The 142,966-nt window shown below is 47.1% G+C and overlaps 6 protein-coding genes across 14 annotated transcripts; 3 read left to right on the top strand and 3 right to left on the bottom strand.

Moving 5' to 3' along the window:
• Positions 1-22,429: 22,429 nt before the first annotated feature.
• Positions 22,430-33,572, top strand: UBL4A (ubiquitin like 4A). The gene is made up of 4 exons (XM_044305670.1): positions 22,430-22,584; positions 26,226-26,331; positions 30,634-30,809; positions 33,362-33,572. The coding sequence occupies exons 1-4, from the start codon at positions 22,537-22,539 to the stop codon at positions 33,470-33,472; spliced, it is 441 nt and encodes a 146-aa protein (XP_044161605.1). The 5' UTR covers positions 22,430-22,536; the 3' UTR covers positions 33,473-33,572.
• Positions 33,573-37,596: 4,024 nt separating this feature from the next.
• Positions 37,597-41,493, bottom strand: INVS (inversin). Its single transcript, XM_044306000.1, has one exon. It carries the CDS (start codon positions 41,249-41,251, stop codon positions 38,237-38,239), a length of 3,015 nt encoding a protein of 1,004 aa, XP_044161935.1. The 5' UTR covers positions 41,252-41,493; the 3' UTR covers positions 37,597-38,236.
• Positions 41,494-41,495: 2 nt separating this feature from the next.
• Positions 41,496-57,303, top strand: LOC122946403 (selenide, water dikinase 2-like). 2 transcript variants are annotated; one of them, XM_044306012.1, is made up of 8 exons: positions 41,496-41,786; positions 43,367-43,470; positions 45,781-45,888; positions 52,980-53,134; positions 53,239-53,329; positions 53,409-53,508; positions 55,847-55,993; positions 56,625-57,303. In XM_044306012.1, the coding sequence occupies exons 1-8, from the start codon at positions 41,531-41,533 to the stop codon at positions 56,846-56,848; spliced, it is 1,185 nt and encodes a 394-aa protein (XP_044161947.1). In that variant the 5' UTR covers positions 41,496-41,530; the 3' UTR covers positions 56,849-57,303. The 2 variants fall into 2 exon arrangements, with proteins under 2 accessions (XP_044161947.1, XP_044161946.1); XM_044306011.1 differs by having other exon boundaries at positions 41,503-41,786; positions 55,781-55,993.
• Positions 57,304-57,690: 387 nt separating this feature from the next.
• Positions 57,691-100,355, bottom strand: IKBKG (inhibitor of nuclear factor kappa B kinase regulatory subunit gamma). 6 transcript variants are annotated; one of them, XM_044306004.1, is made up of 15 exons: positions 100,254-100,355; positions 88,591-88,805; positions 85,921-86,159; positions 83,629-83,742; positions 80,125-80,217; positions 79,977-80,038; positions 79,847-79,900; positions 78,946-79,048; positions 75,376-75,494; positions 75,105-75,245; positions 71,904-72,000; positions 71,662-71,811; positions 71,246-71,379; positions 71,114-71,172; positions 57,691-58,203 (listed from the first exon to the last, which is right to left on the bottom strand). In XM_044306004.1, exons 2-15 carry the CDS (start codon positions 88,772-88,774, stop codon positions 58,058-58,060), a joined length of 1,695 nt encoding a protein of 564 aa, XP_044161939.1. In that variant the 5' UTR covers positions 88,775-88,805; positions 100,254-100,355; the 3' UTR covers positions 57,691-58,057. The 6 variants fall into 6 exon arrangements, with proteins under 6 accessions (XP_044161939.1, XP_044161937.1, XP_044161938.1 ...); XM_044306002.1 differs by lacking the exon at positions 100,254-100,355 and adding an exon at positions 95,195-95,321; XM_044306003.1 differs by lacking the exon at positions 100,254-100,355 and adding an exon at positions 95,140-95,231.
• G6PD (glucose-6-phosphate dehydrogenase) lies at positions 95,526-125,168 on the top strand. 3 transcript variants are annotated; one of them, XM_044306007.1, is made up of 13 exons: positions 95,526-95,557; positions 100,931-101,067; positions 108,982-109,019; positions 109,575-109,683; positions 111,595-111,812; positions 119,225-119,383; positions 119,466-119,591; positions 119,672-119,765; positions 119,900-120,086; positions 120,774-121,009; positions 121,991-122,067; positions 122,148-122,240; positions 124,287-125,168. In XM_044306007.1, exons 1-13 carry the CDS (start codon positions 95,536-95,538, stop codon positions 124,375-124,377), a joined length of 1,587 nt encoding a protein of 528 aa, XP_044161942.1. In that variant the 5' UTR covers positions 95,526-95,535; the 3' UTR covers positions 124,378-125,168. The 3 variants fall into 3 exon arrangements, with proteins under 3 accessions (XP_044161942.1, XP_044161944.1, XP_044161943.1); XM_044306009.1 differs by lacking the exon at positions 95,526-95,557 and adding an exon at positions 96,166-96,319; XM_044306008.1 differs by lacking the exon at positions 95,526-95,557 and adding an exon at positions 96,183-96,335.
• An 11,660-nt stretch (positions 125,169-136,828) lies between these two features.
• Positions 136,829-137,881, bottom strand: LOC122919844 (cyclin-T2-like). The gene has a single exon (XM_044269033.1). It carries the CDS (start codon positions 137,879-137,881, stop codon positions 136,829-136,831), a length of 1,053 nt encoding a protein of 350 aa, XP_044124968.1.
• Between the last annotated feature and the right edge of the window lie 5,085 nt (positions 137,882-142,966).

The following is a 142,966-nucleotide window of genomic DNA, read 5'->3' as shown; positions in this document are numbered from 1 at the left end:
ATTTTATGAATCTTTATGCAACACGTGTTATGTACATGGAGTATCTGCTGTGGAGGCGGCAGTGTTATATGAAGAAAAGTTGAGGTTAATAAAGAAGTTATTTCAAGCATTTTCAAAATAAAATCATATATAATCACCATGTGGGAAACCATAAGCATGGGGAAATAAGAACATGGTAAGGTACGAAGTAAGGGCTCGCGCACACCGCCGCAATACACGGGCACCGGCCGTGTGTACCTCCCATTACGGATACGGACCCATTCACTTGAATGGGTCCGCAATCCGAAAGGTTGGTGTGGAACGGAGGCACGGAACCGCACGTAAGCACTACAGAGTGCCTCTGCATGCACTACTTTTTTTGGGGTGCGGACTGTTGGATGCGGATCGCGGACCCCATTCAAGTAAATGGGTCCGTGATCCACATGCGGCAACCCTACAGTCGGTGCCCGTGCATTGCGGACTGCAATTTGCGGTCTGCAGCACGGGTCTGGCCGGCACACGTTCGTGTGCATGAGCCCTAATACAGATGCAGCTAAATTCTTTTCTAGCTCTTGATGGTCTGGAAATTCATTTTTTGACAAAATAGGGCTCAGAACAAGAAGTAAAGTAGTCCCCCCCACTTGCCATTCTTTCAACCAACCAAGATAATACTACCATATACAGTCTTTATACACTGCCTGTCCCAAGAAAAAAGCCTTTACCTTTGATTACGGCAGGCATTCGCTGTGGCATTGTTTCGAGAAGCTTCTACAATGTCACAAGATTTATTTCCATCCAGTGGTGCATTCATTGTTCACCAAGATCTTGCATTGATGATGGTGGAGTCTGACTGCAAAGCCTTCTCCAGCACATCCCAAAGATTCTCAATGGGGTTAAGTTCTGGACTCTGTGGTGGCCAATCCATGTTTGAGCCCGATGAATCCTGGCATTGTCATCTTGGAATATGCCCGTGCCATCAAGAACCATTGATGGAATAACCTGGTCATTCAGTATGTTCAGGTGGTCGCTGACCTCATTCTTGGAGCACATACTGTCGCTGAACCTGGACCTGACCAACTGCAGCAACCCCAGATCATAGCACTGCCCCCACAGGCTGGTACAGTAGGCATTAGGCATGATGGGGGCATCACTTCATCTGCCTCTCTTCTTACCCTGATGCGCCCATCACTCTGGAACAGGGTAAATCTGGACTCATCAGACCACCTTACCTTCTTCCACTGCTCCAGAGTCCAATCTTTATGCTCCCTAGCAAATTGAAGCCTTTTTTACTGGTTTGCCTCACTGATTAGTGGTTTTCTTACGGCTACACAGCTGTTCAGTCCCAATCCCTTGAGTTCCCTTCTTATCGTGCGTGTGGAAATGCTCTTACTTTCACTATTAAACATAGCCCTGAGTTCTACTGTTGATTTTACCAAACATGTAAGTGATCGCCGATCACGATCATTCAGAATTTTTTTTCCGCCACATTTTTCCTCGAATACGATGGGTCCCCACTGTCCTTCCAGTTTTTAATAATGCGTTGGACAGTTCTTAACCCAATTTTAGTAGTTTCTGCAATCTCCTTAGATGTTTTCTCTGCTTGATGCATGCCAATGATTTGACCCTTCTCAGACAGACTAACATCTTTTCCACGACCACGAGATGTGTCTTTCGACATTGTTGTTTAAGAAATGAGAAGCAACTCATTGCACCAGTTGGGGTTAAATAACTTGTTGCCAGCTGAAAGATAATCGCCCATACAGTGCTTAGCTAAATCCAGGTGTTTTATTTTTTGGGGGACAGGCAGTGTATCACCAAACACTTCCTAAATAATAAGCAGCATCCAAACTCTTCTAAAGAGCCCACATAATGTCACCAGATAGTTCCCACATGATAGAATCCAGTTCTCAAATAATACTGCTATGCGATGCTACATAATATTGGGTGGTTTCAGTGTGTTCCTGAGGTTACTGTCCTCGGGAGCAATCTAGGAAACAGGGGCATTGTGCAATTGTCCAGTTTGCTACCCCTTAAAATCCTCACTATCCAGCACCCATAAAATTGACTTCCAGACTGATCTGTAATTTTCAGGATCAAAAAGCAGAGTTAAAAAGCGCCCGCAGGCACTGGGAAACCTGTGGTCAGAGCAAGGACAACAGAAGGGGCCATCGCGAAATACGGTAGAACTTCAAAGGACTTCTACAGGGGTTGTAAACCAAGGAGTATTTTTTTCCCTTTAACTTGATTGCTCTGCCAAAGGCTACAGCTGAGTTCACACACAGCATTTTTATAGCCAGATGCCCTACCAGATGCACAAATTAATTGAATGGAAATTTAAGAATGCTCTAGATGTGGCATTGACTGGGTATTGCCCCAGAGCATTGAGTTTTAAAGATTTTCTTTTAGGGTGATGGTGTAGATCACAACTGCACCACTACAGTCCATGTGTGAATGAGGCTGCAAGTTGTCTGAAGAAAAAGGAGCCAATATAATTTAAAAAACTGGGGCTGTCCAATGAAGTACACCCATTTTCGTATACGTCATTATGAAACTCTTAAGTTATTAGATGGGATCCTCATCTCTTGTTCAAGGTGGAGAACGGAGACCAAGAACATCTCTCACTCTGAAGGACCTGTCCTACACAACACCAGTTGTCTACCCCTAGGTTTTACAGTAGGGCCAAACTGTATGACAACCGGATGGTCACAAGAATAATATATGAAGCATGTATCATCACTGGCAGTTAACAAATATACAGAAGTAGAAACACATCGACAGATGACAGGATCCAAATCATGATGGTAAACGGATGATGAAACAAACGGATGAATATGTCAATCAGGTAATGATACAGATAGATTATGATAATGCCAGTCAGGTAGCGAAGCAGATGGATGACTATAACCAGGGGTGCACCTCCAATGAGGCCAGGTGAGGCGATTGCCTCCGGCAGCGAAACCCAGAGACAAATGGCGGCAGTGGCAGGGCCATGGGAAATGAGAGCTTCCGTTGTGGAAGTGCGCTTCTCTCTTTAGTCAACTGTATCCCAGTATGCCTTTAACAGTAGAGCTGGAGGGGGGCGCCGTTTCAATTTTCGCCTTAGGCAGCAGAAAGGCTAGGTGCACCCCTGACTATAACCAAGGATAAAAAGCAGACCCAGACTCTAGCTTACCCAGACCTATCCTGGGACACTGACCCTTAAACGGATCCTCACTGTTCCTGAAGATATCCCTAGGGAAAAGCTCTAATCTTATATACCAAAACCCTAACATGATCTGTACAAAGGCACAAGGAGTCTGTTCAGCTCCGTTCGAGTCATTTATGTGCCCAATCCAGAACTTATGTTATTTCTGTTGTTCTGCTCCTCTAATGTGATGGGAACCCAAACAAATGACAAGACTCCAGAAAATAAGATCTAGCGACTAGACAAGGAACTAGATACTACTTACAAGATACAAACATTTTCTACATACAAATGCACAGAGCTTACGCTATCACCAGCAAGATTCACAGCAGAGACAAAAACATTTAAAGAAAGGCTGTCCAATAGGGAACTTCTCCCAACAGGAGCTTGGCTTGCATCAGTGAACAGCTGGCCCACAGTAATAGATCAGCTGTGAGACAAAAGCAGAGCAATTTACCCCAAAAAACTAATAGACAGTAGGACATGACACAAAACAGGCGAAAATCTGCTGATCGTGGCACTGCGGGAAAAGTGAACACTTATTGCCAGGTCTCCTTAAAGGCTATTTACACCTTCTGAGGCCATTTTTGTTTATGATTGCATTTTACTAATTTACTCATTTTCAATTCGACTTTATTAAAAATATTGAGCTGTTCTGTCACAAAGGGTTAACTGTTTTTCTAGCTGTGTGAATCTACTTTTTACTTTCACTTTGTGCCAGTCATGTAATAAACTTTTTCTCTTAACTACTAAGAGGTCATAAACACTTATTTAATCCACATTCTTATCAGTAAGATAAGAACTGAGCTATATTGAGTGTTTATAAGGTCAGAGAGCAGAGATAAGGAGCCGTCAGCTCCCCAACTGATGGAAAAGAGGGAGGGGCTGCTTCTAGAGAATCTCAGCTATGTACAGAAAAAAGGGCTCCATATATAAAAAAAAGATTTTTAGCTCCAAATTAATACAATGCAATAATAAAAAAATTGCCCTCAAAGGTGTCCATAGCCTTTAAAGATTAATGATGACCACTGCGGGCCCCAGCATGAGGACACTTTGTGATCAGATTATTGTCAAGGGAGAACAGGTTGCTTATGATTAGAGTTTACTTGCAAAACTGTGAAGCCTACTTACCACTTTTTCTAGTGACCAGTGATCTGTTCAGCTCAAAGATGTATTGGCACTATCTCAGTTGCGCTACGTCATTTTCTATGTCAACCTGCTTTATTACTCAGATTTATCCAAAAATACAAGGGCGTATGGTTATCTTACACTTGCAATGGCTAGATGAAGAATTAGAGGATCTCCAAAACGATAGGTCTTGTGTTATGTTCCCAGTATGCAGTGGTTAAATGGGTTATGCAAGAGTATGCAACAGACCTCCCAGAAGGGCCGACCCACGGTGGAGATCATACTTGGTCCCCGCTGCTGGGTTTCGGTGGCTAACATTCCTGGGCCGCCTCTTCCTCTCTCTGCAGCACTGAGATCAACATCCGTACATGTGACCGCTGAAGCCAATCACAGGTGGCAGTGGTAACCTGCTCCCCTTGTGTCACATCATATGGTCATTTGACTCAAGGGGAGCAGGTCAGCGCTGCGGCGTTAACAGATGTTGACCTCAGCGGAGCAGGAAAAGCCAGCCCAGGAATGTCAGACACCGAACCCAGTCTGGGAGGTCTGTGTAACTCTTGGATAACCCCTTTAATGCCAACCAAAATTGGTCCAAGGAAGGACAACAATAAACTGGCAACAGAGTTATGAGAGTCAAGGATCATTGATGTAGGCGGGAAGCAAAGCCTACTGTAACACAAATTACTTAAAGGGGTTATCCCATGACTAATGTAAAAAATGAAAACCAGACATCATATAGGACATGACAGCCTATTTCTAATATAGATAGAACCAGCCCTGCACCTCACATGGATCCAGAGATCTCTCCATTCATTGCTCTGCTAGATTTATATCAAGCTGATAGCTCAGGGGGAGTGTCTCTTCTGCTTCAGCTAAAGGGGGTGTGTCCATGCTCTCCCTATCACAGCTCAGGGGGCGTGTCTCAGCTCCCCCTATCACAACTCAGGAGGCAGTTGAAGAATGAAACTGAGCATGTGCGGCCATCTCAGTGAGCGGGTCAAAGAAATAAGTAAAAAGCAAACAGCGGGTGGCGCTATACAGATACATTTTATTGAATAACTCAGTGGCTATGCTAGATTTTTAATTACATGTAATTACCAAAGTATTCAGATCCAGGTGCTGGCTTGAAAACTGTAGAATATTTTTCGTGAGACAACCCCTTTAAAAAGGTACTGCTGGCTAAGACAGAGAGGTGTCAGTACACACAGTGCTTTACAGTATGCTCCATATGGGGCTGCACAGCTCATAGCACACAATGTCAATGTGGTTGTGCTAGAGCCATGTGAAACCTACTTTAGCCGGCATACACACTGACAGATTATAGCCCCAGGGTGAAAAAATTACCAGGCAAATATAAGTGGCCAGGAGAATGGAGTGTGAATGCAGTGCCAATGGCAAAATATTGATATTGGCTGTGTGCATGCCGCATTTCTCGCGGGCCCAATAGCAAAAATGCCTATTCTTATCCACGAAATGGACAAGAGTAGGGCATGTTCTGGACTTTCTGGGACGGCCACACGGATGAGGACAGCGCAGGGATGTCAGCATTTTTTTGCAGTCACATAGAAATGAATGGATCCACGTGAAATCCACCAAAAAATACAGATTGGAAGTGCACCAAAAATACGAGGCCTAACACTATTGCGGTGATGAGAAATACTCTAGAGCATTTACATATTGAAGATACATTTCCAGCTCTCTGCAGAGATCACAGCCTTTCCTGTTTTATCTACAAAGGCAAACATAGAGAATTCTGCCACCTGGTGGCAGATGAGTGAAATTAAAGGGCATCTCCATATTCTATCAAATGTCCCTGAATTTAAAGAGCAGGTGTAATGCTCCGAGTTCCTAATATACCGTAGTCTCTGTAACAATTGGTTCCCTGGTGCAGATTTTAGGGTCTGCGTCTGCAGCTGGACCCTGCAATCAATCCCTATCCCTACTGTAGTGTATTACCTACCATTTTAGTTTCTTTAGTATATTAGACTGTCCGAATTTTTTTTTTTTCTTTGGAATTGTGATTAGTTCCCTCCAGTACAGTGTCTTCCAGTCACTGCTGTTGGAGCTTGCACGGGCAGGGTGGGGTTCTTGTTCCACAACTGAGCTTGTTCTTTGATTGGGGCTGAGCAGCAATAACAAGCATAGTAGCTGCCAAACCACAGCAGCGTCGTACCTACCATGGAGGCAGACCTGCTATAGGGCCTTGTGTGAGGGGGTGCCACTGCTGAATTACTTTTTTTTTCTGTTCCCAGCATAAATTCACAGTATTTTCCTGCAGCCGCCACCAGTAGAGATTTTACAGCTTCCATTGACTGCAATGTATGCATTCTATGCACTGTGCTGCCCCTAGTGGTGGCTGCAGATGGCCAAATATGTGAAAGGAAGCAGAGGCTTTTGAACAGTATGGAGATTTTGTTGTCTGGCGTGAACACATTAAGTAATATGGTGTTCAGAAGGAGCACCATATTTATGAAGCATCTGTTCCAATTTTTCCAACATATCAGTTGAGAAGGTAAGAAGGAGCATGATTTTTTTTCATAAAAATGTTCCTCCACTTTAGAAAAAAATCATAAATAAATCTTATGGGAAGGGGGCATACTAAGTTTTGCAATGGGGCCCTATGAGATCACTTTACGCCCCTGACCAAACATATGCCTGGTAACTGATGAAAGGGATGAGCACTGTGACACCCTCAATCAGCGAGGGTGCTGACCAATCTAATATTGGTGGTCACTGTGCTGGCATATAGTACTTCAGTGAAGACTGTGTTTTTGCATTACATCTGGGCTTCCCATGGGACTGCTATGTGTCCCCTAAAGGGGATGTCCCACGAAAAATACTCTACAGTTTTCAAACCAGCACCTGGATCTGAATACTTTTGCAATTGCATGTAATTAAAAATTTTCCATAGTCACTGAGTTATTCCATAAAATGTATCTGTATAGCGCCACCTGCTGTTTGTTTATTTTCTCTTATTTCTTTGTCCTGCTCACTGAGATGGCCGCACATGCTCAGTTCCATCCTTCAACTGCCTCCTGAGCTGTGATAGGGAGAGAGGGGACACACCCCCTGAGCTGTGATAGGCAGAGCTGAGACACGCCCCTTTATCTGCAGCAGAAAAGACACTCCCCTTGAGCTGTCGGCTTGATATAAATCTAGCAGAGCAATGAATGGGGAGATCTCTGGATCCATGTGAGGTACAGGTGCCTGGTTCTAGCTTTGTTAGAGGTTGCCATGTCCTATATTCATAGGATAACCCCTTTAAAGGGCATCCTTTTTCTTAGCAATGCGGGCACATATGAACATGGGACCAACACAGATGCCTTCAGCTGCCAAGCGCACATGTAACAGGTCAGCCAGTGTCATAGGTACAAAACTGCTGACAGATGCCCTTTAAAACAGACGGCCTAGCCTAGGTTCATTTTATCCATTTTCAAAAGGTGGTGAGAACTTACTCACGCATGGATCATGGTTTCCCAGGACACACAAGGTTAGCAATCAGCTTTTGGATCATAGAAAATAAAAGTGGGGGACAAACAAGCATGAAGTCCTCCTGTCCTGAGGTATGCCCTAGGAAAGTCCCTGTAAACAAGAGCCGTAGCCTGTCAACAGTCTCCAAAGCCTGCGTGTTAGGTTCTGTTCACACATTTGCAAAAATTTACAGTTTTTCTGCTCCATCACACTAGAAAACGGTATGATGGACACCAATGGTGCCTGGATTGACCCCAACGACTTCTAATGGATCCATCAAGTTTTCAGCACGTTGCCTTGGACCATCTTGCTCCTGTAGTGACCACCGTAGTCACCGACCATACCATATGTTTTGATGAAGGCCACCAGAATGATGGGCCCCTGGATTTCTCCTGAGAAGATATAGTCATATACGAGAAGTCAACCTGTAAAGTAATGTCCATAGCACCAGACTGACGCTGACACTCGGGCAGTATAAGATATGAAACAACAGGCGTTTGGCATTACTATGTCAAAGGAGTTTATAATGGCGGTTGAAAAAGAAGACAGTGTTGCCATGGTGATATCCTGGTAAACAACCACCGGGAAAGTATATGATTGCACATGTAGTGACAAACAAATCTAAATCAGCGTCGGCAAAATGCGTCAGCAAATGCAGACAATGGACCACATGGAAACTGGGACTTGTTTGTATCCATCATCTGCATAAATATTTCATGGGGCTCATGGTGCATTCTTTTTCATGTACATAAATACCCCAGACCGAGCGCAGTACGGAGAAAAATACTCAAATTCCTATCATTCTTGGCTTAAAGGGGTACTCACATCTCAGACGATGGGGACATATCAAAATCATATTAAAGGGGCATCTGTCAGCAGTTTTTCACCTATGACACTGGCTGACCTGTTACATGTGCAGTTGGCAGCTGAAGGCATCTGTGTTGGTCCCATGTTCATATGTGCCCGCATTGCTGAGAAAAATGATGTTTTAATATATGCAAATGAGCCTGTAGGAGCAACGGGGGCGTTGCCATTACTCCTAGAGGCTCCGCTCTCTCTGCAACTGCCACTCCCTCTGCACTTTGAATGACAGGACCAGGTAGTGAAGACATCCACACGCCTGGTCCTGTCAATCAAAGTGCAGAGGAGATGGCAGTTAGAGAGAGCAGAGCCTCTAGGTGTAATGGTAACGCCCCCGTTGCTCCTACAGGCTCATTTGCATATAGTAAAACATCATTTTTCTCAGCAATGTGAGCACATATGAACATGGGACCAACACAGATGCCTCCAGCTGCCTAAGCGCACATGTAACAGGTCAGCCAGTTTCATAGGTACAAAACTGCTGACAGATGCCCTTTAAATATTAGTAGCATCCATCCACCAGATATATGGCATATATCAGTTCATTGTGCATTTTTGTACACCAGAGGATGCGGTTGTACCAAAAACCCACACTGCCTTGGTCATGGTATTTATATACATGACTGAAGTTTTGCTCTGGGTGAAGAAAAGCCTGGCCACGTCCATACCCAATAATTCTCATGAAATCATACTTTTTTCCAGAATTCTAGTTACAATAAAATGTTAGTTAATGGCACCCCCTCATCTTAACCCAAATTAGATAATTCTGCCTTAACCCTTCTATTAATTTATTCTTTGTTAATTAAAGAAAAAAATCAAGTCTTCCATGCTGCGCGGGCAAAGCGCTACCACTCGGCCGCGGCCACCTATAGGCACATAGTGAACAATACTGTATAGAACTGTAGGTACATTGCTAATGCATCCACCCAGCACTGCAGTACCCTGCAGACATTCTGCTTCTCCCGGGAACCAGGCTGTATGCACTGAAGTTGTAATATACTCAATGTGTAAACAGAATTTTATATATTAAAAAAAAAAAAAAACATTTTTGGCATGGACATTAGTATTCAGACCCTTTGCTATAAACAGTTGCAATTTAGCTCTGGAGGACTCCAGGGGAATGGGAATAATTTTTCAGATGTTTCTGCACCTTGATTGGAGTCATCTTTGGTAAATTCAGTTGATTGAACATGATTTGGAAAGACACAGCCCTGTCTATATAAGGTCTCACAGCTGACAACGCATATCGGAGGAGCAAAAATCAAGCCTTGAGGAGGAAAGAACTGCCTGTAGATCTCAGAGACAGGATTGTGTGGAGGCACAGATCTGGGGGAGGGGGCGAAAATTATCTGCTGCACTGAAAGTTCCCAAGAGCACAGTAGCCTCCAGATTCTTAAATGGAAGATGTTTTGAACAACCTGGACCCTTTCTAAAGTTGGCTGCCCCACCTAATTAATCAGGGGAGAAGGGCCTCAGTAAAAGAGCTGACCAAGAACCCACTGGTCATTCTGCCTGAGCTTCAAAGATTCTTTGTGCAGATGGGAAAACTTCCAGAAGGTCAACCGTCACTGTAGTACTCCACCAATCTGGGCTTTATGGTAGAGTGAGCAGAAAGAAGAAGCCTCTGCTCAGTAGAAGACACATTCAAGTTTGCAAAAAGCACCTAAAGGACTCTCAGACTGTGAGAAACAAGATTTTCTGGTCTCATGAAACCATGATTGAACTTTTGGGCGTCAATTTGAAACGTCACGTCTGAAGAAACCAGGCACTGATCATCACCTGCCCAATATCATCCCTACAGTGAAGCATGGTGATGGCAGCATCATGCTGAGGGGGTGATTTTCAGAGGCTGGGACAGGGAGACTGGTCAGGGTGGAGGGAAAGCTGAATGGAGCAAAGTACAGAGATATTCTTAATGAAAACCTGACCCAGAGTGCTGTGGACCTCAGACTGGGCCCAAGGTTCACCTTCCAACAAGACAATGGCCCTAAGCACACAGCCAAGACACCACAGGAGAGGCTTAGGGACAACTCTGTGAATGTCCTAGAGTGGCCCAGGCAGAGCCCTGACTTAAACCCAATCCAGCATCTCTGGAGAGACCTGAAAATGGCTGTTCACTGATGGTCTCCATCCAACCAGACAGAACTTAAAAAGATCCACAGAAAAGAATGTCCCCAAATCCAGGTGTGCAAACCTTGTGGCCGCATACCAAAGAAGTCTGGAGGCTGGAATCACTGCCAAAGGGGCTTCAACTAAGTCCTGAGTAAAGGGTCTGAATACTTATGTCAATGCAAGAGTTTCGTTTTTTCCTTTTCAATAAATTAGCAAAGATTTTGAACATTCTGTTCTCACTTTCTCATTATGGGGGATTAAGAGCAGAATGAAGGGGGAAAAGTAAATTTTTTAAAAATTTTAACACAAGACGGCAACATAACAAAATGTGCAAAAATTTAAAGGGTCTGAAAACTTTCTAAATTCACTTTATAAATTATCATAATTCATATGTCAAGTGACTTGGCCAGGTTGGTCATGAAGCTTTTGGACAACAGTGCAAGGTCATAGCGTCAAAGTGATACTGCAGGTGCTAAGAAGCATACAACCATTGAATATCTAAATAAGGCTACAGTCACACGACCGTATGTGTTTTGGGGTCTGCAAATTGCGGATCCACAAAAAATACGGATGACGCCCGTGTTGCATTCGTTTTTTTGCGGATTCATCGTCACAATGCCTATCCTTGTCCCTATTTTTTGCGGACCCATTGAAATGAATGGCGCCGCATCCTATCCGCAAAAAGAAAAGAAAACGGAACGGACACGGAAACAATATATGTTTGTGTGCATGAGGCCTTATTTTGCATTGGATTATCACTAGATTTCCTATGCTTTGTATGCAAGCGAGGTCTTGCATTGTGAGAAAAGGAAGTTATATTGAATATGCAAATGAGGCCACACATGCCTAATGGGTAGTCTCTATTATGGCAAAAGCCCAGGTTCCCCTTCATCCTTGCCCTGTGCCCCCTTTTGTCTTGATTGACATCCCCATATGCTCTCTGACATCTTTCTTGTGCTGAAATCCTGCTGTCACGGATGTACCGAGACATACGGACGTCTCCGCGACAGTGAGTAGCAGGAGATCTGTGAGACTGGCAACAGTGGTTTGATCTGACAGGCTTTTCTTGTGGATCAATAGTTGTCTGTGTCCATTGGGAAGAGGGGGAGGGTGCCGCAAGTCGATGCCCCACCGACCTGATATTGATGACCTATCCTAAGGATAGACCATCAATATAAAAATCCTGTAGAACCCTTGAAAAGGGTTGGTCAAGATTAGAAAAACATGGTTGCTTACTTACAAAAAATATCACCACCCCTGCCCACATTCACTTCCGTTGACGCTGAGCTGGACAGATCTGGGGCCGGTCATGGAAGAAAGCAGCCATCTTGACCAACCCCCCTATGTTTGCAAATGTGTTTGATGCCCAGTGGTGTAATTAAAGGGGTTTTCCAAGCTCCTACTATTGATGACCCATTCTCAGGACCGATTATCAAGATCCATTCGGGAAGGGGTGGGGGTGGGGGATCTAGTCAGGACTAGTACTTTGCATGGAGAGGAAAGCACAGCTGCAGCTCTGGCGGGTTAGGCTGGGTTCACATCACGTTTTATGCCTCCGTTTAACGTATACGTTAAAAAAAAAAGTATACGGGCTGGAAGTCGAGGAGAGCAGCTGGTTTTCTACAGAGCTCCGACTGTGGACTTAAAATCCAACGTCATCCATCTAGAAGATACGCACTAGTGGCTTCTAAACACCTCAGAACCATCTACCTGTACCCTAAGCTACATTTTGAATCTGATCGGTCCATCTAGACCGGAGTTGTCGATTGGGCCTAGTGCTGATGGAAGACCGCGACCTATCGTACTATACAAGGTACGCTTGTATCACGGTCAGGTTAATTCCCAGTGCGTAGGAACCCAACTGATCCTGAAAACTCACCGGTGGAGCGTTCCGTGGACTTGGCTTGGCCCATCACTAGCCTTCCAAATAGCAGCGGACGCTCTGACGGCTCTGCCATCTTGATCAGACTGGGCTGCATGCAGATTGCCGGCCATACTCTACGCAGTGCCCACGCACATCCAAATCTTGCCTGAAGGAGCCTCTACAAGGACCTACATACTAGGCTGCTTACTATTATAGACCTACCAGATCCCGCTTGAGGGTGGACAAACACCCTTGCGAGGCACATCGTCACCCAGCTTCAACGACTATACTGCTGGTAACTGGACCGCATTGACAGGGGAACCATCACGTGGGCGCCTCATTGAGACCTTGCGGTAGTTGGAGCCAGCCTTGCTGCCCGTTCCTTCTCGTCAGCTCTGAGGTAGGCGATTATCGTGCTACAATCACGTCGCCTGTGTCAGATCACCCCGGGAATTTGGTCAGCTTTGGCCTAGGTGGGTCCTCTGTACATGAAGAGACGTTATCTGTTGCCTTCTCAACTATAAGGTGAAAGAAGAAATATTACGCCGCACTAGGTCCTCTACTCAAATCGAATATGAAGACGTCCAAATACATATCTATCAAGATCTAACCCCTCAATCACTACAAAAAAGAATAACCCTTAAACCATTAGCAGAGGCTCTTAATGCTAGAAACATCCAATACAGCTGGAAATTCCCTTTTGGTCTCATGTTCACGTTTGGAAATAAAGAGATTCTGATCTGATCAGTGGCAGAACTCTACAAAGCCTTTGAGTTACCAGATCTGCAAATCCCTGACTGGGCGGTGGTGAAAGAGCTAGACAATTTACCTCAAGTTCAATCACCCACCCCTTGGGAAGAAGTGATGCACAGGAGACCCGGGAAGTCCAAGAAGAAAGCCGGGAAACTGACGCCAGGCAGAACCATCTCGGATAACACCTGAAATGCAGCACTGATATAAAGGACACTTTTCTTCCCAATGGTACCCTGATACTACGGGGTTCTTCCATCACACAGTTGCATATTATAACTGTGTCACGACTATGTGTTTGGTCGCGACTCTTTGTGTCGCATAGAGTTGTCAGCGGTCTGCTTGTTGTCTACCACAGGTGAGGGCAGTTAGTATGTTGTCTCACGTGTGGTTGCCGCTGGCAACATGATGTTGTTGGCAGTGTAGCAGCCTGAGCTGGTTGCCAGGCGGCTCGCTGTCAAGGCATGCGGTTGCATCTGGCAACGTGTGTTTGTATGTGTTCACTTTCCATGTTTGGTTTGCACGGGATTTAGTTGTGTGTGCATTTCCCCTTTAAGTGACACTTACCTTGTCTGGTGTTGGAAGGGTTAACTCCTTTCCTAGTATGTGTGTGTGGGTGCGGCTGCTTGGGCTATTTAGCTCCTGCTGGATGCCTGTAGCTGAGGGGTACTCCAGCCATGCTTTATGCTGGAGTCATCCTCCTGGTCTGTATATGCCATCTATCCAGTGAGGGCCTCCCTTGTGGTCATAAAATATATGTTAAGATGTTAAGAAGATGTTTTTATGCTCTCTATGTTTTTTGCAGCTATGGGTGTCCTGGATACCTGTGTGATTTGTGTGTGTGCTGTTTCCTTTATGTTTGTGTGGACATCAGTACTTGTGCACGGGTTCCAGTCAGCGTGTCTGTGGCAGGTAGGTGTAGTACTGGTTTAACTCACCTGCCATATCCATATGCTGTATATGTTTCCCCTCTCCTTGCTCCTTGGCCAGTGAGACTCCTGTTCATCCGTGTCTAGGAGGAACAGGTCGTCTTACCCTGCTCCTAGTCCAGGGTTTTCCTGAGGGCTAGTAGGGACCCTAGGTTCCGGAGTATGAGCCCTCCTACCATCTGGGTTGGCTCATAAGGTTAGGAGTCAGGGTCAGAATTAGGGACGCGCTAGGAGGTGACCTGCTCCCTGATCCTGTCGTCCTGGCCTAGCAGCTACCTGTTATCCTATTGACATTCCACGGTTGAGGGTTTTCCCCACTCTCACCCGTGACAAACTGTCTCTGTATGACCCTTTCCTGTCTGTATTCCATTCTGTTCTCTTGCATACTGATCTTCTTATCTTTTCTGTCAGAGTGCCTGCCCACATTGGCACACGACTACGTCGCGGTCAAAGCTCTCTTCTCAGACTCCTTTCTTATTCCTACTTTTCTTAATACCTTTTGTCTAATGCATTACTTCTAGTAGGGCTCATGCCCCGCTAGAACATCCTCCACTCTAACATTGAACTATACCTCTATCCCTAAATTTTCACTACTATCTGTAGCACTTTTACACTTCTAGCTATCCTTTTTGCTATTTTTTTCCCCACCCTTTCTTTTCTTACTCTTGTTACACCATGTACACTAGAATAGTTGGGTCTCACTCGCCGGGGCATCTAAAGTTGAAATGGCTTCGGCTGTTTCTTCATGCTCTACACCCTTGAGGTGTCGTCCCCCCCCCCCCCACCTTATCTTAACATTGCACTAGTTTTGCATTTGCCACAATTTCAATTGAACTATGTTAACTTCAAGTTGATATATTGCACTTGTTTTGCATTTCTACTCCATGCGTTTCCACTCCACCCCCCCCCTTTCCTTGCCTTTTCTTCCCTCCCTCCATTTTTAGGGCTACTGGTACCAACTGGACACAGAGTTTAATGGCTTCTCCCTTTAACTCCGCCAATGACGCATTTTAAGATTATTTCCTACAATGTGTGAGGTTTGAACTCTCCATCTAAAAGAGGACAGGTGATGTACTTTCTAAAAAATAATAAATCTGATATTTGTTTACTGCAAGAAACTCACTTTAAGAATAGAAGTGTCCCGAACATGAATAGATTGCATTTCTCTACGTGGTTTCATGCTAGCTCAGACAGTGGCGCGTACAGAGGCATGAGTATAGGGCTACAGTATGTACATCAAAAATCCCCAAAAATTGCTGATTTACAACAGAGGATATCGAAGCTGGAATATTTGCACAAGTAATCCCTTTTAGCTTCTCATTAAAAAGAACTAACATCTTTGCGAGATGAGCTTAAAAATATCCTTAATCTTAGCTCAGCCAAAGCTTACCTTTACACAAAATACAAACATTATGCCCATGGTGACGAACCAACTAGATTTATGCTAGCTCAGATTAAGGCTAGGAAAACCAAATCATTCATCTCTAGCCTTAAAAGCCCTTCTGGTGTTCTAGTACATAAGATAGAAGACATTGCAAAGGAATTCAGCAATTTCTATACGAGTTTATATAATTTGCAAACATCCCAAGACGCAATTGATCCTCACCTTAAAAAGGATCTAATCACTAACTTCCTCTCCACACTGTCTCCTCCGCAAATCAGTCCTGAGCAATGTCGTAAATTGTGTTCCGATATCTCCAACCAAGAAATTAAGGATGCCATTGCTACTACACCCAAAAACAAATGCCCGGGCCCAGACGGCTTGTCCTCCTTCTACTACGCTACATAGTCTGATGTCTTGCTCAAACATCTCAGTAAGCTATACAATGCTGCACTAACTGGCACTCCCTTTCACAAACAAACATTGATGGCTCAGATCTCTATTATGCATAAGGAGTGGAAAGACCCAGCTTTGTGTAGCAGCTACCGGCTCATATCCTTGACATCAAATTATTTGCAAAAATGTTAGCCCAGAGACTACAAACGATCCTTCCTTCCCTTATTTCCCTGGATCAGGTGGGATTTGTGCCGGGTAGGGAGGGTAAGGACAATATTTATAGAGTGCTACAGCTTACCACCTATGCTCAGCAATCCAAGAAACCGCTAATTTTATTAAGTACAGATGCAGAAAAGGCATTCGACCGGGTGGACTGGGTGTATCTGAGGTCCTCTTTGGTGGCATTTGGTATCCCATCCATCTTTGTCAACGCCATCTTCACTATGTATCAAGTCCCTACTGGGGTGATGGTGAACGATATGCTTTTGCCTGTGTTCTCTATCTCTAATGGCACTAGGCAGGGATGCCCATTGTCCCCCTTGTTATTTGTACTGACGATGGAGACTTTATTACAGAAAGTAAGACAAGATTCTCGTACATGTGGTGGTAGAGAGCACAAAGCAGCTGCATAGGCGGATGATCTATTACTGATGTTAACTAATCCAGCTGTTTCACTCCAGATAAGTTGAGCTTTTATTTAACCCTTTGGCTACCAGCGCTGTACATGTATGGCGCTGGTAGCGCTGTGCAAGCATGACGCCCGCTCGCGCGTGCAGCGGGCGTCATGGCCTGCAAGTCTCTGCTGTTTCAAACAGCAGAGAACTGCAGCTAATTACCGCAACTGGCAATAATGCCGATCGCGGTAATTAAATGCTTTAGATGCCGTGATCAAGTGGGATCATGGCACCTGAATGCGCAAAAACCCGGAAGTTCATGCTTCCGGGTTTAGTACTGAAGACCCATGCGGCCAATTGGGACTTCAGTACATGCGCTGAATGCTCCAAATCTCTACGAAGAAATTTAGAGCATTAATGCTGCAATTCTTATTTTGGCCACCAGATGGCAGGCCAACATAAGAAATTAGCAAAATGCTAAGTAATTGTCATTTTTTTAAATCGCTTATAGATCAAAATGAAAAATTCTAAAACATAATTTATAAAATCATTTATAAGCCTTAAAATGATGATCGAAATTTTTTTTAAGTTAAAAAAAAATATATATAAAAGTTTAAATCACCCCCCTTTGCGTATAATAATAATAATAAAAAAATAACAATAAATATAAACATCATGGGTATCGCCGTGACCAAAAACGCCCATAATATAAAAAAAACTAAAAAACTCCAATACGGCAAATGGCGTAACGGAAAAAAGCGTCAAAATGGCCGATTTGCCATTTTTTCATTGCTTCTCTTACCCCAAAAAATGAAATAAATTGTGATCCAAAAGTCATGCACACTCCAAAATGGTATCAATAAAAACTATGAATTGTCCCGCAAAAAATTAGCCCCTAAACAGCTCAGTAGACATAAGTATAAAAGATATGGGGGTCAGAATATGGTGATGTAAAAAAAAAATATATTCTCAAAGTTTACATTTATTTTTACACTATTTACACATAAAAAACCTATACATATGGGGTATCGTTGTAGTTGTACTGACCCAGAGAATAAAGGACATGGGTCAGTTTTGCCGTAAACAAAACGCCGTGGGAACAAAACCCGTAAAACCGTGGTGGGATTGCGTTTTTTTTCCAATTCCACCCCATTTGGAATTTTTTAAACACTTCCCACTACATTTTATGCCATAATGAATGGTGGCATTAGAAAGTACAACTTGTCCCGCCCAAAAAAATAAGCCCTCATACAGCTATGTGACTGGAAATATAAAAGCGTTTAGAGGCAAAAAAATCTATGATTGCATTTTACTCATTTTGGGCTAAAAATCATTTTTGCTATTGGTCCCAAAGGGTTAACTGTTTGTCTAGCTGTGTGAATCTTTTACTTTCACTTTGTATCGTAAACCTTATCTCTAATTTACTGAGAGTTCATATACACTGATTTAGGCCTCTTTCACACTTGCGTTGTCCGGATCCGGCGTGTACTCCACTTGCCGGAATTACACGCCGGATCCAGAAAAACGCAAGTGAACTGAAAGCATTTGAAGACTGATCCGTCTTCAAAATGCGTTCAGTGTTACTATGGCAGCCAGGACGCTATTAAAGTCCTGGTTGCCATAGTAGGAGCAGGGGAGCGGTATACTTACAGTCCGTGCGGCTCCCGGGGCGCTCCAGAATGACGTCAGAGCGCCCCATGCGCATGGATGACGTGCCATGTGATCACGTCATCCATGCGCCTGGGGCGCCCTGACGTCACTCTGGAGCGCCCCGGGAGCTGCACGGATGGTAAGTATACCGCTCCCCCGCTCCCCACTACACTTTACCATGGCTGCCAGGACTTTAGCGTCCCGGCAGCCATGGTAACCATTCAGAAAAAGCTAAACGTCGGATCCGGCAATGCGCCGAAACGACGTTTAGCTTAAGGCCGGATCTGAATTAATGCCTTTCAATGGGCATTCATTCCGGATCCGGCCTTGCGGCAAGTCTTCAGGATTTTTGGCCGGAGCAAAAAGCGGAGCATGCTGCGGTATTTTCTCCGGCCAAAAAACGCTCCGGTCCGTAACTGAAGACATCCTGATGCATCCTGAGCGGATTTCTCTCCATCCAGAATGCATTAGGATAAAACTGATCAGGATTCTTCCGGCATAGAGCCCCGACGACGGAACTCTATGCCGGAAAAGAACAACGCAGGTGTGAAAGAGCCCTTAGGGCTCATGCACACGACAGTATTTTGCGTTCAGTATACTGGCCGTTTTTTGAGTTCAGTATGCGGTACATATACTGAACCATTCATTTCAATAATTCAGAAAAAAAAAACTGAAGTGTCTCCGTGTGCATTCCGTTTCAGTATTTCCGTACCATGAAAAGATAGAACATGTCCTATTCTTGTCCGCAAATCACGGTGCTTGGCTCCATTCAAGTCAATGGGTCCGCAAAAAAAAACGGAACACATACAGAAATGCATCCGTATGTCTTCCGTATCCGTTCCGTTTTTGCTGAACCATCTATTGAAAATGTTATGGCCAGCCCAATTTTTTCTATGTAATTACTGTATACTGTATATGGCATAAAGAAAAACGGAACGGAAAGGAAATGGAAACACAACGGAAACAAAAAAACGGAACAACGGATCCGTAAAAAACGGACCGCAAAACACTGAAAAAGCCATACTGTCTTGTGCATTAACCCTTAGGCCACATTCTTATCAGTAAGATAAGAAGTGAGCTTTAAGCCTCTTTCACACTACCGTTTTTTTTTTCCATTTGTAGGCCGTTTTTTTGCGTTCCGTATACGGTCCGTATACGGAACCATTCATTTCAATGATTCCGCAAAAAAGCTGAATGTACTCCGTATGCATTCCGTTTCCGTATTTCCGTTCAGTTGAAAGATAGAACATGTCCTATTATTGCCCGCAAATCACGTTCCGTGGCTCCATTCACGTCAATGGGTCTGTAAAAAAAATGGAACACATATGGAAATGCATCCGTATGTCTTCCGTATCCGTTCCGTTTTTGCGGAACCATCTATTAAAAATGTTATGCCCAGCCCAATTTTATCGGATGCAATACGGATGCCAAGTGCACGTCATCCAAATTTTTGGCGGATCAGTGTTTTGCGGACCGCAAAACACATACAGTCGTGTGAATGTAGACTGATTTTGGGGGCGTGGTTTAATTGGTGTGTATGTTTTAAGACTGATTTAGGTAAGTGCGCCTTTTTTTCTCCAGAATAAGCTGCAAATTTGGTCTAATTTCTACTCCTCTCCATGGGTGGCGTCGTTTGGTTCGTCAGCATTGTGTGGGGCCGTGCGACCATCGCATCATATCAGCGGGGAGACGTCCGCCTTGTCACAAACATAAGCATATTTATATGGCTGCGACTTTTTTTTATCTAATACGACTTTTTGCTGCCCTTTTGCACCTCATTCGTGAGGCGACCATTGAGCAGACTGCGTACGATCCACCTGCTCCCTGCCGAATACGTCTCGCCTAATTCATCCCCCGCTGTGCGACTCCTCATAAATACTATGCAAAATAGTGACTGGCTAATCCACCGCATCGGTCTAATCGCACTCTGAAAATCAGACGAGCATCACAAACCATCGCCCCAAATAGTGCAGTGTAGTGCCCAAATAATGGCGCCATACCACCCGGGGTGATTATAGGGGACACAGAGAGGCATGTGCCCAGGGTCTCCACCATCTTGGTACCAAAGATGTCACCGTCCCTTGGAGATGGACCTACAAGAAGGCAAAGCACCAAAATAGGGAAGGCAGAATTTTTGGGTGACGCCCTTAATGTTCCTATTTAAACAGGCATGGCATACTGTACCCTGCCAACGTCCACGATCGGCGGTACTGATGACCATGAACATTTAACCCCTCAGATGCCATGGTCAAATGTGACCACGGCATCTGAGAGGTCTAAAACCCGGAAGGGGGCGCTTCTAGGTATGGAACGCCTACCCCGGGCGGAGATCGGGGAAAGCATTCATTCATAGTAATGAGCCTGTACTAGGCTTCCAGGCTCATTACTTGTATATTACAGTTCAGCCCAGCAGGTGGCAGCACTGAACTGTGGTATAGTGATTTCTGTATTAGGCCTCATGCACACGACCGTTTTTTCATTCCGTGTCTGTTGTTCCGTTTTTCGTGATTTTCTGCGGACCCATTGACTTTCAATGGGTCAGTTGAAAACTCGGCTAATGCACCGTTTGTCATCCGCGTCCGTGATCCGTGGTTTCAGTCCGTCAAAAAAATATAACCTGTCCTATTTTTTTCACGGAAAACGGTTCGCAGACCCATTCAAGTCAATGGGTCCGTGAAAAAACTCGGAGGCACACAAGATTGTCATCCGCGTCCGCGTCTGTTTTTTTCCTATCATTTGCATGGCAAACTTGACTTAGATATTTTTTTTTCTTTCCTTCATGTCCGTGGATCCTCCAAAAATAAAGGAAGACACACGGAAACAAAAACGGACACGGATCACGGAACAACGGAACCCCATTTTGCGGACCGAGAAAAACAACTGTCGTGTGCATGAGGCTACATGCACACGACGGTATGTGTTTTGCGGTCCGCAAATTGCAGATCAGCAAAAAAAACTGGATGCCATCCTTTTTTTTTTTTTTTTTTGCGGATCCATTGTAACGATGCCTAAAACAGACAAGAATAGGACATGTTCTATTTTTTTTTTTCCGGGGCAACGGAACGGACATACTGATGCGAACAGCACACGGTGTGCTGTCCGCATTTTTTGCAGACCCATTGAAATGAATGGGTCCGCATCCTATCCGCAAAAAAAATCCGGAACGGACACGGAAACAAACATGTAGCCTAAAATAATGGAGTCAATTCCATTATTCTATACAAGTTGCAATCTGATGATTGCAAGTTGGGGTCCAATTGGGGACCTAACAAAAAGTAAAAAAGAAAAAAAAAAAAAAAGGTCAAAGAAATAAAAATAAAATTCAAATCACCCCCAAAATAAACAATAAAAAAAGGGATCATGGGCATCACCACGTGCGAAAACGCACATACTATCATAGTATTTTTTTTTAAAAACGGATCCCATACAGTGAAACTAGATGTAATGTAAAAAAATTTAAAATGGCCTATTCGCCATTCGTTTGATCACTTTACTTACCAATATTGCTTTAAAAAAGTGATTAAAAAAATCATATACACCCCAAAATGGTATAAGCAAAAACTACAAATTGTCCCAGAAAAATTAACCCTCACATATCCCTATAAAAAAGTTATGGGGGTCAGAATATGGCGATAACAAGAAAAAATAAATAAATATGTAAAACGTTTTTTTTTTTTTCAGTATTTAACGCAAGAAAAACTATACATATGTGGTATCGCCGTACTGAGCTGGAGAATGAAGAGCACAAGTCAGTTTTGCCACATAGCGAATGCCGTAAAAACAAAACCCGTAAAACTGTGGCAAAATTGCGTTTCCCCCCCCCCCCCAATAAATTGCATGCAATATTATATTGTGGCATTAGAAAGTACAACTTGTCCTGCAAAAAACAAGCCCTCATATGGCTATGAGAACGGAAAAAATTAAAAGGTATGGCTCCAGGCGAAAAAACGAAAACGCAAAAAATATAAAAAAATCCCCTCACAAACTGCACAATGCTAGATTCCTTCCCAGTTGAAGCACAGCGCCACCTGTTGGCCAGTAACGGTTCTGCAGCGGATGGAGTGACGTTGCGCAGAAGGAACCCGCCTACATACACTCTTCAGCGGGAGCGGTAGCTCCCCGTGACGTCACTCACTTCTTGGCGGACTTCACCCCTGAACTTCCAGACGCTCTAGCCGTTGCCAGAGACTCTATGGTGATCCCGGCTGGCCCCGGAGATGCAGCTTACGGTGAAAGCATTAAAAGGAAAGGAGACCAGCCTGCAGGTACTACCGGGGGTGCGAGGGAAGGCCCTTAGTAGTGATGTGTAAGATGGCATTGCGGGGGCATCCTCCTGTGGGCACACTGTTGTTTCTTGCAAGTGTCCGGTGTTACACCGCCTTGGTCTCTGTTACCGGGTAACGGGCACTCTGCTGCCCAGGACTGGATAGGGTTACATGGGTAATAGTGCCAGGGAGGGACCCCGGGGCCTAGGCTGGGGGGTAAACCATCTGCCTGGCACAGTCTGACATCTGCACTCCAGTACACTATTTTACCATTTACTTAAAGGGGTTGTCTACAAGCCCTGCAATAGCTTAAAGGGGATGTTCACCCCCGGGGACCTTTCAGACAGACCCCTCCCCCCCTGCATCATACTTAAACTATCAGATCTCCGCTTTCCCTGAGTCAACATCCGGTGATGTGACGCATGGGGGGGGGCGAGGCGACACCGCTGCTGCAGTTGTCACGTCACCCGCGTCCAACCGTATCCTGACGCAGGGAGACCTGAGACCAGCAGCAATGGCGGGGGAGCGAAGGAGCGGGAACACAGGGATCAGGTAAGTATGATTCCCTCCGCAGGTCCTTCCACGTTGAGGGGTCTACTCGAAACGCCCCCAAGGGGTGAACGACCCCTTTAAATTTTAAAAAGCATTCCGCAGTACTTCCTATTGCAGGGACATACCGGTCACAGTTAGGCTCCATTCACACGTCCGCAACGTGTTTTGTGGATACACGGAGCAGCGGATCCGCAAAACATAGAAAGTGGCAATGTGCGTTCCGCATTTTGCGGACCGCACATTGCCGGCACTAATAGAATATGCCTGTTGCGGACAAGAATAGGACATGTTCTATTTTTTTGCGGAACGGAATTGTGGACCCGGAAGTGCGGATCCGCAATTCCGTGTCCGGGCAGCACATAGTGCTGCCCCTTAGGAATGAATGGGTCCGCAATTCCGTTCCGCAAAATGCAGAACGAAATTGCAGACGTGTGAATGGAGCCTAAGTGATGTGCAGGTAGACGGAAAGTCACCGCTGCAGCCATTCGCTGCCCACAGTGATTGGGTCAGCAGTAAGGCGCTGTGTACCGGAACGCCCCCCCCCCCCCCCCCCCCCCCGCAGCTGTTTACAGGGGGTGAGCCCACACATTTTATACTCTCATTGGCGATAAAATTGTTTAGGTCTCGCATGTGCCGACAAACAGCTTCAACGGGGCCACAAAAATAAATAAATAAATAGAACATGTCCTATTCTTGTGCTTAATACGGACAAGGATAGGACAGTCCTATAAAGGGCAGGACGTTCTATTACGCAAAATGCAGGACGCACACGGGCAGTATACGTGTTTTTTAGATCCGCAAAACCGGCAACGGCCGTGTGCCTAAGGCCTTAGGCTTCTGTCACATGTCTGAGTTCACACCCATGACGGGATGGTCGGTGCTTCATCCGTTTTTTTGCCCTCCATGTGTGATCCGTATTCCACGGACACTGCTCGGCTGAAAACTTATTTCCAGAGCATCTCCTACCAGTGGTCCGTGTAAATCACAGACTAAATGGATGGCATGGGTCTATAGACCACAATGTGCGGAAAGGGTCTGCAATCTCAGACAAAAATAGCGTGTGCTTTTGTGGTGTCGCCAAGGAACGTGGAAAACCACTTTGTGTGAATAGACACATTAAAGGGCATCTGTCAGCAGTTTTGTGCCTATCACACTGGCTGACCTGTTACATGTGCACTTGGCAGCTGAAGGCATCTGTGTTGGCCCCATGTTCATATGGGAGAAAAATGATGTTTTACTATATATAAATGAGCCTCTAGGACAGGCATCCTCAAACTGCGGCCCTCCAGCTGTTGTAAAACTACAGCTCCCACCATGCCCTGCTGTAGACTGATACCTGTAGGCTGTTTGGGCATGCTGGGAGTTGTAGTTTTGCAACAGTTGGAGGGCCGCAGTTTGAGGATGCCTGCTCTAGGAGCACCGGTGGCGTTACTCCTAGAGGCTCTTCTCTCTCTGCAACTGCCGCGCCCTCTGAACTTGGATTGACAGGGCCAGTCATGAGGCTGTGATCACACCTGCCTGGCGCTGACTTCTTCTAATCAAAGTGCTGAAGGCACGGCAGCTCTGTCCATTTTGTAGGGAATGGGAGAAGCGCTGCAGTAACCATCTCTGACCACTAGACGATGGGCGGTGCTGTGTAGTTCCAGAGCTACTGTGTTAGACTCCCTCAATCCACATCTGGCAGGTCACCTGCAAATTTTGCACCAAGCGGATGCGGGTTTTGTTGCAGAAGTGCTGGGGGGTTTGCTGCAGCTTTCTCCTCGGCAGGGCAACGATTTCCTGCACGGCCTGCTGTGTTTTTCAGCTTTATTTTTCCAACCTGGAGTGACTGTATGTTATAGGGGCTTATCTGCCCCATTGTGTCACAGTTCTTAAAGGGGCTGTCTCACTTCAGCAAGTGGCATTTATCATGTAAAGAAAGTGAATACAAGAGACTTGCTAATGTATTGTGATTGTCCATATTGCTTCCTTTGCTGGCTGGATTCATTTTTCCATCACATTATACACTGCTTGTTTCCATGGTTACGACCATGACCCTGCAATCCATCAGTGGTGGTCGTGCTTGCACACGATAGGAATAAGTGCTGACCTCTGTGGTGGCCGCGACCGTCGGAGCGCACATAGGCTGGTGCTTTTCTTCTATAGTGGACAAGCACGACCACCACTGCTGGATTACAGGGTGGTCATAACCATGGAAACGAGCAGTGTATAATGTGATGGAAAATGAATCCAGCCAGCAAAGGAGGCAATATGGACAATCACAATACATTAGTAAGTGCCTTGTGTTAACGTTCTGTACAGGATAAATGCCATTTCCTGAAGTGAGACAGCCCCTATAAAGATGCCCATACATGTTAGGGCTCATTCAGACGGCCGTATGCTGTCCGCATTTTTGCGGACCCATAAACTTTAATGGGGCCACATCCTGATTTTCACTGACAAGTATAGGACAAGTTTTATTTGTTTTGCGGAGCCATAGAACAGAAGAAAAGGGCCTCAAAGAAGTATATAAGGATCCGCATTTTGCGGACAGCATACGGCCGTCTGAATGAGCCCTTAGAGAAGAGTCAGCGTCCACATTTGCGTTTGATAAATCAGGTAGTCTTTTTCTGGCAGAGACTACTAGAATTACCGTATCCCGCATAGCCGGACACTGCCATGGCCCTTCTGGCAAGAGGTGCTGCCAAATTCCCTCCCCCTCCCAAAAATCGAAAAGTTTTATTTTTCTGGCATATGGCTGGCACCCAACAGATCCCATTATAGTGAATGGGATGGTGTCTGGTCATGCCGGATACGGTAATTCCGATAGTCTGCTCCTCTGCCGTAAAAAACTACCAGATTTGCCGAACTACAGCATGTGATGTGGGTGAGGGCCTCCTGCCTCTCCCGGGATGTTGGAGGGGGAGCATGGATTGGGCAAAATCCTTCTTGGAAAACTAAAAAAGACTGTGTGTGCACCAGTCCTACAAATGGTCACCTAATTGCTGTTGTAGAATACCATGATATTGATAGGGAGGTGCCACGGTACTATAACTCCCAGCGTTGTCTCCTTGCAGGTGACGTCATTGTTCTTATTTGACTTCTTCCAGGTCTCTGAGAGTGACACGATTCTTGCAGTGAAAAGACAAGTGGAGGAAAAGTTACAGGTGCCGGTGTCGCAGCAGAGGTTGTTGTTCAGGGGTAAAGCGCTGTCAGGTACGGACCCCCCCCCCCCCCCCCCTCCCCGTGTATTTTTTAGGTATACGTACTGCTTTCCAGCATAATCCTGACACTATATTGGGTGTGCACAGTTATGTGCTATACCGTGTTATGTCTAATGAGGGGCCGGTGCCATGTTCACCATCCCAGACTGGGAATAGGGAATTTAGAAAAGGATTTTTCTAGGGGCCCATTCACATGACCAATTTTGCAGATCGAATGCAGACCCATTCATTTCAACGGGGGCCACAAAAGATGAGGACAGCATGCTGTCCGCACCCATGTCTTTTTCTTGTCCGTTTTTGCGTACAAGAATAGTAATTTCTATCATAGGGAAGGACATTCTGATCCGCAAAGTGCGGAACGCACACAGCCGGTACCCGCGTTTTGCGGATCTGCAAAAACGCATATGGTTGTGTGAATGGACCCTAAGGCGGCATTCCCATGACCGTAAGGCCTTATGCATACGAGTGTGGTTTTGGTCCGCATCCGATTTCGCATTTTTGGCTGATCGGATGCGGTCCCATTCACTTCAGTGGGGCCACAAAAGATTCGGACAGCACACCCGTGTGCAGTCCCCAGCCGTATGTCCGTTCCGTGCCCAATCAAAAAAGATAGAACGTGTCCTATTCTTGTCCGTGGGCAGAACGTTCTATTCCGCAGAATGCACACGGCCGTTTTCCGTGTATTGTGGATCCAGAATTTGCAGACTGCAAAAAACGGCAACGGCCATGTGCATGAACAGTTAGGGCTCGTTCACACGGCCGTTGGTGTCCCGTTACCGTATTGCGGACCGCATTTGTGGATCAGCAGTACACGGGCACCGGTCCGTTGCCATTCATTTCAATTGGTCCGCAAATCCGGAGATACAGAACACTACGGAAGCACTACGAAGTGCTTTCTGGGGTTCCGTTCCGTGCCTCCGCACCGCAAAAAGATAGAACATGCTCTATCTTTTTTGCGGAACAGAGAGATTGCAGACCCATTCAAGTGAATGGGTCTGCGATCCCCATGCGCCTGCCCCACGGAAGGTGCCCGTGCATTGCGGACCGCAATTTTCAGTTCACAGCACTAGACACCAACGGTCGTGTGACCGAGCCCTTAATGTTTTGCATTCTGCAAATCGCACATGCGCAAAACATGGATTCCAGTCGCGTGGAAGACGCATCCTGTTGCAGAGCCATTGACTTCCATGGGTCCTTGGCGCACTTGTTGGCTGGATGATGGCTCTGACTGGGCAGTTTGGAAAGGATCGCCAAAACCGGAGAGGGGGAGAGGTCTGCCTTTATGTAAAGTCCTGTCTAAAGCCCACACTCCGTGAAGATATAAGTGAGGGACATGAACATGTGGAGTCACTGTGGGTAGAGATACATGGAGGCAAAAACGATAATAAATTACTAATAGGAGTTTATTATAAACCACCTAATAAACCGAAGTCACAGAAAATCTACTACTAAACGAGATAGACGAGGCGGCAGATCATAATGAGGTGGTTATTATGGGGGACTTCAACTACCCAGATATAGACTGGGAAACGGAAACCTGTACATCTCATAAAGGACTATTACCTTTCCCAACTGGTTCAGGACCCGACTAGAGGGACGGCCATACTGGACTTAGTATTAACCAATAGACCGGACAGAACAACAGACGTGCAGGTCGGGGGACACCTGGGAAATAGTGACCATAAAGTAATAACCTTCCAATTATCATTCAAAAGAGCGTTTCTTCAGGGAGGAACAAAAATACCAAACTTCAAAAAGCTAAATTTTGCCAACTAAGAGAGGCCATAGGCCTAACTATCTGGGACAAAGTCCTCAAAAATAAAAATACATCCACAAAATGAGATATTTTTAAAAGCATCCTAAAATCTAATTGTGGCAGGTAGATACGTTATGGGAATAAAAGGTTAAGGAACCAGAAAAAAACAATGTGGATAAATAGAACTGTAAAGAAAGCAATAAATGACAGAAAGAAAGCATATAAATCACTAAAAATGGAGATTAGCGAGGAAGCACTGAAAAACGATTAGGAAAAAAATTGAATGTTTAAAAAGCAAATAAAAGCGGCCAAACTAGAGACCGAGAGATTGTTGCCAAAGTGAGTAAAACTAATCCTAAAATGTTCTTCAATTATATAAATGGTAAAAAGTATAAATCTGAAGGAGTCGGCCCTCTACAGAGTAATAAGGGGGGAGTTGCAGAGAGCGACGAGGAGAAAGCAAAGCTGTTAAATATTTTTTTTCTCCAATGTATTCACTGAGGAAAATAAACTGTCAGATGAAATGCAGAATGTAAAAATAAATTCCCCATTAACTGTGCCCTGTCTGACCCAGGAAGAAGTACAGCGGCCTCTTAAAAAGATTAAAATAGTCAAATCGCCAGGACCAGATGGCATACACCCCCGTATCCTAAGAGAATTAAGTAATGTCATAGCCAGACCCTTATTTCTGATATTTGCGGACTCTATACTGACAGGGAATGTCCCACAGGATTGGCGCATGGCAAATGTGGTGCCAATATTCAAAAAGGGTCTAAAATCGGAGCCCGGAAACTATAGGCCGGTAAGTTTAACATCTGTTGTGGGTAAACTGTTTGAAGGTTTTTTAAGAGATGCTATCTTGGAGGATCTCAACGGAAATAAGCAAATAACGCCATATCAGCATGGCTTCATGAGGGATCGGTCATGTCTAACTAATTTAATCAGTTTCTATGAGGAGGTAAGTTCTAGACTTGACAGCGGCGGACTGGGAGAAATTTTTTTTATTTTTCCTAAAGTGAGGATAATTGGCTTCTACCTCACAGTTTTGTATTTTTTTTTTTTTTTGCCTTCCTCTGGATCAACTTGCAGGATTACAGGCCGAACTGGATGGACAAATGTCTTTTTTTTCCGGCCTAATAAACTGTTAATATAAGGCATGTCCCATGTGGAGCACAAACTCATTGAAGTCAACGGGTCTGCACTGTGATGCGGTGCACACGGCCAGAATGCCACCTAGGTCAGACATCTGAAGCCCCTTCAGGATCATGTGATTTTCCATTATTTTTTGTATTTTCTTTTTATTTTACTTCCTGTCTCCCTGAAGACGTAACTTTTTTTTTTTTGTTCACATGACGGCACACAATATAGTGGGAAGCTGTAAGAAAAAATAAAAAAATTCCCAATGGGGTGGAATTGAAAAAAATAAATGCAATTCCACCACAGGTAGAAACGAAGAAGGTGGTGAATTGGCCTTTTTTTTTTTTTTTTTTTTTCATTATGGCATTCACTGTACCATATACATTTTTTTACACTTATTTTACGTCCCCCTAAGGGACTTGAAAATGCTATTGTCTGATTGCTTCTCCCATAGATTGCAATTTAACAGATTATGGGGGTCATTTATGATCTAAAGAACGCCGCTTTTGGCGTACTTTTGTTGCAGATTTGGTTGCAAAGGGGATTTGCGGCTGAATCTACGTCTTTTCCCTACTCGCGCAAGTTTTCCAAGGGGACCGGCCAACCGGCCTGTCTCATTTATAATTTTTTTTAATGCCTTTTTTTGGGGTAGAAAATGACTCAAATCTAAGCGTACATTTAAGCAAGTCACATGGCCCGCGCCTAAGTTATGTAGAGGCCGGCGGGGCTGACTGATTCACGCGCATAACAAAACACAAGGTGCATATTAAAATATATAACGACTATATAAACAGACTATGGTCTCTGCTGCACTGTACTGTATTTTTCGCCCTATAAGATGCACCTAGGTTTTAGAGGAGAACAACAAGAAGAAAAAAATATTTTTCATTACACCTCAGGTCAGACCTCAGATCAGCCCCCAGTGCAAATAAAAAAACAAAAACAAAAAAAAAAAAACACTTGCCTCTCCTGCTCCTGGTCACCATCGCGATCCTCTTCATTCTGCTGTCGGCTGTGTATAGCGGCGCACAGTGTGAGGTCACAGAGCGACCTCACGCTGTGCGCAGCCCTGCACAGCCGATAGCCGAGCCGTGGACCAGAGGAAGCGGTGAGTACAGATCCTTCACCGCTTCCTGGTCCTTCTGTACTAATGAAGCGCTTCCATGATGGAAGCGCTTCATTAGTACAGCGTTAAAGACTGCCCTGATCGCTAAGACCTGGCAAACCATCTTCCAGAGCCCGCTCCTGGGCCGCGGCCCGGCGGTTGGGGACCGCTGTTGTAAGAAATACATGAAAAATAAAGTACATTACAAAAATGTTAGGACATTTAGAATAGTTTTTACCTTTTTATTCAAAAGTTTACTTTTAGCCCCACTTTATCCTTGTCCTCCTGGTTTTCAGATGAACATAGTCTTTCCTTTTACTCCATTGGACCTGGCGCAAGACTGAACCTAATGGTGAAGGAGCGATCATCACCGGAGGTCGGAGGGAGCGCAGTTTGGAAGTCCCTGGCTGTCATCCTGGGGAAGCACTTCAGCCCCTCTGATGCAGAGAGAGTTTTGGAATATGTACAAAAGGTAACGTAAAGGAGCTGTCCATGATCCTGGCTTCTGCAGACTCAGGCCGGGTTCACATCACTGTTGAGTTTTCCGTTCTTCTGATCTGGTAGAAAAAAAACAAAACAGATCCATCATTTTGAGCATCCGTTTTTGTCAGGGCCATCTGAGATCCATTATGAGAGAAGGGAGAAAAATTCCTGCGTCTCCTGTCAAAAATAACGGATCTCAGACGGAACGGACGCTCAAAATAAAGGATCCAGATTTTTCTGTGCTTCTGACTGATCGGAGGAACGGAAAACGAAACGTGATTTGAATCCGGCCTTAGGGCTGTAGTACGCCGCCTAATGTTCGGGCGGTGCGAGTGCCTTTGGGCAATAGCACATCCATTGGCGTTTGTTTGTACACCGAATGTGGGAGGAAAGATGGCTACCGCAGTCATTCCTCCTTCGTTCAGTTCTGTTGATTATTGGCAGCACAGGGAGCGTTGCTGCCGATAGTCGGGCATGTTTTATCCTGATGAAAGATGGCCATCAGTCAGCACGTTAATACGGGTCAGTATAATGAACATTCGTTCCCAATGATTGGCCCGAACATCGTGCGGTCTAATAGCGGTTATCTAATTGGATGCTTTCAGCAATGACTCCATTCTTCTCTTGCACCAGTTTTGATAAATGTTCAAGGGTGAAGGCTTCATCAGGTTGGAGAGCACAGCAGACACGCCGTTATACAGAATATACAAAGTGTAAAAATGGTCTTAAACGTTAGATTGAAGCGGGTATCCAATCCTATAAAATTGTGCTATTGAGATCCATCATAGGATCTCGATAGCGGAAGAAAACGCTTCTGTTTTGTTCCCATTCATTGTCAATTGGGGGCAAAACTGAATTGGATGAAATTCTGTTCCGTTTGGTTGCGCCCCCATCGCGGACAGAAAAACGCTGGAGCAAGACGCATCCGTCCTGACACACAATGTAAATCAATGGGGACGGATCCGTCCCCCATTGACTTTCAGTGGTGTTTAAGACGGATGCATGCGGTTGTATTATGGTAACGGAGGCATATTTGCAGATCCATGATGGCTAGTGTGAAAGTAGCCTAACAGGTCAGCCAGTTTCATAGGTACAAAACTGCTGACAGATGCCCTTTAGGCTCCATTCACACGTCCGCAAATGGGTCCGCATCCATTCCGCAATTTAGAGAAACGGGTTCGGACCCATTAATTATTTATGGGGGCAGGAAAGATGCAGACAGCACACAGTGTGCTATCCGAATTTCCGTGCCGCGGCTCCGCAAAAAATAGAACATGTCCTATTCTCGTCCGCAATTGCGGACAATAGGCAGTTCTATGGGGGGGTGCCGTCCGGTTGTATTGCGGATCCGCAATACACTACGGACGTGTGAATGGACCCATAATATGTTAGTCACTGTTAGGGTGTATTCACACTTTGTGCTGAGGGTTTCCCTACTTGGCTTACAACCATACTGCAAATTTTACCTCAAATTACAGTTAGGCCTCTTTCACACTTGCGTCGTCCGGATCCGGCGTGTACTCCACTTGCCAGAGGTACACGCCGGATCCGGAAAAACACAAGTGTACTGAAAGCATTTGAAGACGGATCCGTCTTCAAAATGCTTTCAGTGTTACTATGGCAGCCAGGACGCTATTAAACTCCTGGTTGCCATAGTAGGAGCAGGGAGCGGGGGAGCAACATACTTACAGTCCGCGCGGCTCCCGGGGCGCTCCAGAATGACGTGCCATGCGATCACGTCATCCATGCGCCTGGGGCGCCCTGACGTCACTCTGGAGCGCCCCGGGAGCCGCACGGACGGTAAGTATGCTGCTCCCCCGCTCCCCACTACACTTTACCATGGCTGCCAGGACTTTAGCGTCCCGGCAGCCATGGTAACCATTCAGAAAAAGCTAAACGTCGTATCCGGCAATGCGCCGAAACGACGTTTAGCTTAAGGCCGGATCCGGATCAATGCCTTTCAATGGGCATTAATTCCGGATCCGGCCTTGCGGCAAGTCTTCAGGATTTTTGGCCGGAGCAAAAAGCGCAGCATGCTGCGGTATTTTCTCCGGCCAAAAAACGTTCCGTTCCGGAACTGAAGACATCCTGATGCATCCTGAACGGATTTCACCCCATTCAGAATGCATGGGGATAATCCTGATCAGGATTCTTCCGGCATAGAGCCCCGACGACGGAACTCTATGCCGGAAGACAAGAACGCAAGTGTGAAAGAGCCCTTACGCAGCTAGAAGAGGGGAAACTCCTTGAAACGGCAGCAATTTGCGGTAAAAACACAGGCTGTTAATGCGGTGTAGTACTCTGCACAACCGCACTGTGTGAATACAGCCTTAGCCAGGGTAGGAAACAACTGATCATACGACATAAGAGATTGGTGGAAACTGTATTTTGCCTCTTCCCCAGATCCAAAAGGCTAATAACTGGATGGGATTCAGTTCCATTGCATAGCAAATACAGATGAGCATTCAGCAACTGCACTGTGTGAACGAGGCCTTTTTGCTCCCTCTGGTTACCCGTACATTGTACTTTCTCTCTTTCCAGGACTACGAGCGCAGTCTGTGTCTTCTCAGCCTGGATGACATTGAACGACTGGCTACGCGAATAATTCACCCGCAGCTGCCAGAAGCCATAGATCTCGGATTCCTGGACTGAACTCCTAATAATACCGCCCCTCTTACACCCCTGTCGTCCTCGCCTGTACAGAGCTACTGATTGGGATCACAACTGTAATAAAGATACCAAATGACCAGGAGCAGAGTCCAGAAAAGTTTTTTATTTTGTTGCCTTAAGCTTAAAAGACAAGCAACACAAAAGGCCGATTTTCATTGTCTTTGGCAGAGCATCGTACATCAATGTATTATTTAAAGGCTATGTACATCTTTTGGGGGCATTTTTTTTATTTATTTTGCATTGTACTCATTTTGAACTAGAAATATTTTTTTCAGTTGGTCTTTATAAAAAATGTTGAGCCTCTTTCTCTGTACAGCCTTGAGATTCTCTAGTAGCAGGCTCTGTATTTTTACCGTTTGTCAGCCGATGGCTCCTCATCTCTTACGTTATAAACACTCGTTATACCCCAATTCTTATCTTACTGATGAGAATGTGGGTTAAATAAGTGCTTATGACCTTTTAGTAAATTAGAGATAAGGTTTATTAGACGACCGGGCACAAAGTGAAAGTAGGATTCACACAGCTAAAAAACCAGTTAACCCTTTGAGACAGAATGGCTCAATATTTTTTATAAAGGCCAATTGAAAAAATATTTACCCCCAAAATGAGTAAAATGCAATCAAAAAATAATAATATTCCCCCGAAGGTGTACATAGCCTTTAAGGCACTTGTCATTATATATCTTAGGTGCACAGCAAAAATTTCGATACAAAATATTTTATAAAAATAATATTTAATGTTTTCAAAAATGTGGCATCGGCGACTATATATAATTAAAATGTCTATTATATACATGTAAAACATCATGAGAACTCTGAGTACAGATAATGGAATAGGTGTTCTCTGTGGTCCTATGTAACACCATAGATCAGGCTCGTCAACTGTTGCAAAACTACAACTCCTAGCATGCTCCGATAGGCTGTCCGGGCATGATGGAAGCTGTGGTTTTGCAACACCTTAAGGGCCACGTGTTTGACATCTCTGCCATAGATAAAGCCTTGTAGGTGGGGATTCTCCTTAGGGCGAGTGCCAGAGCTGGCGTAGAGAGTCTCATAGACCAGGCAGTGCTCTCTGGGAAACAGGATATGCAGATTAGCTCTCTTCTAAGGCAGAGAAAGCGATCTCTGCAGTGCCACCTAGTGGAGGTAGCTACTTCTGCAACATAATTAAGGATATTAGCCAACCCGAGGCTTGTCCAAAAATAAAAAGGACTCCTTCTGACAGCTGTTTTTGCCCCTCACCAGTACGGAGCAGAGTATGGAGTAGCACTGCCCACTGGACTCCTAAGCACAGAATAAGCAGGGATTTAATTGAATAAAATACAAGTTACAGTGAATCTTTTCTTACAAAACTATATATCTGCTCTAGAACATGCTACCTGCAGCTAAGACACCTGGCTTAAAGGGGTTGTCCCACAAAAATGATTCTACATTTTTCAAAAACAGGATCTGAATACTTTTTTTTTTTAACTGCATATAATTATAAATATAGTTTAGGCACTGAGTTACTCAATAAAATGTATCTGTATAGCGCCACCTGCTGTTTGTGCTTTTCCTTAGTTCTCTGTCCACCTTGCTGAGGTGGCCGCACATGCTCAGTTCCATCCTTCAACAGTCACCATCTGTTAGAAGTTTTGGCGGTTACATGACAAGCCCCTGAGGAAAATCTAGAAGTGCAACTGGAGCAATAAATAGATCTGTGGACCCGTGTTAGAGATTGTCATGTACTATATCAGGCATGGCCATCCTGCGGCTCTCCACCATGCCCTGCTGTAGGCTGATAGCTGTCGGTAGTCTGGGCATGCTGGGAGTTGTAGTTTTGCAACAGCTGGAGAGCTTCAGGTTGGCCATCTCTGTACTATATTATGTCTGATTTTTATATTTTACATTATTCACAGGATAACCCCTTTATTGATAGGTTCCCTTTAAATGGGGGCAGTCATCCTTCTCATACAAAGTATATGGAGATGAGCCATTGTTTGTTCCCATTCAGTTTCCCTTTAGTTGCAGCATATCCCATTTCCAGGAGGGGATGTGACCCCTACAAATGATGACTTTTATGCCACATGATGAAAAACGAGCATGGCCAATCGTCAGCCTGTGTAAAGTGGCCTTAAAGGGTTTGTCCACTCTTTTTATAATAATAGGCTAGCCTTATGATAGGCCATCAACAGGTCCAGCACCCCCGCCGACCAGCTGTTAGGGAGCAGCTCTGCCAGTACACAGCGCTGTCCATCGTGTAGTGGCTGGAGCTGGTAACTGTAGTGCCGCTCCCACTCAAGTGAATGGTCGCAGTGCTGCAGTAACTAAGGATGGAGCTGTGTGGCGCCAGAGCTGATCCTGAACAGCAGGGGTGCGGGTTGTCAGACCTCCGCCGATCATATATTCATAGCCTATACTGAAAACAGGCCATCAATATAAAAGTAGGCAAACCCTTACATAAATCATATATGGTGTAACATTGCACAACAACACAGGTATATAATTCATAAAGCCTAGAATTGAAAAGCAGATATATGATGGCGAGAATAAATAAACTTAGGTCCCGGAAGTCAATGGAAAGCAGCTGTACATGCGCGGATACCGCTCCATTCACCTGCTGGAAATAGCCGAGCCAGCGCTTGCCTCTTTTTAGAACTCCCGTAGCGGTGAGGGGGGGGGGGGGGGAGGTAGGGGAAGTCACGACTGATTATGGCTACTGCAGATTCAAGTATCAACTGGATGTTAAAGCAGAATTTGTTTGGGAAAAGAGTTCTTTAACAAAAACTTATCCCCTATCATAAGGATAGGGTATAAGAGTCTGATCATCAGGGGTCCTTTCTCCAAATGATAGGTATAAGTGTCTGATTGTCAGGGGTCCTTTCTCCAAAGAATAGAGTCTAAGAGCCTGATTGTCGGGGGTCCCCTATCCAAAGATGGGGTATAAGACTCTGATTGTCACTGGTCCTTTCTCCAAAGGATAGGGTATAAGAGTCTCATTGTAGGGGGTCCTTTCTCCAAAGGATAGGGTATAAGAGTCTCATTGTAGGGGGTCCCCTATCCAAAGATGGGGTATAAGACTCTGATTGTCACTGGTCCTTTCTCCAAAGAATAGGGTATAAGAGTCTGATCGTCAGGGGTCCTTTCTCTGAAGGATTGGGTATAAGAGTCTGATCATCAGGGGTCCTTTCTCCAAAGGATAGAGTATAAGAGTCTGATTGTCGGGGGATCCTTTCTACAAAGGATAGGGTATAAGAGTCTGATTGTCGGGGGTCCCCTATCCAAAGATGGGGTATAAGACTCTGATTGTCACTGGTCCTTTCTCCAAAGGATAGGGTATAAGAGTCTGATCGTCAGGCGTCCTTTGTCTAAAGGATAGAGTATAAGAGTCTGATTGTCGGGGATCCTTTCTCCAAAGGATAGGGTATAAGAGTCTGATCGTCAATGGTCCTTTCTCCAACGGATAGGGTATAAGAGTCGAATTGTCGAGGGTCAGACTGCTAAGGCGCTCTCCGATCAGAAGAATGGGGGACCGTTCTTGGAGAGGCAGTCACACATCAGTGTCCACTTTTCTATTCACTTCTATGGGACTGCCAGAGATAGCAGAGCACATGTACAAGGCTATCTCTGGCAGTCCCATAGAGTTAAAAGGAGAGTTAACATGCCTGCATGTCTGCCACGCCATTCAAATTGAGGAAACCTGGGTTCTTGTGATCGGCGCGGGTCACAGTGGTCATAACCTCGCTGATCAGATGCTTGATCCCTATCCTGCAGGTATGGCATAAGTTGTAATGGGACATGCTTTCTTTGAATTGTAAAGCCTCATGCAGACGTCCGTGGAACACGGACCGTGAGATACCGGACTGGTATCCTCTCGAGTGCAGGAGCGCCCGGCGTCATTGGTTGCTATGACGCTGTGCGCTTCGTGCTGCGGCTGCTGTACAGCAATACACTCGTGTAGATTATACGAGTGTATTACTGTACAGCAGCGGCGGCACAAAGCGCTTGGTGTCATAGCAACCAATGACGCCGTGCGCTGTTACAGTCAGGCGGATGCCAGCCTGGTATCTCACGGACTGTGTTCCACGGACGTCTGCATGAGGCTTTAGGCTGATGGGCAAGGTTTATGTCCGAGTGCTGAGTTTAGAATGGACAGCATTTGGACTGAACACTGACCCATTCAACTGAATGGCACAGTCACATGGGACATCGGCAGAGAAAACCACAATATTTTCTATATTTGTCCATTTTCCCCTCAAGACTTTCAAATGAGTGGGTCCGTGGGAAAAACAGCACCCGGAATCTATCCATGTGCGGACAACTTTAAAACTTGTCTGTATTTCCAATTGTTCTTCTGCAAGGGGTCTAAGAGTGGTTGGCAAAACTCGCACTTCTAGAAAGAGTTGAACTGTCTGCTCATCACGCAGTGGACACCATTGTTCCTTAGTTTCCCATCGGGTTTGGAAGTGTGCCGGATTCTCAACAACTGAGTTGTATTTAGACAACACGGATGTCTTGCATGGTCATCCTCCTACTTCCATGTTTACCTGCACCAATAAAACTCTATAAAATCTTCTTGGTCAACGAGGATCTACCAGATGGCAAGCACTGGAGGCACCCCCTGCATGGCACTTTCAGATTGGGGATAAGAAGTTCATAAAAAACTCAATATTCATCCAGCCCTGACCTCCATAAAGAGGAGTAGCTCAGTGTTCAAGTACAAGGAACATCTACAGTCTTTGCCTTCTAGTTTTCTGAAGAACATGATTCATACTAGGTGGACATGGGAAGATTTTATAGTCTTGCTCTTTTTCTTGCTTCTGTGCTTTCGCCAGGCCCTCTGAATAACCATAGCAGCTTGTTTTTTGTGCTGGAAGAGCCGCTTCCTCGCCTTCTCCCTTTCCACCAGTTGCAGTCTTGCTTCTAATGGAATCAGCTCAATGTCTAGCTGCTGCCAGTCAGCAGTGCTTTGACCAAGCTTTGAACAGTCTCTAGTCAGTGACCTCTGACAGTCTCTAGTCAGTGACCTCATGAAGCTAATGTCACTTGATGGGGTGTGGGTTACTACTTTTCCTTCTAGTTCTCCATGTTTGATCCTCCTTGAGTGCGAACCAGAAGAACTACGATGTACTTTTCCTGAAGACTTTTTGTCCTCGCACCTGGACAGTTTTCCAGTGGCAGGTCTTTGTGTAGGTCTAGCAGAAAGACTTCTTTCTTTATATTTTTGCTTCTCTGACATTTCTCTACTTTGGACAGAAGGTTCTGTATTTTCCACCGGGACTATTCGGTTGGTAGATTCCCTTTTTCTTCTACTCGATCTTGATTCTGTGATGTTACAAGCTCCCAGCTTCTGGGTAACTATATCTAGGTCCTCTCTTTTACTTCTATGTGTTCTGGTGCTTTTTATTTGCTTTCTTACGGCCTCCTCTTTATAAATATCTTCAGGAGCTTCTTTTTCCTGCACAATAAGTCTGATTCCGCCACCTTTATTACTATGTTCTAACCTTAGAGAAGAACTAGAGCCTTCTCTGATCTCCTGGGTTGACTTCCTACAAACCTCTTTGTGGCCATGGCATACTTTTTCAGATGCAGTGACACTGCTGCCTTCTCGTTTAGCTCGGCTACATTTCCTACTGTCATCTTGTGCCCTAGTTGAGTCCTCGTCATGATACTGCTCCTCAGAACGTAGAGGTGGAGATGAAGGGCTTTGAGAATTACAAGCTCTTCTGGGACTAGTTCGGCTTAGTAGCACGCCAACCTCTCGAAGCCTTGGAGATGTGTTGCTATCTTGGGCAGCTTCGTAGACTTGATTATGGTGCTCGTTAACCTTTGTCTTACTGCTAATCTCTTTCAGTCTTGATTCTTTTGTTTCCTTATATTGATCCTCGTTACCGCTGTCTTCCTCCTGGTCCCTCAAGACCTCTGAGGGTTTAACTGGTTTCTCTTCTTTCTGACCTTCTTTAGCCTGTTGACCAGTTCTTCCTTTCCTTCTATTTTCGCCTTCTCTCTTTTTGGCAGCAGCATCTTTTCTCAGCTGTTCATGTTTCATTAAGAGGTTCTTTTTATGTCGAAAAGTCCTCCGCATTATGTGTCCTCTGTAGACTGCTTGAATTTTGGAGGCAGCGATATATTGTATTGCAGCAATGGACAGGGCGCCGTGCTCGAGCATGAACTGTATAACCTCCTGATGCCCACCAAGCAAAGCATAATCCAGAGGAGTGTACCTTTCTTCAGTGCTTTCCATCTGGTTAGGGAAGGCGTTATAGTGCAGGAGTAGCTTGATCGCATCTAAGTAGCCGTTATTGCAGGACCAGTGCAAAGCCGTGCGCCCGTTCTTATCCTGGATGTTGGGATCGGCCTTATTTTCCATTAACACCTCCATGCAGCCAATATAACCTCCGTAGGCTGCACAGTGCAATGGAGTCCTATCTTCGTAGTCCTGGGCATTGGGGTTAATATTATTTTCTATAAGTATCTGGCATATGTTGGCATTGCCTCCTAACGCTGCCCAGTGCAGTGGAGAACGTCCATCCTTGTCCACCAGGTGAACTTTGGCACCGCCTTTAATTAAAGTAGCGATGACCTCTCGGTGTCCCATCTCGCAAGCTCTGAAGAGCGGCGTGTGCTTCATGACATCTGCCGCATCGACTTGGGCACTGTGGTCTAAGAGAACGCGTACAGTACTTATCTGCCCGGACAAGGAGGCGGCGTGAAGGGCGGTTCCACCGTATTTATCTGTTCTGTTGATCTCAAGTTCTGGATCTAGCTCCAACATGACTTTTAGCGCCTCGTCACTTCCTTTCCCGGCAGCCCACATAAACGCGGTCCGGCCTTCTAAATCGGCTTCATCTCTTACGGACAGGTGAGTGAGCAACACCCGTACTGTATCAGGGCAATTTCCCTGGGCGGCGTAATGCAGGGGCGTTGCCCCTTGACTGTCGGAAGGGATGTTGGGAGACCGGTTTCTTTCCAGAAGGAGATTGGCAATAGGAGTGTGACCCAATAGCGCCGCCCAGTGGAGAGGAGTACGGAATAGATTGTCATAAGGTGCCACGTTACACCCCCGGTAGGATGTCAGAAGCCGAACTACCTCCTGATTACCATCGCCGACGGCAAGATGGAGAGGCGTGCGTCCTTCGTAGTCTTGCCAATTGAGTAAAGACTCCGTTGGGGCGGCCTCCAGCAAGCAACGCACTGTTAGGGCTGCTTCCGGGTCCTTATGTCCAGCTGCCCAGTGCAGTGGTATCTTCCCCTCTTGGTCGGGGATGCCGATATTCGATCCGTGCCTCACTAACAACCTGACGTGGCGCGGACGGTTGTAATAGGCGCTCCAGTGCAGTGCCGTTTGCTTCCTTTGATCCTGGGCATCGACCTGACCTGGCGGAGTGTGCTTCAGAAGAAGGGCCAGGCAGCGGGTGTCTTGGTGACGGGTGGAGAGGTGCAGCGCCGTGATGTCCCGTAAATCTCGGTGGGTGCAGTCAGCCCTACGAGACAGGAGAAGCTTCAGCAGGCGATGGTTGCCGGTCTGAGCCGCCAGGTGTACCGCAGTCCTCCCGCTCCTGTCGGAACGGTTCACCTGGGCCCCATAACGGATAAGAGCTTCAGCACAGGCCCGGCGGTCACCCAGTACGCTGTACATCAGAGGAGTCCTCCCAAGTTGGTCCTCCTGGTCAATAAGATCCAGGTTGGAGACTATGAGGCGCAGCAGAGAGGCCTTGTCCCCTGTCACAGCAGCTGCATGGACAGGGGAGGCCAGGGAAGAGCCCTGGGGCGGGCTACTCATCCTTGCCACAGCCGAATTCCCCAGCACAACGCCACAGGTAGCCAACGTCTACAACCTTACGGTCTCTATGGAAACAGCGACCGCTCTCTTCCCAGTGTCTACAGTGCGGCAAAGTTAGCCGGTATTCTCATCTCTATGGCAACGGCCGCTCTATCCAGAATGACTGCAGTCGATGGTGGAAGATCCGCGCATGCGCTCGGAGCACGTTCTGACGCAATTACGTCACGTTATATGTCTTGCGGACTCTGACCCCGGAAGTTTCATTTGCAGCCAGCTCTCATGGCGGCCGGGTCTCTGCCAGCGTCCATGGCGCCGTACTTCCCGGGGTACCGGCCGTTTGACCCGGAGTCTCTGGGGTTGGGGGCCGGATTCCGCCTCACTTCGTTCTCGGATCTGAAGGGATGAGGCTGTAAAGTCCCGCAGGAGACTCTGCTCAGACTCCTGACGGGACTGGAAAATGGGGAGCCCAGCGAAGGGGGTCCCGGGAACCCGGAAAGCTCCTTTGCGGTGCAGGAGGGAGGAAACCCGAGGCTGGGTGAGCATGCGGCGCTTTACGGCTACCCTGTGCGACATCTGCTTTACGACTCGGCGCATATGGCGCGACTGTGGGCAGATGCCGCATGTGTCGTCACTTAGTGCTAGCCCTGAACAAGCCTGTGTGCAAGACCTGGAGAAATAATGGAGGCGATCACATTGATCAGGCTGAAGGGCTCTCTAGGATGTGCTCACCCCTTTAACACTGCACAGAGATGGCTGCTCTAGGAAATCCGACACTGCCCTAAGCTGACCACCATGTTACCTGGCCATTGGTGATATATGTCGTCTTGGATCACGATGATCCGTTGTACGCGCCAGTTAGACTTGGGGTCGCGTATTGACCGTATGTGACACCGTGCGAGGTCTCCAAGTTGTAAAACCTGGTTAGACCGCTGCTGATCAGACATACTAGGAAGATGTCATCCTTGTCTGTTATCGGAGTACTCCTTTAATATTGTACATTGATGGCCTGTACTTGGGACCCCCGGCCCTCCCGCCGATCAGTTGTATGGAGGCGCTGCTGTGTGCTGGAGCAGCTCTGTGTAGCCCAGGGATCAGCAACCTCCGGCGCACCCCCTGGTCTGAAACTACAACTTCCAGAATCCTCCTTTCACTTCTTGGGGAGTTACAAGAATAGCTGTGCAAGTGTGCATGCTGGAGGTTGTAGTTTCACTGAAGGTTGCTGATCCCAGGTGTCGAAGCTGAGAAATGTACTGCAAACAGACGGCTGTTGAGCCCGACTCCCCCATACATGACCACGTTCAGTTCAGCCAAACGTGTGTGTCATGGGCAGAGGGTAGAAAACGGTCAGACGTTTCTGGTGGTAGTGGCTTATCTCCTGGGAGAAAGAAAGGATCAGGCGGAAATGCTTTCCTCCTCTGACAGATGATGTAGGGAAAGAGAAGGATTGGGCAGAGTCGGGCGCCATGTACATTAGACTATTGGCATGATTGAAATGCGTTGGTGTGAGCATCCTGGTATCTGGGAAGATGTAGTTTAGGCTACTTTCACACTCGCGTTTTGGCTTCTTGTTTGTGAGATCCGTTCAGGGCTCTCACACAGCGGTCCAAAACGGATCAGTTAGCATTCTGAATGGAAAAGGATCCGCTCAGTTTGCCTCCGTTCCGTCTCCATTCCGCTTTGGAGGTGGACACCAAAACGCTGCTTGCAGCGTTTTTCTGTCCGTCTGATGAAACTGAGCCAAACGGATCCGTCCTGACACACAATGTAAGTCAATGGGGACTGATCCGTTTTCTGATACAATATGGTACAATAGAAAACGGATCCGTCCTCCATTGACTTTCAATTGTGTTCAAGACGGATCCGTCTTGGCTATGTTACAGATAATACAAACGGATTCGTTCTGAACGGATGCATGCGGTTGTATTATCTGAACGGCTCCGTCTGTGCAGATCCATGACGGATCCGCACAAAATGCGAGTGTGAAAGTAGCCTTAATTGAATAAAGTCTGAAGATTTTACTCTAGTGCTCGACGCTTTTTCAATTGTCATGGGACCACCCCTTTAACAAGCAGATGTTCAGAGCTGTAATCCTTTTTATTTATGCTTTCCTTGTAGGAATTGGTATGGACTCGTGTGTAATCCCTCTAAGACACAGAGGACTGTCCCTTGTGCAGACCACCGACTTCTTCTATCCATCCGTGGAGGACCCCTACATGCAGGTGAGGAAGGAGTTAACAGGTAGATCTGCGTGTTCATCAGGTTCCTGTAGCCCCTTGAGCTCTGCTGAGTCACCATGACACAGTGGGTGGTAGCGAGCCGGGAAGGAATGTGCTTGGAATGCGTTTTACGCCACCCGGTCACGACACAAGTCTCGTGTTCCCCGCAGTGACATTTCTAAAGCTCACCTTTTTAAATAAATGCTAATTCTGGACAACCCCTTTAAAAAATGCACAGCTTACCGCAGCTTTCCCTAGCAGACTTAAGGACCAGGCCTGCTTTTTTTTTTTCCCCTTTCTCCTGCCCCATGCTTTCCAACCATTTTTTTGAATTTTCCGTTCACATAGACTTGAGGGCTTATTATTTTATTTTTATTTTTTTGCGGAATGATTATTATTATTTTTTTTATGGCACCATTCAATCTACCCATCTTATATTGGCAAATGGAACAAAAAATTATTTGTGGTGTGAAATTAAAAACAAAACAGAATTCCGCCAAGGTATGCAGGGTTTAAAACGCAGTGTAATACAGTGCCAGCCAAGTGTATGAGATTTACCCTAATCTCATGTACGTTTTGGAGATAGATATATATATTATATATATATATATATATATATATATATATATATATATATATATAATATATATATATATATATACACAATATTTTTTTTTTTTTTTTTTTTTTTTTTTTTGTGTGGAAATTGATCTGCTGTGCGGATTCCAAATGAAATGTCGTGTCAGTTATGTTTGAGACTTTAGCTGCAGATTTTGCCCCCTTCAATGGAAGGGTGAGATCTGCGGCAAAACCGCATCTGATCCGCACCAAAAAACGCTGTTAAACATTGTGGATATGTGAAGATATGCTGCAGAAACGCCCATAAATCCACGTGGAAACTCGTGTGGATCTTATGTGTATTCATCTGCACATGCAGGTGGCCTTAGGGGACTTGAACATGTGATCCTGCAATAATATAAATACATTTCTGAGCGGCTGTCCACACCAAAATTTCACGGTAAAACGTTGTGTGAAAAGCCCCTTCAAGTTCAGTAGATGCAGCATTTAAAGGGGGTTGTTTGGGTTCAGAGCTGAACCCAGACTTGCCTCCATTTTCACCCCGGCAGCCCACCTGACATGAGCATCGGAGCAGTTCCGATGCTCTCCTTTGCTCTGTGTTAAGTCGCGCAAGGAAAAGGCATTTTTTTGGAGATCCAGTGACGTACCGGCCTCTCCATGGGGCTGCGAGGAAGCCCGGTGATGTCACTGGCACTGATGGGCGGGATTTAGCGCTGCCCTAGCCAGTAAAGCGGCCCATCAGAGCCGGTGATGTCACCGAACACACTGCCGGGCGGAAGTTTCCGCCCGGTAGTGTTAGGATAAACAAGAGCCCGTGCCCTGCACGATTTAGCACAGCGCAAAGGAAAGCATGAGATGCTCCCCATTGCCCAACGAATTCACTTCAAAGTACTAACAAATACATACAAGGCCGTCCATAGCCTGTCCCCTCCCTACATCTCTGAGCTCATTTCCCGATACACCCCCACACGCACTCTCCGATCCTCACAGGACCTCCTCTCCTCTTATTACCTCTTCCCACAATAGACTCCAGGATTTCTCCTGTGCATCCCCCATACTCTGGAACTCGCTACCCCAGCATATCAGGCTCTCGCCTACAGTGGAATCTTTCAAAAGAAACCTGAAAACCCACCTCTTCAGACAAGCCTACAACCAGTGACCCTGCTGCCTCTATACCGCCATGACTAACTTCGCCCGCACCTACTGTGTCCTTCTCCGATACCATGTAGATTGTAAGCCCTCACGGGCAGGGCCCTCTCTCCTTCTGTACCAGTCTTTAACTCGTCTTGTTTATGATTAGCGCAATTGTCTGTATTATGTGCACCCCTTATCATATGTACAGCGCTATGGAATGAATGGCGCTTTAATAATAATAATGCTCTGATGCTGGCCTCAGGGGGGGCTGCCTGGGTGAAAATAAGGGTATGTCCGGGTTCAGCTCTGAACCCGGACAACCCCTTTAAATGGGACTGAGCTGCAATACCAGCGCAGCCAGCAGGGGAACGGAAATTTGCTGCCAGGTTCCTGCACACATTACAATACCCCATAATCCCCTGAGGGTTACTCCTTGCTAAAAAAACTCATCTGTAATGTCTGTTTTCCCCCAAATTTACTGTCTTCTGTGACACCTGTCATTGCAATGGGATGAGCTCGGAGGGGAGGCCCAGACGCCTCTCTTCTTGGGTTAGTATCTCGTATGTATTAAAGTTTTTTTTTTTTTTTTGTTTGTTTCAGGGTCGTATTGCCTGTGCGAACGTGCTGAGCGACCTCTACGCCATGGGTATCACTGAGTGTGACAACATGCTGATGTTACTCAGTGTCAGTCAGAAGATGACGGAGGAGGTGAGCCCCAGAAATAGGAAAATGTTGCCAAAGGTCAAGAAAACTCTTTTCCTTAAAGGGATTCTGTCACCAGGTTTCACGCCTGTCAGTTAAACATATGCTGATGTTCAGGGCCTCATCAGGATTCCTAATGTGGGCTTCTAAATGTGATCCGTAGCCTTATTTTGCTAAAAAAACTGGTTTTACTAACCTGTCACTCAAAGAAATAAGGTGCCCAAGGGGCACCTTATTGGGCACCTTATTTCTTGGGCACCTTTATTTCTTTGAGTGACAGGTTAGTAAAACCTGTTTTTTAGCAAAATACGGCTACGGATCACATTTAGAAGCCCACATTCCTTATCCAGAATCAACCTTGTTCTTGGGAATTCCCTTATGGGGCAATATGTGAGGAATATACAGTATCTTCCGCGCAGGATTTCTGATCATTCACCAGTGCTAGCAGTAATCGACCTCTGCCCCTCGCGTATACGCAAATGTGGGGGGTGGAAGTTCAATCCCTACTGGTTACCTCTCCTACCAGATGCTGGCGGAATTGGGGAAAAGCTTAAGGAATTCTTCCAGGTTAACTTGCCATCTGCAACAAAATCAGTAGTATGGGAGACTATGAAAGCGTTCCTGAGGGGATTGCTTATAGCAGAAGTTAATAAGAGAGTGAATCCAGAGCGCGCACTAGGAAGTTAATTCTGGAAGTTGAGACGGCAGAGGCAGATTATATTTCTCACCCCCAAGAGGTTAATAGAAACAAATGGAAGGAATCCCCCCAAAAATTGGATGAACGGTTATTGGAGCAGGCGAAGAACAAAAGTTTTTTTCAGAAACAGACCTTTTATGAGGAAGGTGAGAGCGGGTAAACTTTTGGCATTGATATCTAAGGCCCAATTACAACCTACGTATATTGCAGCCTTGAGGGATACATGTGGCAGTATTCAGACTGAACCGCCGCAGTTGCTTCGTGTCATGTATTCTTTTTATTCCACGCTATATAGGTCCAAATTGAGTTACAGATATGGAGATCGATCAATTTTTGTTACCTTTAGAATTACATACTCTGTCAGGTGAGCATAAGGCACTATTAGATGGTCCTATTACTGTTCAAGAACTAGAAGTAGCATTGGGCACTATGTCTAATGACAAAGCGCCGGGAAGGGATTGCCTCCCAGCTGAAGTATATAAGCGTTATTCCAGCGTTCTTCTTCCCCAATTACTGGAGGTCTGTGGTGAGGCCAAGCGACAGGGTCGGCTCCCTGATTCCATGAATGAGGCAGTCATTGTGTTACCTAAACCCGGAAAAGATGTCCTAGAGGCTGAATCTTATAGGCCCATTTCTCTACTCCCGGTCGATATTAAACTTCTGGCCAAAGTGTTGGCAAACCGTCTGAACTCAGTGATATCCACTTTAATATGTCAGGATCAAGCGGGCTTTATGCCTAATATGTCCACTGCGGTTAACATTAGACGTTTGTTTCTGAACATTCAGGCGACCCATGCCCACGCCTCGACCGCGGCAGTCGCATCTCTTGATGCGGCCAAAGCGTTTGACAGCGTGGAATGGCGTGGGGTATAGGAGTGATGATATGTGCCCACGTTGTAATCTCACGTGAGCAAACTTGATCCACCTTATGTGGAACTATCCGCGCTTGAGGAGGTATGGGGTGGGTGTAGTAGAGCTTATAAATCAGGTTTTTCAATCTAGCTTAGAGGTTACCCCACTGACTTGTCTGCCTGGACTCGTGAAGGTGCCAAGAGTCATGGTTAAAAAGAAGGTGGCTATTATGCGGATATTGTACCAGGCAAGGAAGTGTATCGCATTTCATTGGACTGATAGTTCAGTTCCTACGGTTCAGGAAGTAGTGAGTAGGGTACACGCACTGGTTAAATTGGAAGAGTAGGTCTAATTAAAAAAAGAAATTTGAAGTGCTGTGGTCTTCTTGGATTTCACACTATAATATGTCTTAGAGCAGGGGTGGCCAACCCGCGGCTCGCGAGCCGCATGCGGCTCCTCGGACCTTCACTTGCGGCTCTCAGAGGAGCGCGGTCTCCTCTACATATGCGGCTCGCAGGGGAGCGGGCCAGGGAATGGGATGTCGCAGGTTTTCAAAATATTAGCAGCACGGGAGAAGGAAGAAGAAAGCAGTCCCCTCCTCCCTGCGCTGCTGCCACCAATGAGAATGAAGAGGGGAAGAGGGGAGGGGCGGTTTCCACTGCCACCAATGAGAATGAAGAGGGGAAGAGGGGAGGGGCGGTTTCCACTGCCACCAATGATGTTAACTCACTCATTTATTCAAATACAGGAGGCCGGTTCTGGCTGCAAAATCATATAGCCCACACCTGAGAGGTTAAGTGCCGGGGAACGCAGCATAGAGGCCAGGTGTCGGCTATGAGATTCTGCCGTCACCCGCCCCCTGTATCTGTATTAAAGGTTGTCATTGGTGGCGCAGTGCACCCCCCCCCCCCCCTTAATATGAGCATGGGGCGGTCATCTGAGCATGGGGCGGTCATCTGAGCATGGGGCGGTCATCTGAGCATGGGGCGGTCATCTGAGCATAAGGCGGTCATCTGAGAAATCTTGAAACACATTGTGAAAAACAAAGATTGCCAGGAGTCTCATTAAAGCTGTCTACATTACAGGTAGGAGAGGTGGTTTAAATGCACTTTTAAATGTTTGATAACTCAATTGCAGTAATACTGTCGTGTGCACTCATGTTTGTGTAAACGGATAGCTTGTGGCTCTTGGCAGTCATAAGATTTTTTTTTTTTTGGGCTCTTTGTGTCTGTAAGGTTGGCCACCCCTGTCTTAGTGTATTTGCTTATTTTGAGTGTTGTGCCAGAGATGGGTTGTGATTGTCTGAGAGTATAATGGAATGTGGGACTGTAGTTAAAAGAACGGATGCATGTGTCCAGGTGATGTGAGTATATTTTGAATTATTGGAACTGCTCAGCGACTTATGTCATGTACCAGCAGGAGGACCGGGATGTCTTCTTGGACTTGCCAACAGCTAACATGGACTGTACCTTTTTTTTTTTTTTCTTTTTTTCCTAATGTGGTCGTGCATTGGGGAGGGGGGTGGGGGGATAAAGGGAGGGGTGGGTGGGAAGGGCGGTTGTTGATGTACTTGTATTTAAAACTTTTTGAAAATTTTAATTAAAAAAATTATCTGATTTCAAAAAACATTTAGAAGCCCACATTAGGAATCCTGATGAGGCCCTGAAAATCAGCATATGTTTAGCTGACAGGGGTGAAACCTGGTGACAGAATCCCTTTTAAGAATCGGTCCCTCAACATACAATATGAATTGGTTCCAGGGCGACCATAGCAGGTTGACCCCATAACTCTAGGGTTAACTGGTTCTAAAGCCTCAATGTCATCCCGATTATAAGAAGAAGAAAAAAGCAAGTTCTTCTAGCAGTCAGAAGAGCTGGTTAGGGTAGGTCCATATCTGGACTACAGGTAATCTGGGAGTCTGTTCCGGCAGTTAGAGGCTACCGTATTCGGCACTGCCAGATCCCTGTTAACTGTAATGGGATCCGGTGGCTTTCAGCCAGAAAAATACCACTGCTTACAGCGAGAGTTCTCTGGCTGAAGTCAGCATTAAAGGGGTATTCTGCTAGGTGTAAGTTATATAACTATCAGATTGGTGGGGTGATCCCATGGCGGTGCCTGGAGGAATCTGGCTATGCCAGATACGGTATGCCTGGTAGTCTGTAACGCTACCGGATTACCTTTAGCACAGATATGAATGTAGCATTAGTCTCATCCTTGTAGAAAGTAACGATCTTCAGAGTCTGTTCTTGGCACATGGTAATGTTAGGCAGGCATTATGGCCTACCCTGTAGTGGAGGGACTGGCTGGCACAGTTGGGGGGGGGCATTGGCCATAGACGGCTCTATCCCTCGCACTGAAATGTAGACAATCTGCATTCCCACATGATACAGGTGTTCTGACTGGGTGAAGAGGACCGCCTGGTGCCAGCGATGTTTTCTGTCAGCCACTTGCGCCCGTGCTGTCTGTAAGATGCTCGTCGATTAGCTGGATATTCCAGCCAGTCGGCATACACCATCGTAGCCAGGACAGTTGCATCTGGAGACTGCATTCAACTTGCGATGCCCTGTGAGAGACCATTGCAAGCGATCGCATCCTATGAACTCGCCCTAATGAAAACCATTATGAGATCCACCATCGTGGCATGTTAGACCATACTAGGGCTACTTTCACATCTGCGTTTTCCTTTCCGGTTTTGAGATCTGGCAGAGGGTCTCAATACCGGAGAAAAACGCTTCTGTTCATGGTGGAAAAACTGCAACAGAGTGCACCAGAATGCGTTCTGTTCTGGTTTGTTGCGTTCCCAAGCCGGAAACAAAACCGCCGCAAGCAGCATTTTTGTGTGCAGCATGGGAAACTAAAGAAGCTGGATTGGCATAAAAACCATGCAAGTCAACAGTGTCGGACACAAAAAAACAGGATCTGGCACCCATTGACTTACAATAGTACTTGATGCTGTATCCGGCATGTTAATTTTAAATATAATACAACACGGTCTGTTCTGAACGGATGCAGCCGGTTGTATTTAAACAGTTTTCCTGCGGTTTTGAGATCCTCTGCTGTAAAACGCAGATGTGAAAGCGGCCTAAGCTGATCCTACACAGCCAGATGTCTGCCTAGTCCCAGTGTGCACCAGAGATTGTCATTGCCTCCATCCCGGGCCTGCGCCAGGGCAGTGCATGACTCTCGCCTGACGTTATATGGCGGCACAACATCATGTGATACTGTCTGCCCAGGCTGACACGGGGATATGCTCTCGCTGTGGGACTATAGATGTAATGATTGGCCACTGCATATCTACTATAGGGCGGTATATAATCTATACCTCTGGTGGTCTATAGCGCACTATAAGGCTCTATATGTAGTAGGGATGTCCCGATACCAGTATCGGAATCGGGGCCGATACCGGACATTTGCACAAGTACTTGTACTCGTGCAAATGTCGCCGATACCTCATGGCCCAGATCAGCAGTGGTGGCGGCGTGTCCCATCTTCTCTTCCGGTCGGCGGTGGCGCTGCTCCCGGCTGATCAGCGTGGGGATGGCAGCGGATATTATACACCTGGGGACGTGCTGGCTCTGCAGCGGCAGGAGGAGGCCGCCTCTGGCTGGGGTTCTGGAAATTATCCTCAGGGGACTGCAAGAAGCTGGGCCGGAGGTGGAGAGATGGCCGGAGCTCAGGTACTGCAGTCCATTCTTATGTTTGCCAGCCACATCTGATTCTGAGAAAGCTGGGTGACAGCCAATATGGCCGCCTCTCATAAGCAGAGCCATCCAGAGCAAAAGTGGGAGGAGCTGGCATTGAGAACTTCAGGGAAAGTGGGTGACAACCCCTGTGACTGCTGTGATGCTGGCTGCTGTGGTTGTCACCAAGGATCTACCAGACTGGGAGCACTCGTACAGTCTGTGACTACTCAGTCGCCTTCATTATGTTGGCCATTAAAGGGGTTGTCGCAGATTTATGCCGGAAATATGTAATGAAGTAAATAATATCGGAGAGGTCACGTGGCTGTACTCTGGTGCATCTGCATGGGTAGGATTACAGCAGGCCAGGTGGGTATGATGCATGAAATGAAGGAGAAATTCAGTTAATTTCTCTCCATTTCATGTTAAAACCAACAAACAGTGAATAATAAAATAAGGTGGTGGTGGGGGGGGGGGGGCCTATAATAGTGTTTCCCAACCAGTGTGCCTCCAGCCAAAGGCTGTCCGGGCATGCTGGGAGGTGTAGTTTTGCAACAGCTGGAGGCACACTGGTTGGGAAACACTATTATATGCCCATTTATTAACCCTTGTACAAAGGAAAAGTAAAGCAGTTGTCCATAGCAACCAAATTCCAGCTTTAATTTTTTTCATTGCTATCGGCAACTGCGCCGCTATTTCTTTGTACAAAGTTTGATAAATCTCCCCTAAGACTAAATTTGAAGTAAAAACATTACCACACCATAATTGGTATCGGTACTCGGTCTTAACAAAAATGGTATCGGGACATCCCTAATATGTAGTCATTCCACTCTATGTAGATGTAATGATTGGGCACCACATATCTACTATAGGGATATATATAATATATTTATTCTCGTGGCTCACTATAGGGCTCTGTATATTCATATTCCGCTCTCTCACTATAGGACTATAGATGTAATTATTGGGCACCACATATCTACCATAGGGCTGTATATAAAATGATGAGCAGCGTGTAAGGGTTGGGGGCGCTCTGTCCTATTGTATATTTGCATTTGCCCCAAAAATTTGGTTATGGCGGTATTGCCAAATCCAGCTACTTGTTTAGGCCCTGTGTGCTGCCAGTTTAGACCCACCTACAATACGAGGCCGCTTTCAACCCCTCCCTCACTGCTGAGCTAATGAACCAGTCTACCCTTCTCTGGCACCCACTGCCTGCATTATACAGCAAGTTCTCACAAACCACTTTACAGTAGCAGGTAAGTGACAGGCCAATGAAATCAGCTTGTCTTTCACTACTTTGTCGCTGAGGGCAACATCAAGTCCCCTTTAGGGCTCGTTCACACGGCAGAGTTTTGGCTGCGTGGTGTCGGTCTCCCTTGGTTTTCAATGGGAGGCAGTGCTTTAAAGCCGAAGGCATAGTCCTTGGGACTAGTGTTGAGCGAACTTCTGTTTTAAGTTCGGCGTCTAAAGTTCGGCTTCCGGTTAGCGGAGAATCCCGATATGGATTCCGAATACCGTTGTGGTCCGTGGTAGCGGAATCAATAATGGCCGATTATTGATTCCGCTACCACGGACCACAACGGAATTCGGAATCCATATCGAGATTCTCCGCTAACCGGAAGCCGAACTTTAGACGCCGAACTTAAAACAGAAGTTCGCTCAACACTACTTGGGACGCTTGAAGTCGGGGTGCCTGTCCGCTCACGGCTCATTTTTATTTAATGGAGTTAAGCCACTAGTGCATCTGTGGCTTAAGTGAACAACCGTGGTAGAAACCACAGCAGATTTTGACAGCTTAAATGCACATGACAGATTTTTTTTTTTGTTTCTGTAATGTTTCTTGGTTACCTTGTCGTTTCTTCCAGGAACGGGAGAAGGTGACACCACTGATGATCAAAGGCTTTAAAGATGCAGCTGAGGAGGGAGGCACCTCTGTCACCGGCGGCCAGACCGTGGTCAATCCATGGATCATCATCGGAGGAGTAGCAACAGTCGTCTGTCAGTCAAACGAATTTATCATGTAGGTTACTTTCTGGGTCAGACCTGTTCTACTGAGATACCAGCAGCATCAACCAGTTTTTGGCTGAAAGCTTAGTAGATAAAGCCATGTTATTTCTCCACTAGGCCACAGAACGCCGTACCAGGTGATGTCCTCGTCCTGACTAAGCCTCTAGGGACCCAGGTGGCTGTGAACGCTCATCAGTGGTTGGACAATGTAAGTGATAGTCCTGATGAGAATATTCTAGAACATTCTCATGAATTTACACCAACAAACTCTAATAATCTCTCATCAGGCTGATCGCTGGAACAAGATCCGTCTGGTGGTGACCAGAGAAGAAGTCGAGCTGGCGTATCAGGAAGCCATGTTTAATATGGCTACTCTGAATCGCACAGGTAATCAAGGAACGATGCTGGGAGACACCTCTCATATTCCTTTTGTAACGCACTAAACAGATATTTTCCAGTTGCACATAAAGAAAATGTAAGGCTACTTTCACACTGGCGTTTCTGGGTCCGCCTGTGAGATCCGTTTCAAGGCTCTCACAAGCGGTCCAAAACGGATCAGTTCAGCCCCAATGCATTTTGAATGGATAAGGATCCGCTCAGAATGCATCAGTTTGCCTCCGTTCCGTCTCCTTTCCACTTTGGAGGCGGACACCAAAACACTGCTTGCCGCGTTTTGATGTCCGTCTGAGGAAACTGAATATAATTAGGACCTGACCTGGGTAAGGTAATTTTACTAGTTTATTTACAAAGGCCTATCCAGGCAATAGAACCTGTCTTGACCCAGGTATAAATTAATACTTCACTTTTCTTTGAATACAAGTAAAACCTAAACGCTAAGTGTGTGCGAGGTGCACTCTTTAATTGAACTCAAACAGAACCAAAAAATTAAGGGGTGTTTAAAACACAGTACACCACTTCACTGATAGGTATATTGCTTTGACAATTAGGCGGGGTGAAGAGATGTGCACTATTTCTCACCCTTACCACTGTAAGGGCAGAACACTACCGTCCGTGGCGACTCTGCCAGCTGAGAATGGTTGTGATAACAGCCATATAGAGTGGTGGGAGAAATGGAAATATCAACCCACTATGTGAATGGCGCATAAAGCATCTCAGTTGATCTCAGACTGGGATTAGTGGCAACTAACACCGCAACACGGACTCGGTGCACAGTAGCCAAAACCACAACTAACTTGATTGCTAAACCAAACCAAGCAACGTCGGCCAGCCTGACCACTAGTTGCTGGTTAGCAGTGGAGTGGTGCACAGCGATTAAAAACGAACACTGCCCCCCGACATGTTTCACCAGTATTCTGGCTTCAGGGGTTAATGGGCAGCCATGAGTGACCCCCGGCCACCTGGAGGTTTAAATAGTGTGTAAACTAATTGACAGGTTAGCCATCCTATCAGTTACAAAGGACAAAGCACTGCCAACCAATAGTGTCCTTAGACACACCCCTACAATCTGATTGGGGTGCCGGACACCGTCGCCCACTATACGCATCATCAGGAAAAAAAAAAAAACTATCAGTCTTCATCCTTAAACATTGGTGCACTCTCACTGCGCAGGGACTTAGACTGTGCCAAACACCTTCGCCCACTATACGCGTCATCAATGACGTGCTGCACCCGAAGTGCCTGCGCAAACACTTGGAATACATCCACTGGTACTGGTAAATAAACCCGTCTGAGGAAACCGAGTCAAACGGATCCGTCCTGACTTACAATGTAAGTCAATGGGGATGGATCAGTTTTTACTGACACAATATGGTGAAATTGAAAACTGATCCGCCTCCCGTTGACTTTCAATGCTTTTTTTTTATTTTTTTGTTCATAGAAATGCAAACGGATCCGTTCTGAACGGATACAAGCGTTTGCATTATAGGTGCAGATCCGTCTGTGCAGATACCAGACGGATCGGATCCGCACCTAGACGCAGGTGTGGAAGTAGCCCTATCAGTAGCTGATTGGGGGGGTTTAGACCCGCACCAATTGGATAATAATATCCTATCCTGAGGATAGATCATCAATATTTAACTCCTGGCAAATCCCTTTAAAGGGGTTATCCAACTCTTATAATGACCCCTGCCCAATGCCTGGCCCCTCAGAGGTTATACTTGCCCTGCTCACCTGCACCCACGTTGCTCCTGATCCCTGCACGGCCGCCACTGAATCTCCCCGTCGCACTAATCAAAACATCCGGATACAGGGGGAGCAACCAATAGCAGGCCATGACGGGGACGAGCTTTCCTAGTGTCACCCGCCATGGTAGGGCGTTTCGGCCCTGTCACTGCCTGCTATTGGCTGCTCTCTCGGTTGCCAGTTGCTGTGTGGGTGCCAGGGGAGCGGGGTAAATAAACTGAGGGGCCCAGGCATTTAGGGGGTCATCATAGGGGTTGGATAACCCCTTTAAGTTTCTTATACTGTTATAATTTTCAAGATCTCTGCTTTCTGTCAGTGAATGTGAACATAATTTGCAGAATGGCCACACGGATGCAGACAGCCCATGGATGGCATCATGTGCTGTCCGTGTTTTTTTTTTTTTTTGCGGAACAATAGAAATGAATGGATCTGCGTGCGAACTTCCAAAAATGCAAAAAGGACGCAGACCTAAAGCACGGTTGTGTGCATGAGGCCTTACCTTGTCACTTTCTTTCAGCTGCAGCGTTGATGCACACATTTAATGCTCACGCTGCTACCGATATAACCGGTTTTGGAATCTTAGGCCATGCCCAAAACCTGGCCCAGCAGCAGCACTGTGAAGTTACCTTTGTCATCCACAATTTGCCCATCATTGCCAAGATGGCAGCCATCACAAAAGCCTGCGGAAGCCGTTTCAGTTTACTTCAAGGAACATCTGCAGAGACTTCTGGTGAGTGTTTAAGTATTCACCCGACCAGCCAGTGTGTTGTGAGAGTACTTGACTCTTCCCCCTAACAGATGATGTGGACACAGAAGGCTCGGGCATGTTTAAAGGGGGTTTCTGGGAGAAAATATTGATGACCTACCTCAGAATAGGTCATCAATATCAGATTGTTGGCAGGAGGGGGGGGGGGGGGCGCGGTTTGACTCCTGACACCCTCGCCGATCAGCTGTTTGAAGTGCTGCACCTTCTTTCTAGGTCAGTGATGTTGCATGACCTAGGTGCAGCTCAGTCCCAATGTGACAATGGGCCTGGGCTTCAGTACAACGCTCAAACACTATACGGCAATGTGCTTGGTAATCGGTGAGGACGGACGAGCACTGCGACCCTTTCAGTCAGCCGATCGCCTGGGAGTCGGACCCTTGCCAATCTGATATTGATTAACTATCCTGAGGACTGGTCATCAATATTGTACTCTAGGAAAATCTCTTTAATTTCAATGATGGAAAAGGAGGCTTTCTCCTCTCTCCCCTCTCCGAGCATTCATGTAGAAGGGGTTTTGGAGTGTGAGCTGAAAACTAATGGGCCGGAGGAGGCTGGTTGTGCTGTAGTTTTCTAATCTAAATGTTTGCTTATAAAGGTGGGCTACTCATCTGCCTTCCGAGGGAGCAAGCTGCCCGCTTCTGTGCCGAGATAAAATCGCCAAAGTATGGAGAGGGACATCAAGCCTGGATCATTGGTATCGTAGAAAAAGGAAACCGGACAGCCCGCATTATCGAAAAGCCACGGATTATAGAAGTGACCCCGCGTGGCGCCGGGGCCAGCGACAGTAGCACTACATCAACTCTAGATGGACCTTGCTAATCTGGAAAGTCCAACGGTGCCTCAGGTTTCTTGCTTGAACAGATTTTTATTTTATTTTTTGACTTTACAAAAAGGGGTAATTGGGTAAAGCTACTTGAATGTATAATTATCTGCATCAGATGACGAAATACAAATGATGGAGTGATTTTTATTTTGCTGTCACTATGGACAATGAGAACTTTCGTAAGGCCCTTCCATAGTAAATCTCCTCCACTCTAAGGTCCAGGCCTGAGCAGCTGGGTCTTGGAGTTATGGAGGAGAAGGGGCTCTGGTTGCCGTCCTTACCCTCCCTCTGTTAATGACGTCTCTTCCTATAAAACCCAGTATGGGTCCGGAGGCGACTGAGAGGAGTTCAGACGAGGGTGGGGCAGTCGACGCATCCCCAGGATTGGGCCTTTTTAGATTTATAATTTTTTTTCAATTAAAATAAAAAAATTATCTTCATGAACCAATAATGAAGGCGTTTTGCTGTGTTAATGTGTTCAGTGCAGATTTTATTTACAGAGGCACAGAACAAATTCATGTTGTAAAATTTACAATAGATGGTTTTTCCTTCTGGGCCTATCTTAGGCCTCCTGCACACGACCATATGGCTTTTTCAGTATTGTGCGGTCCGTTTTTCATGGATCCGTTTTTTGTTTCAGTAGTGTTTCCGTTCCTTGCAGATCGGAAACGGAAGCATACAAAAATGTTTAAACAGTAAGTACGTAAAAAATTGGGCTGGGCATAACTTTCAATAAATGGTTCCGCAAAAACTGAACAGATACGGAAGATATACTGATGCATTGTTTTTATTTTTGCGGACCCATTGACTTGAATGGAGCCACGGATCATTATTTGTGGGCATGTTCTATGTTTGAACAGAAATGCAGAAACTGAAGGCATATGGAGTACCTTCTGTTTGCGGATCTATTAAAATGAATGGTTCCGTATAGGGAACGTAAATCGTGTGCAGGAGGCCTTATAAGCAGTGGAGACTTTCCCTTGAACATGAATCATAGATTGTTGTATTCATGATAAGCGAGCATGATTGAAAAAAAATTTTTTTTCTTCAATCAACTGCAGAGGTTTAACCCCTATCCCCAAAAAATTTTAATCATCCTTCAGCTTCAGAGTAAAATTTAATCCTTGTACAGTCAGGTAAGTGTGCATTCAGTCCATGTTCTCCATTCATGATCCTGAGGAGGAGCAGTCTGTGGTGTTGGAGAACTACTGTATGCAATCCATCACGTGTATCTGCAGAGTATCCATGTCCGGTGCTTTGTACTGACACTTGGGGCAACAGTATTCTTGCCGCTCTACCAGAGGGTGGATGGAAGGAGGCGGTGGAGTAGCGTAGGGCGGCTGGTACAGCCCTGTAAAGAAAGGAAAATGGAGATGTTAGTGTCGGGTATGTCTATTCCACTCGAAAGGGAGGAGTGTCTGACCACTTAATTGGTGCGGCGGTTAAGCATACGTGCTGCCAATGCCTTCAACCTCTAGGGGGTAGATTAAAGGGCATCTGTCAGCAGTTTTGTTCCTATTAAACTGGCTGACCTGTTACATGTGCGTTTGGCAGCTGAAGACATCTGTGTTGGTCCCATGTTCATATGTGCCCGCATTGCTGATAAAAAAATAATGTTTTAATATATGCAAATGAGTCTCTAGGAGCAACAGGGGCGTTACCGTTACACTTAGAGGCTCTGCTCTCTCTGCAACTGCAGCACCTTCTCTGATTTTGACAGGGCCAGGCAGTGTACACATCAAATTTGGCCCTGACTTCTCCTAAAGGGGTGGGCACAGCAGTTGTAGAGAGCCTCTAGGTGTAATGACAACGCCCCCATTGCTCCTAGAGGCTCATTTGCATATATTTATTCATTTTTCTCAGCAATGTGGACACATGAACATGGGACGAACACAGATGCCTTCAGCTGCCAAGTGCACATGTAACAGGTCAGCCAGTTTCATAGGTACAAAACTGCTGCCAGATGCCCTTTTTAAACGCTGTTTTTAATCTGTGTTTTTGCTATAGTCAGTCAGCTTGAAGTCAAGGGGGCAGCAGCCTCCTTGCTTCAAGTCAAGCTAAGCCCACTCCTTACCAGTCTTCCCTTTCGCTTTTCTCTGTGCATGCACGATGGCAAAGCCCGGCGCATGCGCTGAGTGCAGGAGCCGGGATTGTGCAGTGACCAGGAGCGCACTGCGCATGCTCGAGACTTGCACGATCCCAGCCTCACAGCAGGATGTCAGTCACAGTGAGGGAAGGACGGGTAAGGGACGGGCTTAGCTTGACTTAAAGCAAGGAGGCTGCTGCCCCCTTGACAGTCAGCTTAGACTGAGGATAGCGAAAACACAGATTAAAACAGCATTTTTATAAAGTATACAACAACCAGTGGAGGAATGAAAAACATGATTAGGAACACACTGGGGGCTCCTGTAAGGTAATGATGTCTGTTTAAAATGGTAACCAGTTCCCTTTAAGGAAAACTGGCTTAGCTGCCCATAGTAACTGGATTGCTTTGGAAAACAAAAGTATTAGATCGGTTGTTATGGGCACCTAAGCCAGTTTTCCTTTTCACCACTTTTGCGCACTTTACTCGTCTTCGGCGCTCCTATAGAGATAAATTGAGTGGTAACTGCAGCTCCCTTTAGCCCCTCATTGTTAAAGGCTATGGAAACCTTTTTGGTGGAAATTTTTTTATTGCGTTCTACTCATTTTGGGTGGAAAAATGTCTTCAAATGGTATTTAACCCCTTAAGGACACAGCCTTTTTACACCTTAAGGACCAGGCCATTTTTTGCAAATCTGACCAGAGTCACTTTAAGTGCTGATAACTTTAAAACGCTTTGACTTATCCAGGCCGTTCTGAGATAGTTTTTTCGTCACATATTGTACGTCATGACACTGGTAAAATGAAGTAAAAAAAAATATTTTTTTTGCACCAAAAAATACCTAATTTAACAAATTTGGAAAAATTTGCAAATTTCAAAGTTTCAGTTTCTCTACTTCTGTAATACATAGTAATACCCCTAAAAATTGTGATGCCTTTACATTCCCCATATGTCTACTTCATGTTTGAATTATTTTGGGAATGATATTTTATTTTTTGGGGATGTTACAAGGCTTAGAAGTTTAGAAGCAAATCTTGAAATTTTTCAGAAATTTACAAAAACCCAATTTTTAGGGACCACTACAGCTCTGAAGTCACTTTTCGAGGCTTACATAATAGAAACCACCCAAAAATGACCCCATTCTATAAACTACACCCCTCAAGGTATTCAAAACTGATTTTACAAACTTCGTTAACCCTTTAGGTGTTGCACAAGAGTTATTGGCAAATGGGGATGAAATTTGAGAATTTCATTTTTTTGCCTAATTTTCAATTTTAACCCATTTTTTCCACTAACAAAGCAAGGGTTAACAGCCAAACAAGACTGTATCTTTATTGCCCTGACTCTGCCGTTTATAGAAACACCCCATATGTGGCCGTAAACTACTGTACGGCCACACAGCGGGGCGTAGAGTGAAAGGTGCGCCGTATGGTTTTTGGAAGGCAGGTTTTGCTGGACAGTTTTTTTGACACCATGTCCCATTTGAAGCCCCCTGATGCACCCCTAGAGTAGAAACTCCATAAAAGTGACCATCTAAGAAACTACACCCCTCAAGGTATTCAAAACTGATTTTTACAAAGTTTGTTAACCCTTTAGGTGTTGCACAAGATTTAATGGAAAATAGAGATACAATTTCAAAATTTCACTTTTTTGGCAGATTTTCCATTTTAATTTTTTTCCAGTAACAAAGCAAGGGTTAACAGCCAAACAAAACTCATTATTTATGGCCCTGATTCTGTAGTTTACAGAAACACCCCATATGTGGTCATAAACCACTGTACGGGCACACGGCAGGGCGCAGAAGGAAAGGAATGCCATACGGTTTTTGGAAGGCAGATTTTGCTGGACTGGTTTTTTGACACCATGTCCCATTTGACGCCCCCCTGATGCACCCCTAGAGTAGAAACTCCAAAAAAGTGCCCCCTTTATAGAAACTACGGGATAAGGTGGCAGTTTTGTTGGTACTAGTTTAGGGTACATATGATTTTTGGTTGCTCTATATTACACTTTTTGTGCGGCAAGGTAACAAGAAATAGCTTTTTTGGCACCGTTTTTTTTGTTATTTACAACATTCATCTGACAGGTTAGATCACGTGGTAATTTTATAGAGCAGGTTGTCACGGACGCGGCGATACCTAATATGTATACATTTTTTTTTATTTATGTAAGTTTTACACAATGAATTAATTTTTAAAACAAAAAAAGTTTTCTCGCTGGTATCATTGGGGGACACAGGACCGTGGGTATAGCTTGCTGCTGCCACTAGGAGGCGACACTAGGCTGAAAAGTGATAACTCCTCCCCTGCAGGCTATACCCCCTCCAGCCTGGAGAGAGCATATCAGTTTTTAGCTTAGTGTCGTAGGAGGCAGACCTCCATGCTTAGCAGGGTGGCTCTTTTACGATTTTTGTTTTTATTTTATTTTATTTTATTTTTAGGTTAAGGGGCACAGATTCGCATGCGTCTCTGTCTCCCTGGGAGGCTGGCCGGTGTTGCCTTTCCACCGCCCTGCCTCCCCCAAGAAGACAAAGTGGACCAGGGCAGCCTAGCTCCCCTGCTTCCCGCCAGCAAGAGGGCCACCTCCTCCCCAGCCCTTCTCTACATGGACCCCTGATGCCTGGTGCCAGCGGTCGTGGGGTGGCCCTGCTGGTACAAGACTATGGGTGAAGAACACAGATGAAGTCTGGTGAGTTTTACTGTCCCTCCCTGTCCCCCTCACATGGCCCCTTCTTGAGGGGGTGAGGAATCCTCCACCCATCGCCCAGCTCACCTCAGTAGAAAGGGTTAATCCCTTTCCACGGCCGCGGCATGTTATTTTCACCTTCCCGACTACAAACAGGCGCCTTCTGCGCCCTATTCCGGTGACCCCGCTCTCCGACCGACCGGGTGGGCTTCCCGGTCGGCCAAGCGACGCACCTTCTCGGCGGCTCCCTTTTCAGGAGTCCACTAAGCCGTCCCGGGAGAGCAGGCAGAACGGATTCCCTACTCGGCCGGACGCCGCAAAATTTAGGCCCCGGCTTTATTTGGGCCTACCGTTTTATTTCTTTCTTTTTTCTTCGGCCACGCATATTTACTCCTCCGATGGGCTTACGTGGTCAGCGGACTCAGGTGACCGCATTCCGGACATCGATCCAGGTTCGCTATGTACTGACTAGCGGTGAGTCCCGGTCGGCCGGCGTGATAATTTAGTCCCCGGCTTTGCGGCCTTCTAGGCCGGAACTTCCTCCCTCATTTCAGGCCCCTGCTTTCTATAGATTCTGTCTGCAGGCACAATGTGCCTTTATATTGCAGTATACAGCCCTTCTCCATATCGGGCTAGGTCCTCATAAAAAAAAAAAAAAAAAAAAAAATTTAAAAATTGTGCGCATGCAGATCCTGCTCTCCTCAGCCCACAAGTTCCAATGGAGTGCGTATGAGGGATCCCAATCCGCCACCTGAGGCCGTTTGGTTGATTATGCTCCAACTGCGCATATCCAGTGGAGTACATCTGAGAGATTCCCATTCCGCCCTCCGGGCCGTTTGGTTGATAATACTCCAACTGCAAAAATCCAGTGGAGTACATCTGGAGGATCCCAATCCGCCCTCTGAGGCCGTTTGGTTGATTATGCTCCAACTGCGCATATCCAGTGGAGTACATCTGAGAGATTCCCATTCCGCCCTCCGGGCCGTTTGATAATGCTCCAACTGCATAGATCCAGTGGGGTACATCTGGAGGATCCCAATCCGCCCTCTGAGGCCGTTTGGTTGATTATGCTCCAACTGCATAGATCCAGTGGGGTACATCTGGAGGATCCCAATCCGCTCTCTGGGGCCGTTTGGTTGATAATGCTCCAACTTCGTAAATCCAGTGGGTACATCCGAAGGGTCCCCAATCCGCCCTCCGGGCCGTTTGGTTGATGATGCTCCAACTGCATAAATCCAGTGGGGTACATCTGGAGGATCCCGATCCGCCCTCTGAGACCGGTTGGTTAATGGTGCTACTACTGCGCAAATATCCGACTGCGCAAATCCAGTTGTGGACAACTGAAACTTCCCATCCACCCTCCGGGGGCGTCTGTTTGAGTTTCTACCCTGCGCAACTCAGCGGGGGACCTCTGGAAGTTCCCAATCCACCCTCCTGGGTCGTTTGGTTACTACAGCACCGTCTGTGCAATCGGTAAGCAGACCTTTAGTTCCATTCCACCTCCGGGTAGTTTGGTTCTTATTTCAACACCGCCGCAACCTGCAACAGCCATGGCTAGAGGCTGAGAGGTGGAACTGCGCACGAGCGGGCCGAGGCAGGACAGTTATTCGGTCCCTAGATTACGTCCGTGTTAACCGGTTCTGGTGTATGCATTAACCCCTTCCTTAGGCACTATTTACACTTCTACTAGATACAGTGCTTAATTTGGGTTTTACCTCCTTCCTGAGGTGGACTGACCTCACTAGCATTGGCCTCAATGCCGGCAAGGTGTCCCTCTTTCTGTGAGTGGCGGAATTGAAGTTCCACTGGGCTCAGTATTGTCAGCATACATTAACCGTCTGTTAGGTGGCATGATGGCATTCTCACTGCTGTCGCAGTGTTTACGTACGCATTACACCCTTCTGGGGGGGGGGAATGATGACACCTCCCACAGAGTACAGAACTCGTTAATATGCAAGTTCCTGCTAGGTGCGTTACCCCCTTCGATGGGTGATGTATTGCACGACCTCGGGGTACAGTACTTACTGGATATGTTACTCCCGATCGTAGGTAAAGCGTTTGCACTGCCACTGGGTGCAGTGTTTGCCGTCGGTTTTTCCCCCTCCATTGAGTGGGTACTTACACTTCCGTAGATTGCGGTTCTGACTATCGCTACCCCCTTCCCTACCGGGGGTTTGCGCTTCCGTTGGTTGCTATTCCACCTCCCATTTGCCATCACATACTTCCTATGGCAGTTCCCTCTACAAACGATCCAGTAACGGGGGAATCGCTATGCATCTTTGCATGCTGTATTTCAGCTACGCCACGACTCTAGATGCCTTGGTTCCCTTCACAGGTGGTCCGTGGCAACAGTCGGTACCGCTGGTGCCTGATATTCTCCATCTAGTGGCATATGGATACTGCCACTGGAGACTATGGATACCCCCATTTTGTATCCCTCTTTTCTTCATGCACCCTTTGGAGACACAAGAATGTGGCCTTTGTGCTCTCAGGGGAGTCACCCACCCTTATGTGTCCTAGAGACTCCCCATCCCGATGAGCCTCCACCGTTCAGGTCAGTCACACTGCACAGAGTACTGTGATCAAGATCCAGCAAGCAGAGTATTCCACCGACTCCGGATGCTGAGTCCACCACTCATCCTTATCTAGATGAGGGCATTATGCTGGCAATCTGCAGTGGCTACTACAACGGCTTCTCCTTCGCAGGGTAGTCTTCACGCTAGGGCCAGATGCTCCTAATCGCTGTAGCGAGACAGCCCCCCTCAGGTAGGGGTTCTACCCTGGTACTAATTCGGCAGCTGCTCCTGTTCAGCGCCCTTGTCAGGTGGAGGGGTTAGGGTTGGCTCTACTGACTGGGCCAGCTTGATACCAGAACTTCTCCTGGATGTTCTCAGGCCGTCCCCTCATGTCCACGCTGGCGGAGCATACGGTAGCCCCTACCGCACGAGGGGTGTTTGAGTCTCCGCTACATGCGAAGGCTCCTTCTGCACAGTTCTTTCGTCAGGCAGCGGATTCCTCTGCCATGAGAATCAGTGACCTCTACGGTGTGGTCTACTCCTCGGCTGGAGTATGGCGTGTGCATTACTCTTGGGGCTTCCCTGGTAGGGCCTCCCCTTCTGGCGGTGTGTCGCATCTCCACTAGACGCTGTGGAGCCCCCGTCTCACATGGGAATGGGCTTTAGTTCTGGCCTCTTTCTGGTTTTCTACCAATAAGGGTACGTGGCTCTGACAACTGTTGTCCTTCTGCCACATCCAATCCATATCCATATGTTTGAGAAAGGCTCTTGATGTGAGCCGTAACGCGTCAGAGTATTGTATGTGACCAAAAAAAAAGACATCATCTTTTGTTGAAGGCTATAGTGAGTGCCGGTCTTTCTTCATTATTGTTGGCTATTGTCCTTCTGTCGTAGGCTCGGGTGTGGCGATGGTGTAATTACAATGGCTGATCGGCACCTACCTTTTGAGTGCGTTCTACTGGGTAGATCAGTCCCTACGGCACTCGTCTGCTCTAGATTGCCGTTCTAAGCGGGACCTGGATCTAGTAGTCGCCAGTGGTGCTACCTCTCGTCAGATGTCAGTGATATCACCTCAAGTCAATGGTGGTTGTTCTTTCACTGCTCATTCCGGGGGTGGACTGAGAGTCTTCCCAAGACGGGTAGAGCGGGTGTATGTTACGACGTCCCCTGTTAGTAGGAGTTTCGTTCCTGGTACGGATCACACGTTTCCTTTCCGGTCTCCCCTCGTGGTGGATAACTGATCTCCTTATCCTCCTGTCTAGCTGACCAGTAGCCATGGGTTGTACGACTCTGGGAGCCCATCCCTATTTATTTATTTATTTTTTTCGGGCCCAGGGTTCCTCGGGTATGGTAAAGGCGTTGGACGTTGTGGTCGAACTTCACCCGGCAAGAGTATTTCTCTCATCTTTGTTCCACTCGTCTGCCCTTCCAGGCAGCGTTACTGTTTTGTTGAAATATGGTCAGTGACGGGGCTTCCCATCACTGGCGGTGCTCACATTGGCTTTTATTTTACTTACTTTTCCCATGTGGTATTGATACTTTGGCCGGCAGTGGGGCACGCCTGGCTCAGGCGTTTGTTTCCTAGTGATTCTCAGGCAGCTTCTCTTACTAGAGATCTCACCACCAGCCTCTCTGGCTATGAGGGCGTTGGTCTACCAATATTCCGCTCCCTAGGGGCTGTTCTCTGGACCAGTGGTGAATCCTAGGGACTTGGCTTTTTAGTTCTGCTTCCACAGCTGCGGCCAGGAGCCAGCTGTTGGTGGCATTGGTTTTTATTTTTTTCTCTGAATTGTTACGCCTTCTTGTACGTACTTTTTTTCTTTAAGTATGAACATAGGGCGGTGTTCCGTCCAAGGTCCTCTTTTTTCGCAGAAGGTGGTCGCCTTTCCACGCCTCACAGACATGGGTTTCTCTTCTTTCTCCCTCGTAGTACACGGACCGAGCTCTCAATCAGCCATGTGATTTGGCCTCTGGGTTTGCTTGTCCTTGTCTGGCGCCTACAGCCCTAAGGACTTCTCCAATTCTTATCCTGGGGTCCTTGTCAAGGCTGACGGCCTCCAAAGGATGTTTTCCGGATAGGTCCGTTCAACAGTTGCTCGGGCATTCCGCCCTCGGGTGGGCAATGCCCAGCTGAGTCTTGACCCACCCGACCAGCGGTCGGCGATTCTCGGGTCCATCTCCTCGTGCAGTAGCTTCCAGAGTGGAAGGCAGTGTCTTGGTCTTCCGGGCACACGTTCGTCAAGTCTTACCGGGTGCCTTCCTAGGCACCGGCGGATACTGTTCCAGGCAGCAAAATTCTTGCAGGCGACAGTGAGTTACGCATCCTCAAGGACGTTTTTTCTCCAGGGGCATGTGATTTTTTCCCTCCCCGTGGACTGCTTTAGGACGTCCCACGGTCCTGTGTCCCCCAATGATACCAGCGAGAAAACGAGATTTTTGTGAAACTCACCTGTAAAATCTCTTTCTCGCGTGGTTCATTGGGGGACACAGCTCCCACCCAGTGATTTCTGTTTGCCGTGATTGTTGGCGGTTGTGGAGCCACTATGGCCCCAGTTCTGGTTTGATCCGACTGGCATTGGTCAGTTGTTGGTTGTTTACCGTATGGTTATTTTCTCCTACTCCTATTGCTTGGGCACAAACTGATATGCTCTCTCCAGGCTGGAGGGGGTATAGCCTGCAGGGGAGGAGTTATCACTTTTCAGCCTAGTGTCGCCTCCTAGTGGCAGCAGCAAGCTATACCCACGGTCCTGTGTCCCCCAATGAACCACGCGAGAAAGAGATTTTACAGGTGAGTTTCACAAAAATCTCGTTTTAGTGTCTCCATAGTCTAAGAGCCATAGTTTTTTCAGTTTTTGGGCGATTATCTTAAGCAGGGTCTCATTTTTTGCGGGATGACATTACGGTTTTATTGGCACTATTTTGGGGTGCATATGACTTTTTGATCGCTTGCTGTTACACTTTTTGTGAAGTAAGATGACAAAAAATTGCTTTTTTTACACCGTTTTTTTTTGTTTGTTTTTTTACGGTGGTCACCTGAGGGGTTAGGTCATGTAATATTTTTATAGAGCCGGTCGATACGGACGCGGCGATACCTAATATGTATACTTTTTTTTTTATTTATGTAAGTTTTACACAATGATTTCATTTTTGAAACAAAAAAAATAATGTTTTAGTGTTTCCATAGTCTAAGAGCCATAGTTTTTCAGTTTTGGGGCGATTATCTTGGGTAGGGTATGATTTTTGCGGGATGAGATGACGGTTTTATTGTTACAATTTTGGCGTACATACAACTTTTTTGATCACTTTTATTACCTTTTTTGGGAAGTAAGGTGGGCAAAATTTCAATTTCATCATAGTTTTTCATTTTTTATTTTTATGGCGTTCACCGTTTGGGTAAAGTAACATGACCGTTTTATAGATCAGGTCGTTACGGACGCGGCGATACCAAACGTGTAGGGAATTTCATTTTTTTTTTTTTAATCAGTGATAAGTTTTTTTATTTTTACTTTATTTTCACTTTTTTTCACTTTCTTTTTGACCCAGACCCACTTGGTTCTTGAAGATCCAGTGGGTCTGATGTCTGTATAATACAGTACTGTACTCTATATAGGGTACTGCACTGTATTTTACTTACACTGAACAGATCTATGCTTTCAGCACAGATCTGTTCAGCACCATGGACAGCAGGACGCCTGAGAAGGCGTCCTGTTGCCATGAGAACCTTCCCCGTCTGCTCAGTTATGGTCAGAACTTCGCAGACGGGGAAGGGTAAGGATGGGGCTGCCTGGGAGCTCTCTCTCTCTCCCATCGGGGGGCTGCAAAGGCACAGCAGCCCCCCGATGGGAGAGGGAGGGAGCTCCCTGCGCTGTTAACCTTTTCCATACAGCGGTCCGTACGGACCGCGGTATGGAAAGGGTTAAACGGCTGACATCGCAGCACAGATGTCAGCCGTTTATACCAGGGTGCCAGCAATGTGCTGGCACCCTGGTATAACCCACTAGAAACCAACGATTACGCAATGAGAGGCGGGCAGGGGATCGCGATCCCGCCTCCTGCACCGCCCGCAACCCTCCCCCTGCACCTCCCACCGGGCAAAAATCACTCAGGGGTGCAGGGGGAGGGATACAGATGTATTTTAGGAATACTAAAGTTTCTGATCCCCCGCGGTGATTAGAAACTGCAGAAATCGCAGCAAACCGCAGGTCTGAATTGACCTGCGGTTTGCCGCGATTGCCGACATGGGGGGGGGTCACGGGACCCGCCCATTTAGCCTAGGTGCCTGCTCAATGATTTAAGCAGGCACCGGGTTACGATCACTGCCAGCCGCACGGCAGTGATCGGAAATACACAGGGCGTACATGTACGCCCTGTGTCCTTAAGTACCAGGGCACAAGGGCGTACCTGTACGCCCTATGTCCTTAAGAGGTTAAACAATTTTTTAAGCAGTTTATCAACTTTTGTACTGATGACCCATCATGAGTATCTGATTGGTGGGGGTCAGACGCCTGGGACCCCTGCCCATGAGCTGTATTGAGAAGGCAGGAGCAGCTTACCGAGCACAGTGCTGTATAGTGGCTATGCATCATGCTTGGCCCCATTCACATGGACTGAGCTGCTCCTGGGCCATGTGACCCATAAACGTGTCATCAATCTGCCTAGAAAAAACAGAAGGCCACGGCACTCAGGAGCGCTACTGCCTTCTCTAACAGCTGATGGGGGGGGGGAAAAACCTTTGTCTATCTTTCTTTCAGTTTGACACTGAGCCGTCAGGGTTGCTGCTCTGATGGATGGCCCTTTTCTCTGCACTCCTGACAGCTCCTAAACACTCATAGCTAAAACTTTAGGCCTTATTCACACAGTCAGTGATTGTGATCTTAGACCAGGAGTTGAGGCTTCACAGAGATAATATATAAGGAAAATATCTGCAACTGCTCTGTGTAGCCCTGTCCCTGGTTTTGGCTCTAAACCACTGCCGTGTGACTAAGGGCTTATCAGTGATTGACAGCTATCTCTGTAGACACAGTCAGAGGGAAGACTGGCGATCACTGATGGGACCTCCTCCTGGACTTCAATCAATGATAGGACGGCCTCCATGACATTAAAGCCCAGAATGAGCAGGGATTTAAATGCATAAATAAGTTATATAGTTCTGTATATCAAGCTGCCTGGTAATCTTCGGCTGAGACACCATATTCAGGGTGACAGATGCCCTCTAACCCTGTAGAGCAGGGTTCCTCAACTCCAGTCCTCGGGGGTCCACCTGCCGGTCATGTTTTCAGGATTTCCTTAGTATTGAGCAGGTGATATTGTGATTGTCAGTGCATCAGGATTTACCACAGGTGTATTCATTCTGTGGGATATTCTCAAACCATGACCGGTAGTTGGGCCCCGAGGACTGGACTTGAGGAACACCGCTGCAGAACGTAACAAATTGAAAAATAGTTTTAGCCAAAAATTTTGACAAATGCAATTGTAAAAAAAATAGCTTGCCTATGTACAAAATGCTTAAAGAGGGACTGATTACTATACAACAGGGGTAGCCAACCTCCGGCACGCCAGCTGTTGTGAAACTACAACTCTCCCTCGGAGGGGGAATACGTGATATCACATCTCCTCAATATGCCCTATACTGCCAGGTACTTGTATAGTAATGTCAGGACCGGTGAAAGGTCCTCTTTAAAGGCAATTTCTTTAAATTTATTTTTTAAATAAAGTGGGTGCCTTACATTATATACTGCAATACTTAAGTATATAATGCTTGTCATAGTATAATGCACACAAACGTGTTTTTCCATTTACGGGAAACCATTCATTTCAATGGGTCTGCAAAAAAGATGGAATGTACTCCGTATGCATTCAGTTTCTGTTCAAAGATAGAACATGTCCTATTATTGCCTGCAAATCACGTTCCGTGGCTGCAAAAAAAGAACTGAATGCATCCATATGTCTCCCGTATCCTTTTTTTGGGGAACCATCTATTGAAAATGTTATGCCCAGTCCAATTTTTCAATGTAATTACTGTTTAGGCCATGCTTCGTTTCCGTTCCGCAAAGAAGCAGAATGGAAACAAAAACGGATCCATTTAAAATTGACCGCAAAACACTGTAAGCCATACAGTTGTGTGCAAGAGGCCTAAAACTGAGAGGCATCCTCCTCTGGCAGGTCCTATCAGGGATTCATATGGCAAACCTGCCTTTGGTTGCTATTGCAACTCAACACCCAGCAATTACAAATGGGGTGATAGGAGACCTCCGTCTAGGCAATCGGTCTGCACCACCTGAGAGGTTAAACACTTGGGATCAGTCTCCTCTAATCCCAGCTGTTGTTGTAGTGCCAATCTGTGATCTGATGGTGTGGGCATAGTTCTTATGCTATACACTACTGGGTGCTACCTCCAGACTTCCTGTGCTGTACATGCAAGCAATTCTGCGCCAAATGTTTAAGTGACGACATATCGTTTTAGCTTGTAGAGCTGCGGACATTTCCGCCATATACCTGTCCTATAGGGCTGTGTGCTTTTATTGTGTTAAAAAAAATAATAATAATAATTTTTTATAGATATGTAAATGACCCTGGTAAGGTGCTCAAAGGGGCTGGATGAACCTTCTTGGAGCCCAGCACCGCCTGCGTCCTCCGAATCTCCTCCTTGCTCACAGTTAGATTGCCGTAATCTCGCGCATGGCAGTTCCTTCCCTGAGGCCAGCACAGGGAAGGAACACCATACCGGCACTGCGCATTGCGGCAATCTAACTGTGAGCAAGGAGTAGATTCGGAGGATGCAGGCGTGGCTGGGGTCCAAGAAGGTTCGTACAGCTCCTTACCAGGCTTATTTACATATCTATAAAATAATTTTTTAAACAATAAAAGGACACCGCTTTATGGGACAGGTATATTGCGGCAATCTAGCCGTGCATGGCCACAGCTCTCTAAGCTAAAACGAGGTGACAAAAATCCCTTTTAAGTACAGAATGACTACTCACCGGGCATGCTTTGCCGTAAAGTGTCAGAATGTCTGTTCCTCATCTCATCAATCCTCGCCCTATTAAAAAAAAAAGTGTTACCAGATGACTTCTTACACAGAACCCCAATCAATAACCAGGACTCTGACGGACCTGGCCCCCTCAGATTCATTCCTCAACCTTTCTCGCAGGACTTCTTCTAAATGTTCCTGTAGCTTCTGTTTCTCTGCATGAAGTCGCGCCCGCTCTTCGCGTTCTGTAAGAAAGTCCGTTCGAAATATGTCGGCCTGAGTAGAAAGAAAAAAAAAAAAAATCACCATCAGATGAGTGCCTGAGATTAAAGCTAACTCACATGACTGAGCTTGGTCCGGGGTTAACAAGGGCTGCGTGTCAGCTGGACCAACCCTATCTGATTGTGTCTCCATTGTACTGTGCTCACATGATGTCAGTACAACAGACCCGCTATCAGATAGGAACTGCCGGTCATAAATCACAGTTTCCTGGACCAAGTGTGGTCATGTGAGTAAGCTCTTGCCTTGTTAAAATGGCCCTAGTCAGCAATGACTTACCTGAGCCTTAAGTACACCGACTGTTTCCTTCAGGCCTTTCTGCTCATCTGTCTCAACCTTCAGCTTATCTATAAGATCTTGCTTGGCTACAAGAGCTTCTTCTGCTTCCTGCAGCTGTTGCTTCAAGTCCTGAATCTGAACTTCCAAGCTCTAAATGCGACATAAACCAGAAAGTCTGTAAAACCGAAGCCATGGCATCTAAAAACAAAACAAAAGACGGCGGCGCGTCTGCTTCTACTCACGGTAATCCGTTTCTCATGATGGAGGGTGCTCTTGATGTGGGAATCATATTCTTGAAATAACTTGTGATATGCAGACTGGAGCTGTGCCAGCTTCCTCCTAGAAAAAGAGTAGGTTTTGTGAGACATTTCTTGGCAAACATTGGGCTTGGCTATATTCAGAACTTCCATAAAAGTGAATGGATGTTTATTTCAGAAGTAGTGCCACTGCAGCCAACCTCTGGTATTACACCCCAAGTCAATGGACAACCGACCAACCCCCTTGCTTTGGGAACCTGCAGTGGTGGACAAGAGACAGGTCCTTGTGAGACTGTAGACCAGGGATGCCCAACCTACGGAACTCCAGCTGTTGCAAAACTACAACTCCCAACATGCCTGACCAGCCTACAGCAGGGCATGGTGGGAGCTGTAGTTTTACAACAGCTGGAGGGCTGCAGGTTGGGCATCAAATGTAGGTAACCGTACTGCTAGGGACTCTGTTGGTACACACGGATTCTGCTCAAGTAGCCATCTAGTCACATAGCAATGACGTATATTAGTGTCAAATCAGGTGTTCGTGAAAGGGTACCCTTCCCTCGTCCATGTCTGTGCAAATTAAAGCTCTTATCGGTAGACTTGTGCTGAAGAACCCATAAGGTCCCATCTGCAAAGCAGGATTTTAGGTCAGTGAAGAAGAAAACTCCATCGAAACAACCAGAATGTAGAATTAGGTGTATATATATATATATATATATATATTACACTGGAGCAAGAGATTTGAGGTACCTTCAATGTGTCTGACACCATTGTGAATGACTGTATCTGCAGGTGTGTATATAATGTACCAGTTGTGTAACTGCCTCATCGGTCACTGCTCTGGCTGCGGTAATGCCACAGCGACTGATGGGTAGGACGTTGCACCAGATCAAGTGTGATTTTGTGTTGTGTTTTTAAGCAGGGATGCCCAACCTGCGGCCCTCCAGCTGTTGCAGAACTACAACTCCCAGCATGCCTGGCCAGCCTACAGTTATTAGGGCATGATGGGAGTTGTCGTTTTGCAACAGCTGGAGGGCCGCAGGTTGAGCATCCCTGGTTTAAAGGAATAAACGAGGATGAGAATTCAGTAGCTGTAAAATGACCTGGGGAACGACTTAATTTTTTTCCCATCCCCTCAGTATCGGGTCAGAAAGGCAATGAATGTAGTCGCAGCCCAGTCCTCAACAGAAGAAAGTACTGCAGGTGGAGCAGCAGGAGATCCAGGAACCATCACACGCAGAAAAGGAGCAGAATCCCCTGGAAGAACAGGAGGGCTACATGTAGAGCAGGTCTCGCTCATTCCTGGATTTAGCAGAAAGGGGTTTTCTGGGAGTGCAACATTGAAGTCCTATCCTCAGGAGAGGTCATCAGTATGTGAGTGGTGGGGGTCCGACTCCTGCCACCCCTGACGATCAGCTGTTTAAAGAGGCTGGAGCACCACAGCGCAATACATTCTATAGTGGCTGTGCGTGCTATTGCAGCCCAGGACCCATCCATCTGAATGAGACTGAGCTGCACCTCGGCAAGGTGACCAATGAGCATGACGCCACTGGCCTAGGAAGAAGCCGGAGCAGTCGCTTCAAACAGCTGGTCGGCAGGAAGCGCAGAGAGTCGGACCCTCACGGTTTAGATCAGGGATGGCCAACCTGCGGCTCTCCAGCTGTTGTAAAACTACAACTCCTGCCATGCCCTGCTGTAGGTTGATAGCTTTAGGCAGCATGGGAATGCTGGGAGTTGTAGTTTTGCAACAGCTGGAGAGCCGCAGGTTGGCCATCCCTGGTTTAGATACTTAAGATGAAAGGTTTTACTACTGGAAAACGCCTTTAAACTACTGAACCATGTTGTATATGATGTTGATGCTCTGTAGTTGCATTGCAGGAGCTTGTTGAAAGGGAGTGCGTCAGTGGTTCTGTTAATAGTATTAAATAGGGGCCAGTGAGAGCAGGACAAACAGCTTTTATGATCAGGATTAGGGTCCATTCACACGACCGTATCCGTGTTTTGTGGACCGCAAAACGGATTCGGTAGTGTGAATATGAACATTTAACATTTGCTGTGAAGTGCTCTCTGCACAGAGCCCCTCTCTGCTGTAGCATCAAAACAGGAGACAACTACAAGCGGCCACTCGCAGCACAGGGGACGGGTAGACTAAAGTTGTACACCATTTTTTTTCTAGAATGTCAATGGTGAAATGTGACATGACAGTTGCAAAAAATCCAGGAAAATAAAAAGTTGTGATCTGGACCCCTTATATGCAGTACTGCTCATCTTTTACTGCAGATACATAGTCCAAGATCCCTTTAAGGCCCAAAACTATATGCCAAATTATATACCAAATATACGGCAAAAGTTTTACAATTTTACCAAACACCTAAAATCTAAGCTATGTGACATATGGCAAATTACCAAATTTGCGCTGCAGGTCAACTGTGTGCATATGATATTACCATATTTTTCAGATTATAAGACACAATCTCTCCCCTTCCCCCCACCTACCAAAACTGAGGGTGGAAAAAATGGCAGCCCTTCTTGTAGTCCAAATGCTAATGACCACTTCCAATATGGAAGCAGTCATTAGTAGTCAGGAGGCGTGGGGAGCGCCGGCAGTACTCGACGCTCCCTGTGGTCTTCTTCTGGGCCCTGACTGCCGTACATTGTGCGCACTATGACCTGATGCTGTGCGATGCCGGGCCGGAAGAAGACCAGGGAGTGGCGAGTCCTGGATCTGCAGAGTGCTAGCGACATCCGGAGCGAGTGAGGTTACATAGTTCTGCCTGTTATCCTGCAAGATTTTTTTGTTTTGTTTTTGTCTGATCTGAAGTCTAATGAAAAATATTTTTCTCCTCTAAATCCTAGGTCTGCCTTGTAGTACCAAAAATACAATATTTTATTTTTTCTTCCATTCTGGGTCAATTTCTTAATTAAAGGGGTTGCATAAAATCAGAAAAACATGGCCGTTTTCCCACCCCAAAAAATAGCCCCACTCCTAAAGCTCAGGCCCATTCGTTTGAACAGGGTTAGGCTGCAATATAACATTCAGGCTATGGACAGGAGTGTCACGAGAGCCATGTTTTTCTAATCACCTGCAGCCCCTTTAAATCACCCCTACAGTCTCATTCAGCATGCAGAGGAGTCTGCTCCTTGGCCTGGTGCCTCTGCCATGAAGAAGTAGAGCGCGCGCAGACTTACATCTCTTCTCTGCCGTTCTGTCTCTCCATTTTCAGTGCGGCTTCCAGGTTCTGCACCTGCAGTCTGTGCTGGTCCAGCTGTAGAACCTGCTGCTTCATCTGAGACTCCCATTCCCGCTGCTGCTCCTGCGCACTCCGCAAGCTGAAAAAACGAGAGGCAGAGGTTACAAGACGCCTTCCTACATAACGCTATGTCCCAAGACATTTGCAGGCTCTTTAACCAGGTGGTTTCAGTTTCTGACCCGAGTCCCACATCCTTGTAAGTTCCTTACCTTTCCTCAACCTTTCTTCTCTCCTGCGTAGAAATCTCCAGGCTCCTTTGGCTCTCGTGTAGCTCTCCCAGAAGGGACGTTACTTGAGCTTTTACGGACATCTTCTCCTCGGCCAGTAACTAAAAGGTATAGTGAATATGAGTAAGAACATATATCCAGCCCCTAAACTCCAACAAGCTGCATTTGCCTTGAAGGACCACACAAATACATATAACGCTCAGAAGGGGAGAACATTATAGAGTTCGGTTGTAAATGAATGATATGTATACAAACTATACTCCAAAGCCTCCATCTCTGCCTATGGGAAGATACCACACAGCTGCCTGCCGTCCATACAGTACTCCGCCATGCTGGATGTCGTCAGGTAGGAGTATTTTTAGGAAGTAGGTTGTCACAGGTATCCAGAGCTGCTGGAGGGGGCGATGGGGAGGGTCCATAGAGTGAACATGACCATTGAGGTGGTCCAACAGATCAGGTCTGGGTAATTAGGGGGCCAGGCTAGTACTTGGAAGTCTTGGACATGCTCTTCCAACCAATGTCAGACATTTCTAGCCGTGTGACATGTGGCATTGTCTTGCTGGAAAATCCCATCCACCCCAGGTAAGACAATCAGCATGTAGGGGTGTACGTGATCTGCAAGGATGGATTCATACCCAAATCGGTTGCGAGTGCCTTCCACAGAGATGAGTGGCCTGGAGAATGCCACGAAAACCTTCTGCAGACCATAACGCTGCCCCCACCAGCTTGTGTTCTTCCAGCAATGGCTGCAGGGGGTTTGTTCTCTAATGTTTCTCGCCTGACAGGCCAATCTCCATCCGTTCCATAAAGCAAAAAACGTGACTCATCAGAGAAGACAACCCTCTACCAATCAGTGGAGGTCCAATTCTGATACTGGCGTAAAAATTGTAGTGTCTTCTGCCAATGCAGCTTCCTTAGCAGATGTGCAGAGACCGTCTGTCTGCTCCGGAGCCCTATACGCAGTAGGGTTCACTGAACTGTTGTGTTAGACACACGTCTGGAGGCGCCATGTTGGCGGTGAGCTGCTGCTCCACTGTAGTGTGTCAGTTCACCCTCATGCACCTTCATAGCTGATGTTCACCCCACGTCTCTTATTCACAATGGTGCCATTTGTCCACTCACCGTACACTTTCACCACATCAGCGCATGAACAGTTCACAAACTGCTCACGCTCAGTCCGAAAGCCAACAATCATCCATTTTTAAAACTGATCGCCCCTTTTACCCATGACAGCACCAAGGGATGTGTGTGCAGACAGCCTATCACACACCCTATATACCCACCGAGCCAGCTCTGCACAAACTATATATCCACCAAGCCAGCTCTGCACACGATTTCCTTCATGAGCTACACACTGCTGAATTTTATATATATATATATATATATATATATATATATATATATATATATATATATATATATATATATATATATATATATACACACACACACACACATACTGCCTGTCCAAAAAAAAAGTCGCCACCTGGATTTGACTAAGCAGATAGTTCTGAGCCTCCTATTGGATAATTACTGCATGGGCGATTATCTTTCAGCAACAAGTTATCTAACCCCAACTGGTGCAATAAGTTGCTTCTCATTTCTTAACCAACCATGTCGAAAGACACATCTCGTGGTCGTGGAAAAGAGGTTAGTCTGTTTGAGAAGGGTCAAATCATTGGCATGCATCAAGCAGAGAAAACATCTAAGGAGATTGCAGAAACTACCAAAATTGGGTTAAGAACTGTCCAACGCGTTATTAATAACCGGAAGGATAGTGGAGACCCATCGTATTCGAGGAAGAAAATCCTGAATGATGGTGATCGGCGATCACTTACATGTTTGGTAAAAAACAACAGTAGAACTCAGGGCTATGTTTGAAGGGAGTCTGTGACCACATTTGAGCATATTAGACTGATCAAATACCGTTATATGTGCCACCCAGAACTTTTCTTTCAGCCAAAAATGAACTTTTAAGATTCTGTAAATGCGCCCTCTCAATCGTCCGAGCCCCAGGCAGCACCTCCTCAACGGCTCATAACCCCGCCCTCCGTGTGCCTCTGCCCGCCCGTTTACTCTCCTCCTCTCTCCTTTTCCCACTGCGGTTGCGCGGTCAAATTCGTAGCGGGCGCAGTGGAAAAGGAGAGAGGAGGAGAGTAAAGCACACGGAGGGTGGGGTTATGAGCCGTTGAGGAGGTGCTGCCTGGGGCTCGGACGATTGAGACGCCGCCCTGGGCACTTGAGAGGGCTCATTTACAGAATCTTAAAAGTTCATTTAGATACAACAAAGGTACCGTTTTTAAGTTCTCGGTGGCACATATAACGCTATTTGATCAGTCTAATATGCTCAAATGTGGTGACAGACTCCCTTTAATAGTGAAAGTAAGAGCATTTCCACACGCACAATGCGAAGGGAACTCAAGGGATTGGGACTGAACAGCTGTGTAGCCGTAAGAAAACCACTAATCAGTGAGGCAAACCAGAAAAAAGGCTTCAATTTGCTCGGGAGCATAAAGATTGGGCTCTGGAGCAACGGAAGAAGGTGATGTGGTCTGATGAGTCCAGATTTACCCTGTTCCAGAGTGATGGGCGCATCAGGGTAAGAAGAGAGGCAGATGAAGTGATGCCCCCATCATGCCTAGTGCCTACTGTACCAGCCTGTGGGGCAGTGCTATGATCTGGGGTTGCTGCAGTTGGTCAGGTCTAGGTTCAGCGACAGTATGTTCTCCAAGAATGAGGTCAGCGACCACCTGAACATACTGAGTGACCAGGTTATTCCATCAATGGATTTGTTCTTCCCTGATGGCACGGGCATATTCCAAGATGACAATACCAGGATTCATCGGGGTCAAATTGTAAAAGAGTGGTTCAGGGAGCAGGAGACATCATTGTCACACATGGATTGGCCACCACAGAGTCCAGACGTTAACCCCATTGAGGATCTTTGGGATGTGCTGGAGAAGGCTTTGTGCAGCGGTCAGACTCCACCATCATCAATGCAAGATCTTGGTGAACAATGAATGCAACACTGGATGGAAATAAATCTTGTGACATTGTAGAAGCTTCTCGAAACAATGCCACAGCGAATGCGTGCCGGAATCACAGCTAAAGGCAGTCCAACTAAATATTAGAGTGTGTGACCTTTTTTTTGGGGGGGGGGGGGGAGGGGGGGACAGGCAGTATATATATATTACATGGCCTTGGAGCAGACAACACCTAGAATCCTCTACGGTCTTCCCTCCCCCATAAAACATGTCACTTGACTGCAGTCCCGTTCCAGCCCACTTACGCTCCCTGCAGGACCCGGGGGCAGCTTGGTCCTGTGGCGGCTGCGGCCAATCACAAGCCTCAGTAGTCACAGGACCAATCCACTTCTTGGTCCTGCAGATGGACAAGGGAGGACCGCAGAGGTTGTCTGCTCCAAGGCCGTACAACCGATTTAACGTTCATGGGGTGCGGGAGATGGAGGACCGTGTCAGTCCTCAGGTTCATGGATTCACGGGATCGCACCCGCACACGGATTACTGCAAGTTGTAGGCTATTGATTTGCACCTGCAATTTCCGCTGCGCTTCCTCCGCCTGCTCCGTCAAGTGATGTGTCAGACGTGAAACCTCCTCTCTCAGCTCTTCCATCTGTTCTTGGAGATGAATATTCCTACAACAAAAGGAATTATGTTCAGCTTCTTGAGAAAAGTTGTAGTGAATTCTCTGCGTTTTGACAACTCCCACCATCCTCCAGCAGGCCTGTGCCAACCATGAACACCTTAGCGGTGGCTGTCTCCCTTCAGCAAGTTAATGCAAGGCACGTGCTAATGTATTGCGATTGTCCATATTGCTTCCTGGATTCATTTTTCTATCACATTTTACACTGCTCGCTCCCAAGGTTACGACCACCCTGCAATCCATTAGTGGTGGTCGTGCTTGCACACTACAGGGAAAAAACAATAGCCTATGTGCACTCCAACGGTCCCGGCCACGCTTTTTCCTATGTTGTGCAAGCACGACCACCACTGATGGATTGCAGGGTGGTCGTAACCATGGAAACGAGCAGTGTATAATGTGTATAAAATGAATCCAGACAGCAAAAGGAGGCAATATGGACAATCACAATACATTAGCAAGTGTCTTGTATTAACGTTCTCTACATGATAAATGCCACTTGCTGAAGCGACACAACCCCTTTAACTGGCGTCATCATAATGGAGTCTGCATAGGAACTGAACGCCCTCTGCTGGTCGGCATGCGTCACTATACTTCTGGCCAATGCTGACCAACTGATGGATTAAAGGGGTTGTTACGTGGCAGCTTTCTTCCACAAACAGTGCCACACTTGTCCATGGGTTGTGTCTGTTTTAGAAAGCAGCCATGTTTTTCTAATCCTGGACAACCCCTTTAATTTCCTATAAAGGCTCCCAGGTGGCTTGTTAAAGATGCTAAAGAAGGAGACACTCACCGTCTCTGGGCCTCCCGCAGCTTCTCCTGGAGATCTTGCTCAGCCCTTGAATGTCTGAAATAGACAGACTGTGAGTAAGGTGCAACGTGAGATGACCAAGGTATAAACCTACCCGCCAGTGGACACTTACCTGCCCCCTGCTCCCTGCAGGACGTCTACTTTTGCTGCGGGGTTCCTGACTTCAGGCTCCTCCTGGAAGAATAAGACACAAGTCATCAGACTGAGGGTGGAGGGGGGATTGAGATGGCGGCCAGCAAGTGCAATTACGAATCCCTCACCCGCATTCTGACCCCATTTGTAGCTGCAGAGTCCAAGATCCGATTTTGCTCGTTTTCCAGTTTCAAGTTCGCTTCCATCAACCTTTGCAAGTCCTTTGTGGTATCGTCCAGCAGACGGAAAACGCCGCCATAAATATCACGGAAAAGAGAAGAAAAGAGCAAACAAAGACGAGTTCAAAAACTAGAACGCATTCAGCAGGACTTCAGGCATCTAAGAGGATGCAGAAGGCAGAATCATGACTGAGGGGATTGTACAAGGCTAGGAAACAGCGCCACCCTTGTGCATAGGCTGTGTCGGGTATTGCATTCACTTTAAAGGAGCCGCGCTGGAATGCCAGACACAACCAGTGAGTGATGCCAAGCAGACCACTAGTCTAATTTCATACTGTCCCTTTAAGACACCTCACACAATGACTGGACACTTTGCATTTACTTCTTCTAATCGGTAAAAGATCTGTCCCCTCTCCTGAGGTCTGTTTTAGTTCACACATGCACTGGCCATGGAACAGAAATTCTGGAGCATCTTTATTTCAGAGAATTCTGTATAGTAATGTCCCTCAGTTATCCCCCCTGGAAGCGGATCATTTGACAACTGGGCATCGCCATTCTGCTAGTCAATACGGCATGTCTGACACCGATTGGACAGTGTCAAGTGTTTAAAGAAGCATTCCGGTTAGCTTAAGGGTCCAGTCACACGTCTGTAAGCGTTTTGCGAATCCGCAAATTGCAGATCCGCAAAACACGGACACCTGCAATGTGCGATCCACAATTTGCGGACCGCACATTACAGACTCTATAATAGAAAAAGCCTTTTATTTTTTTTCAGGAACGGAATTGTGGATCCCGAAAATGCGGATGCGCATCCGTTCCAGCCCCATTGAAAGTGAATGGGTCCGCAAATTGTGGAACGAATGCGGACCCAAATTACGGACGTGTGAATGGACCCGACGTTATCCCCTATCCTATCAAATCGGTGAGGGTCCTACTGGTCATGAGAACAGGGGTCCCGAACCCCCCTGAAATGAACGGAGTGGTCAGTTGGGCATGCGTGCGGCCGCTCCATTCATTTCTATGGGAGTTCTGGAAAAAGTCGAGCACAACGCTTGGCTATCCCCGGGATTCCGAGCGGCCGCACGCATGCCCCGTTTATTTCAGAGGGGGTATGGGGCTTTCCTCATTCTAGTGATCGCTGGGGGTCCCAGCAGTAAGACCCCCACCAATATAATCTCCACAGGATAAGGGGATAACTTACAACACTCGGAATACCCCTTTAACAGATTATACATTTACAAGAGGAGTAGCATGGGAACAGGACAATGCAGAATTCAATTAGAAGTATTTACTCAAAGGGAATCCGTCACCAGCGACCTCCCCATCTGTTTGCATAGACACGTAGCTGTGCTTCACCCGATTAAAACGCTGTTTGTCTTTTGTTGATCTGGGGCTCCGTTCTCGAGTTATGATGCTTTTTCTTAATATTCAAATTAGGCCTTTAGTGCAATGAGGGCGTCAACATTGCTCTTGTTGCACCCAAGCTCTGCTCCTTTCTGTGGCCAGACCATCCCTCGCTGCTCTGACAGTACCTGGGCCCTCTCAATCAAAGCAGCAAGGCATACATGGCGGGTGCCAGGCTGTATAATACAGATGACCAGGATCGGCGATAATGCCAATCATGGTCATTTATCCCCTCAGATGTCGCTGTCAATAGTTAACACGGCATCTGTGGGATTAGACCAAGGGAGGGGGCTCCCTCTGTCCTCCAAGAGAAGCCCTCCATGGTGAAATAGTGGGGCTCCGATTGGTTGCTATGACGGTCTGGAGCCTTAAGAAGCTTTCCAGCACTGTCAAAGCAGACTACCTGTGAAGCGGTGTTTGAGGCTTAGCTTAGCAGGCAGCCTGTCCGAATCCCATAGTCTGCAATAGTATTCTATCAGAGGATCGCATGTACGAGTCTGCTAAGGGGTCTAAAAATTACAGTAAAAAATAAAAATAAATATAAAAAATTAAAAATGTATCACCCCTTTTCCCAATTTTACATATAAAAAAAAAAAAAAAATAATAAACATAACAGGTATCACTGCATCCAAAAAAAAATGCTAAATTTGCTATTTTATTGCTCACCTCCCCCCCCCCCCCACCTCAAACAAAAAAAAAAAAAAAAAGAGATCAAAAAGTTGTATGTACCCCAAAATGGCAAAAAATAAGCCCTCATACAGCTCTTTAGAGGGAAAGTAAAAAAAAGTTATGGGTGTCAGAAAATGGCGATGCAAGGAACATTTTTATTTTTTCAAAGGTTTTTTTTTTTTTTTAAATAAGTAACACATAACAAAAACTATACAAATTTGGTCTCGCCATAATTGTAGTGACCCGCAGAATAAGGACGTCATGTCTTTATTGCACAGTGAACACCGTAATATCGAAACCCAAAAACCTTGGCGGAATTTTTATTTATTTTTTTTCCCGTTTTTAAATACAAGATAAATGGTGCAATTAACGAAAAATACTACTTGCCTCACAAAAAAAAAAAAAAGTTGCAGCTTTTGGAAGGTAGAAAGGAAAGAACAAAAACGCAAAAGCAAAATTTGGCCCTGCCCTTAAAGGGATTTCCCATGATTTTAATATTAATGAGCTATCCTCAGGATCGGCGGGGGCCCGACACCCAGGATCCCTGCTGATCAGCTGTTTGAAGAGAGGACGGCGGGCTGTGCCAGCGCTGCCTTCCCTTCATTGTTTACCTGCCCGCCGTCGACATCGCAGCGGTGAGCAGGCGAAATTACAAGAAGCCGACCCATAGAAGTGAATGGAACGGCCTGTAATTATACCTGCTCGATGCTGCGATGTCGACGGACGGCCAGGTAAACAATGACGGAAAGGCTGCGCTGGCACAGACCGCGGCCTTCTCTTTAACCAGCTGTTTGGCGAGGGGTGCCGGGTGTCGGACCGCCACTGATCTGATATTGATGACCTATCCTGAGGATAGCTCATCAATATTAAAATCCCAGGAAAATCCCTTTAAGGGGGTTATAAGCCGATCGTTCAAAAAGTCAGACCACCACCTATCGGATACCCCGAGGACAGGCCATCAGTATCCTCAACTTGGAAAACCCCTTTAAGGGTGCATTCGCATCACCGTTTTGTTTCCAGTTCTTCTGATCAGTCGGAAGAATAGAAAAATAAAAACAAAAAACGGATCCGTTTTTTTGGAAGCATTAGTTATGATCACGAACATCAGTTTGCATCGTTTTCGTCATTTCCGTTAGTCCTTGCAGGACTTTTTCTCCCGTCTAAAATAATGGATCTCTGACAGAACTGATGCTCCAAAAAAAGACGGATCGCTTCTTTTTAATGGTAACTGATGCTTAAAATAACTGATCCGTATTTATTAATTTTTTCTGTTCTTCTGATGCTTTAGAACAAAGCGGCGATGTGAACACGCCCTAAACAGACATGTCGGGACAGCTGTGTAAGGACAGATGTGTGACGGACACGAGGACTTGGTCTCACCTGCTCAGCTCGGGGTGGCCCCACGTGATTCCGTGCCGTCTCTCTCAGTGTTTCGCACATACTCTGGGTCAGAGTCTCACAGGAGGACATAGAGCTCCCGGGGCTGCTGTTAGCCTAATGACACACAGCAGAGCAGTCAGGCCGGGGGCCAAGCCGAGGAGCGAGGCAGAGCAGAGAGCGGAGCAGACAGAACCCAGGAAAGCGGCATCACCACCCAGAAGGAAACAATGGGGGCCACGCATCACTTATCCCAAGATTTGCTTTTACTGGAATATACTGCCCAAGAAACCTATAGGTAGCAGGAAGGAGAAGCGTAGGGTACACTGACCACCCAAACATCAAGGGAATTTGAGATAAGCTGGTATCTGTGTGCCAGGCCTTTAAAGGGGTCCTCTCACTTCAGCAAGTGGCATTTATCATGTAGAGAAAGTGAATACCAGGCACTTACTAATGTACTGTGATTCTCCATATTGCTTCCATTGCTGGCTTGATCCATTTTTCCATCACATTATACACGGCTCGTTTCCATGGTTACAGACCACCCTGCAATCCAGCAGCGGTGGTCGTGCTTGCACACTATAGGAAAAGACACCGGCCTCTCTGGTGGCCAGGACCACGGGAGTGCGCATGGGCCGAAGCTTTTTCCTATAGTGTGCAAGCGCGACCACCGCTGCTGGATTGCAGGGTGGTCGTAACCCCTGTATATGAGAAGCGTATAATGTGATGGAAAAATGAATCCAGCCAGCAAAGGAGGCAATATGGACAATCACAATACATTAGTAAGGGCCTTGTATTAATTTTCTCTACATGATAAATCCCATTTGCTGAAGTGACACAACCCCTTTAAAAAAGTCCCCCTTCCCCCGGGACTTGCTTGGTGACAACCGTTCTTCGTATTAGCTCTTTTTACTAGCTGTGCTGCTGCACCCATTCAACTGAATAGTATCAGCCGTGCAGTAACCAGGCCTGGCCACTGGATGGAGCTGTGTAGTTCCAGCCTTCAAAACAGCTGATTGGTGGGGCTGTCAGGAGTAAGAACCCTGCCTATCTGATACTAATGACCTATCCCAGGCATGCTCAACCTGCGGCCCTCCAGCTGCTGTAAAACTACAACTCCAACAATGCCCTGCTGTAGGCTGAGAGCTGTAAGCTTTTCGGGCATGCTGGGAGTTGTAGCTTTGCAACAGCTGGAGGGCCACAGGTTGAGCATGCCTGACCTATCCTAAGAAAAGGTCATCAATAAGTAGGTCCTTGAAAACCCCTTTAAAAGATATGGAATTAAAGGGGTTTTCATAGGATTCATATATTGATCACCATCATCAATATCTGATCAGTCGGGGGTTCGACTCCCAGCACTCCCACTGAACGGCGTTCCAGTCAGTGACGTTACGTTCATCGGTCACATGACCTAGGCGCAGCTCAGGTCCCATTCAAGTGAACGGGCCTGAGCTGTAATACCAAGCATGGCCACTATACAATGGACAGCGCTGTGCTTGGTTAGCGAAGAGGCCGCTTCAAATAGCTGATCGGCAGGGAGGGCCAGGTGTTGGACCCCCACTGATCACATACTGGTGACCTATCCCGAGTCTTGGAAGACCCCTTTAAGAGGTCCAAAGCTATAAAAAAAAATGACAGCAGAGCTGTGGCCTTTTTCTTGTTTTCGAGACCCAATGTTTTTTGAAGCCGAAACTGCACAATCCTAAATCCCTATTCACACCTGCCTCTAAGTCTGTCCATATCACGTAAGCTCCAGGATACAGAGTCAGGATTTTTTTGTGTGGACCTTTTCCCACATTTGAACTCTCCCCATAGAAGTCAATTGAGCCTAAAAGGACAGATGCAAAATACGGACCAGTACTATATTCATATTACAGGTCCATATTTGTGTCGGTGGGATGACCATATAGATGAAAAATATAGTCATCAAAGAGGTTTGGCGCCATTCACAAGGCCAGGAACCGCTCCTGGTGCAAACACCACACACGTCTGGAGACTCATGGTCCTGACAGATGCCAAGGTTGGTGTCCCAATGTGAACAGCACCTAAGACTCTGTTCACACTTGTGCTCCAAGCCTCTATGGTTGGTGGTTTCCATCAGCCAGTGCCGTTACAATGCCAGAAACCCAGACCATACTAGAGGTCAATGGAAGGGCGGTCACTGCATAGATTTGCCAGAGGACGGGGAAGATGCAGTGTGAGGGTCTTCAGGTCAGTGTGAACAGAGATTTAAAGAATAAGGTAGGTAGCAAGTGCAGGGTAAAAGCACAGAAAGAAATGTGTAAGGGGCAGTACCTCGTTCTGTCCTTCCCTCATGTCCTCCTGGTCTCTGGCCATCAACGCTGACAGATGTCTTTTCGTCTCTTCGAGGTGCCCTTGAAAGGAGTCCCGCTCCATTGTTAACCTCAGCACCAGGCTCTTGGCTTCATTGAACTTGATGGCGATGAACTCCCGCTCTTTCCTCTGCGCCTCCTGGAACTCCAGCATCTCGCCGTGTCTTGTCCTGAGCATGGTATTACTCTGCTCCAGAGCCACTAGGGGGCAGAAGAGCACATGGTCACCAGAGAAGAGAGGGGTCACAGAATACAGAGAGGGGTGTTCTTTACGCATGGAAACCACCCGATTCGCTTGCAGAGGGGTCCATATGGTTCCTTCATTTTGATGGTAAAAAATATGACAATCTGCGACAAGACTCTGAGGTACCTGCGAACAGAGCCTCGCAATGAGGACTCTGAGGTACCTGCGAACAGAGCCTCGCAATGAGGACTCTGAGGTACCTGCGAACAGAGCCTCGCAATGATGCAAAATACTTACGGGGGAGATTTATCAAGATGGGCGTCACCTGCGCCAGTCTTGATCTCCTGTGCGCCAGAGTGAGATGCACCTAATTTTATTAAGATGCCGATTCGGACTACAGAGGCCACGCCTCTATCTTATTAGCCTTGCCCCATTTCTCGCTACTTTAGAAAAGTGGCAAGAATCTCAAGGAATTGCAAATCATGGTGCAAATATGGCGTGCACCAGAATCGGTGACATTTGACGCCAGGAGGCTTATTAGGTCTCCCCCTTGGTGCGACTTCTAAAGGGGTTGGGGGTCTTTACCCAATTTTAGAATCAAGGAGGACAGTAGACATTCATCATTACACGTGGCTGCCTATAAGTTGAGGAGACGAGGAACCAGAACTTCCCCATTGAACTTAGGAAACTCCACAAGCCCTCCATCCGTCCATGAGGTCAGCGAAGAAACCTGCTCCTCGGTGAGAGGGTCCCCTAACCGGTCCTGATGTTCTTGGGGAAAGGATGGAAAGGGAAGAGAGTCCAGGTAATTTCAGGTGTTACTGGGACCAGCCTACTGATAATTACCTTTAACGACTCTTACCTGCATTCCTCCATCGTCCCAGATTACAAAACAAGGAAGTTCAATGGGGTTGTCCCAAGAGTAGGGGCTGAGTAAAAGGAAAAAAAACAAAAACAAAACACACTCACCTTTCAAAACGTTCCACAAATACCGTTCCGACCCCTGCAGCGTCCGCATGACCGTCCTTGTGCCGCATTATACTTACAGCTATTTCCTGGTGTGTTGAGAACAGAAGCAGGAAGTAAAGCGCAGCAGGGACCCCAGCACCAGTGAATTGGGGGGTGGGGGCAGTGAGGGGACTATAAAACTATAGTTAAGTGGAGTGCAACAAGGACCACAGCACCAGTGAGAGGAACAGTGAGGAGACTATAAGTGGAGTAAAGCAGGGACCCCGGCACCAGTGAGAGGAACAGTGAGGCGACTATAAGTAAGTGGAGTGCAGCAGGGAAACAATGAGGCGACTATAAGTAAGTGGAGTGCAGCAGGGAAACAATGAGGCGACTATAAGTAAGTGGAGTGCAGCAGGGAAACAATGAGGCGACTATAAGTAAGTGGAGTGCAGCAGGGAAACAATGAGGCGACTATAAGTAAGTGGAGTGCAGCAGGGAAACAATGAGGCGACTATAAGTAAGTGGAGTGCAGCAGGGAAACAATGAGGCGACTATAAGTAAGTGGAGTGCAGCAGGGAAACAATGAGGCGACTATAAGTAAGTGGAGTGCAGCAGGGGAACAATGAGGCGACTATAAGTAAGTGGAGTGCAGCAGGGGAACAATGAGGCGACTATAAGTAAGTGGAGTGCAGCAGGGGAAAAATGAGGTGACTATAAGTAAGTGGAGTGCAGCAGGGGAAAAATGAGGTGACTATAAGTAAGTGGAGTGCAGCAGGGGAACAATGAGGCGACTATAAGTAAGTGGAGTGCAGCAGGGGAACAATGAGGCGACTATAAGTAAGTGGAGCGCAGCAGGGGAACAATGAGGCGACTATAAGTGGAGCGCAGCAGGGACCCCAGCACCGGATCAGTGAGGTGACTATAAGTAAGTGGAGTGCAGCAGGGGAACAATGAGGTGACTATAAGTAAGTGGAGTGCAGCAGGGGAACAATGAGGTGACTATAAGTAAGTGGAGTGCAGCAGGGGAACAATGAGGTGACTATAAGTAAGTGGAGTGCAGCAGGGGAACAATGAGGCGACTATAAGTAAGTGGAGCGCAGCAGGGACCCCAGCACCGGATCAGTGAGGTGACTATAAGTAAGTGGAGCGCAGCAGTGACTCCAGCACCAGATCAGTGAGGCGACTATAAGTAAGTGGAGCGCAGCAGGGACCCCAGCACCGGATCAGTGAGGTGACTAAGTAAGTGGAGTGCTGCGGGACCCCAGCACCGGATCAGTGAGGTGACTATAAGTCAGTGGAGTGCTGCGGTGACCCTGGCAGTGAGGTCACCATACCAGTTCTGGTATTTTTTGCACGTGCAGCCACGGGGACAGCTTTACTTCTTGCGCTGGAATATTCCTATACGCTTACAGCAGGTAATATTACATCAAGTGATAACGAAGTGAAACACGAGGTGCCGTTTTTGCCTCGGGGCATGAAGATTTACATTGTTCTGACCTCGTAAGTCCTGGTTCTCAGCTCTCAGGCGTAGGAAGGCCTCGTGATTACATATTTCGGGTGGAATCGTTTCTGGCTTCCCCAAGGACATGTCTCCAGAGCCTCCAGCACACAAAGGACCATAGCTACCGGCAGAGCCTTCGTTGGGTTGCACCATCTTGGCGGTCTGCCCTAGGGCGCTCATTCACCGCACAGAATCTTGCCAGGTCCCCAGTCTGCATGAGAAGGAGAGAATAAAGTCAGCTCACAATCCCGCGCCATCTTATTTCCAAACAAAACATTTAAAGGGTTTATCCCATGATCGGTGTAAAAAAATGAAAATCAGACATCATATAGGACATGACAATATCTAACAAAGCTAGAACCGGCCCTGGACCTCACATGGATCCAGAGATCTCCCCATTCACTGCTCTGCTAGATTATCTTCAGCCTGCCAGTACAGGGGGCGTGTCCTTTCCGCTGCAGCTCTCTCCCTGTAACTGCTATAGTTTCTATGGCTGGTGGCAGTTGAATATTTAAAATGAGCGTGTTCACTTTTAGGAAAGATTGCATATAAAAAATAAAAAAAAGCTTCAGTTGTCGCCCAATGCACGCACTGACGGTTGCTATGCGACCATCCTGAAAAAATTTGCTAGTTTTTAACATGCAGAAAGCCAGCGGACGTCACCCTCGGAGTAAACACATACGTTACGATCCGTTTTCCTTCCTTCCCATAGGCTTACAACAGGTCTCATGTTTCCGTTTTTTTCCTGAATAACTCTTAGGCTAGTTTCACATTTGCAGCACAGCATTCCGGCACGGTTCTCCGGATCCGGTATTACTGGAATGCCCCGCCGGCCCCATAAACTAACATGGTTTCCGGAGGGGATCCGCCGCACCCAACGTTTTTTGTCCGGTCGACTCCTGGCATTCTATGCCGAAACAGCCTTCTAGAAAAGGCTGTACCGTAAATGCGAAAGAAGCCTTAGGCTACATTCACACGTCCGTATTTTCGGGTCCGCATCCGTTCCACAATTTTGCAGAACGGGTGCGGACCCATTCATTTCAATGGGGCTGCAAAAGGTGCGGACAGCACACTGTGTGCGGTGCGGTCAGCATCCGTACTTCTGATCCACCGCCCCCCAAAAAAAGACAGAGCATAGGACATTTCTGTCATAGGGCCGGCTACATTCACACGGCTGGTATCTGTGTTTTGCGAATCTGCAATTTGCGGAGACCGCAAAACATATACGGTCGTGTGAATGTAGCCTCAGACTACTTTCACACTTGCGTTGTGTTTTGTGATCTCAATACCGGGAAAAAAAAAAAACGTTTCCGTTTAGTCCCCATGCATTCTGAATGGAAAGAGATCTGTTCAGGATGCATCAGGACATTTTCCGTTCCGTGAGCATTCCGTTTTGTGAGCGGTCTGAAAAAAAACGGATCTGGGACTGAAAACAATGTAAGTCAATGGCGATTGATCTGTTTTTTTTTTTTTTTAGGAGCCTAAAAAATGTAATCCATCACACATTGACTTTCAATGTATTTAGTGACGGATCCTTTTTTTTTTTTCTCCCCGTTTTGATTTCACACAACGGCATCCTAACGGAACAGATGCGTCCCGATGTGCGAAATCAAAACATCTGGCGGATCTCAATACCGGAACTAACAACGCAAGTGTCAGGGTAGCCTTATTCTGTCAAAAAGAAACAGAAACCTGACAGACGAGTACTAATGCAAGTGTGAACCGAGCCTCCAAGTGCAAAACAAGAAGGGCTCCATTCACTGACAGCAAACAGAGCTCTTGGAAAAGGTTAGAAACTGAAACCCCAAAGTAAAAGAAAGACTCGGGTTGCGGAAAATGATACACGAATGCCACTGCCGCCGGTGCCCACACACTGGCCACTGCCGCCGGTGCCCACACACTGGCCACTGCCGCCGGTGCCCACACACTGGCCACTGCCGCCGGTGCCCACACACTGGCCACTGCCGCCGGTGCCCACACACTGGCCACTGCCGCCACCCTCATCACAGTCCTTGAAGAAGAAGATGGCTCATGACCTGAAGCGCTGGACCACGACGTACCTTTTCCGAACCATCGGGTGCCGGACTACAGGACGTTTATCAGATTTGCTCCGTCAGCCTAGTCCTAGCTAGAAATGTTGGCTCAGCATCAGCGAGCGCACGGCCTGCAGAGCAGCTTTTGGTTTTACATTCCTGCTCCTCCGTTCACTTCCTCATCCGTGGGCAGCAGACATGGCACACGTCCAGGGCTGGCAGTGAAGGCCACAGGTCACACACAATCAGCCACTTTAGCTAAATGAAGCGCAACAATCATGGGCGAGTATAGTATATAGGCCTCTACAGGAAACAGCAGACATGGCGGAGGGGGGCGTAATAACAGCGCAGATAACAGAGGCCGGGGAAAGCCTCTGCCGGACTGGACATCCCCTTTAAGTAAGCTACCATCCCTACAGCATTCACAAAATTCACGTAGGACAATAATATCCTTCTATTATCTGAAATCCGCCCCTTTAAGAGGCCCTGTCCCCTCTCCTGACATGCATTCCCGATCTATTCTTATGACTCTGTGTCCTGCTATTCCTCAATTATTCCTGCTAGAAGCTAGGAATGAATAGCCAGAAGTCTGCAGTGAGGGTATGCAGGGGGGTTAAAAAGTTGGGGGGGGAAGGGGGGTGTTCCCTGCACAGTCTTAGGCCTCGTGCACATGGCTGTTGTGGGTCCGTGGCCATATTCACTTGAATGGGTCCGCAATCACTGAGATGCGGAACGGAAGCACGGATCGGAACCCCACGGAAGCTCTACGGGGTGCTTCCGTGGTGTTTCTGTCTGTGCCTCTGCACCGCAAAAAAATAGAACTTGTTCTATTTTTTTTTTTGCGGTGTGGACGGATCACGGAGGTCTCGATCAGTCGCGGCCGCCGCACGGACATTGCCCGTGCATTGGGGACCGCAAAATGCGGTCCCCAATGCACGGAACGGACCGACAATGGGCGTGTGCAAGAGGCCTTACTCTATCCAGTCAGTGCTGCTATTGTCAGACTGTGCAGGGACCCCCCCCAACTGGTTAACCCCCCCCTTCCCCCCCCCCCCCCCATACCCTTACTGCAGACTTCTGGCTATTCATTCATAGCTTCTAGCAGGAATAATAGAGGAATAGCAGGACGCAGAGTCATAAGAATAGATATTATTACATGGGGAAAGCATGTAGCTATTAAAGCAGGCATGTCAGGAGAGGGGAGAGGTCCTCTTTAAGTTACAAAAAAAATTCCCATACACTTTTAATGGTTGTCGGACAACAGCCGACAGCTATTCCTGACTCCCCCATGAACATGCATCCTCGGTTCAACCGAGCATGCATGTGTTGCCAAAGAGAAGCGGGGTTTTAGCCACTGCTGGAGACCACTACTGAGGTGTTTCCTGAAAATAAGCCTCATCAAAGGCCCCCCCCCCCCCCTTACACGCCCCTACCCTATTGTGGCATATGGATATAACAGAGTCAGACCCCCTGACTCAGGACCCCCGCTATAGCAGGACTATCTCTCTGGAGGAAGAATCATGTCCATGTGTAATGTCCCCTTTCCCCTTATGCAGCAGGACCCCTGGACCTCAGGCGATCTCTCATGTGAGAAGGGGGGTCATCCAAAGTGGACAATCCGAAGATAAAAGGGGGTCTACATGACATCGCTTTGGCAGATCAGATCTTGTCATCAGCGGGGGTTTGACCCCATTGGAACTAATTAGACATGTGCCAGGGTCTATGGTGGGATCCCCCATACCAGTGGCGCCGCGGGGTCGGATCCCTCCCTTCACTATCAGGGTAAAGAAGGATCGGTCAGAGATTTATAACACGCAGTAAATCTGCTATGAGCACATCTGATCAGGACCTACCTGGACTTTGCCCCGGCCGCCAGCGCCGTCACCGAGCTGAATTTCCTTCTGTCAAGTAGTAAGAACTTTCTACCAGCCATTTCTTGGTTCTATCCGTTTCTGGGAAAGCTGGGTGACCACTTATAGGGCTGCGAATTCCAACAGGGACTGTCCTTAAAGGGGTTGTCCAGACTCCCTGGAGTCCACCTGAACATTAAAAATACTCACCTGTCCCTAGTCCCCCGTTCCTGCACCCTCCCCGCCCGCTGTGGCAAGTCACAGTCCTTAGCGGTCACAGCACTAAGGCCTGTGATTGGCCTCTAAGCCACTTCTTGGTCCTGTAGGGACTGGGAGCAGCGGCGGGATGCAGACAGGTCAGTGGGGGGGGGGGGGGGGTATATATCCAGAAGGACAGAGGAGGACCCCAGCGGTTGTCAGCTCCAAGGTGCGGCAACCACTTTAACCTCTTCTGGACTGCTAAATTTACCTACACACCTCACAGGATTGGGAAGAATCGCCATTCAGGAGACACTTACAGGCGGTCACCCAGCTTTCCAAGAAACCGATAGAAGAGGGCACCAGCTCAGGTGCTTTACCTATGTGTGTAGTCAGTGGCGGATGCAGAGAGCTGAGGGCCCCTGTAGCTTAGCATAGAACACGCCCCTTAAAGGGGTTGTCTCATGGAAGACGACCTCTGCCAATATGCCCCGGTAAGGCTTCGTTCACATCAGCGTTCAGCCTTTTCCGTTCTCCTACTCAGTTATAGGGGCAGGAAAAACGGAAAAGACAGATTCGGCACATAACTGAGCCGAACGGAGCCTACGGACCCCATAGACTATAATGGGGTCCGTTAGGTTTACGCTCAGAAGAAGATTTTTTAAGCGGAGATAAAAATCCTGCATGCACTACTTTTGTCTCCACTCTAAAATCATCTTCTGAGCGTAAACCTAACAGACCCCATTATATGCATGTTCATGGGGAGTCAGGAATAGCTGTCGGCCGTTGTCCGACAACCGGTAAAAGTGTATGGGAATTTTTTTTGTAACTTACAGAGGACCTCTCCCCTCTCCTGACATGCCTGCTTTAATAGCTACATGCTTTCCCCATGTAATAATATCTATTCTTATGACTCTGCGTCCTGCTATTCCTCTATTATTCCTGCTAGAAGCTATGAATGAATAGCCAGAAGTCTGCAGTAAGGGTATGGGGGGGGGGGGGGTTAACCAGTTGGGGGGGGTCCCTGCACAGTCTGACAATAGCAGCACTGACTGGATAGAGTAAGGCCTCTTGCACACGGCCATTGTGGGTCCGTTCCGTGCATTGGGGACAGCAATTTGCGGTCCCCAATGCACGGGCAATGTCCGTGCGGCGGCCGCGACGGATCGAGACCTCCGTGATCCGTCCACACCGCAAAAAAATAGAACAAGTTCTATTTTTTGGCGGTGCAGAGGCACGGACAGAAACACCACGGAAGCACTCAGTAGTGCTTCCATGGGGTTCCGATCAGTGCTTCCGTTCCGCATCTCAGTGATTGCGGACCCGCAATACGGCCACGGCTCCACAACGGCCATGTGCACGAGGCCTAAGACTGTGCAGGGAACACCCCCCCCCCCCCAACTTTTTAACCCCCCCTGCATACCCTCACTGCAGACTTCTGGCTATTTATTCATAGCTTCTAGCAGGAATAATAGAGGAATAGCAGGACACAGGGTCATAAGAATAGATCGGGAATGCATGTCAGGAGAGGGGACAGGGCCTCTTAAAGGGGCGGATTCAGATACTAGAAAGACATTAGGGTATTGTCTTATGTGAATTTTGGGAATGCTGTAGGGATGGTAGCTTACTTAAAGGGGATTTCCATTCCGGCAGAGGCTTTCCCCAATCTCCCTGGCCTCTGTTATCTGCGCTGTTATTACGCCCCCCTCCGCCATGTCTGCTCTGTATAGGATAAAAATCCTGCATGCACTACTTTTGTCTCCGCTCCAAAATCATCTTCTGAGCGTAAACCTAACGGACCCCATTATAGTCTATGGGGGTCTATGGGCTCCGTTTGGCTCAGTTATGTGCCCAATCCATCCTTTCCGTTTTTCCTGCCCCTATAACGGAGTAGGAGAACGGAAAAGGCTGAACGCTGATGTGAACGAAGCCTTAGCCATAGGGACATAAAGGTGGGGTCCGCCTCTACGAGCCTGGGTGAAGAGCAGCTCTAAAAGGGGTGATCCCTGATGGAACAACCCCTTTTACAAGCCACCATTCCTTTCTATGCAGAGCGTGACGGTGAGGCCCATTACCTACTGGGCCCTGGGTAGTGGGTACAGTCCCTTACCTGCTATTTAATTCGGCTCCACTCCATCAGACGGCAGCTACGGTCTCTCCACTGTCTAACTGGACAAAAATCCGCCTATTAGTCTATTTAGAGGCCCCTTGCCACCATACTTTACACTGCAGCGCAGTATATTCTGACATAGGTGTGGCGGTGACATATGACCAGTCATGAGCGTCAGCCAAGAAAGCAACTTACCAATATGACAGCACCTATGGCAATGCCCATCCCCCTACCCCATGCAATAGCCCTGGCAGTGCCAGACATAGCTGATTAGAGGGGAGACCCTCTCAGTATTACACCACATGCCTTCATACAGTAATATACAGTGGACAGAATTCCTAGCTCATTACTTACCTACCAGGGGAGAGGCACTGGAATAAACAGAAAGTGACACGGCCGGGCCACCTACCTGCAGATGTTTTATCACTTATTTCCGTGTTATTTCCCAGCTGCATGACGTCATTACGAAGGGACTTTTTTTTTTTGCAGCGGAAGTGGGGAAGATCCTTCGTCGACACGGACGGAAGTGGGGCAAGATTCCCTGCCTATCATACCACATACTCTCCTGATGCCCAGCATGCCCTCTCCTGATTGGTTAGCGGCCCCTTACGCGTGGTCTGATTGGTCCAGGCGGGGGCGCGGGCACGGTTCCACGCCTCGTCACGCCGCTAGACCCGCCCCTCTGGGAAGGTTCTGATCGCTGATTGGATAGGAAGTCGTAGGGGGGCGGAGCGTAGAAAGTGGGCAGAAATGGGGAGCAGACCCAGTGTGGGTGAGTGAGAGGAGGGGGGTGGATCCTCACGCTCCTCCTGCCTCGTTGTAGGTGTAGAACCCGTCCAATTGCTTTTTATGTGCATAGTGAGAGGTCAGGGCATGCTGGGACTTGTAGTTCTGCTGTAGTTGGCTAGTACTACAAGTCCAAGAATGCCTCCCTTTAAAAAAGAAAAAAGCTGCCTAGAGATGCTGCAGTGTAGCTTTACCTATCATATGTATGTGCTTCTCCTCCAGAACAGATACGGATGCTGAGACTTGTAGTGCACCCCAGAAAGTCCATTCAATCAGAAGCTGCTTGTCATGCTGAGACTTGTAGTTCATCATTTCTGCAACGTTGCAGGAATAAATGGTAAAATCTAATACCCCTCCCCCCCAGGAAGCTGGGATATGTGGTGCTGTTTGATGGGGTGGTGCATGCTGAGCAGTGGCCCACAGCAACCAATACACCTGCCATTGGAAAATGCGGGTTGTAGTCTGATTGGCTGCGGACACTACTCTATTTTTTGGGTGCCCTGGCTTCGCTCTGTGAGGATGCAAGACAGGAGCGATCAGGTGAGGGATGATGAGAGGAGGAGGAAGCTGTGGGATGGCTGCAGAGCGGGGGAATGGGGAAGTGGGTGTGGAAAAGACTCACAGATCGGGGAGGAATATGCAGTCCTTGCCTAGATCCACCCCTGTCACATATACCCAGAGCTCCCAGCATCCAGGGGCACACACCATCTGAGAACGCAGTCTGTACCCAGTGTGGACGCCGGCGCCAGTGAGTACCCACCCAGGTCTGTCATTGTCTTTAAACCTGAAGCCACCAGTGGTTATGCTGTACGTAGCTCCAGGTCTCTGCACTGACGAGGCAACAGTATGGATGTAGCAGAGCTGAGTTTGTGTAAACCCACAGACCTATTCAGCTCTGCTGCATCTACAGTGATTGTCTAACACAACCCAGTAATGTGTTTGTGGTACCGATGGTTAATCAGGGGGCACATCATTTCGTACAGTGACAGGCGGTACGCCATAAACCCCGGATCCGCCTGTGATGGGTCTCATCGGGTCCTACTTCTCTTACGGGGTTCCCAGTTTTATGCAGATAATGAAATGTTTTGCAACTTTCTAATAGACTTTGTGTCACTATTCTTGGCCGTTCTCAAGATCTCTGCTGGATGTCAGTGAATGGAAACATTCTGGTTGATATGCTGAGGCTGAAAATGCATACAAATGTAATACTGTTTCACAGCTGAAAGTTTGCTACATTTGTAGCCCCTTTTCTGGTAGTTTGCTACAATGTAGCAGTGCAGATGAGCCCAGACTGCATAAGCTTAAAGGGGTACTCTGGCTGTTAAAAGTTATCCCCTAGAATAGGGACACTGGGCACTGGGACCCTCAACAATCACGAGAACGGGGACCCCATACAACTCTGAGCACTGCTATTCTATTCATCTCTATGGGGGTCCCGGTAATAGCTATGCGCGGTCTCCGTAACTCCCATAGAGATGATTTGGAACGGTAGGACAAAAAGGTGAGTTTATAACAGCCGGAATACCCCTTTAATATAACCGCTGCAAAACGCTCAGCTTTGAATTAGGTTTTAGCCTCTGGATGTAAACAGCAATGTTCCATTCCCTGACGGCAAGCAGACATTTTGAAGCTGTGGGTAGGTTGAAAATAAAGTGCGTTAGAAAGTTGTATAAGTATTCGGCATGCAGCGATTAAAGGGGTTTTCCCATGGCAAGAAGTTATCCCTTGTCTATAGGATGGGAGTCTGACTGGTGGGAGTCTGGCCGCTGTGGCCCCCATCAATCGCAGGAACGGGGGCTTGTTTACCTCCATTTGAATGGATCGGTACATGTGTCCAACACTGCGCTCAGCTCTATGGCACTGTCCCATAGAAATGAATAGAGCAGGAGTGCGCGTGCGTGTCCTCTCTATTCAAATGGGTGAACATGGGCCCCTGTTCTCGTGATCGGTGGGGGCCCCTTAAGTGGATCGGGCTCCCACTGATCAGACACTTATACCCTAATCTGTGGAATAAGGGACGAGTTCTCATAATGGGAAACCCTCTAATGTTTTCTGCTGGTTAAGATGGAAAGCTCTTTTAGGCTAGGTCTACACGACGACATTTGTCGCATTAATGTTGCGTGACAATTCTTATAATGATAGTCTATGGTGTCGCACTGCGTCATGGTGCGACTGCGATGCGACAGTCGCAAAAAATCAATTTTAATGGATTTTTCTGTGACTGTTGCGTCGCAGTCGCACCATGACGCAGTGCGACACCATAGACCAGGGATGCTCAACTTGCGGCCCTCCAGCTGTTGCAAAACTACAATTCCCAGCATGCCTGCACAGCCTACAGCTATTAGAGCATGCTGGGAGTGGTCGTTTTGCAACAGCTGGAGGGCCGCAGGTTGAGCATCCCTGCCATAGACTATCATTATAAAAATTGTCGTGCGACAAATGTTGCAGTGTAGTTGTGCCCTATCTGTCGTGCGACACATGACGTCGTGTAGACCTAGTCCTCCCGGGGCCTCCTCGTAGGTGCTTGGTTTCTGATAGGTCCCCATAATTTAAAGGAACCTGTCATCAACTTTATGCGTACCTCACTGAGGGCAGCCTAAAGTAGTGACAGAAATGCTGATGTCAGCGGTGTGTCACTCATGAGCTAAAAGTAAGTGGTTGCTGAGAACCAGCATCATAATCATTGCAGCCCAGGCCTTGAAAAGAGTCACATCTACCTGAGAAGAGTCCTGGTTATAATAATCTCCTGCTCTCTCCGCCATCTGCTGATGATTGGCAGTTCTCTCCTAGAGAGAAAGAGAGAAAACTAGGTAGAAGACTGTCAGCCGTCAGCAGGAGAGCAGGAATTCATGAATAACCAGGACTCTTCTCAGGTGGCCGGGACTCTTTTCCAGGCCCAGTCTGCAATGGTTGTGATGTTGGTTCTCGGCAACCACTTACTTTTAACTTATAACTGACAGACCGCTGAAATCAACTCACCTGTCTCTACTTTATTCTGCCGCTAGTGTGGGTAGCATAAAGTTGACGACAGGTTCCCTTTAAGGAGTCCTGTAGTCCCTGACTGATTCTCTAAAGCAGGTATGGCCAACCTGCGGCTCTCCAGCTGTTGCAAAACTACAACTCCCAGCATGCCCAGTCTGCCTACAGCTATCAGCCTACAGCAGGGCGTGCTGGGAGTTGTAGTTTTGCAACAGCTAGAGAGCCTCAGGTTGGCCATCCCTGCTCTAAAGGGTTGTGCTCATTACCATTAATTGGATGAGACATAAGTTTCCTTGTCCTCCATTTCTGGCAAAGCTGACCTCTGTTCTCGGGCTCGGTAGGGTTCCGCTCTTCTCGGGCTCGGTAGGGTTCCGCTCTTCTCGGGCTCGCTAGGGTTCCGCTCTTCTCGGGCTCGCTAGGGTTCCGCTCTTCTCGGGCTCGCTAGGGTTCCGCTCTTCTCGGGCTCGCTAGGGTTCCGCTCTTCTCGGGCTCGCTAGGGTTCCGCTCTTCTCGGGCTCGGTAGGGTCCCGCTCTTCTCGGGCTCGCTAGGGTCCCGCTCTTCTCGGGCTCGCTAGGGTCCCGCTCTTCTCGGGCTCGCTAGGGTCCCGCTCTTCTCGGGCTCGCTAGGGTTCCGCTCTTCTCGGGCTCGCTAGGGTTCCGCTCTTCTCGGGCTCGCTAGGGTTCCGCTCTTCTCGGGCTCGCTAGGGTTCCGCTCTTCTCGGGCTCGCTAGGGTTCCGCTCTTCTCGGGCTCGCTAGGGTTCCGCTCTTCTCGGGCTCGCTAGGGTCCCGCTCTTCTCGGGCTCGCTAGGGTCCCGCTCTTCTCGGGCTCGCTAGGGTCCCGCTCTTCTCGGGCTCGCTAGGGTCCCGCTCTTCTCGGGCTCGCTAGGGTCCCGCTCTTCTCGGGCTCGCTAGGGTCCCGCTCTTCTCGGGCTCGCTAGGGTCCCGCTCTTTGGACACCTATTCTTACTGTATAAGCAACTAGGAATAAGCAACTGTAAGACCTGGGGCGCCGCTTATCTCTTGGGAAAAAAATTGTTTTGTCCAAGTAAACATTGCTTAGTCGCGTGACTACTTCATTCAGTGGGGGAGATCTATCAAAACTGGTGTAAAGTAAAACTGGTTTAGTTGGCCACAGCAACTAATCCTCAGTATCCCAAGTAATCATTAGTATCCGATCAGTGGGGGTCTGACTTGTGGCTTCCCACCGAGCCGCTGCTTGACAGGGTCCAAGCGCTGCAGCCTCCTCGCAAGCACAGCGCCATATGTTGTATAGTGGTTGTGCTTGGTATTGCAGTCCAGGTATATGCGACTATTGTACGTGACTATGAAGAGGCCTGAACGCTCAAAAGCTCACAGCAGCCTGTCAAATTGGTCAGGGTGCCAGGAGTTGGAAGTCCACCGGTCCGATATTTAATGTCGGAAAACCCCTTTAAAACAGATTTCTGCTATGTATTAGGTCTGAACTAATGAATTCCAAGACTGGTGGATGGTTAGACATAAGGGGGGGGCTCTAAGCCATGCTCATCGAGAGCTAGGGGCCCATATATTGTGCTTGCACAGGGGCTGTCCGTCACCCTGCTTTACTGTATGAACTTGGTCTTAACCTGCACAGCAGGAATTCATGAGGACCATGATTATATAAAGACGTGGACAGGTGACACAACTCTGCTGCAGCTCTGAAGGGGTTAACCCCAGTATGTACCTGGTTGCGGTAGATAGAAGGTGCGCGGTGTGGGAGCGGTTGCGTCCATTTGCTGTATCATGCTGACACCGGGCTGCTGCCTTTTGTTGCTCTGTCATTGCCCCATTGTCAGGCTGCCTTGCATTGTGTGTAGTGTGCAAAGCTTGGCAGCGCTCACCCTGCGTAAAACACACCCATAGGACCTGCTAGGGCACGTCGGATCTGCCAGCTGCAGGCTGCTAGTCTCGTGATGGCCCCTGGCAAATATATATATAATTTGCATTCATGATTAGACACACACTGGATTATCGGGACCCAGTGAGAACCCTGCCTCCCACCTTCTCCCCTGTAGAAGAAAGTTTGTAATATACTTAATGTTCTGAAGTTGCACGAATCAGGAACCCGATCAAGTAATGCTCCTTTTCTAAAAATGCTACATGTTCCTTACCAGGTTTCTGGTCTGGTCTATGGACGGGGGCCGGAATTCGACCTTTTCCTGGCGCATGTGCACATGAGGTGAACACAGGAGTTTGCGCATGCGCTATCCGTCCTGGGCTACGGAAGTGACGCCCTATTTGTAGACCGGACCGGAAACCTGGTAAAGGATGTGAAGCGCAGTTTTAAGAAGGGGAGCGTCAGGTGACCAAGTTTCTAATCCAGTCTTGTGGGTAAAAGTAACCCTTTGTTTCCCTCTACAGAGAACAAGATGAGTGCAGTCCCGGAACAGGTGCACCTGAGCAGGTCGGAGATATGTGGTATAATGCGGGAGGAACTCTACAGCGAGGAGGACTTCCAGCAGAGCCAGACGCACATATTCATCGTAGTTGGCGCTTCGGTGAGTCCTATATGTATCTTGGTGCAAATATGTTTTCTATATTGTGTCTAAAGGGGTCCTCCGAGATTTGGCAGAGGTCGCTGTGCAATGGCTGGGCCTGTTCTGATGATTGGTTGCACGACCTCGTCCCCACTAGGCCATGCAGTGGTCATGGGAATGGTGCTGCAGGCCCAATGGGGTTCGGAGTGACGGTGCTGGGATGAATTACATTTTAATGCTGAGTAAGGTGTTTATTTATTTTTTATACTGCCCCTTGCCAAATTTTGGAGAACCCCTTGAAGACTATACCCATTTTTTTTCAACTGTTTTTATCTGTCCAAAGCATCTAAAAAATAAAGTATCAACTTTGCAAACAGTCTTAATTAAAAATACTTTACCTTTTGTGTCTACATCTCCATGGTTACAGACTACAAACAGTCCCTCTGTAGTCTGATCTTGCATCGTTTCTTACGTCCATTCATCTGATCCCTCCTTCTAGTTAACCAGCCGAATGTATGTAACCTTAGATGCGCTGGAGCAATAAAATGTAATTCTTTCAGTAATTCTTAATTTTTTTTAGCCTCACTTTTTGTAAAAATTTAAAGAGTTTGGGGCAATTATGATTCTGGTCATTTATAATTTAGTAATTTAAAGGGTATGTCCACTGTCATCATTACAGTTTACAATTAAAAAGTGTTTTTTTTTTTTTTTTTTTTTTAAATACACTGACTGTACGGAGTCTGCATTGTTGTCCAAAGCTGCATTAACAATTCTGCAAGCTTCAGAGCTGAGATCTCACATTTTGCTTTGTTGTCAGTACAGGTCTGCTTCTTATAATTTGCATTCTGGGAGCCGTCCTTTTTATACTCGGCAATTCCAATACATTATAAGTTGTTAGGGGGGTGTCTGAGAAGCTTGTTGACTGTTTCCAATAGCAGAATTGTGAATGCAGCTCTGGAGTGTAACACATACTGTAACTCAGGACATGATGTTCTAATGAATTGATGGCGTGTCCCTCCAGTTTCTTTCTTCCACCTGTTTTTAATCTGACCCAATGCAAAGCAGTTAGGACAGAATAATAAGAGACTGTATACTCATCTGGCGCACGCGTATGTACAGGCAGCAAGACCTCCCGTATCTGCGCCAGAGATTGGCCAACCCCTTTAATGACTCAGACAATCCCTTTAAAAGGGTTCTCTGGGACTTTGATGTTTATGGCCATATCAGATTAACAGGGGTCAGACTCGCCAATCGGCTGCATGAAGAGGCCACGGTGGCCTCTTCCTAGACCATGTGACACCATGTTTATGGGTCACGTGGCCCAGGCGTGGCTCAATCCCATTCCAGTGAATGGGGCTAAGCTGCAATACCAAGCACAGCCTCTATCTAATGGATGGAGCTGTACTTGGTGAGCTGCGAGGAGGTGGTGGGCGCCGCGGCTGCCTCAAACAGCAGATCGGCGGGGACGTCGGGAGTCAGACCCCACTGATCAGATATTCATGACCCATGTTCCCCTTCACGCTGCCGTCCCATTTAACTCTATGGAACAGTTGGAAATAGCCCCGCCATAGAGTTGAATGGAGCTGCATGCATGAACCCCAGTCCAGTCAAACGGGGGAAGCACAGGGCCCCCATTCTCATGATCTGACAGCTGGGGCCCCCGTCGATCAGACACTTAACCCCTCTCCTGTGGATAGGGGATAAATCTTTGTACGGGACAACCCCTTTAAATACAAACAATCCTACTGTAACACCCGAAACCCCTTTAAACCCTGATTAGGCCACATGGACCTTTTATAGAGGTTAAATACCCCCCTAATATGTAATGTGGGTGTCTAACTGCCGAGGTGTGTGCAGGCCTCCAGTCATGGTGTATGACGCCATCGTCCTGGTTCAGATCATGCAGTATTTATTGTGCTACGGGGTGGTGAGTTCCTTAAGGTGTTGTGTCACTTGTGTTCAAATTGTGTAAGACGACAGAGGAAGAAAATTCTTTACTTAATTTCTGTGAAGCAACTTGGTGGGTAGCTGCGTAACGCTCATATGGAGGCACAATATCCTGACCGCTGATGCGGATGGCATTTCTCATTCATTTCCTTTAAAGGGATTGTGCAGTGCAAAGATATTGATGACCCCCCACCACCACCACCACGCGCGCTGGCATGGAGCGCTCCTTCTCTTCAACCAGCTGATCGCGGGGACGGCCCATCGCCGTCTGATATTGATCAATAAAAATAACTTGGACAACCCCTTTAAAGGGCATCTGTCAGCAGTTTTGTGCCTATGACACTGACTGACCTGTTACATGTGCGCTTGGCAGCTGAAGCCATCCGTGTTGGTCCCATGTTCATATGTGCCCGCATTGCTGAGAAAAAATATGTTTTGGTAAATGCAAATGAGCTTCAAGGAGCAACGGGGGCGTTGCCGTTACACCTAGAGGCTCATTTGCATATATTAAAACATAATTTTTCTCAGCAATGTGGGCACATATGAACATGGGACCAACACAGATGCCTTCAGCTGCCAAGCGCGCATGTAACAGGTCAGCCAGTGTCATAGGCACAAAACTGCTGACAGATGCCCTTTAACTTCCTAGAGTTTCCCTCGCCCGTGAACTGCCCCCTAAGACCAGTCTGTGATCCCTGAACATCTGCAGTTCATTAGCTCAGGGGGTGAAGGAAAGCCTACCTTTACCCCCCCCCCCCCAGTCATAATGGACCCCGATAGAGCTTTCCCCATTGTATCACAGCACAGGGCCATGTATGTGCGCCCCTCTTCCCCGGGCAGGATGACTGTTCGTAGTCTCTCGTACAGTCTTTGTCAGAGTTACTCAGCACTTTGTCCCGATGTAAACCCCGGCTGCTGAATGCCAAGCTCATGGTGACTGTGCCACTCCCTGCCTCCAGCATACACTGCCCCGGTGCTGGCCCTGACAACCTAAGTCCCCGTCCAAATCTAAACTCCACTCCTAATTGTCAAACACAAAGATTAGTTTGAATGACTCATTATGGAACTGGTGTCACAGAGGTTTTATATAGTCATCATTACCGAGGGTAGCTATATAATACAGTACGGCATATGGGTATACCAAAACTATAAACGCCTCTAAAAAGATCCAAAATCATAAAGTATAAATCTTTATTAATTCATTGATATAAACTATAATATAAATATAATATATAAATAATACATAGTAATATACATAACTATATATAGACCTGACATAAAATACAGGTATTTATACTATTTAGCTGCCCCCAGGTAAAACCCACATATCATAAACATGTAAACATATTACGGACCAGGGGGGGGGGGGAGGAAATTCCGACGTACGTTTTGCATCAACTTCTTCTGGGAGAATTTTTACCGTCTTTACCTGGGGCAACTAGGTAGTATGTGTGCCTGTATTTGAGGGATCAGCAACTTTCGGCACTGCAGCGGTTGTGAAACTATAACTCCCAGCATGCAAACTTACTCAGCTGTTCTTGTAACTCCAAAAGAAGTGAAAGGAGGATTATGGGAGTTGTAGTTTCAGAACAGCTGGACTGCCGGAGGTCGCTGATCCCTGCTGTATTTCATGTCTGGTCTATATATATATATATCTTATTTTCTAGCTGATCATCAAGATTTTTTTTGCTTTTTTTTGTTGTTATATCTATCCTTTTTGGCTTGTATACTGCTAGAATTACCACCAGGGAGGTGTATTTTTATGTTTTTACCATCTTCTGTATATTTATTTTGCCACTATTTTATTGTTATTATGATATCAATGAATTAAAGGGAACCTGTCAACAACTTTATGCTACCCACACTAACGGCAGTATAAAGTAGACACAGGTGAGTTGATTTCAGCGGTCTGTCATTTATAAGTTAAAAGTAAGTGGTTGCCGAGAACCAACATCACAATCATTGTAGACTGGGCCTGGAGAAGAGTCCCGGCCACCTGAGAAGAGTCCTGGTTATTCATACATTCCCGCTCTCCTGCTGATGACTGACAGTCTTCTACCGAGTTTTCTCCCTTTCTCTCTAGGAGAGAGCTGCCAATCATCAGCAGATGGCGGGAGAGCAGGAGATTATGTATAACCAGGACTCTTCTCAGGTAGATTTGACTCTTTTCGAGGCCTGGGCTGCAATGATTATGATGCTGGTTCTCGGCAACCACTTACCTTTAGCTGATGAGTGACACACCGCTGACATCAGCATTTCTGTCACTACTTTAGTGAGGTCAGCATAAAGTTGATGACGGGTTCCCTTTAATAAAGATTAGTATTTTATGAGGTTTTATATATTCTGCTAAGAGAGAATTCTGACAGTGGTGATCACTCAATGGGGGCTGTATCAAGCCCCCTGCGCCAGAAACGTGGCATCGATGAGCCCCTTTTTGTGCTAAAATGTGCAACTTTTTGCTGTTTGGCGCTGCACTCTCCACTCGGGAAGGGTCAGGGCAAACTTTCAGGGGTATTCCGGCAGTGGCAAGTTATCCCCCTCTCAGCAGGATAGGGGATAACTATTAGATTGGTGGGGGTCCTACCGCTGGGACCCCCACTGATCATGGAGCAGCAGGTTGGGTATGCTCCATTCACCTCTATGGGAGATTCAGAGTATTCATGGAGATAAATGGAATGGTAGTGTTCGCGCCCGACCTGCCGCTCCATTCAGGGGGAAGGGCCTGTTCTCGTGATCAGTGGGGGTCCCAGCCGTAGGACACCCACCGACCCAATAGGATAGGTGATAATTTGCCGCAACCAAACCATCCCTTTTAATATTACTTGTGCCAGTGTCAATTTTGCTAGAAACCCATTTTAGTTTTGGCGCACGGACCACCCGAGGTGCACAACATTATTAAGAGGAATGTGCTCCTTAATAAATTCGGCACATCTTATGCCAGCATATTTTTTATTTTTTTATATGAAAACTGGCTTTAAAAAAATGCCAGTCTATGGATGCCTTTGTTGAAAACAGCAGAGCGAGCGACCACCTCTCTATTGAATTTTATGGGTACTGCGGGGGTCTCTGTTCTCCCAGAGGGGAGACTTGTATCCATCTTGTGAATGGGTATGACTACCTGCATGGCACTTGGTATAGTGCCAAGGCCCTTTCGTTCTGGTGATTGGTACGTGGCCAAAATGAAAATGTATTATATTCCAGTCATTGGAATATAATAGTCAGGACGGGTTCACCTTGGACAGGACTGGAGTGGACAGACCCTCCAATATGACATATGAACGGTTGTTATCTTATTGGATGACCCCTTTAAGAATCAGTTTGACCTGAAACACAGAGGGGTAGATTGATAAAAACTGGTGTAAAGTAGAACTGGCTTAGTTGCCTATAGCAACCAATCAGATTCCACCTTTCATTTTTCACTGCTCCTTTGGAAAATGAAAGGTGGAATCTGATTGGTTGCTATGGGCAACCAAGCCAGTTCTCCTTTATACCAGTTTGATAAATCTTCCCCATAGATTATTGGGCCTATGAGTCACCTCTGACTTATCTTCCGAGGTACGTGACCATTTCTTCTCTGGTCAGGTCCAAAGCTAAATTTACAATGCCGCTGGTCGTCTGTTACCAGAGAGCGGTGCATTGTGGGAGCTCGCATGGTAGTCATGTCTGACGGAGTGGAGATAAGTCTGTCTGTTTCCAAGGGGTTAAATAAAAGGAATGGGCACGGTGTCAATTAACTAAATCCAGTCAATTAAGGTTCTTTTCTGCCTCCTTCCCTCAGGTGCTATACCTATTAAGAGCCATTTAGGTCTTTTCTAACTACGTGGAGAGGTCACCCATGCTGATGGTTTCCATAGACCGTTCCCTATGACACGTCTAACATAGCTTCTCATCACTGTGAACACAGTATGACTGGTAATAATAGTCGCATCCTACCTTTCGCTCCTTGACAAAAAAACAGTCGCCCTGCAGGTATTAAGATCCGACCAGGACGGATTCCCAGCAATGGTTCAGGAAAAAGCACCGGTCCAGGCTAAAAGCAGCAAAACCGGACGACGCTGCTTTTAACCAGTGTGTTCAGTTCAGGGCCGGACTGGGGAATAAAGATAGTAGGAGGAGTACAAATCAGCCCGAAAACAACAGGTGCAAAAAATCACACAAAGTCGAAAGCTTACAAAACAAAGACCGATGTGCCGCCGCGGCGAGCCCTGACTGTGGGCGCTGTGCCTTCACTTTCCCTGCAGAACGGTACATTTCTATTGTTCCCTGTTCCATTTCATGGCATTGGCGTAAGGGAGTCTGGTAAAATACTTGCCCCCATGATCACTTACGATTTTACATAATGTTATATACCACACGTATGTGTGAATGATAAAACTGGACTTTATACATGAGGTTTACTGGCCCTTTAAGAGTAAACGGCCGAACCAGGCTTAAAGACTAATGTAAAAACTGAAAATCGGACATCATATATAGTACATGACAATGTATTTCTAACAAGATCCAGAAATCTCCCCATTTATATCAATCTGGCAGCTCAAAGGGGGAATGTCCTTTCTGCTGCAGCTCAGGGGGGCGTGTCCATTCTGCTGCAGCTCTCTCCCTGTGACAGTTCAGGAGGCAGTTGAAGGATGAAACTGAGCACGTGCGGCCATCTCAGTGAGCAGGACAAAGAAATAAAAAACAAACAGCAGGTGGTGCCATACAGATAGATTTTATTGATGTAGCGATGATACATTTTAATTACATGCAATTACAAAACGTATTCAGATCCAGGTGCTGGTTTGAAAACTGCAGAATATTTTTTGTGGGACAATCCTTTTAAAGGAACGCTACAGGCAATACAATGGAAACTACAAGGACAAGCTGTCTTTGTTGTCCATAGTGACCAATCATTGTGCAACTTTCCTTTTATTCCAGAGCACTATGAGAAATGAAAGTTGGGCTGTGATTGGTTGCTGTGTTCTCATGGCACTTTTTCACGTTTAAATGTCCACAAGCCAGACAAGATTGATTTTAATGGGAAATATGCACCGTAGTCCTCTCCTCACCGATTGACATCCACCTTGTAGGGATTTCGGGTCCATAAGTGCTAACCTCAAAAGCAAGGGAGATATCACTGACTGGAAGAGGTGCCCCCATGACTCTGGGTGCTGCGCCACCCCCATGACTCTGGGTGCTGCGCCGCCCCCATGACTCTGGGTGCTGCGCCGCCCCCATGACTCTGGGTGCTGCACCGCCCCCATGACTCTGGGTGCTGCACCGCCCCCATGACTCTGGGTGCTGCACCGCCCACAACTTGGTAAGTTAGGGACAAATAAGACCCACCCCCAATCCATGCAGGACTGCCTGTTTATGGGCTGGGTTTGCTTAAGCCCCACACATTTTCAGCTCAGGACTATGTCAGAAAATTAGGGACAGTCCCTGCAAATTTGGCACTGTTGGAAATTATGCTCTGCAGTTAAGGCGTTGTCCAGCCTAGAAGGGGACAACCCAAATGGCTGAAAACTCTGTGCTCCACTGAAAAAAAAATTCACCTCTCCGTGGTCCCACGGTGCCACTGCTACTTTTAAGGTCCCATGCCAATCATAGGCCTCATTGGTCACATGTGCTAGTGACACACTAGAGAAGTGGCGTTCAAGCACATGTGATGGCAGCGTTCACAGTACCAGAATCAAATGGCACTAGATTTGGGGCAGGTAAGTGTTATTTTTTTTGTTTTGTTTTTTATGGAGCACAGTTTAGGAACATTGGGGTTGTCACTCTTAGGCTTGACAACCCTTTAAACTTAGTTATTCTGAAGTAACAGGGGCATGGTGCCAGTGCTGTTCAGCAGTCCTATGATCCCATCCGGTCTAACACCCAAAAACCTGAGGACCGGTTCCCTTAAATGTAATTTTGGAAGTGTGCCTGATTCATACCTGTGGGTCTAATGCTCAGAGTACTGTTAATACCACATAATGCTTTAATATTACCATTTCTATTTTATAGGGAGATTTGGCAAAGAAGAAGATCTATCCCACCTTATGGTGAGTCTATGGAGACACCCTTCAAAGCTCCCCGGTCCAGTACCAGATACCTGCACCTGGTTTACACAACAGCGTGCAGATCCAGGATGGTCACCTCGGCCATCCAAGTCCTTTTCAAACTCTATGTAATTTTCCTTTTGGTAGTTTAAGTGCACTGAGGGCGGGCCCAAGCCACTCTGTGCACCCTTGCTCCTCCTGCTTCCTCTGCCAGCCCCTCCCTCTCCTTGATTGACAGGGCCAGGTTCCTGAATAGTCATCTTACGCTGTCAATCAGGAAGAGGAGGAGCAAGGGTGCACCGACCGCTAGTCCTGTCTGCTACCAGATAGATTTCGTCTTTATGGTGCCCACCCTCATATATGGGAATCTTAAAGGGCTTGGGCAAAGGTAAGCATACTTACCTGCTCCCCGCCATAGGCTCTGCTATGGTTCCTCCACAGATAGTCAACATAGCTTGGGTTGGTGGCGGGCACACCAACAATATAGAAGGGGGAGTGTCCCTTTAATCCATAGGTATATGGTTTAACGCGCTTGTGTTCTGTATTGTTGTCCTACAGGTGGCTGTATAATGATGGTCTCCTCCCTGAAGACACCTACATAGTTGGTTTTGCGCGTTCAAAACTGAATGTACAGGACATCCGAAAACAGAGCGAACCTTACCTCAAGGTACGGGGATGTGTCCTGTAGCTTAGAAAACAATTACCCAGGGTTTATAACGGAGGTGGGTGCACTGACCTTTCAAGTGACCTTCTAAAGTGCACCCACCCACCGCTATGGTTTTCCTGGCAGGGAATTTTTTACCCAGCTGCACCTGTGATGTCACATCGACAGCATGTGACCGCTGCAGCCAATTGCTGGCCTCAGAGGTGCACTGAAGAGGTCAGTGATTGGCTGCAGCAGTCACATGCTGACATGAGATCACCGCTGCAGCTGGGAAAACAGAGGCGGAGCAAGATCTATTCTTTATTAAAGGTTGATTCCCCTCCCCCCGAGTTCAGCATCCCCTTTAGGCCACATACACACGACCGTCTGTATTTTGCAGTGTTGCATCTATTTATTTGCAGACCCACTGATTTCAATGGGTCCGTGGTTCGGATTTTGCGACCAAGTATAGGACATGTTTTCTCTTTTTGCGGAAAGCACACGGATCATCCAAAATATCAAAAGATAGAACATGTCCTATACCTGTTGAAGTTACAAAAAAAAAAAAAAGTGCAACACAAACGTCATCCATATTTTGCAGATTCGCGTTTTGTGGACCACAACATACATACAGTCGTGTGCATGACGTCTTAAGATGCAGATTGTTTTTTGCAGCGTGTAGATGAGACATCTTAAAATCTCCTTCGCTTTGCTACTACTGCAAAACTCTGCTTGAATCTGCAGGGTATACATCCTGTAGCGCCACCTTGTGGCACCATTAGTCCATTCAGTGCCTTTAAAGGGAACCTGTCACCGGGATTTTGTGTATAGAGCTGAGGCCATGGGTTGCTAGATGGCCGCTAGCACATCCGCAATACCCAGTCCCCATAGCTCTGTGTGCTTTTATTGTGGGGAAAAAAAACGATTTGATACATATGCAAATTAACATAAGAGTCATATCTTTACTTGTGTGACCAGAGAAGAGTCATATTTTCAAGCTCTGACTCATCTCAGGTTAATTTGCATATGTATCAAATCGGTTTTTATACACAATAAAAGCACACAGAGCTTTGGGGACTGGATGTTCCGGATCTGCCTGCGGCCATCTAGCAGCCCATGTCCTCAGCTCTATACCCAAAATCCCGGTGACAGGTTCCCTTTAAAGTGTAACTGTCATTCTTTTTTTTTTTTTTTTTTTTTTGTAATGTATCGGGGCAGTGATACTGACCATTTTTGTAATATACTTTAATTACTGAAATCGTACATTTCTATTAGAAAAATAGCTCTAAAGTGGGCCATTTTGAGCCTGAGCCTTACATAACGGTGGAGACCTGCTCTACACTGACTGTGTTATGTAAACAGAAGGCAGAGGAGCGCTGCTAAAGATCAAAATGGGCCACTTTACAGCTATTTTTCTAATAGAAATGTACGATTTCAGTAATGAAAGTATATTGCAAAAATGGTCAGTATCGCTGCCCTGATACATTACAAAAATAAAAAAAAGAATGACCGTTACACTTTAAAGGGAACCTGTCACCGGGATTTTGTGTATAGAGCTGAGGACATGGGTTGCTAGATGGCCGCTAGCACATCCGCAATACCCAGTCCCTATAGCTCTGTGTGCTTTTATTGTGTAAAAAAAACGATTTCATACATATGGAAATTACCCTGAGATGTGTCCTGTACCTGACTCATCTCACTTACAGGACTCCTCTCAGGTTAATTTGCATATGTATCAAATCGTTTTTTTTACACAATAAAAGCACACAGAGCTATGGGGACTGGGTATTGCGGATGTGCTAGCGGCCATCTAGCAACCCATGTCCTCAGCTCTATACACAAAATCCCGGGGACAGGTTCCCTTTAAAGGCACTGAATGAACTAATGGTGCCACAGGATGTTACACTTTAACTTATATTTACGTCCATTTCTCAGGTCTCTCCGAATGATGCTGAGAAGCTGAACGCCTTCTTTGCGAGGAACTCCTACGTGTCTGGACAGTACTCCGACGAGGCTTCTTTTAAAGCCCTGAATAAGCACTTACAGGCCTTACCAAATGGGTTAAAGGCCAACCGCCTCTTCTATTTGGCAGTCCCACCAAGCGTGTACCACGATGTGACCCGGAACATCAGAGTGACCTGCATGAGCGCAGTGTACGTATATCGTAATGTGCCAGTCATGATGAACGGCTGGGGTGTAACGATAGATCATAGCTCATGATGCTTGTGTAAATTCAAGGGGAACGCCCCCCCTTAAAGGGATTGTCTGAATTCAAGATCCTTAGGATAGGGACTCCATATCGGACACTGTGCACCCCAACACAGCGGAAGCAGAAGGCTCCATCCACTGTGTACTGGCCATGCCAGGTTACTCCAGCTAAGCTCCAGTTCACATGGATTTAGCGCCATCTTTATTTTCTGGATTGGGTGGATGTGCTGGTGCCATCACAGGAGACTGTGCTGCTGCTGCTCATGCCAGAAAGGGGCTGATACAGCGCACAGGATGTGCAAATGTAATAATGTCCTACTAGCTCCGAGGGAACCGTTGCGTCACCCATGACTGTGCCAGGTTGTTGCTATAAAGTTCACTGAGCACAAAGGAAATGCAATGTTAAGGAGGTCACCCCACGGAAAACACATGCATGGGTAGGTGGTAAATGTCTGATCCACTGATCAGTAGAACAGAGGTCCTGAGACCCCTATTCCTCCCCTGTGCACCCCCACAATTAGGAGAAGTTTGAATGGACAGGTTTTTATGGCTGTGTGCTGCTGCTCCATTCAGTGTCTGTGGGCCTGATGAAGACAGCCAAGCACACCTGGAGTTTCCCTTTAACCCTTTATTAAGATATTGGAGATTTCTTTTGTCTTTGCATTTTTATTGTTCTTCCCTATCTTCCTTGAGCCATAACTTTTTCTCGCCCAGTTTCCTTGGGGGACACAGAAGACCTTGGGTATAGCTCATCTCCCTAGGAGGCGTGACACTAAGAAAAAACTGTTAAGCCCCTCCTCCACAGCTATACCCTCAGCCTGGAGAGAGAGGCTGCCAGTTTTAGCTTAGTGTCCAAGGAGGCAAGACACTCCCTGCTCTGCAGGGCTGTTTTCTCCTTGTTTAAATTTTGATTTTTACTTTTTTCTTTTCTTTTTGTTCCAGATCATCAGGGACAACAGAGACGCACTAGACCTCTCTGTTTCTCCCGGGGTTGAGCTGCGCCAGTGCCGGTCACCCGCACTGCTGCCTCCCCCACAGAAGACAAGGTGGATCAGGGCAGCCCAGCTCCCCTACATCCCGCCAGCGCAAGGGTCGCCCGCACGCCAAGTCCCTCTTCCAGCGTCCTGCCACTACGGTGCCAGTAGCTGAAGGGGCGACCCTGCTGGAATGGACCGAGGGTGAAGACGACTATGGTGAGAGAGTGGCTTCTCCAGCCCTACGTCCCCCACCCCCCACCCTGGTCTCCTGCGTGCCTGACCCCCCATACTGGGCCTCTGGACCCTTCGGTCACTGCTGGACCTAGGCTGGCCCCTGGGGTGCTGCGGGGCGACATTCTACTCCTGCTCCCTCTCCTCCCTTCTGGCCCTCATGGGACGTTTTAGCAGCAGAATGCTGAGAATAGGCATTCACTTATCAGCGTCCCTCCTGGGAACGCTGTGCTCGCATCCTCACGGGCACCCAGTCTCAGGGTCCCCCCATCCCCTCACCGATGCGCTGCTCTGGACCGGGGGCTTTTTCCTGCCGCAAATTTTGGCCCAGGCTTCGGGCCTACTGGGCCGCATTCCGGCGCTCCACCCGGGCCCCTGACTTCCGGTCCGCGGGGCGGGCTTCCGCGGCCGGTTTGTCCGGGCAGTCCGCTCCGGTTTCCTGTGCGGCCCCGGTCAGCCGGGTGCCGCAGAAAATTTAGGCCCCGGCTTCACGGCCTGCTAGGCCGCAATCTTCCGGCCTCTGTTGAGGGGGCGGGAACTTCTCCGGGCGCGAATCCTTCCCGCCTGGAGGTTCCCCGCCCCCAGGGGATCACGGCGCCGCCTCCTCCTCCCTTCCAGGTTGGTTGGCTGTTAACCCTTCGGGTACCGGCGGCTCCCGATGGGCCTATATGGCTGGCGCCCCTCCCCCCTCTACTTCTATGCTGGGCACCTGTATGGTGGCACTTCTTTCTGCCTCAGTGAGGCTATTTTTTATTTAGAAATGCATAAAATGGTTAACTAATGGATATCTTGTGCGCTGCGCAGGACGCTGCAGCCTTATCTCGGTAGCGCCGCCTGTATGCGTGCTCCTTCCATGAGCGGCATTGTGTCGCACTCCCCGGCTGGTGCATGTTTCCCTTCTAAGTGGTTCTTGCCCTCTCCGGGATACAGCGCTGGCCAAGTGCATGCGCTCTCTTTTTTTCTGTAGGCAGAGTTCGTCACCCTCCAGCTATGGTGCCTGCCATGTGCAGACAACCCCTTCCTAGGCGGGATACTGCACTCTCTCGGGTTGCAGGCTTGCCTGGTGCATGACCCCCCGCTTAGGTGGAATACTGCACTCTCACCGAATACGGTGTTGGCCATGTGCACGAGAACTCTGCACTCATTGGATTCGCTGCAGGCCATGTGCACAACCCCCTTCCATAGGCGGAATGCTGCACTCATTGGATTCGTTGCCGGTCTTGTGCATGTCCTCCTTCCATAGGTGGAATCTGCACTCTCACCAGATACGGTGTTAGTCTGGTGCACGACCCCCTTCCATAGGGGAACGCTGCACTTTCACTGGATTCACCGCCGGCCATGTGCGTGATTCCTTTCCATAGGCGAAACGCTGCACTCACTGGATTTGATACCGGCCATGTGCATGACCCCCTTCCGTAGGCGGAATGCTGCACTCACTGGATTCGCTGACGGTCTTGTGCATGACCCCTTCCATAGGCGGAATGCTGCACTCACTGGATTCGCTGCCGGTCTTGTGCATGACCCCCTTCCATAGGCGGAATGCTGCACTCACTGGATTGCTGCCGGTCTTGTGCATGACCCCCTTCCAGGGGGGGAATGCTGCACTCACTGGATTCGCTGCCGGTCTTGTGCATGACCCCCTTCCTTAGGCGGAATACTGCACTTCATTGGTTATGGTGCTGGGCAGCCGGCCATGTGCATAACCCCCTTCCATAGGCGGTATGCTGCATTCTCATTGGATTCGCTGCCGGCCTTGGGCATGCCTTCGTCCCTCAAGCGCCATGCATACGCCCTCACTGACTGGGGTCGTTCTCTCGCTGGTAAGTTGCTGGCCGCGTGCATGACCCCCTTCCATGGTGGGATGCTTGCAACTCACTAAATCCACTGCCGGCCATATACATGTTCCCCCTTCCGTGGGCGGTGTACGGCACTCTTTCTGGATTCGCTGCCGGCCATGGGCATGTCTCCTTTCCTCAGGCAACATACACACACTCTCACTGACTGTATTTGTTCTCTCGCCAGTGTGCTGCTGGCCAGGTGCCTGACCCCCATCCATGGCGGGGTGCTCGCATTCTCCCTGGTTGCAATACTGGCCATGGGCATGGCTCCCCCTTCTGGGCAGCATACTGCACTCTCACCAGATACGTTGCTGGCCTCTAAGATGGGTGGAATGCTTGCACTCCCATTGGATACGGTGCTGGCCTTGTGCGTGACCACCCCTCATTCCATGGGTGGACTTTTTGTGCGCTCACAGGACTCACAACTGTCCTTGTATATGCTGTGCTGGACTTGTACTTGTCCCCATTCATTGGCGGAGTAGTTGTACTCTCACAAAATTCGGTGTTTGGTGGATTATTGCACACTCACTTAATGCTAGGATTACCCTGTGCATGTCCACTTTTCACTAGGTGGACGTCCTGCTGGATGCGGTGTGGCCATGTGCATGGCCCTCTTCTGGGCGGAATATGGTATGTCTTACTTCTCTGAAGTAGGTGCTGGTCTTGGGCATCACCCCCTTGTGGGGTGGGCTTTGCATGCTTGCTGCCCGCAATGTTTGCCAAGTACATTGCCCTCTCTTCTGGGCGGACTGCTTGCGTTCCGTCGCATGCCATACTAGTCCTTTGTGTATGTCCCCCCTTCCGGTTGCACTTTGCACTTCCGTGGATTCTGTGGGACTCTGTGGCTGGCCCTCCTTGCTGTTTGACTATTTCGCAGTGGGCGGACGCTCTTGGGCACTCTGTGCGTTGTTGGGCCGTGTATGCCTTCTCCTTCCGTAGGTGGGTTGGCTTTCTCACTGCTTATGGGGCTGCTTGTACGTATGCCTCCATTCTTCCTGCGACTTGACGTTTTTCTCTTGGGATACGGTGATTGCCGCCGGCCTGGCATTCTTCTCTGAAGAGATCTTTCTGTTCACCTGGCCTGGACGGGCTCTATTGCTCTCTACTGCAGCGAGCTGGGTGGTATCCATTCTCTGTTCAGAGGGTATATTTGGTGTTTCCGTTGTGACGGTATCCACCATATTCGTTGGCCCTTCCGCCTGGGGAGTGTTTGTGGTTCCTAGATGTGTACCCATTAGTTAACCTGTGGCATTGCTTCCCAGCGCAAGCGGTCACATGGTCGAGAGTGCTGTCTCCAGCGTTCCTCGCAGTCTACGTTGGCTCTGGCGGGATTACGGTTCCCTCGCCTGTTGCCTTTCCTCCTCTTGGATGCGTTTTGGTTTGAGTCCTTCCTGTTGGCACCCTCCGTGCTTCAGTTTGTTTTGCTACCAGGTTCTAGCCGCTCTTTTCGAGCAGGTCGCCCAACTTCTCTTGGTTGCTCGATTACCCAGGTCTCAGGGACCTCCACTTTCGATTCGTTAGGGTATTCGCCTTCTGCGAATTGGTGAGCCGGACATCTCGGAGTAGCGGAGTTCTGCTTTTGAGCGGTCCTGTGGCTTCCCTGTTGCCCGCTCCTCCTTGCGGTTGGAGGCTGTCATCCGTCTTCTCGGCTATTTTTCTCTCGACGGCTCTGTTTTGGCTTCTCCGGGGTCAGTTTTACTCCGATGTGGCTTCTGCCCCGGCCAGGCTTCAGGGGCTGTTCCTTCACTGCCCTCCCCCCTGGGGAGACCATGGTTGTTCATATGGATGGTCCCGGTGTTCCTTATGACCTCGTACTGTCTCCATGGTTCACACTGGCTGTACTAGCTGTGTGCCTATTACCGGGTTTGCCGCATTCTGTCCTCCCGCTGGGTGCAGATTACTTTTACCTTTCTGGGCGATGGTCCTACTTGGACTTTACCTTCTCGGTAACCTGGCGGGCCTACTTTCTTCTGTCAAGATTACCCTTCAGGCCCCCACACCGGGACTGTAGAACACCACCTTCTTGTGGTGGCTACAACGACAAGGACTTTAGCCTGACTTGTCCTGGAGTCTGTTGGATACTGGCCGGGTCCCTTTCGGTTCCTTCCGTTTGTCCATCTGCTCCCCCACTCCGCGTGGATTCGGGACGGCGTTGCTCGGGGGCCGACGGGACCAGTTTTCCCGACCTTTTTGCCCGTGTCACTGATTTGCGCTTACTCGCATTGGGTTTCCTCCCGTCTGCCCAGACGAGTCCAGCGAGCACACTAGTGTTAGCTCCCGGCCGTGCTTCGTCCAGGTTCTGTTGTCTGACTTAGGGTCTTCCCTGGGGTTCTTTAGGAAGCTGGTCATTCACCCAATTCTGCCTTTCTCTTCCCATGATTCGGTCTTCTCCAGTCTGGCCTGGACCTGCGACTGGGACTCTGTTACTTGAAGTGTCTGCGGTTTTTTGTTTGGACGTCTCCGACTCTTGTCGACGCTCGTCTCTTGTTTCCAGGAGGTCCGCGCCAAGGTTAACGGCTCCTGGGTGCTTTCCTCCGCTTTAACCAAATGGCTATTGCTGTGGTTACTGCTCAAGGGCAGGGTTCTGTTTTTTTGGTGTCACCGTTCATTTCACCAGAGCGGTTGGTGCCTCCGGGGCCGGAGGCCTTGGGCTTCAGCCATGTCATTGTGCAGGGTGGCCACGGTCTTCCTTGCACTCTTTACCAGGTTCTCCTGAGTGCGTACTCTGGCTTCGGCGGCGGCTGCTGCCTTGGGCCGCCTGGTTTTTGCAGGCGGCATTTCCTTGCTGCCTTCGGGTGCTTCGCCTTGGTGCTGTGGTCCCTCCCCTCTTGGACTGCTTTTGAACGTCCCAAGGTCTTCTGTGTCCCCCAAGGAAACTGGGCGAGAAAACGAGATTTTTGTATTACTTACCAGTAAAATCTCTTTCTCGCTCTTTCCTTGGGGGACACAGCACCCACCCATTCTTTGGTTTTCTCTGCACGGTTTCCGAGTTGTTTTACCCGTTGGGTAGTTGGCTTGTTGGTTCCACTTTTGGACTTTGCCTTTTTTCACTACTTGGACACGCAACTGGCAGCCTCTCTCTCCAGGCTGAGGGTATAGCTGATGGAGGAGGGGCTTAACAGTTTTCACTTAGTGTCACGCCTCCTAGGGAGATGAGCTATACCCAAGGTCTTCTGTGTCCCCCAAGGAAAGAGCGAGAAAGAGATTTTACTGGTAAGTAATACAAAAATCTCGTTTTTAAATTTTTCTGTTCACATAGCTGTATGAGGGATTAGGGACAAGTTGTACTTTCTAATGCCACCATTTATTATGGTATACAATGTCGTGAGAAGCGATTAAAAAAAAAGAATTCCAAATGGGGTGGAATTGGGGGAAAAAAAATAAAAAAATTCCTGGACTGTTTAATGGATTTTGTTCCCGCGGCGTCCTGTTTGTGGCAAAACTGATCCATGCCCTTCATTCTCTGGGTCAGTACGATTACAACGATGCCACATATGTATAGGTTTTTTATGTCTATATAGTGTAAAATTGACATTTTATTAAGTTTTTTTTGGGTAAGAGAAGCAATGAGAAAATGGCAAATTGGCCATTTTGACCCTTTTTCCGTTACGCTATTCGCTGTATTGATGTTTATATTTTTTGTTATGTATTAATTTTTTTATTATACGGAAAGGGGGATGATTTAAATATATATATATATATATATATATATATATATATATATATATATATTATTTTTTTTTTTTATTATTATATTTAATTTATTTTTTTTTTTTACTTATTTGTTATGATTTTGAAGCTCTTATTTGAAAGTACAAAATCCAATTTTGTTTTTATTCTAAACAAACATTGATTTTTAAAATCCAGTTATGGCTCAGAATTGCTCATGGCTTATGATGGCCTGCCACCTGGTGGCCAAAATAAGAATTACAGCTTTCATACCCTGAGCCTCTTCAGCGAAGCTCAGCGTATTAAAATCAATTACTGGCATCCTCACTGGCCGGAGAGGACGCTGGTAAGAAGGTTTTTTACCCTTTAGATGCTGTGATCTCACTTGATCAAGGCATCTAAATTAGTCCCGGATCTCTGCTATTTCAAACAGCAGAGACCCGCCAGCCATGACGCCTGCTGCACGTGCGAGCGGGGGCCAGGTTTGCCCATTGCTTCAGCTCCGTACATGTACGGCGCTGGTAGCGAAAGAACGAAAATGGACTATGGTCCCTTTAACAAAAACTGGCAGGTGTAGCCACTTTCCCTGGTAGACACCTGGCTTGCATTGAACTTTATTTCACTTTGTTGTTCCCCTCGCAGTGGTTGGAATCGAGTGATTGTAGAAAAGCCATTCGGGAAGGATCTGGAAAGTTCAAACAAGCTCTCTGAACACATCTCCTCACTCTACCAAGAGAATCAGATTTACCGTATTGACCACTATTTGGGCAAAGAGATGGTCCAGAACTTCATGGTGCTCAGGTTAGACGCGAGAACGTTCCTTCGCGATGTTGTAATTCACCACCTGCCTCCATACGCCAACCTTTTCTTGCGTCCCCTTTAGATTTGGCAACCGGATATTTGGTCCTCTGTGGAACCGCGATCACATTGCTTCCGTGGTCCTCACATTTAAAGAACCCTTCGGGACCCAGGGACGTGGAGGATACTTTGATGAGTTTGGGATAATCAGGTAAAGCTTTCATTAATGTATTTGATGTGTGAAACCGTTGTCCCATCTGGACACTGCCTAATGGTGGCGCTGTCTTCTAGAGATGTCATGCAGAACCACTTGCTGCAGATGCTGTGCTTGGTGGCCATGGAGAAACCAGTTTCTACTAATTCCGATGATGTGCGGGATGAGAAGGTAATAGGTTGTTATCTTTTTAGGTATGGTTTGGTAATCCTACACCCAGGAGTGTACATAGAGGTTAGGGGACCCCATAGGGCCCCTGGCTGAGATGGACTCTTTAAGTAACGGTTCCTCTGTTCTCTTCACAGGTGAAGGTGCTGAAGTGCGTGCCCGAGTTGACCCTTGACAATTTTGTGTTAGGACAGTATGTGGGTAATCCTGAGGGAAAAGGAGAGGAACAGAAGGGTTACTTGGATGACCCGACTGTACCTAAAGGTTCCAACACCCCAACATTTGCCACTGCTGTCCTTTATGTGCAGAACGAGAGATGGGACGGTAAGCGATTGCTCCATTTTTCATGTAATATGAACGGACTTGGTTGCATTATGGACCATACACGGTGGAGGAAGTACCGCCATAGCAGCCGTATTGTGCACACGCGCAATAATCATAATGACTGTGTGTGTGTACCGGCAGGTGAGAATGTATTGGATTACAGACCTTCATTACTGCCCGGGCCTCATTCCTTGGCGGTGCTCTCCTCAGCAAGCGCCTGTCTGTCCTCAGTCTGCGGCTTTCTAGTCTACTACTCCCAACAGACACGATGGCATCACCCAGATGCACCCACTGGGAGATCGGGATGAGCCTTGTTCATCGGGGCGACGGGGATAGGGGAATATTACTGTATTTTTTTTAAATTTACATCATAGGACTTCACTAATGTAAAGGGGGTACCAAGTGGGAAGTGAGGGCACTGAGAGTTTATCACTACTGTATTTGTGCACTAAGGGGGCATAATTACTGATTGGATTGGGGTTGTATGGTAAGCATTGGCAATCCTCGCTAGCAATGGGAGAGGTGGTTGCAAGAAGTTGATCAGAGTTGGCAAGCCGTTCAAGTATTTGCGCTGGTGGGTCCCAGCCTTTTCTAGTTACGCCCCTCTACAGAATCTTAATATATTATGTAAATCTCCTATATGGCCATAGTTCTGTATGTCAGACCCTCATAATTCTCACTCCCCAGGTGTTCCCTTCATCATGCGCTGTGGAAAGGCGCTGAACGAGAGGAAAGCGGAGGTCCGGCTGCAGTTCCGAGAAGTTCCAGGTGACATCTTCCAAGGACAGTGCAAGAGGAACGAGCTGGTGATAAGAGTACAACCAAATGAAGCCGTTTATACAAAGATGATGACCAAGAAACCGGGAATGTACTTCCACCCTGAGGAATCCGAGTTGGACTTGACATACGGTAACCGATACAAGGTATGGCCATCATCCATACATGGGACATACATATTAATCTATACACAGTCGCAGTAGAATTTTTTTCAAGTACAAACACCTTTTTAGAATAGAGTCCATAGTAAATGCTGCCACCTTTTTATAGTTTAGAGCAGTGTTTCTAATCCAAGTGCCCATTAAAGGGGTTGTCCAGGATTTTGATATTGATGGGTCCCGATCAGCGGTTCTGAAGTAGCTCCAGCGCTAGAACTTTACAGCACCGTCCACTGCACAGAGCCGTGTGGTTTCGGTGCCAACTTTCAGGGAGCATGGTAGAAGAGAGTTGTCAGACCCTGGCCAATCTGATACTGATGGCCTATCCCGAGGATAGGCCATCAATATCAAAATGCTGGAAAAACCTTTTTGGTCTCAACACATTAAACTGTTGATGGCCAAACCCACCATTTTTGTGGGGTCGACTGACAATCTAATGTGTATGGGGAGATCCCAACTCTCCCCGAACAGATCCTTTTGTTGTCCTGGTAGATAAGCCACCACCAAAGTTGTCTGGCAGCATCTTTCTGCTCTCTCCTCCTTCACAATATGTGTGTGGGGGGGTCAGCTGTTGACGGGACGAGAGTTCTTCGGTAGCCATTGAAGGTGTATATGGACTTTTACTCAAATACATTACATCACGTACCCCTATGACCTTGATTACACACTGCAGAGTAAAAGCACAGAAGGAGGACACTGCAGATGCCCCCAAGGTTCATGTTCCTCTGCTTGAGAATGAAAGATCTAGAGGACTTCCTGGCTGTCTCCTTGTGAGAGCTTGTGGTGGGCTTGTGCGCAAACACAGCAGCCAATCTGAACGTGCAGAGCTGCAGTATAGAACTATAGGAGGGGGTACAGCAGCACTCTGAGCCCCAACTAAAACAAGAGGTGAATGTCATGCTATCTCAGACTCCCATTAACCACCGAGAAATGTCCACCGTTGTAATAAATGGTGTCTGCCTTATCCAGGATGTGAAGTTGCCAGATGCCTATGAGCGGCTGATTCTAGATGTGTTCTGCGGGAGTCAGATGCACTTTGTGCGCAGGTAGGTCTTGCACTGGCTGCACTTCCTGAAACATGGTGTCTGTGGACTTGTCCGTGAACGTTCTCCTTTTCTTCTGCCAGCGATGAGTTGAGGGAAGCCTGGAGAATCTTCACTCCTATCCTGCATCAACTGGAGAGAGAGAAGATCAAACCTCTGCCCTACAAATATGGCAGGTGAGCAACCATGACAGAGGAATATTAAAGCCATATTCTTATCAGTTTGATTACAGTATAATGAGTGTTTATGGGGTCAGGAGGTAAGAGATAAGGTTTGGCACGAGCCATCAGCTGATGGCACTTAGAATAAATACTCTGCAAACAGGCTCATTTTATTTATTTTTTTAACCCTTGTATCTAAAAAAAAGACTGAACATTTTTAATAAATGTAAAAAAAATTAAAAAGGTATTTTTAGCCTGAAATGAGTAAAATGCAGTCATAAAAAAATGCCCTGAAGGTGTCCATGGCCTTTTAAGTTTCAGCCTGTCTGCAGAGTATCTAGCTTTCAGTTACACTGAACCATCAGGTTGCTGTTTTGGTGGTTTGATGTATAGTCCTTAAATCTGAAATCCTGACAGCTTATAAACACTCAGAAAATAGCTTAAATAAGTGTTTATGAGCTGCCAGCAGTTCAGAGATAAGGGCTATACATCCATACGGTTCAGTATGAAACTGAAAGCCAGATACTCTGCAGATAGGCTCCAACCTCACCCTGTAGGGCAAATACTGTTGAAAGTTTTTAATAAAAAACTATTTTTAGCCCCAGAAATGAGTGAAATGCAATCATACAAAATTGCCTCCAAAGGTGTATAGCCTTTAAATGATTTGGAGCCTGCAGGAGGTTCATCACTTACCGCTCATACACGTAGGACATAACCCATTAGTGCTCACAGCTCATCTCTTAGGAATCTTCTAGTAAATGATAAACGGACCTGCTTATCCCAATGGATCAGTCCTTGCACAGTCTTCAGGATATGGCGATATCTGCCTTGGGGCCACACTGGGAATCTGCTGATGTTCCCAAAGGTGGACGTGATTGCAGTCTTATAGCAGATTGTATATGAGGATAGATGGGGGGGGGGGGGGTCCCTTCCCAGGGCCCACCTCTGGGCCAGAGCAAAGGGTCACTGGCTAGCAGCATCTGTCACCTTCACATACTGAAACCAGCCATGTATGACCTAGAACACTGCTGCGGGGGTGATGCATAGTCAGCTAAATTTTAGGAGCCACGCTGATCAAAGACAACCCCTTTTAATAATACAGAAAATTGAGAGAGAAAAAAGATCCAAAGGTATAATAGCTTAAATATAGATTTTTCAGTTTCGAGAAAGCAATCACTTAAAGGGCATCTGTCAGCAGTTTTGTACCTATGACACTGGCTGACCTGTTACATGTGCACTCGGCAGCTGAAGACATCTGTGTTGGTCCCATGTTCATATGTGCCCGCATTGCTGAGAAATATGATGTTTTAATATATGCAAATGAGCCTCTAAGAGCAACGGGGGCGTTGCCATTACACCTAGAGGCTCTGCTCTCTCTGCAACTGCCGCACCCTCTGCTCTTTGACAGAATTAGGAGTGATCACATTGACACTGCCTGGCCCTGTTAATCAAAGTTGAGAGGGCGCTGCAGAGCCTCTAAGTGTAACGGCAACGCCCCCATTGCCCCTAGAGGCTCATTTGCATATATTAAAACAATTTTTCTCAGCAATGTGGGCACATATGAACATGGGACCAACACAAATGCCTTCATCTGCCAAGCGCACATGCAACAGGTCAGCCAGTGTCATAGGTGCAAAACTGCTGACAGATGCCCTTTAAAGGGATTGTCCACTCGACGATGATTTTTGCTTGACGATTACCATCTTGGCACGGCATCTTTCCCTGGGATCCCAGTGATCAGTTGTAATTTGTGGAAGAAGCTGCTAGAAAGTGCTCACTTCCCCTACAGCTCCTCCACAGGGGAAATGGGTGGACATTTGTCATCCGTGTGCTGTCCACATCTTCTGTGCAGCCATTCCGCACATTATAGAACATGTCCTATTATTGTCCGATTCTATATTGGGGTTCACGGAAATTGCGGAATGCACGCGGCCAGTTTCCCTCTTTTGCAGATCTGCAAAATGGACACGGTCATGTGAATGTAGCCTTACACTGCATGGCCTCGGTGCAGAAATATAATAGAAATGTAATTATTCTCAATGTCTTTCTACCATATTTCAGCCGGGGTCCTCCAGAAAGTGACGAGTTCACCCAGAAACTTGGTTTCCGATATGAAGGAACGTATAAATGGGTGAATCCTAACAAGCTGTGAAGACCTGGTAGAATGGCGTGCCAGCGGACTTCAAAGAACAACAGACGACGACCATGGAATTCTTGAGGACCAAAGCACAACTTCCTTCAGTGCTGACTTTCTGTACCATGTGACTGCATAGTCTTAACACATTTAAAGGGGGATTCCACTTTTGGCAGTCAAGGCTTATCAGCCCTGACCTGTAGGGATGCCAGGTGTCAGAATCTCACCGATCTGATATTGGTGACCTACAGTACTGTGCAAGCGATTTAGGCAGGAAAAATGCTGCAACCTACAGGTGCTTTCAAGAAAAAGAAGTGTTAATAGCGAATGAACAAAAGTGAAATCTAAATCCGATCACTATTAAGTTCTTCTAGGTACACCTGAACACCATTTTTGGAGATCTTCTGTGGATGTAGGCTTGCTCAAATCCTTCTGTCTCTTCATGTAATCCCAGAAAAGTAGTCCTGGAGGTGAAGATATGGCCCCCACACAGCCTGATCTCCATCATCATCATCATCATCATCATCATCATCATCATAATCATCAAGCCTGTCTGGGATTACATGAAGAGACAGAAGGATTTGAGCAAGCCTACATCCACAGAAGATCTGTGGTTACTTCTCCAAGATGTCTGGAACAACCCAAAGGCATTCAGGCAAGGATTTAGATGTCTCTTTTACTCATATAGGGCTCATGCACACTACCGTATGTATTTTGCGGTTCACAAAACACGGATTCTCCCAAAAAAAAAAAAAAAATGTGACGTCTGTTTTATTGCGGATCCATTGTAACCATGCCTGTCCGCAAAAACGGAAAAGAATAGGACATGTTCTATCTGTTTTCAGACTTGCGGACATACGGAAACGGAATGCGCACGGAGTCTTTTCCTTTTTTTTTTTTTTGCAGACCCATTGAAGTGAATGTTTCCGCATAAGGGCCGGAAAAAAAAAAAATGGAACGGACGCGGAAAGAAAATACGGTCATGTGCATGAGCCCTTACTTTGCATTTTCTTAATTGATAAATGTAAACCATTAACACTTCTTCTATTTTTGAAAGCATTCTTACTTTGACGCATTTTTTCCCGAACATGCCTACAACTTTTGCTCAGTACTGTATCCCGGAAACGCCCTTAATTAAAGGGGTTGTTCATCAGATACCAAATATCTTAGAAAAGAGGCAGAATGGGGTAAAAATATAAGACGAGTAGTAATCCCCTCACTGATCTCCTGCCGCTGCCATTCAGATGCCACCTGGGTCTTCCACTGGTCTCCGCTTTTTTGCGGATCCGCATGACGGAACGGATACGGACAGCACACTGAGTGCTGTCCGCATTTTTTGCAGGGCCATTGAAATGAATGGGTCCACATTACGGATTACAAAATCTTGACGTGTGAATGGACCCTAAAGGATAGGACAAATGTATCGAACAACGTGTACACCAACACAGGCCCTGATTTATCAACCCTTCACTCCAGAATTCTGGCGTCAAAAAGTTTCAAAATAGGGCTTTTGCAACTTTTTGTACTCTCTTGCGTAAAAATTCAGCAACTTTTTTGCACTCGCGCAAAATTTTTAAACTTTTTGCATTTTTACACTGCTCACTCCAGTTTTGTAATGAGGGCGGAGAAGTGGGTGTGGTCAGCTACGTTAATGAGTTTCACTCCAGGTTTATCATTGGGACAAACGATGGCGCCCAGGTAACATGTCACAATGGTGGCAGCGGGGATCAGCGAGAAGAGTATTGCTTGCTTTATCTTTTAATATAATTTTATTTCATTTTTTACATCCGACCCCCTTTAACCCCTTGCTCGTCCAAAGTGGAGCTCCCCTTTAAGAAACATTTCCTTTTGCGTTTACATTTCATAACACATTTCCTCTCGCTTCTTCTGAAAAACCCCAAGTAACTCCTGACGCTATTCTATATACTGTGGTATACAGACTAGTGTGTAGCGGTGGGGCCTGTATAGTCCTATGGCTATAGTGTTTTTTTTGAGTTTTCATTGCCTTTTATTTTTTGAGATAGTAAATTTGGTCATGCATAGAAGTAAAGGAGCTGCTTCTTTTTTTATTTATTTCTACCTTCCTAGTGCGAATACCTGTATACACGGGCAGGTTACTGTGTTATAATATGGGGCGTCTATTGCATGATCTAATTACCTGTTCTAACATCAGCGTTAGGCCTCTTGAACACGGCAGTTTCCCTCGCTGTGGACGTATTGTGGCCCGCATACGGCGGGTCCGCAATACACGGGGCACCGGCCGTGTGCAATTCCGCATCACGGATGCGGACCCGTTCACTTGAATGGGTCAGCAAGTCCGGAGATGCGGAACAGAAGCACGAAACGGAACCCCACAGAAGCACTACGGAGTGCTTCCGTTACGCAAAAAAAATAGAACTTGTTCTATCTTTTTGCGGAACTGACGGATCGCAGACCCCATTCAAGTGAATGGGTCCGTGATCTGCATGTGGCTACCCCATGGTCAGTGCCGGTGCATTGCGGACCGCAATTTGCGGTCCGCAGCACGGGCCCGGGGCCAGCAAAGAGGACCCATCGCCTCTCCTGACAGGTCTGTTTTAGGGTCCATTCACACATCCGCAAAATGGGTCCGCATCCGTGTCGCAATTTTGCGGAACGGGTGCAGACCCGTTCATTTTCAATGGGGCCGGAATGTGCTGTCCGCATCCGTGCTTCCGTTTGTGCAAAAAAAATAGAACATGGACTAGGCATTTTCTATTACAGTGCCAGCGATGTGCGGTCCGCAAATTGCGGAATGCATCAGCAAAACACTTGACGGCATCAGCAAAACACTTACAGACATGTGAATGGACCCTTAGGGTCCATTCACACGTCCGCAAAATGCAGAACGAAATTGCGGAACAGAATTGCGGACCCATTCATTTCTATGGGCCGCACTTCCGGGTCCGCAATTCCGATCCCAAAAAATATAGAACATGTCCTATTCTTGTCCGCATTTGCGGACAAGAATAGGCATTTTCTATTAAGTGCCGGCAATGTGCGGTACGCACATCGCCGTTGTCCGTGTTTTGTGGATCCGCAAAACGCACACGGACGTGTGAATGGACCCTTTCACTCTCCTTTATTATTCCTGCTAGAAGTTAGGAATGAGAAGCAGTTTGCAATGAAGGTCCAGATAGGTGTTACCAGTTGGGGGCGTGTCCCTTCACTGGCAGCACTGATTGGATAGTGTCAGACTGTGCAGGGACACGACCCCAAATGGTAAGGGCTCATGCACACGAACATATTATCTTTGTGTCCGTTCCGTTTTTCTTTTTTGCGGACTGTATCTGGAACCATTCATTTCAATGGGTCCGCAAAAAAAAACGGAAGTTCCTCCCTGTTTCCGTTCCGTAAAAAAATATAAACATGTCCTATTATGGTCCGCATTACTGACAAGGATAGGACTGTTCTATTAGATGCCAGCTGTTCCGTTCCGCAAAATACGGAATGCACACGGATGTCATCCATATTTTTTGCGGATCCGTGTTTTGCGGACTGCAAAATACATACGGTTGCGTGCATGAGGCCTAACAGACCTTCATTGCAAACTGCTAGAAATTAGCATCTAGTGCAGGGATGGCCAACCTGCGGCTCTCCAGCTGTTGCAAAACTACAATTCCCAGCATGCCAAGACTGCCTACAGCAGGACATGGTGGGAATCGTAATTTTACAACAGCTGGAGAGTCACTGGTTGGCCATTCCTGGTCTAGCGTCTAGCAGGAACAATAGAGGAACGGCACAGAGTCATAAGAATAGATGCTCCAGAATTGTTATAACAAGGGGGTGCCAGTAGTTACTAAAAAAAAGTCCTCTTTAAGGCTAGGTCTATACGACAACATATGTCGTGCGACAAGTTTTATAATGGTAGTCTTTGGTGTCGCACTGCAACATGTGACATGCTGCGACTGCGACGCGACAGTCTCAAAAAATCAATTCGAGATGGATTTTTCTGCGACTGTCGCGTTTCAGTCGCAGTGCGACACCATAGACTACCATTATGAAAATTGTCGCGTGACAAAATGTAGCACGATAAATGTTGCAGTGTAGTTGTGCCCTATCTGTCGCGCGACTTATTGTCGTCGTGTAGACCTAGCCTAACACTGGGTTCACACCTGAGCGTTCGGGATGGAGCGCTCTGTATGCGCGATTGTACGGGCGCTTGCAATCACGCATACAGAGACAAGCGAACTCCTATTGTCGCGCGTTCCCGCTGAAGTCTATGTACGGGAACGCGCAACAAGACGCCCCAAAGAAGCTCCTGTACTTCTTGGGGCGTCGGGCGTTTTACAGCGCGATCGTACGTGCTGTAAAACGCTCAGGTGTGAACCATTCCCATAGGAAATCATTGGTTCTTGCCTGTTGAGCGTTTTACAGCGCGTAGGAACGCGCTGTAAAACGCTCAGGTCTGAACCCAGCCTTAAAGGGAACCTGTCACTGGGATAAAGACACGTACGGTATTTCCCGCAATGGAGGACTGGAAAATATTTTGCCGCATAGGATCCACTTTTGCAGCAGAGCTGACTGCAGTCACGCCAAACTTCCTCATAAAGACTTTTAAAGCTGTCCACACACATTCTATTAATGCTGGTTAGGCCCGTCCGTTTCGCTGACAACCATGTAATGTATATGGAGAGGAGGAGGGGTGTCCTGACTATCCGGAGAATAAAAGGATCGCACATGTTTAAATCCATCTGCCCGATCATTTTGTTCTATGGAAGATAAGCCCATTCCGATCACATGCAGGCTGAGCATGCATGTGGATAAATGTGGAGTTGGGAGAAACATAGAAACATAGAATGTGTCGGCAGATAAGAACCATTTGGCCCATCTAGTCTGCCCAATATACTGAATACTATGGATAGCCCCTGGCCCTATCTTATATGAAGGATGGTCTTATGCCTATCCCATGCATGCTTAAACTCCTCCACTGTATTTGCAGCTACCACTTCTGCAGGAAGGCTATTAAGGGAGAGATAACTGTTGGCCGACCGCTTTCTGAAACGTATGGCCAGCTAGAAAAGTTCTGGTCCAGTCGGCACTTCAGGGAGGTTCGAAGCCATTAGCACATCCAGTCTGGGGCAGATTTCCCTTTAAATATGATTTCAATGACATGTGCCAGTGCGCCGTCCCTTTAATTGCTCCTGGTTGCCTGTATTTCCAGGCCATATGTCTTGTCTTGTTACATAAACCCGTAACCTCGATCCGCCCGAACAGAACATCATTTTTAATCAGTTTTACATGGCAGACATCTGCTCGGGGCTCGGACCGTAATCCCCCGATGGGCGCGCAGTCTGCTCCCAGTATCCTCCTTGAGGATGGAACGTTAGGTCTTACAAAGTGCCCGTTACTGCTGTGAAATGTCTCCGGCTTTACGGATTCCGCATCCTGGAAGTGATCCAGCAGAGCAGGAATTTTCTCCAGGACCCAGCGGTTCTGTGCCATATGGCGACGCCAGGTGTGAGGGGAACTTCTTCAAGGGATATTTTATTATTAATACGCCGAGGTCCGATTCCATCTGTCCTAGACACAAGTCCAATAAAATCACACTTAGGGCTCATGCGGATACAAACCCATTAACTTAAATGGATCCTTGAGCCGCACCTCAAAAAAATAAGACATGTTTTTTTTGGTGTGGAAGCCTATTTTAGCAATCGAGTTTTCTGCCGATTATTTTTATGATTAATCGCGTAATCTAATTAGAAAAAATTAATTAATAGCCTGTTTTACTTTATAAAAACTCATCAGACCCCAACACATTTGTTCCCCCCTGTGCATCAGTTCCCCGAGTACCATCCGCACCACTATCCACCAGTTCCATCAGCTCCACTATCCCCCATTGCCATCAGCTCAGTTCCCCCCACCCCAGTGCCTTCAGCTCCACTCCCCCAGTGCCATCAGCCCCTCCATGCCATCTTTTGCCATGTGATGTCCCCCAGTGCCATCAGATCATCCCCTCCATGCCATGTCCCCCACTCCCCCAGTGCCATCTGCCCCTACATGCCATCCATTTCCATGTCCCCCTCCCCCAGTGCCCCCATGCCATCCACCATGTCCCCCACTCCCCAATGCCATCAGATCAGCCCCTCCATGCCATGTCCCCCACTCCCCCAGTCCCATCTGCCCCTCCATGCCATCCATTGCCATGCCCTTCTCCCCCAGTGCTGCCATTGCCATCTGTCCCCCTCCCTCAGTGCCTCCATGCCATCCACCATGTCCCCCACTCCCCTAGTGCCATCAGATCAGCCCTTCCATGCCATGTCACCTGGCACCATCAGCCCTTCTATGCCATTTCCATCCATGTCCCCAGCGCCATCAGCCCCTTCAAATCACAGGTGCCCCCCAACCCCCTTTCCCCCTGCTAACTTAAGCCTCATGCTGACGTCCGTGGAACACAGTCCGTAAGATACCGGACTGGCATTGCAGGAGTGCATGGCGTCATTGGTTGCTATAATGCTGTGTGCTCCTGCAATGCCAGTCCGGTATCTTACGGACTGTGTTCCACGGACGTCTGCATGAGGCTTTATATATACCTTTCCTGGCAGTGAGCTGACAAGTATAAATCGCCCCCTTTCCCAATTTTACGTATAAAATATATAAACATTAAATAAACATATTACATATCGCCACGCCCAAAAAAGTGCAAACTATAAAAAATATCTCCTATGCGTTGAAAACCATAACAGGAAAAAAAAAATAGAAAAACCACGCAATTCGCTCTTTTTTAGTCACCAGGATCGGACTGTTTGATTATGGGCCGGACGCGGAATGCACGCGGCTTTTTTGGTGTTTTATTTTTTTCGCGTGGTATCGTATTGTATCGAGTATCTCAAAACTTTTTTATGGTATCGAAATCGAATGAAAATGTTGGTACCCTAGTTCCCGGGAATCGACACTTTTTCTTAATATGCAAATTAGGCCATTGGTGCAATCGCCATTGCTCTTGTTGCACCCAAGCTCCACTCCTTTCTGTGGCCAGCTGCTTTGCCTCTTCCCGCCCCTATCAATCAAAGTAGCCAGGGAGGGGCTGGCCACAGAATGGAGCAGAGCTTGGGTGCAACAAGAGCAATAGTTCTGCCCTCATTGCACCAAATGTCTCATTTGCATACTCAGAAAAAAAGTATCATAACTCTGGAATGGAAAATCGGATCAACAAAAGAAAGACAGCATTTTATTCAGGTGAACCACAGCTATGTAGCTATGCAGACAGTCGCAGGTGACATTCCCTTTAGTGTAAAAGCTGGAATACCCCATGTGCGTCACTGCAGCCAATACCTGGCCACAGCAGTGCCGTGTTTTTAACCAGTTTTGGGACACGTCACTGCTGAGGCCTGCAGTGGCACACATAACCCTGCCCAAAAGTTGCCGCACCTTCAGCAATTAAATGGAGCAGCAGGGGACATATGAGGCAGTCTGGTTGCTAAGGATACACTGCCTAAACAAATACAGCCTCTTATGTAGGGGTTGTCATGCAGCTTGTCCATAGCAACCAGTCTGTTTTCCCACAGTGACAGATTTTCTTTAAGCGCAGTTTTACATGAAGGTGTTCAGTCTAGGATACACGTTCCGTGTGATGGCCGCATTTCATGGACTGAACTCACAGCATCATCGTGACTTACGATGCTGTGAGTTCCTGCCTCACCATTGGCCTACTGTACTTTGCTGCACTCACAGTAAAATGACCTTTGAGGACAGGTGGATATGTCAGAGACCGAACCTGGAGGAAATGCTGAGATTTGCACGGCCTATCCCTCCTATTGGTGAAGCTATCACAACCTCTGCTCTGTGCACATCACACCCTCTGCTGGCCACATGGGGCATGACAAGCAAGTCCTCATACAATTCTTGCAGGTACAAAAACACGCCCGTGCTGGAGGAGCCCCATGAAGACAAACAGCCAATTAATGTCTTTCTTTACATTTATTAATGACAACTGGCAATAAAATCAAACAATTTAACTACTTTTAAACAATTTTTGATGGAACCGGAGAAGCCTCGTTGCTATGAGGCCTTTTTCTTGAAGATTTTCCAATCTCACAAGTAGATTTGGGCTTGTCAGGCTCAGATGGTTTGGGAGATGCAGGTTTTTGGTTGGTATAAAACCTACGTGTCATCTCCAGGACAGCCAGTTCGTCTTTGTCCCTTGGAGTTACATAGGCCTCGATCGTGGGGTTCAGGTCTTTAATGTCAGGTATCTTTGCTAGTGTGGTTCCTCTGTCTGAAGAACGTCTACGAAATCTTTGGTTAACTCTTCCAGCAGTTGTGAAATCACAGTTTGGTCCACAGCTTCCCACCAAGGTTTGTCATCGCTGTTCGGACAACTTGTAGGCAAGGTGGATACCCACACGGGCCATCACTGAGGGCTTGTATTGAAGGCAGAAAGTAGTGATGAAACTGTGGTCGGCCAGGGTCATAGAAGACACTTGTAAGAGCCCGAGGCGAAAACTAAAACAGCGCCCCTCCATCCCCAATGCCAATTTCTTTTGAACTAACCTCTTCCCTTCAGCCCATGACCCTTCGGCTACCCCTACCTGGTGCTGCCTGAGGCGATCGCCTCACCTGGCCTCATTGGTGGTGCGCCCCTGCCACCAAGTATGAAGTGGGCTCACCGCAGCAGCCCGCTCTATACAAATGCGGGCGCAGAATGCCATGACAATCTCTTTCTAACAAAGCTAGAACCAGCCCTGCACCTCACATGGATCCAGAGATCGACCCAGTCATTGCTTTGCTAGATTTATATCACGCTGGCAGCTTGGACATGTCTTTTATGCTAGAGCTCAAAGGGCGTGTCCTTTCTGCTGCAGCTCTCTCCCCATCACAGCTTAGGAGTCAGTTGAAGGATGGAACTGAGCATGTGCGGCCTTCTCAGTGAGCCGGACAGAGATATAAGAAAAAGAACAAACAGCAGGTGGCGCTGTACAGATACATTTCATTGAATATCTCAGCGGCTATACTAAATGTATAATTACATGCAATTACAAAAGTATTCAGATCCAGGTGCTGGTTTGGAAAACGGTAGAATATTTTTAGTGGGAGGACTCCTTTAAATAAACATAATTACAAAAATGATGACGCATCAAGTTGTATGAATAATGCCGTTGTGTTTGTTAAAGTATATCCAAGATGATACAACCCCTTTAATGGTTGGCACTGCAGCATTTACACACAGGAGTATCCATGTTTGTGGGGGTTTCCTTCAGGGTCTCCATTTTCCTCTCCTTTCCAAAAACATACAGGTAGATTATTGGCTTTTGTATTAAATTGACTGGTGTGTGATAGGGAAATTAGATGGTGAGTGCCATTGGGGACAGGGACTGATGTGAGTGATCTCTATACAGCACTCCGGTATATGTTGGCACTATATTAGCAAGGAGAATTAATTAAATAAACTCAATGTGTACTGTATAAATCAGTGTACAGAGAGCTCCCCCTAGTGGCAGAATAGACAGCCCACATATCTGTCTATTCTGTCAATCACTACTTTGGTCCAATTCTCCTGCTAGACTCACCCACTAAAGCCAATGGTTTCATGAAAAAAAGGACAGCACATGGATGATTGGCACAGATATCTGTTAATGCAAGGTTCTGTTCCTTGTGACTTCTTTTCCTAAGCACATTGCCGCATGATAATTAAAAAAAATAATAATTTCAAGGACAACCAGGATCTGCTTTTTGCCGGATACAGCGCCACTACTGTCCATAGGCTGTGTCTGGTACTGCAGCTCGGCCTCATTCAAGTCAAGTCTTACCTGTGAGACTGATTGTGGTTTTCAGTTGTTTTGTGCTACACTCTTGCACGTGGTGATGATTTCATTGAATGGATGGAGATTGAGCAGGATCAGCCTTATTAATCCAGACATACTAGGGTTGATCCTGCTGATTTAAAGGATATCTGTCTTGTGAAAATCAGTTGCAATGTTCCAGAGAAGAATAGACTTTTGATCTTTATGCACATGAGGGCTTCAGTGCACCGAGAGGCGGGGCTTAGCCACTCAGTGCACCTTAGCTCCTCACCACTCCGTACTGCAGCCCTCATTTGCATAAAGAATATGTCTGTTTTTGATGAAAATGCCCAAAGGGTTTTCCAAAACTTCTTTACTGATGACCTATCTTCTGAATAATCCATCAGTATCTGATGGCTGGGGGTCCGACACCAGGTTACCCAGGACCTCCGCCAATCTCGCAGTAGAGCCGCTGCCTTCTCGCAGCTCACCAAGCACAGCGCCGTACATTGTATAGTGGCTGTGCTTGGTATTGCAGGTCAGCCTCATTCTAATCAATGGGGCTGAGCTCTACCTTGGCCACGTGACGGATGAACATGACATCACATGACCTACGGAAAGCTGAGAGAAGTCCGTGGAGCTACTGCGAGCACCGGTGCCTTCTCAAACAATGGGATTTGGCTGCAATACCAACCAAGGTCACTCTACAATGTATGGCCCTGTGCTTGGTATATTATAAAAAGACCCCCAGGAGTCAGGTTCCGCCCCCCCCAGCCAGGTATGGATAACTGAACCTAATATTTAAAGGCGTTGTCCCACATGGCATATGTGCAGCCACCCTCCATGGAACTTCTAAAAGTATTTTCAGAAGCCCCATAGCAGTGAATGGAGAGCAAGCCTCGCAAGTGCAGCCACCTCTCCATTCCCCACTACGGGACTTCCGAAAACAGCCAAGCCAGCATTTGACTGTCTTTAGAACGCCCATAACAGTGAAAGGAGGCCACGCATGTGCAACTTCCTCTACCTTTACTTCAGGGTCCCCTTCTGGAGACAGAAGCTGGTCTCAGTGGTGGGACAAGGGTTGCTACCTGGTCGGTATCTCACCGGCAAGGCCTGTGTTTTAGTGGCCCCGTCAGTGCAGGTGATTTTTTTCTACCAGCAATGTTAATTGCCGGTAGTTTCCTAACCGGTACGTCTAATAATGAGCGCTTCCATTGTGGAGCGCTCATTAGTGCAGCCTTTACTCCCCCCCCCCTGCCCCCTGTGTTAATGAAAATAATAAAATCACTTGCCTCCTCTATTTGCTTGCGCTGCCGACTGGAGGACAGGACCTGTGAGATGTCATCACGCTGGAGCGCAGGTCCTGTCCTGAGCTTCCAGTCAGTAGGAGGAGTTCACAGCGGCTCGAGCAAATGGAGGAGGTGAGGGGGTGTTTTTTTTGTTTTGTTTTTTTTTTAGAAACCGAGAAGGGGCACTAATGGGGGCATTATTATAACTGGGGGCACTAGTGGGGGCATTATTATAACTGGAGGGCACTAATGGGGGGCATTATTCTTCCTGGGGGAACTAATGGGGACATTATTCTTCCTGGGGGCACAAATAGGGCATTATTCTTCCTGGGGGCACAAATGGGGGGGCATTAATTCTGGGGTGCACTAATGGGGGCATTATTCTTACTGGGGGGCACTAATGGGGCATTATTTTTACTGGGGCACTAATGGGGGCATTATTCTTCCTGGGGGGCACAAATAGGGGCATTATTCTTCATGGGGGCATTAATTCTGGGGTGCACTAATGGCCTCATTACTCTTACTGGGGGCACTAATGGGAGGCATTAATACTGGGGTGTACTGATGGTGGCATTACTCTTATTGAGGGGGGGCACTAATGGGAGGCATTAATTCTGGGATGCACTGATAGGGGCATTACTATTACTGGGGGGGCACTAATGGGGGCATTACTTTTACTGGGGGGCACTAATGGGGGCATTAATATTACTGGGGGCACTAATGTGGACAGTATTAATTCTGGGGGGCACTAATGGGGGCATTACTATTACTGGGGGTACTAGTGGGGGCATTATTAATTTTGGCCAGCACTAATGGGGGCATTAATATTATTGGGAGCCACAGTATGATAGCGACTCAACACCCTGTGTTAAGCCACACCCACAGTCACACCCCTTTGAGGTGTGGCTTAACTTGGCCGGTGTTTTTTGTTGGGAATGATGGCAACCCTAGGTGGGACCCGCATCTATCTGACATTTATAGCATATCCTAGAGCAGTGTTTCCCAACCACTGTGCCTCCAGCTGTTGCAAAACTACAACTCCCAGCATGCCTGGACAGCCTTTGGCTGTGCGGCATGCTGGGAGTTGTAGTTTTGCAACAGCTGGAGGCACACTGGTTGGGAAACACTGTCCTAGAGATATGCCATGGAAGTCCCTGATAAGAATACCTCTTTATGTCCCATAAAAATTATTTAAACCAGGAGGTTTCTTTTTGGCCATGGAAAAGACCTTGAAAATCACCACTTGGAGATCTGTTAATATCATGACCTTCATTTGCTTTCCATGGTTTGCACTGAAGGCTTAAAACAGTTTTTAACCCAAGACCTATAAGAGTCACATCATGACATACAAGACAAGACATACAGACAAGATAAAGGTCGATAAATGTCTTTCTTTAGATTTATTAAAGACAACTAGCAAATGCAATAACTGAAAACAATTTAATTATCCATTTTTGGCAATTTTGATGGAACTGGAGAAGCCTTCTTGCTATGGGGCCTTTTTCTTGAAATTTTTCCGATGTTACAGGTAGATGTTGCCTTGTAAGATTCTGATGGTATTGGAGATGCAGGTTTTTGGTTGGTATAAAAACGACGTATCATCTGCAGGACAGCCAGTTCCTCTCTGTTCCTTGGAGTAACATAGTCCTCAATCCCGGGGTTCAGCTCTTTAACGTCAGGTATCTTTGCTATAGCGGTTGCTCTATATGGAGTAGTCTGAAGAACGTCCACAAAATTATTCGTCAATTCTTCTAGCAGTTGGGCAGTCACTGTTTCGTCCACACCTTCCCACCAAGATTTGTCATTGTTTTTAAGACATACCTCCTGTTTGGACAACTTGCAGGCAAGGTGGATACATACACAGGCGATGACGGATGGCTTGTACTGAAGGCAGAATGTGGTGACAAAGCTGTGGTCGGCCAGGTGATAGAAGACGCTTGTAGGAGCCTTGCTTTCTTTCAGTGATGGGACTATTTCATCAAGACTTGCATGAGGATGTTCAATCGTGATATCAAAGCCCAGGGTCTCCAGAAGAATAGTCTCTAGAGTCAATAACTCATCTGCCTTCTCCATGTAGGCCTGGCTCTTGGTGTCCAATCGTGGAGATTCAGGTGTAAGACAGGCATGACATACCTTTAGAACATCTTCCGCTGCCCGCGGCTCTTCCTCTACTTTTGCGGCCAGGAAGAGCGCTGCCGGGGACAGGTCATTTTTATCGCATTTTGTAAAGGAATGCAGCATGTAGAACCGCTGCATGTACACGATGGCAGTATTAATGGTAACCTGCGAGACATGGAGCTTCTTGCCCATGTCCTGGATCAGAAAAGTAGCTTGTTGGCGGTAGGAGAATTCCTTCTGGGCCTTCAAACCACATTTCCGAGAAGGGCTATCTTTCAGCTGCTCTTGGGTGAACAGCCAACGAGAAGTAGGAGAATCGGAGTCCTCCATCGCACATGAAGTCGGAGAATCACAGTTCTGCAATGCACGAGACATCGCCGTCTGCTGCTGATCCGAGTGTCTGACTAGATCACTAGTCAAAGATGGCCGCTAGGCCCTCACTGGACGCTTAGGTCACAATGGCACGGAACGTGGCGGGTCACAATCACTCAGAACACTCGGGTCGAGGACTTTGTTACCACTAAACTAATAATGTAAAAACTATTTTTATGAAACCATGAAAAATATGACAAATTTTACTTGCATACCTGTATTGAGAAATATTCTGACCTCTATATAATAAATAATATATCATATAAATGTGAAATAAATGTGATTTCATCACTTACCTGCACCCCAAGCAGAACTTTCCTGATGTTTCTTGCCATTATGTAGAAGTCCTCTGGTCCTAATGTCATAAATTCTGCACTTTGCCCATGACAGCATGGATGTGCCATCGATATCTACATCAGTGTCCACAACCTACCACTACCCCTCGGCTGTGGACACTCGTGTGGTCTGATGAGAACAGCCATACAAAGGCAACCTGATGGTCATGTCCGCCGGATACGTACAGAAGCAGACGTTCCTTGCTGCCTGAAATCCTGGCTCTTCCATCTTTGGTTTGTGATCTGCTTGGAAGAAGGGTATCTCCTAGAGAGAGCGATGGCGTGATGTTTGGCTCCATTCGGTCACATACGCACATACACTCAAACAACTTTTTTAACTGAAACGGCTCAAGCCAAGAAGCTCTTCAGTTCAGTTAGAAAAATCAGCCGTGTGACATCCAGGAGCCTCCAGGAACTGCAGACCTTACGTGGACGAGTCTTTGAGGACTAATCCATTAGGGGTTGCTCACAATTAGAAAAAACGTGGCTGCTTTCTTCCAAAAACAGCCCCACACCTGTCCATTGAAGTGTATGAGCCTGAGCTGTAATACCACACACAACCTGTGGGCTGATTTTAGAAGAAAGCAGCCATCTTTTTCTAGTCCTGGAGGACTCCTTTAATGGACAGATCAAAGAGGAGATCTCGATCTCTGCTTCTTCTAAAAAGCTAAATCCTTGGTGCAAAGGAAACTGGCTTACTTGTCCATAGCAACCAATCAGATTCCACCTTTCATTTTTCAGAGCTCTTTTGGAAAATGAAAGGTGGAATCTGATTGGTTGCTATGGGCAACTAAGCCAGTTTTCCTTTACACCAGTTTTGATAAATCTCCCTCTTTAGGCTACAGGAAAAAAAAATAAGCCCAATTAAAAACATCAGATTTTATTTTTACAAAATTTTGCGTATTAAATACTAATACTTTTCCGTAATTCATACACTACTGCATTTTAAGATATACACTGGCAGCCATAACATTAAAGGGGTTGTCTCATCATAGACAATGGGAGCATCTCGCTAGGATATGCCCCCGTTGTCTTAGAGGTGTGGGTCCCACCGCTGGGACCCGCACCTATATAGAGAACGGAGCCCCGCAAGGTGGTAGCTGGAGGACTCCGGCCCGACACCACCAAGCCGGCTCCCTATAGAAATGAATGGGAGCGTACCGCGCATGTGTGACCCCCGCTCCCATTAATTTCTACTGGGCCAATGGAAAATGAATAGAGGGTGGCTGCGCATGCGCAGTGCACCCTACTTCACTTGTGGGGCTCTGTTCTCGATATAGGTGGGGTCCCAGCACCTATAAGACAATGGGGGCATATCCTAGCGATCTGCCCCCATTGTCCATGATGAGACAACCCCTTTAAAGTCCAATGGCGTCCCAAGGGGGGGGGGCAGTCCTCCCCGGGTGCCTGCTGTCACGCAGCTGTCAGAAGGAATGAGTGCTTCCATTATACAGATGGAAGTGCTCTTTGCTGGAGCACCGGGAGCTGATGTCCTGCACTCACCGCTCAGCTCCCTGCGCTCCTCCCCTCCTTCAGGCTGGCGGCGCACAGAATGGTAGAGCAGGAAGACTTCTCTCCGCTCCACCATCCAGCCTGCAGACACAGAAATTGCGCTGCCGGCCTGTGTGGGAGGAGCCTGCAGCCCGGAAATCTGCATAAGCTCCACCCACACATGGCTGCAGAGTGATCTGTGCCTGCAGCGGAGAGAGAGGACTGTGAGCTTCAGGAACGGGACAAGGTGAGTAGTTACTGATTTTTTGTTTTATAAACACAGAGGGGGCACAGAGGGTTTACTACTGTGAAGAGGGCACAGAGGGCTTTACTACTGTGAAGAGGGTCCAGAGGGCTTTACTACTGTGAAGAGGGCACAGAGAGCTTTACTACTGTGAAGAGGGCCCAGAGGGCTTTACTACTGTGAAGAGGGCACAGAGGACATTACTTCTGTGAAGGGGCACAAACGGGCCATTACTCCTGTGAAGGGGCATAACTGTTATGGGACACAGAGGGCATTACTACTGTGAAGGGGCATAACTGTTATGGGACACAGAGGGCATTACTACTGTGAAGGGGCATAACTGTTATGGGGGCACAGTGAGGACATAACTACTCTGAAGGGGCACAGAAAGGGCATTACTACTGTGAAGGGGCACAGAGAGCGCATAACTACTATGAGGGGGGAACAACGAGGGTAACAACTGTGAAGGGGGCACAATGAAGGGATAAGTACTTTAAGAGGGGCACAATTACATGATTTAATTTGTAAGAAAATTGTCACGAGAGTTAAAGTATCACATTGTTATAGACACTTAATGAAAAACTTTTTTTCGGATGTTCTCTCTACAGGACAGAGATCCTGGTCTTCTTTACTTTCAGAGGTGGGCCCTCCAAACTGGGAGAACATAGGGGAAAGCTTAAAGTTGGTTTCACATAATTTTAACCACATTGTTGTACAATTTAATATTTTGCACAAAATATATGTGACACCCATATGGTTACATAGGAGAGGATTTAGAGCCTCCTCTGACTGCCCACGTTGTGGTGATTCCGAGGCAGATCACTTACATCTGTTTTGGGACTGCCCAATGGTGAGCAGCTATTGGAGACTGGTCCAAACTAACCTGGCTTGCAAACTTAATATTGATGTTCCTTTGTCCTCCAGGATATGGGTCCTGGGAGATTTATCGGAGGTTAATTATCAGCCTATAAAATGCCGACTGCTGAGCAAGGTGATGTTTTTAGCTAGGCTCCTTATCTCTAGATCATGGTTTTGCTCTTCCGCTCCAGACTGTAATAACTGGCTGGGTTTGGTTGAGAAAGTGAAAAGCTATGAGAAGATTTTGTACAAACAAAGAGGATCCTACTTAAAGTGGAGTAAACTGTGGAAAGATTGGGACACGGTTAATTAATCCGGACTCTCCTCCTTTTTTTTTTTTTTTTTTTCTATCCTGCAAGGTGGGGAGGGGGGGGGGCTGGTGGGGTGGGTCGGGGAAGATCTTATTAGTCCGGTATTTTCTATTTGTATTGTATTTGTGAAGAATGTGAAGTTATTGGAGTATCTCTATGAATGCTGGAGGATGGAAGACCTTCCGGCATTAAATAATGGCTAAAAAATTATTATAATTTTTATTTTTATTTTTTTATTCATAATATTGAGCCGTACTTGGGGGGGGGGGGGGGGGGGGTCCTGGCGTCGGGTGCGACCCGTTAGACACAAGGTTCGAGTGCGGGTAGTGACACGACACATGTGTTGCAGGGGCGCTACTATGGGTTCTTTTAATGGGATAGAGTCGGTTCTGGGTTGAGTATTGTTCACATCCTCTTCAATTGTGAACGCGCGCGGTGCGCGCTCGTTGCCTGGTGGCCGTCTGGGCTGCGGGCCTCTGATCCCCGCCCTTTATAGATAACATTACGCTAAGTGAGATGCTTTGTGCATCCGCTTTATTAAGTTTTGGATGCCGGGCGTATCCTGCTTTTCCCCCAGTAAGCGAGATCTCCACTTAACTTTTAACATTCACATAATTATGGACACTTGTATGAAATCTTTGTCAATCATGTTCACAAATCAGAATTGACGGACTCATGGATTTTATAGTATTATAAATGTAGTATGGATGTGAATTTTTGGATTATAACTAATAAAATATGTTTAATAAAAAAAAATAAAAGAGGGGCACAATGGGGGCATAACTACTGTGAAGGTTGTACAGTGAGGGCATACCTACTGTGATGGGCACAATGAGGGAATAAATACTGTGAGGGGGCACTGTGTGGGCATGACTACCGTGAGGGGCCACAATGTGGATATTATTAGGGGACACATCTGGACGTAACCATAACTACTGTGAAGGTTGTACAATAAGGGCAATACTACTGTGAAGGGGCACAAAGTATTTGGGGGGGTGCCAGAGAAAGGACCCCGGGTGCCAAACACCTTAGGTACGCCACTGTTAAAGCCCCCCTTGTGCTGTTAAAGCAGCTCTGGCTTATAAGGGCATGGACTCTATAAAGGTACAACCGCATGGCGCAGTTGTGCGGTGTTTGTTACGCGACCGTACTACACTGAAGTACTGCGCTACCTCTTAACTGCTTTTTTCCCCCGTCTAAATATAACGGATCTCTAACGGAAATGGTTCAAATGGAAGTAAAACGTGCATACCGGATGCACAGGGTCAGTTTTCTATACATTTATGGTATTGTTGTGATCGAAATCACAGACCTATAGTGGCCAATATGGGGGAACTGCCCAAACACCAAACACTGTAGCGTGTTTATCATTGGGCGAGCAGTCCCACCGCATGTGAACCACTAAAATACCGTGGCAAGTATGGGGGAGCTGCTCAAACCCCAAACACTGTGGCGTGTTTCTCATTGGGGGAGCAGTCCCACCGTTGTGATCGCACTGACCCAGAGAACGAAAGTAACAGGTCAGTTTTACTGCATAGGAAAAGCTATAACAACAAAACCCATAAAATTCTGGCGGAATTGCATTTTTTTTCCAGTTCCACTACATTTTGAATTTTTTTCCAGGCTTAGTAAATGGGGACATTAGAAAGTACAACTTGTCCCACAAAAAAACAAGTCCTTTTATGGCTATGTGAAAAAATAAATAAAATAAAAAGTTATGGCTTTGGGAAGGTTGGGAGTGAAAAATCGTAAACATAAAAATGGAGAAAGGGATTAAAGTAAATTATACCACATTTGGCTATGTGAATGGAAAATTTTAAAAAGTACGGCTCTGGGAAGGCTGGGAGTA

The sequence above is a fragment of the Bufo gargarizans genome, chromosome 9 (genome assembly GCF_014858855.1).
Source record: "Bufo gargarizans isolate SCDJY-AF-19 chromosome 9, ASM1485885v1, whole genome shotgun sequence".
NCBI lineage: Eukaryota > Metazoa > Chordata > Amphibia > Anura > Bufonidae > Bufo > Bufo gargarizans.
This window is presented reverse-complemented; position numbering and strand designations above follow the sequence as displayed.

What these genes read in the sequence shown, in the direction of transcription:
- UBL4A (XM_044305670.1), top strand. Translation starts at nt 22,537, where the DNA reads ATGCAGCTTACGGTGAAAGCATTAAAAGGAAAGGAGACCAGCCTGCAG. An exon ending in GAAAGGAGACCAGCCTGCAG is followed by an intron (nt 22,585 to 26,225) that starts GTACTACCGGGG and finishes GACTTCTTCCAG; the next exon opens with GTCTCTGAGAGTGACACGAT. An exon ending in TTTTGGAATATGTACAAAAG is followed by an intron (nt 30,810 to 33,361) that starts GTAACGTAAAGG and finishes CTCTCTTTCCAG; the next exon opens with GACTACGAGCGCAGTCTGTG.
- INVS (XM_044306000.1), bottom strand. Translation starts at nt 41,251, where the DNA reads ATGAGTAGCCCGCCCCAGGGCTCTTCCCTGGCCTCCCCTGTCCATGCA.
- LOC122946403 (XM_044306011.1), top strand. Translation starts at nt 43,375, where the DNA reads ATGGACTCGTGTGTAATCCCTCTAAGACACAGAGGACTGTCCCTTGTG. An exon ending in TGGAGGACCCCTACATGCAG is followed by an intron (nt 43,471 to 45,780) that starts GTGAGGAAGGAG and finishes TGTTTGTTTCAG; the next exon opens with GGTCGTATTGCCTGTGCGAA. An exon ending in CAGTCAAACGAATTTATCAT is followed by an intron (nt 53,135 to 53,238) that starts GTAGGTTACTTT and finishes TTTCTCCACTAG; the next exon opens with GCCACAGAACGCCGTACCAG.
- IKBKG (XM_044306004.1), bottom strand. Translation starts at nt 88,774, where the DNA reads ATGAGCGCCCTAGGGCAGACCGCCAAGATGGTGCAACCCAACGAAGGC. An exon ending in CTGCGGGAGGCCCAGAGACG is followed by an intron (nt 79,049 to 79,846) that starts GTGAGTGTCTCC and finishes CTTTTGTTGTAG; the next exon opens with GAATATTCATCTCCAAGAAC. An exon ending in CAGAACGGCAGAGAAGAGAT is followed by an intron (nt 72,001 to 75,104) that starts GTAAGTCTGCGC and finishes CTCTTTTTCTAG; the next exon opens with GAGGAAGCTGGCACAGCTCC.
- G6PD (XM_044306007.1), top strand. Translation starts at nt 95,536, where the DNA reads ATGGGGAGCAGACCCAGTGTGG. An exon ending in CAGAACTTCATGGTGCTCAG is followed by an intron (nt 119,384 to 119,465) that starts GTTAGACGCGAG and finishes CGTCCCCTTTAG; the next exon opens with ATTTGGCAACCGGATATTTG. An exon ending in ATGATGTGCGGGATGAGAAG is followed by an intron (nt 119,766 to 119,899) that starts GTAATAGGTTGT and finishes TTCTCTTCACAG; the next exon opens with GTGAAGGTGCTGAAGTGCGT.
- LOC122919844 (XM_044269033.1), bottom strand. Translation starts at nt 137,881, where the DNA reads ATGTCTCGTGCATTGCAGAACTGTGATTCTCCGACTTCATGTGCGATG.